The sequence below is a fragment of the Danio aesculapii genome, chromosome 13, assembly GCF_903798145.1.
Source record: "Danio aesculapii chromosome 13, fDanAes4.1, whole genome shotgun sequence".
NCBI lineage: Eukaryota > Metazoa > Chordata > Actinopteri > Cypriniformes > Danionidae > Danio > Danio aesculapii.
In genome coordinates this window covers 43,247,806-43,391,984 of record NC_079447.1, presented here as the reverse complement: position 1 = coordinate 43,391,984, position 144,179 = coordinate 43,247,806, and the positions used below count along the sequence as shown (strand labels likewise).

Here is a 144,179-nt window from a genome sequence, read left to right as displayed (position 1 = left end):
TTTTCTTTTTTTTTTAAGAGCCCCTATGATGGGTTTTTGAAAATGACCTTCCATGTAGTGTGTAACACAGCTCTAACTGAAGTGAAATATCCAGCTAAGGCTTAAATCGAAAGTGCCCCGTGTTTAAAACTATTGATTCATTTAGAAAAGAGTCGAATCATCGCGCTTCAAATGAATCATCTTGATAATGAGTCTTTAGCCGTGCTGGCATGACGTGGATACGGAACTTAAGCCCCGCCCATTTGTTGCACGTACAAACCTGGAAAAATTTAAACCCCCCAAAGTAGCACAGTAGCAAAGAAAAGGAAGAAGAAGAACACTGTAGCAGACGCCGGTTGAATCATGTCGCGAAGATGCTAAGCTCTGAAGTGTGAGGGGAAAGTTAGTATTATTTTCTCTACCCAAAGATGAAACAGTGAAGAGTCAGTGGTTGAAGTTTATTTTTGCAAAAATACCTCAGCATTATAGCCCAGCCTTGTGCTGTTCCTGTCATTTTTCTGACGAGTGCTTCAGCATTCTACACTCTTACAACGGGGGATTCGTCTGCTGTTTGTTAAAGGAAAGATCAGGAAAGACTATTGTGTGGGACTTATCAGAGCTTGACAGGAACTTTACAGTACACAGTTAATGTACCAGTTTCTTCCTCCATTTCACAAGTGTGAGTAAGTGTGATTAAAATGGTTGCCTCGTTTCCTCTAGCTTGCAAATGATGTATTTAATTGTGTTTTGTTACATGTAACCGCTTGTATTGTATCTGGTTAAATCTTTATATTCTAATATCGCGTCTAAAGCCATGTTGCTTGTCGTTGCTATGGCCATCATCAGTTTTCCGGGATAAATAACAAAACGGGAGGGTGGCGGGAGATCTGTCTGAAATGACGGGAGACTCCCGGAAAAAACAGAAGTGTTGGCAGGTATGCTCACACATACACTCTGCACTCTGACTGCTTCAATATTGTTGATAAGCCGTGGTGGGCATTTCTCTCTGTCTCGCGCTGAACGCTGTCGACCAATTGCAACAGATTACCATCAGACCAATCAGCCCAGATAAGCATCGCGCTAAGGAGCGGTTTGGGAACAAATGAATCGCTGAAGAATCATATGGGAGTCGCTGGGATAATTAGCTAAGAATAAATGCATAAAATAAGACAATGAAAGTGTTTTTTTGACCTTGCATACATATCAGCCTGTTGTTGAAGACCCAAAAAAACTAAATATGACCATTTTTAATGTATATAGGGGCTCTTTAAATCCATTCAGACAATCTCCAGGTCTGACAGAAGAACTTTTAGCTTAGCTTAGCATAGATCCTTGAATCAGATTAGATCATTAGCATCTCGCTCAAAAAATTCCAAAGAGTTTTTCCTAGTAAAACTTGACTCTTGTGTTGTTAAAATGTGCACCAAGACTGATGGAAATAAATAGCTGCTATGTTCCAGCTTGACATGGCTAGGAACTATACTCTCATTCTGGCGTAATAATCAAGGATAATGGACTATTTGTTAGTCCCAGAGATCAGATGAATGGATTAAAAAATTATCAAACTCAACAATTTAACTCTGAGTGACTTGAAAAATGAGCCTATTTACCAAAAAGTCTTCCTTTAACTACGTCATAATTAATATTAAAAAAAAGGATATCGTTTGCTTTCATAACTTAAATTACAGTCAATGTAACTGCATTGAGACTCTAAATGTGTGTGTGTTTTTTTTATCAGTGAGTGACCACTGACTTCTCAAAATATCACAAGAACGCAAGCATGTTTGGAGTAAATGACGACTGAATTTTCACTTTTGGCCTTTTAATGATTCCTCTCTCTACAGCATATCTCTAACTCTCTGCGACTGGCTCTCTATCATACTGTCATACACAAAGCGATACACACTCAGGACCTCGCGGGCCGTGGGCCTCATGTGAACCTCTTTCCTCTTGCACTCGCTGTAGGTCTGAAACAAGTGGAAGTGGATGACATCACTTCCCAAGACGTCCCCTAACAGGAAGCGTGTCACGTCAGGAATCTTCCAGATGTCCGTCTTTTCGTCGTACCCGGGCATGGCTTCATCTGAGAAGGGAACATCCTCACCATAAGGCCACAACTGCTCAGGAGCAACGAAGTCCCCAGTGAGCTCATGATGCCCACATTTCACTCCCAATGCCCCCTTCTTCACCTCAGGCAGGGCGTCCAGGTCATTGGCCAACAGACGCATGTCGGAAGCGAGGAGGAACTGGCTGAGGGTTTTGTGCAGGTCGTTGGAGTCACACATTACTCGGACCCCCATCGGACTGCTGTGCAAGTATGCCAGAAAGGCCACGTAGTCTATTGCCAGCTGTAGGCGAGTGTGCCAGGAGTTTCGCCAGCGATAGCGTTCTTGCGCGAGTGTGGTGTCGAGCGTTAACACTGAACCAAGAGGGTGGTATTCAGTAATAAACACAGCATCCTCTTCACACACACCTACCAGCGTCACCACGTGGGAGCTCTGCAAGGCACGAAGCATTGACAGTCCATGGAGGAAGTCATCTGCGTACTGATCTGAGGACAGGACAGACAGCGCCACCTTCTGTCCTTGCCACTCTGACAGATAAACCTGGGAAAGAAGAGGCAAATAAGGATAAATGTGACTGACAAGAACTGCGATTGTCGATTCATCGCATTTCAAGTCACATAAATGGCATTTTTAATATTGTGTTATAGGTTAGATAGCAAAGAATCCGCAAGCTAATAAATTATGTATTATTTCAGCTGGTTGAACATATGATGTTCACCACTAGGGCTTTTACAGTTACCTCTGTAACATAGCAGAAAGCAGATGCCCAGCATACTAGTAGAGATCAAAACCTTCGTGAATCTTGTTTGAATCAGTGGTTTGGAGAACGTTTCAAAATGGCACGGTCACGTAATTTCAGTAGGCTTCGTTACCTTTTCAAAAGTTTCTAAACATTTAGAAAATTCAATGATTCTCCACTAATGTTGCAAATTTCTGGGAATATTCAAGGCTGAAACTTTCCATGGAAATTAACAGGAATATGTGTGAATTCCCAGGAATATATGGAAATTAAAGGGAATTTATGGGAATAAACTGAAATTGGTACATTGAAGGATAGCCTATGACAGGACTGTTCAATTGGAGGCAACTTGTTCCGGCCCTCCAAATAGTGTGACCAAGACATCAAAAATAAAATTAGTTCAGTCGAAAACAGCTGCTATAGTTATAAAGTGACGTACGTCTGTTCAATACAACATGAGCTGCAGTTGCAGTTAATGCACATGAATTAATTATTGCTAATTAATTAATATTATTATTAATGATTAAGCAATCCAACCTTTGCATATGTTTGTAGAAAAGGCCTTTTGTGCAATGCACTGATATCGTTAATAGGGATGCAACGATTAGCCGATTTCACTATTAATCACGCTTTAATTCATTATGGTTAAATAATCGTTTCTTTCATTCAACACTTGTGCTTTTGTGTCCAATATTTTGTCCACTTACAGTTAAATTTTAAAAATGTCATTTTTAATATATGTTTAATTGTGTACATGTCAGCTTATGACCAAAATCTTTATATTTAGGTTACAGTAAAAGTTGGAAAACGTTCCCGAGACGAAGTTCCCATCGACGTTTTCCAGAAATTTTCGCCCCTTTAGCAAACTGATTTTCCACTAGGACAACTTTCATAATTTTACCTGGTCTCTGATCAGTTTTATACGCTTGTGACAATGAGACATTTGTAAAACATAAAAATAATAATATTATTTATTTTAGTTAGTAATGACAATGGAACAAAAAATAAAGCTGCAGTCACACTAGAGTTTGTATGTGCGAAATTCTGTCATATGGCGCTGCGAAAAGGGGCAGGATTAAACAAGATAATTAGACTTTAAAAAACCAAGCGATTTAAAATTTCTGTCCAAAGAGGTCATGTTTTGATCCTCGATTGGTCTTACGCAGTCAAGTGATGCGATTTCGCAGGTCAGAGTTCACCAAGCTTGAACTTTGCAACACAGTGAACTGCGAAACTTGACGCACAAACTTGTGTTTCCAGTCTGACACATTAGTGTGCGTATGAATGGAAGTCTATGGGGAGAGAAGTCCAGTGTGATCGCAGCTTAATATTAGCTTTGAAATTAATAAAAGAATGCATATAATGTAGACCTAATATTTAATAATATTACAAGATGAGCTAAGTGCATCTTATAGGTTATACTTTCCATCCAATGTTTGCAGTGTGTTTGAAAAAGCCAAATTTAATAAAAGCTTTGTCTGAGATTTTGTTTTGACCAGCAGGTGGTGTTTCAAATGCCTGGAAAAAGCTTGATTTCTCTCATCAATTCCTACAGGAGTTAATGCTGATTGGTCCCCCCCCAAAAAAACACACCAGTCTTCAGAGAGAAACAGACTTACGCGTGAGAAAGCTGAAATGTTTCTCTTCATTAAAAAAATAATGAAAACATCACGGTCTTCCATTCACAGATGAAGTAGCCAGACAGTCCTGTCAAATGTCTAGTTGGGATTACGGTTAAAAATTAATAAACACATTTTTTAAATTGATTTATGGTTATTATCTATGACATTTTTAATATTGGATATTTTGATTATACAAAATACATACAGATGACAACAATACTAATAAAAGGTCATTCAAGATCTTTCAATTTAGTCAGTAATAAATATTTCAATTATTTCAGAAGAAGTGATTTTAAACACTTCCCATAAAATATTTTGAAGAAAAAAAAACTCTAATCTCATTCAAAATATATACCTTCTAATTAAATAGGTTTTATAGTCAAAATATTCTTATGCAAAAATGAGTTTCTCATCCCCTATCAATAAATATGAATGGGTACATTTATCTGCCTCCAAAATTTTATGCTATCGGCATCAGTCAAAAATCCCATACCGGTGCATCCCTAATAAGAGATTTTAATTGATGATCAAAATAATCATCTCAACAAACTCACCTTCTTCACAGCTCCTTGTCCAATGAGCTTCACACGTCGAACACCAGAACGGATTTCCGGACACTTTAACCAAGGGGTGCAGGAGCTCATGGTGCCCACTTTAAAGTGGCGAGGAGGACACTGTGCGTGTGCTGAAGGAGGGTTCGAGTCCTGATACAGGGCATCCAGGTAAAAATAGAGCAGCACATTGGCACACAGCAGAGCTACCAGACACAGCAAAACAGCGGGAACTCCACACCTCACCCCAATGACTCCACCGACAGCAGTGCCACCCATAATGACATCTTAACCTGCTGATTAACACACATGAAGATGAGATTTCACACAGCAACACAACATTGAGCAACACAACAGGAGACATTTATACTGTTCAGAAGAAGAAATTGAATTGAGACATTTGCTAAGTGCCTTATACAGGCGAAGTCAAAGTTATTAGCCCTCCTGTGACTTTTTTTTCCAAATATTTCCCAAATGATGCTTAACAGAGCAAAGACATTTTCATCAGTATGTCTGAAAATATTTTTTCTTCTGGAGAAAGTCTTAGAATAAAAGCATTCTTTATTTTTTGTGTAACTTTTATATATATATATATATATATATATATATATATATATATATATATATATATATATATATATATATATATATATATATATATATATATATTAAAGGCAACCTATGGTGAAAAATCTACTTTTCAAGCTGTTTGGACAGACATATGTGCATGTATGGTGTATAGACCATCATATTGGGGTGATATAAACACACCCAGTCTTTTTTTTTTCAATTTAGCAACATAAAAAACGGTGGATCAATTGGAGCGATTTTCAGATCGACCGCAACTTTACGTAGGAGTGCGGTCCCCCCGCCCACCGAATTGATTGACAGCTGCACGTATTAACATGTCCCGGTAGTCACGTGCATAATCATATAAACAAGACCAGACGTGCACAAAGCAAGGGGGAATAAAAGGTGTGTTCAGTTCGCTAGGATCATCAATCATCATCAAATGTGATCAAGAGTGAGTTTCACATGTTTAAAATGTTTTAAAACAGAGCATGTGTGTAATGAATTACAGCGATTTAGCTTAGCTTTACTTCATCAGCACAGCCGCGTGTCAGAACAATTATAAAGGAAGACGCTTCAGTCCCGGTTTGTGGACGTTAATTTAGGTTTATTTTGTACATTAACATAACAGTTATCCATACAGCAGTGGAGATTAACCTGTATCCTGTCACATTTTCGTGCAAAAAGAGTGCAAAGCTAAACGGGCGCTCTGTCTGTCTGTCTGTCTGTTTGTCTGACTGTCTGTCTGTGTATGTGTGTCTGTGTGTGTGCCTACTGCGGTGTGTGTGCGTATGCGCGTGTGAACTTTGTGTGACCCTGCCATGCAACTGCACAATAAATACTAATTGGTAAAGTTCTTACTGTAGTGTTTCTCACGAACGCTACGTGAGATCTGCTTCCTTTAAGTCTGTCTGTTGTCTGACACTGCTGAGGGAGGAAATTAAGGCACGCAGAAAGGCACGTAGAAACGGTGGGCGGGGAGGACTAGCCTTAAAGAAGCAGTACACCAAAACCGCCACCCAGTGAAAAAATGTATAAATAGGAGTTTAATAAGAGCTATAATAAAAAATCTGATGGGTGTTTTGAGCTGAAACTTTACACACACTTTCTGGAGACACAAAACACTTATATTAAATCTGAAAAAAGGGCTAACCTAGGTGCCCTTTAATATACATTAATGTAACTTAATATATATATATATATATATATATATATATATATATATATATATATATATATATATATATATATATATATATATATATATATTTATTCATTTTTTAGATCGTTAACAAAACATATCTAAAAAAACAATATAATGAAAAATATCAATTTGGTCCCACTTTATATTAAGTGTTGCTTATTTCTGTGGACTTACAAGGTAAGTAGATGTGCAAGTAGTATGTAACTACAGTGTATGTACACACTGGTACATAGTATTTACTTGTGTAATACTGGTGTAACTACACACATGTAACAACCCACTGAATAGTTTGTGTAAGTTCAAATGTGTAACAGGACATTAATAACACAATCTTTGGTAAACTACCCCTTTAATGTAATGCAATGTATTTTTGATTTATTTATATGTCAGCAACCAAGGCTATTTTCATGGCAAGAACATTTCAATATTAAATAATTTTTAAATAAACAATTAAGAACCACACAAATGAATACACAAGTTAAATAAGATGTTTAGTGTTATTATGATAAGAATTCTAAAATCTTTTCTGGTGTCACTTTGTTAAAAATGTCCTGAAGAGAGTTCATTTCATAAAAAAGTCTTCTAGAATCATTAAAAGCAGGACAGTCCAGTAAAATGTGTTTTACAGTAAGGGGAGTTTTGCAGCACAAACATTGCGTGGGGTCTTCATCTTTGAGCAAAAAACATGGGTTAATCTTGTATGCCCAATACATCTGGTAAAAATAACTTGATCAAATCTAGTCTTACAATGTCTTAATTCGGTTTGAGATTTCAGGTTGGATTTCATGCAGTTTATTATTTTCCAATGCATCCCACTCCTCTTGCCACTTGTTTAAAATGTAACTACCACTTTAATGTGAATTACTGATGTGATTCTACAGTTTACCTTAAAACAACATATAAACATAAGGCATTTGAATATTTCTATCAACACTTATACTTTTTTGGCAGAAGTTTGCTGTTGTTAAACACAAGCACAAAGGCTTAGGTTTTATAGATTACACAGTAATGTGTGACCATTTTACACTTTGAGTGGACAGTTCCTGATGATTTACCCTGTAATTGCACTGGTATCACAAGGTGAAACCTTCTAATGCAGCCTTAGTTCTGCCATTCATGGTATGCAAACAGGTGTGGAAGTGGGAAAATGCCTGCAAGTATATGGTTGTTACACAATGCACTTATATAATTCTTGTTACAGATGTGTACTTTTTTAGTGTTGTTACCAATGTGTTACACATTTAAACTTACACATACTATTCAGTGTGTTGTTACATGTGTGTAGTTACACCAGTATTAAAACAAGTAAATACTATATACCAGTGTGTACATACACTGTAGTTACATACTACTTACACATCTAGTTACCGTGTAAGTTCACAGGTATAAGCGACACTTAATATAAAGTGGGACCATCAATTCAAACACCCCCACCCCCCTCCACTGCGGTCTCTTGAAACTGGGGTATCCAATGAATAGAAGTTAATAGAAAAACCTAAAACAAAAACAAAATACAGTCTCAAGTATCAACTATACAAAGTAAAGCAATCATTCTGGATCCTGATCATTGTTTTGTGCAATAAACAGTGAGATTTTGTCAGCAGCTGAAGTCCATATCTTTATTCATTTGTACCAAGTTCACTCGAGCTGTGGATAATTTCAACATTATAATGTCCTGAAGTTGTACCAACCACCTGTACGTGTCCAAATTATGTGGAGGCAGCCAATGTTGGGCTAGTAGTTTTTTTGCAGAAGTTAAGCCAGCCAGCCAAACAGTCTTTTGTAGCTTGGTGAGGTTCAACGTAGAATCATCGCTCAGTAATAGAATTTAAAGATTCACTGGTACAGGATATTCAATAATTTTAGATAAGATAACACAGACCTCATTCCAAAACTTTTGTATTTTTCCACATCATATGGAAAAAAGATCCAAGTTCCTGGTCAGGACATTTATCACAGAAAGGACTAAAGGAGGCATTGATATGATGTCTTTTGAGTGGGGTCCAGTAAGTTCTATGATAAAAGTTATAGTGAATGAGTTGGTAATTGGGATTTTTAGATAAAGTAAAAATGGTCTGCCATACTCTTTCCCAGTCTGTGACACCCTCTTCTAATTGACAGTCAGTTTCCCAACTGTGCTGTATAGCTAATTGGTTTGCTGTACCCTCTAAGGCAGTGTTTCCCAACCCTGTTCCTAAAGGCACACCAACAGTACATCTTTTGGATGTCTCCCTTATCTGAACCATTCATTTCAGGTTTTCAAGTCTCTTCTAATGTTCTGATGATTTGATTCAGGTGTATTTGAATAGGGAGAGATTAAAAAAAGTGTACTGTGGGTGTGCCTTCAGGAACAGGGTTGGGAAACACTGCTCTAAGGCCTTTCTGTACATCCATGAGGTAAAATGATTAGTAGGGGACAGATCAAACCAAGCAATGATTGGATGAGTGGGAAGATTGTCCCCCCAGGGAACCCCATAGGCCTTCATGACCGATATTAATCGCAGATATGAAAAGAGAGAAGAAGGTTCATTCATTTCATACCGCTTACAAAGTTCTAGAATACTTAATATGCCATTAGAACCAGAAATATCTTTTAGTGTATAAATGCCTTTCTGGATCCATTTTCTTGCAAGAAATGGTGCACCACCAGATCGAAGATAATTATTTTTCCAAATAGGTGTATGGATGTGCCATTTATGTAAATGATGAATGTATTTTTTCATTAATCTAAAATTTACCATCGTATTGCCAATAATTGGACCAAAAGCTTGAATATACTGTTTGTTATTTAGCCCAGAGAACAGAATATCTGTAATCTATAATTTACAGCTTATTTAATTTCAATTTGTCTCCAAGGAACTCTAGAGAGTGGGTTAAGCCAAACATGAATACATTTTATTTGAAAAGCCCTTATGGTATAATTCGAAATTTGGAAGAGCTAGTCCCCTATTATCTTTTGTACGCTGAACTGTAGCTCAATCGCCTTAAAGGTTTACCATGGTTTGGAAAAGTCAAGGTATTAAAACCGCAAAAAAAATTCTGTTATACTGTTCCTAAGGTATACTGTATACTTTTTTGTGTTGTAAAGAATTTTGTGTTTTTGAAACTAATGATGAAAGCATGGCTCCGTTCTTCGTATGTGGATTACTCAATTAACTGGATTTGGTTATTGACGTTATTTGACATGATCCAGGATCGTTTAGTTCTTTAAAACTTTTTCGAGAGTTGTTGTCGTAGCAACAGGTCTAGTAGCTCAAACCTGCTCAGGAGCAGTCTCATTTCATATAAACAGGATTAGATGATAGATCGGGTCTTTTCAAGCAAAGGTAATACTGAAAGTGTGTACCAAATTCTGTTATCTTCTTAGAGTATAGTTATATATACTTGGGAATATACTAAATAGTTTAAAAAATATATAAATAAATAAATATATATATATATATATATATATATATATATATATATATATATATATATATAATAAGTAAAAAAATATATATATAGAAATTAAACGTATGCAATCTGCACTTCGAAATAAAAGTACAAAAACTGTCACAGGGAGTTCTCTTCCCAAGGGGTTCAAAGAGAACGTTTATTATTATGGACTTAGATTGTTGTACTTTGATAGTCTTTGGCTGCTAATATGATTTCCCAATTTAGAATGTGCAAAGAATACTTTTCTGAAATGATATTATTAAGCAGAATGTCTGAATATCCTAATATAAAAATAACTTTACCTCTATAGAAATTGGGGAGGGCATTTTGAGATTGAGGTAAAGTTGGTTTTATATTCACACATCCGGACATCCTCCTTAATAATATAATTTCAGAAAAGTATTCTTTGCAAATTCTAAATGGCAAAATTTTTTATTTAGCAAAACATTTTTCACAGCCAGTTGAATAGTGCTAATGTTGTTTTGAAGCCATATTTACATGTGATTTCACATAAATATTCAAAGTACCATGGTAAACAATGTAGGGAGTGTGTCACAAGTTGTCATTGAACGAATGTGCGGATATAAAACCAACTTCACCTCAATCATTTTGAGAAATTTAAACAATAACAATGGTCCTATTGCATTTCCTCCTTTACATCTTTAATTTCAAAAGCTATTGAAAATCCAAAAAGGTCCATATATTGATAAATAATGCTATGACAGCTCTAAGGTGATAATGTGATTGAATTGCCTCTTATTACAGTTATTAAATAGTATGATAAAAAGCAGGAACTGCTCATGGGCCAATGATATTACCACATTAAAATGGATAGAGGTGAAGTTGGTTTTATATTCGCACATTCGTTCAATGACAACTAGCTCCCTATATTGTTTACCATGGTACTCTGAATATGTAATTGAAATCACATGTAAATATGACTTCAAAACAACATTAGCACTATTCAATTGGGGGAGGCTAATAACTCAGGAGGGCTAATATTTCATCACTCACCTCACAGACAAATCAGGTTTCAATCTAAACTGACAATGCAGCTTTTGCATTTCAAAACGAATTTAATTTGGTTATAAAAAGAAAGCTGAAACTTAATGCAAACTATGCTGTGACTTAGCTCGAAGTTTCTGTCTAATGTGACTCCATGATTAAGGCATTTGACTCACCAGTTTGCATGAGTACAGTTGTGCTGATTCTCAAGACGCAGACACAATAAGATGTTACAGAAATGTCGCGTTGATAAGTCAGTGATTCACTGTCCACGCTCTCTAATTCCTCTGTTGTTGTTGTTTTTCGGATTCTCTTGTTCTCTGACGCTGTTAAGAGTAGCTCATTGAATCCCTGAAACACACCGCCATCTAGAGTCGACCAGTGTAATCACTCCACAACCCAGCAAGCACATTACTTCAGTTTGGAAAGCTAGAAACCTAGGGATGATGTTTTCTAATGCTCTAAAGTGAATAAATAATAATAATTTTAATTATAATTTTAATTATAATAATTGGCTGCACGATGGCACAGTGGGTAGCATGAACAGGAGGAATGTCGCTGGTTCAGTTGGCATTTCTGTGTGGAGTTTGCATGTTCTCCCCATGTTGGTGTGGGTTTTCCTCTGGGTGTTCCTCCATTATTTTCCTGTGTTAATGTGAAGCAGCTTTAATACAATAGTATATTTTTTCGAAAGTCTACAGAACAAACCATCATTATACAATAACTTGTCTAATCCATAACCTGCCTAGTTAACCTAATTAACCTAGTTAAGCCTTTAAATGTCACTTTAAGCTGTATAGAAGTGTCTTGAAAAATATCTAGTCAAAGATTATTTACTGTCATCATGGGAAAAAATAAATCAGTTATTAGAAATGAGTTATTAAAACTATTATGTTTAGAAATGTGTTGAAAAAAATCTCTTTGTTAAACAGAAATTGGGAAAAAATAAATAAACAGGGCTAACAGGGGCGTCGCTAGACCCAATTTACTGGGGCACGTGCCCCAGTAAATGCATTGAGATATGATTTACTTCATATGCAAGTGTATTTATTAAGAGTGGTAATTCCGAAATAAAGACGTTATTCTCTATGTGCAACCGAACCAACGCTGGTGAAAGCAATGTGTTTAACCAAAAAGCAAACTGATGCATCTCCCGCGCGCCTCTCGCAGGCGCTGCTCTTCTGCCGTCTAAGACAACAGATAATTCTATAAAACATCATTTTTTTGTATTTTATTGAATTGTCTATAGAATTTCATTCAAATGAAATAAATTTTTATGCAAAAGATTTCTTAAATGATCTTACCATATCACTCCAGTTGTGTCCACATTGTTTTTCAGTTTTTCCGTTTCAGTTGTTTTTCAGTTACATTTAAGATTATTTAGAATAATAATTGTATACTAACAAGAATACTTTTATTTATAAAAAAAATGTATATTATATTATATATATATAATTTTTTTTTAATTATTGCCCCAGTAGAGCTTTATGTCTAGCAAAGCCCCTGGGGGCTAATAATTCATGGGGGCTAATAATTCTGACTTGAACTGTATATATGCTGCATACATACTGCTTTACTGTGTGGTCTGGCGCAATATGGCTGCCATTGCATCATTAAGATGGATGCTAATGAGGAGGTTCCCCCCAATGTGTAAAGCACTTTGAGTATCCAGAAAAAGCGCTATATAAATGTAAGGAATTTTTATTATTAATTATTATTTAATTCATTTCTATGTGAAACATTTTCATGAGACCGTTTAAGCAATATGACAAAAACATTTTAGTTTCACTACAGTAAACTTACATTTATCCACACAAAACAAACCTAAGTTAACTGTATTTTTGTAGTAAAACTATGGTTAATTGTGCGCTGTGCAAATATCCCACCTCAGCCTGCAGAATGTCATTTCAAAATTGTGGCCTAACAAAAATATAGAAAAGAAATATTGAGTTTCTGTAATCTAAAACTCAATGATTCCTCTCCCTGTATAGTTCCTAAGGTTAACTAGACAGAAGCAAATGTAATATTAACAAAATCACTCAAATAGCAATCAATCTGACTGATGTTAACGTTAAAGGTTTGATCTAGCTTTTAAGTAAAACAATAATTAGTTTAACGTTACAGTACCGTTAACATTAATATTTACATTACAGTTACATTAAGTTGCATCAATGTTAGCATTAGCATCAAATGCTAGTTCGCACTAGCTAACTAGCCTGTGACATACAATAATAAACGTTAGATATAATTACATACTATAATATCCATTGGTTTAATTTGTAATTATTTATTTTATTTGTGTATTTTGTTATTTTTTTCTTTTTAATTCGCATTTTTCACTTGAAGTGAAGTCGGAGACTGTTGACTGTTAGAAGCTCTAAATTAGTTGACTGGAATGCTTTAACAGTGTTAGCATGTAGCATGACTAGAATGCTGTGACAGTGTTAGCATGTAGCATGACTGGAATGCTGTGACAGTGTTAGCATGTAGCATGTTCACACATAAAATCAGTACAGTTCGCAGTTAAAACCATTTCCTACCTTTTCTTGTTACTCAGTAAAATCCACTGCAATTAATGTCAACAAAGATGTTTAATCCACAAGAATATTGATCCTTATTCCTACCTGGTAGCATTCACATCGGCCCAGTCCTTATTTAGGCTGGAGTGGGTTATTTTATTGAATAAATCTGTGGATTTAAATGAGAGTCGATTCATTGACCTATTCATAAATACAACAGTTGCTTTGTTTCTGAATAAATGTCTTATTCACTTAAGACAGTGTCTTACCACCACCTACTGGCGGTTTCAGTTAGGTTAATTATTTGAAACATTATTCATTTAAAAAATAATTAATGAGAGTAAAGAATTCATATAATCATAATATACAAAATATAATATCAATGATAATAACAATACTGTTTAAAACGATAAATAATTGATAATGAAAATATAAAATAACTGAAATGAGCTACTCAAAAAAAAAAATTAAAAAAAATTATATATATAATAAAAAGCAAAACGCAGAAAAAGTTGTGCATGTTTGTGCAAAAATACATAGGCCTAGCTGCAAAAATAAATTAATAAGTGGAAGAAAATGTGTATATAATCAGGTGGATGTGTTAATTAAGGCGAATTAGCCAGTCAGTCTTGCCCATTAGATGTTTGTTTTGTTTTAAAAAGTCTCCACGTGTTTTGAAAAGGTTCTTTCGCGTTTCAAATGGAACTGTGTAACTCTGACATCATCTGTGGTAGAATAAAGCTTTTAGATATAGCAGAAACTCTCAGTAGCTTCTTTGGATGTCTAGTAGTTCAGTACTTTCTGCGATTCCACACAACGGTGCTAAAATGGCCTTTTCAAAACTGATTTACCGTCTGAAGAAAGCTTTTGGTGTTAAGTGTGCAAACGAACAACCCCGTGAGCCACTCAAACCCGCCGGCAACACGACAGAAAAGCATCCTCATCTGGTAACCGATGAGCCGCCGGTCGTTACAAGAAAACAGGCAGAGAGACAGAAAAAGAAGAAAATCAAATGTTCTTTCCTCTTCCTCGACTGTTTTTCCAGAAGAGCTACTGTTGATGGTAAAATAGATTTATGAGTACTTTTAATTACTAAAACACACTGTTAAACACACCAAACATATTACAGTAAGTGTTTAAAGATCCGAAATTAACATTAACTGGAAGACATTTCAGAAAGAGTTTCTTAAAGCCACAGTTCACATAAACATGACAATTTTGTCATAATTTACTCCTTAAACCTGTTTGAGGTGTTTTCTTGTGTTCAACACAAAAGAAGATCCACTGAAATCAGCCACTGACTTCCACAGTACACTGTAAATGCAGGGTTCCACACAATTCAGTCATGTCCCAACACAAATTATGTTCACTTAACACTTTTAACAAATTCATGTGGATTGAACATTAAAAAATTAAGTTGTCCCAATGAAATCTTAAGAATTGTGTTGTTCCAGCTCATTTTAAATAAGTAGTTTGAACAAGCAAAAAAAATGTGTTTAATGTGTTCCTACAATGAAGGTTAATGGCTGCTGATCTCAGGAATATTCTGCAGAATTTGTAGTTTTGTGTTTAACAGAAGAAATTCAGAATTAATTGTATTAGGATTATTGTCTCGGTGAGTTTTGCCTTTAGATATACAGTTTAAACATAATATTTTGCTAATTATCACTTCAATGCACAAAACCCACGAAGATCATCAATAAAAACACATTGAGTAATGTTTCTGCAAATGAACTGTTCAAATATCTAGTCAAAAGAGTTATAGAGTCATATTAATGATGTTCCTTTATCTCTTTAGGTCAGCTCTCTGTGCAGGAGATCCATGAACTTCAGGCTGAGCCGATCAGTAGCTCTAAATTCTTCCACACGGCTGTGCACAATCTTGAGCTGGAAGTTCTCCAACCTTCAGGTCGTGATGCTGCAGCAGATGAAGATTTTGACTCCACGGAGAAACCTGAAGTGAACAGCTTTGACTCTGCAGTAGTTATTGAGAACGTCTCTGCAGAGTTTCACTTCACAGCAGACACTGAATCCTCCCTCAGTGAGGAAAGCTTGGAGCAAGCACTTGACAGTCCTACAAGTTCATTATCAGATGAGGCCACTGAACCTCCAGTGAGCCAGCAGCTCTTAACAGATGGCATCTGTGACTCTGCACTGGAGGAAGACTCTGACCCTTCACTGTCTCAGAAGGTCTCACAAGAGGACTCTGCTGTGAAGTCTACAGGTGCCATTGACTCTGCAGTGAGTCCGACAGCAGATGATGGGACCTGCTTGGATAATAGTAAGTTTATTGCTGGAATTCACAACATTTGTTTAGGCTGATCAAACTTTGTGAAATTATACAGTTGAAGTCAAAAATATTCACCCTCCTGTGGTTTTTTTTTTTATTTTTCAAATATTTCCCAAATGATGAAGAGCAAGGAAGTGTAAGTATTCAGAACTTTAAGCTGAACACTAGTATCTTGAAAATATACAGTAAATATTATTTACTCACATAATATCATCACTCACATGTTGTCATCACAGCAAAGATAAAAGAAATCAGTTATTAGAAATGAGTTATTAAAACTGTTGTTTAGAAATCTGATAATAATTCTGACTTCAACTGTTTGTGTTTTTATTTGGTTTATAGTTTAATGACATTTTATGTCCAGTCAGCTTAACTTTCTTCATTTTTTAACAGATGACATCAGCTGCCGCTACAAACTTGGAAAGCAGCTCGGTGAAGGAGGTTTCGGCTCTGTGTATGAAGGGATTCGCATACAGGATGGTCTGCAGGTATTGATTTTTGTAGACTCAAATCCTTTGACGAAGTTCACTATTTAAAGAACATCATCAGAGCTTTCATTGTTTGGACATTTCTGCTGACAAATTCAACTTGACTAAACTTCTGTTCAGGATTTATGACTGGAATGAAATGATCTCCACGCACATGTTAATTGTTCTCTTGTTCCTTTAAACAGGTGGCTGTTAAATTTGTCCAGAAGACACCAAATAGGCAAGATCTCTGCTCTGTAAGTAGACTCCACTTTCTGTTTGCTGTGTTCAATTTATAATGTCTTATATTTATTATAGACAGCAGGCTGTGGTCAGAAACCCTTGTTTGAAAACCAACATTATTATTTTGTTTTCAGTCATGTGACCAGCCCCTTCCTCTTGAAATCACCTTGGCAAATATGGCCAGCAGTGGCTCCAGGTGTCCGAATATCATTCAGCTCCTAGATTGGCAGGTCTTTAAAAACCATTACGTCATGGTCATGGAGCGGCCTACGCCAAGCATGGACCTGGAGGCATTCCTTCAACTCAGTGGAGGCGTCCTCAGCGAGCAAACGGCACAAACCATCATGTGGCAAGCAGTTTATGCTGCCAATGTTTGCTGTTACCGCGGGGTATTCCACCGGGATATAAAGCTTCAGAACCTGCTTGTGAACCCAGACACGCTGGAGGTCAAGCTGATCGACTTCGGGTGTGGAGATTACATGATGGAATCAGCCTACAGTAACTTTTCTGGTAGGTGTTTTGAACAGGGTTGTCAAAAGTACCAATCAATACTAACATTTAAAAAGGTCCATTTGAGCGCTGTTTAACTCCACTGATTGGCCATTGGTGTTCATATGCTCAGCATATATGACTGCGATGAGTGCCAGTATCGATTGGTACCAAAGTTGATACTTTTGACAACACTAGTTATGAATGTACATAAGCATTATTAATATACATTTTGAAAGCTCGTTAATTAGCACAGCTGAAACCCATCTGGTATATATAGTCAACATGATGCTGTCACAGAGATTAAACTAAACGTCTCTCCTTCAGGCACAGAAGCGTACATCCCGCCAGAGTTTTATGAAAGAGGATGTTACCGAGCCATACCAGCGACGGTCTATTCTCTTGGAGTTCTTCTCTACGTAATGCTCCATGGAGATTTCCCATCAGCGTATGACCTGTACTATCTTGAACATGACTGGTCCAAATTTACCCTCTCTCAAGGTGAGATGTTCATCAAAGAACAATTAAGCTAAAACAGTTTAATAATAGTAATAATAATAATCTCACCTCTCCATTTCTTCTTCACAGAATGCTGTGATCTGATGAGGGCTTGTCTGCAGCAGAATCCAGAGCGCAGAATTCCTCTAGAACAGATGCCTTACCACGACTGGTTCATGCTAGAGTTCTGACCAGTGACATTAGCAGAATGCCAGTAGCCAGTTTACATCTGTTCTGTTTTGTGTATTTGATTTATGTACATGTCTGTAATAAAGAGATATATTATTGAACTCACTTGTGATGTGGCTTATATTGTGATCTAGCCCCAGTGTTGCCAGATTGTGTGTTTTGTATGGGGTGACAAAAATTTGGCATGAGGTTTGAACAGCATCCAGTCATTTACAACACACACTGCAGTTGACACTGAGGTCATTAAGGCGCACTTTTAGAAATACACTTTTTTTAGAATACTGTACAGCGCTGACCCAAAACCTAAACATATCAGTCACTGCGACATAAGCAAATCATCCATAAATATTCCAATGGTTTATTGTGAAATTTGAAAAATGTATTAAAATACAAACGTCGTAACATGAGAATGTGAGATTCAATACAAAACATCTGCATTTTCACAATAAAAGCACCCATTTTTATTAAGGTCGTTGAGTGTTTGTTGCCCTCATGACAATCCTAAACGAAATATTCAGTGGTGTTCCTTCAAAATGTATGCATTAAAATAGTTTACAGGAGGAGGAGCTCAAGCTCAAGCTCCCCCTCGCTGGAGCTCAAATGGCTCTGCAGCCAGCAGTGTCTCGCCTAGGGCGGCACAATAGATAGGGCGGTGTCCGCGACCCCTCCCTCACCACCCGCGTCCTCAGCAGTTACATCCGCGCCTAGGGCAGCGGAATAGAGAGGGCAGCGTCCGCGATACCTCCCTGGCTCCCTCACCACCCGCGTCCTCTGTGATATTCACGACCCCACCCCCCCTGTCTTCAATTTCATCCGCGACACAACCCCCCAACCCCCACCCCCCGGTCCTCACTTTGCTAACAGGTCACTTTTGTTTTAACTTTCGGGTTGAGGGCTGCATGATCGTCCTTTGCCTAGAGTGGCAGTTCAGCTTGCTCCGGCCCTGGTGGCTGGCAAACCTATTTAAGTCTTTTAGTGAAATGCACATAAAAAAGTTGAAATAATAAGCTATTAAGGCTCAATCCCAATTCTACCCCTTAGCCCTTCCCCCTACCCCAATTCCCAATTCTCTTTAGCTTGAAGGCGTAGGGCTAAGGGGAATGGGGTAGATAGCCCTTCAAACAGAGATTTTTCAGGACCACAGTAAGAAAATTTCCCAGAATACACCAGACACAACGGCAGTATAGCTGCACCCGGAAGTCAGGAGATCCACAAATTAGTATTTTTAGTCATTATTGCGAATTTTTACAACAAACAAGCATATGTTTTAATATATTCATAACCGCGTTTTACTGTCATGCTTTAAAAAAAAACGCCAAAAAAAGCTAAATTTCACTATCTATAATCCATAATAATATCTCCTCTACAGCAGTCTCACAACATTCTGACACTCGATGACACTCGAATACCATCAGAAAAGTCTAGTGGCTGGGAATGAGCTTTTTACAGTGTCTGCTATAATATTTGTGTTGTTTTCGTGTTTTTACATAGATAAATATGGTCACAGTGTAAATGCGCAGTACAGTTACGATCTTATTGCCACATTAAATCGTAATGATTACATAATATATGACTTCAGTGATTTCCTGAAGATAAATACCAAATATAACACAACTGGAATAATTACAAAAGTCATGATCGTCTGATCTCATATAAAGCAAGAGATCGCGATGACATATGATGACGTGTGCAGGTGCTGTAGTGCTGTCCCAATTCTTAGGGGTAAATTTTGAAACCCTTCCCCTTCACATTCGGTTTTAAGGGCCAAGGGGGAAGGGTAGGGGTACAAAAATTTAATTGGAATTGGGCCTAAATGATCAAGAGCTGAGAGTTTAACTGTAAGTGCAACAGTCGCATTTCAGTTTGAAATATATGAACATGTAACGTAAAAAACAGTAAATCTCACACTTCATGTGTCTACTGTCTACTTATATTGTCATGATCATATTAAAGCATTTAAATAACGATTAAACTTACATAAGTCTAGCCATGCCCGGATGAAGAATTAAGAGGTCCCTGGGCACATTGTGTTGTACTCCCTCCAGGCAACCGAAAGTTGACTTAAGAATAATATAATAACATTTTTATAAAATAAATCTATAATGCACTGGCCACCTTTTAAAAATAATGATATATAGTACATATATTCTACAAAAATGTTACTTATTTTTAAAGAATTTAAAGCACACTTTGAAAAACATACTAATAAAACTAGTGAAAACTAATGTTTTTTAGTATTATTGTTCACTGAAGCAGTACTAAAAATAGATACATTTAAAAATATGTGTAATGTATTACTTCAACAAACTTATAATGCATATTATTTGCATATAACACATAATGCCTCTCCAATATAGCACTAGTTTTGACCGAGTTTGAAAAAACGCAATTTCACACTTCAGGCGGTTCTGTTATTAGTTATACATAATATGTTCTTTGACCCACACGTGAGTTATATTTTATTCATTAGAGAACACAAGTCGGTTTCCACAGTTTCCATGGATAGCGTGTATTAAATATTAACACGTGTGGTGTCGAATTGACACCCCTGAACCAGAAGCCCTTTATCTGAAGATCGGGCTAGACCTTTAATGTCACGACAATGCACTTTACCTGGGATACGCTCTAATTTCAGGCAAACTTATAATAGTATGATGTAGATTTTGAGAATGGAGCGAGACACATCCAGGGCCGATGAGGAGCGCGCGGAGAAGAGAGTGCGCTTCCGCGTGGCGTCTGCTCGCAGCGGCCGCGTCCTGCAGGAGGTGTTCAGAGAGCGCGCGCTCGACGACTACGCGGACACGGACACCACGGTGAGCTCGGAGCCGGAGCCGGAGCGAGCCAGCTCGCCGGTCATCTCCGAGGCCAATAGCCATCTTAGCGGCCTTGGGGCAACCGCAGAGCCCGACGACAGCGGCAGCGAACCAGACGAGCTGCTCATGTACGCTAGCGCGACCAAAGACAAGCTCTTCACCGGGAAACGCGTCAACATCTTCAGCAAGAACGGGACTGTCCGGGGCGTGAGAGACAAAGTGAGCGCGGGACAGGTGTTGTTCAATAACCTGTCCAAAATGTACGGGGTAAGTTTAACTTTGAGTGACATAATTAGCTTAATGCATTATTTAAAGCCAATTACACACAAAGAAGGCACATAATTGCTTCTTTAGTGGAACAGGTGACTGCTAATTAATAGGGCTCAGAGGTAGCATGAATTCATTCATTTACATAGCAATTGCACTTTAAACGGGCTGATGTGCGTCACAGCAGGAACCATTTTATTTGGCATGCACTATTAAACTCTTTTAAATATAAATGTGACAAGAAAAGCTAACAAGGCAATCTGCAGTGATGCTATAGATGAACTGTTTTGGTTCCCCAGTGAAAGATACTGGAAATAATTATATTTTCAGAGACTGAAACGCAATAAACAAAAAACAAGGTAAAATGCTTTGTGGCAGTATGATACCAACAGCTTTTGTTCTTTTTCACGCTTGTGGTACTTGCACATACTCGACAAATAAAGGATTATTTGCAGCAAACCACAAATAAATAATAATAGCCTATTTTAAAGTTTCATATTTCAGATTCACAAAAATGTAGATAGAAAGGGTTTTGTCATCTGAAATGTCCAACAAAAATATTTTCACAAAAATGTGGCTGAGGCATGTATTTCCAATGAGCCTGAGCTGAAAGAAAAGCTTCCTTCGATATTCTTTGTGAAACCATCAATGCTTTGAAGAACCTTTGTGTTTTAGAGTGTACATCTTTAGAAAGAATTTTATGTAGGCACAGAGCAACCTCAACAAGAAGAGTGTGTGTTTCTATATTTAGAAAAGGAACTCAATCGCCCTTATTAAAGGCATTTAAGATTAATGACTAATTGTGGTAAGAATAAGCTTTGTTTACAGAACAACAGGTCCAGAATGTCCAGGTTATATTTCACCTGAAAAACACAAAAAATAAAAAAAAAAAGCCTTGCATGATTTAATAATAAAAATTAGGCATAAGAATAGGCATTTGTATGTCAAATATGATTTATTTTTCATTCATTATTGCATGTTAATTTAAATTGATGAATAAAACGATTAGTTATGACAAGTTACTTGACTTAATTTTTATGATTTTACTCACTTTTTTAAGTAAAGTCAACTAATGGATTTCAACGGTGTTCTCTCTCACCAGTGTGGTTGTCTATATACTGTACGAGAATTAGTATTTTACATTATTATGAAGTTTTACTACCAGTTAAAGTTTGGATAACTTATTTATTAGCAGTAATGAAAGACGGTATCGCCTTTATTATCAGTCAAATTTATTTTCAAATAAATACATTAAATTAACTACCTTCAGCTGTAGCATTATTGAGGACTGATGATATCCAACAAATGTGTTTCTCCAAGGACTCACTCATTATGAACCGGCCTAAAAGGCGATGAGATTTCATCTGAAATCTGAAAACACAGATGGCCTGCAGCAGAGGATTCTGGGTCGGGAAGCAGGACGTGTGACAGGCTCGAGCGTGTGAAAGGGATAAACAGCGGCCAACCTTTTTTGTTTAGCTTTTCGTTACTTGTGTAAATTGTAGTTCTGTAAATATTTTATATGAACTTTTTTGCAAAAGCATTTTTTAGGATGAGAAGGTGTCTGTGAAGTCAGCAGATTGTTTTTAATGTTCTCTTTGCCTATGATTGGAGTGCCTTTTCTTCATTTTGCCTTCACTTATTAATTTAATAAGACCAAATAAGATCCAGTTTTATACACATTTCTGTTTTAATACAATAAAATCAAGTCATACCAATCTTTTTTGTTTTTGTGAATACTTCTGAAACTATTAATTTATTTTGGATGATTACAGGTACACTCAAAAATAACTTTTGCTGCTTGTTCAAACTACTGATTTAAAATGAGTTGAACAAACACAATTCTAAAGTTTTTGGGAGGACAACCTAATTGTTTTCTGTTCAATCCACTTAAATTTGTAAAAATTATTAAGTTAACTTAATCAATTTGTGTTGGGACAACATGAAGGAATTGTGTTGAATCTTGCATTTTTTTTACAGTGTATGCATCTAATCACAATTAACCTGAATCTTTCCTGCCATGGCATTACTATTCAGTGATGATGAATAAGATTGGAGGAGTAATAGGTCACCTTCTGCATTATGCAGCTGAAGAAAGAGTGAAAGAAAGTGAATGGTTAGCAATATTACTAGGACATTGTGTTTGTATCAGGAGATAGATAACGTACACAAATCATGCACATGAGTATAAGTACACCCTAATTAAATATTACCCCAGTAGAAGTATAAAGTCCAGTAAACAACTCGCTGATTTAACTGATTTAACGCTGATTTAAATGATCAATTCAGACTGAGTCTCCAGTAAACAACTCACTGATTCAAATGATCAATTCAGACTGAGTCTCCAGTAAACAACTCACTGATTCAAATGATCCATTCAGACTGAGTCTCCAGTAAACAACTCACTAATTCAAATGATCAATTCAGACTGAGTCTCCAGTAAACAACTCACTGATTCAAATGATCAATTCAGACTGAGTCTACAGTAAACAACTCACTGATTCAAATGATCAATTCAGACTGAGTCTCCAGTAAACAACTCACTGATTCAAATGATCCATTCAGACTGAGTCTCCAGTAAACAACTCACTAATTCAAATGATCAATTCAGACTGAGTCTCCAGTAAACAACTCACTGATTCAAATGATCAATTCAGACTGAGTCTCCAGTAAACAACTCACTGATTCAAATCATAAAAAAAAATTAGACATTTAAAGAGCCCATATTATGGGTTTTTGAAAATGCCCTTCCATGTAGTGTGTAACACAGCTCTAAGTGAAGTGAAATATCCAGCTAAGGCTTAAATCTGTAAGTGTACAGTGTTTAAAACTATTGATATATCTATAAAAGAGTCGACTCATAGTGCTTCAAACGAGTCGTCTTGATAACGAGTCATTAGGTGTTTCGCGATGATGCAGCCACGAAACACAAGCCTCGCCAGTAGTTACGCGCGCAAACCAGGGAGATTTGAAACCTGCGGCCCCGCCCACTAACAGAAAAAACACTAGACACACACACACAGACGCCGCCGGTCGAATGAAGTCACGCTGTGCTTAGATGGATAATATTGACAGTCTCTACCCAAAGATGAGTTGTGAACTGTGAAGAGTCAGTGGTTGAGGTTTATTCACTAGTGTAAGTAAGTGCGATTAAAATTGTTGCCTCGTTTAACTTGCAAATTATGTATTTATTGTGTTTTGTTACTTGTTAACCTGGTACAGTACACGCGGTTACTCTTTATATTCTCTTATCGCATGTAAGCCACGTTAAAAACGCGACGCGTGCCGCTTTGTTTACGGATTTAACGTTAAAGGCTTTTGTGAGCTCGCGTTCCACTGCCGTTTGTCGTTGCTATGGCGATCGTAAGCTAGGAGACTCGTGTCGATCTCCCTAGTTCTGAGGAGGAACGTGATGTGTGTGTGTGTGTGTGTGTGTGTGTGTGTGTGTGTGTGAGAGAGAGAGAGAGAGAGAGAGAGAGAGAGAGAGAGAGAGAGAGAGAGAGAAAAAGAACAGGTCGAGTTTGTGACGCCTAGGGGCTAGGAGACAGGAGACTCGCGTCGCTTTCCCTAGTTCTTCTGAGGAGCGTTGTGTGTGTGTGTGTGTGTGTGTGTGTGAGAGAGAGAGAGAGAGAGAGAGACTCGCATCGCTTTCCCTAGTTTTTCTGAGGAGCGTTGTGTGTGTGTGTGCGTGTGTGTGTGTGTGTGTGCGTGTGTGTGTGTGTGTGTGTGTGTGTGTGTGTGTGTGAGAGAGAGAGAGAGAGACTCGCGTCGCTTTCCCTAGTTCTTCTGAGGAGCGTTTTGTGTGTGTGTGTGTGTGTGTGTGTGAGAGAGAGAGAGAGAGGGAGAGGGAGAGGCTAGGAGACTCGCGTCGATCTCCCCAGTTCTTCTGAGGAGGGTTGTGTGTGTGTGTGTGTGAAAAAAGCCTTACACTATGAAGCGTGTGTGCACTGTGACTACGTTTATATAGTTGATTACCAGCTGGGCATTTCACTCTGTCTCGCGCTGAAGCCTGTCACTGTCGACCAATCGCAGCAGGCTGTCATCGGTCCAATCAGCGCAGATTAGCTTCGCGCTGAGGAGGGGGTTGGGAACAAATGAATCGCTGAACGATTCATATGGGAGTCGCTGGGATAATTAGGTAAAAATAAATGCAGATTATAAGACCATAAAAGTGTTTTATGACCTTGCATGCATATTAGACTGTTGTTGGAGACCCTTACAACCTAAATATGACCCTATTTCATGTATAATATGGGCTCTTTAAACACTTAAAGTCGCCATTAGATCAAAATTTAAATCATTCTTTTGTAAAAATTCATTTGCCCTCAAATTAAACAAATGAAATAACGTTCTTTGCCCCTCGAAACGACTTTTCTTCACTTTCTGGTCACATCAAATTCTTTTAGGATAGGCATATGAGTGAGTGTCTCGTTTCTACTCTGAATTCATCAGTTCTTTGCTTTGTTAGCAACGACCGTTTTTCAACAATCCAGATAGATCCAAAAAAAAAAAGTAAATCATGCACCACCCTTCATTTTTTTCTCAGTTTAGGATAAATTCAAGTGGACTCACTGTGAATGGATCATTTGAATCAGTGAGTTGTTTACTGGAGACTCAGTCTGAATTGTTCATTTGAATCAGTGAGTTGTTTACTGGAGACTCAGTCTGAATTGTTCATTTGAATCAGTGAGTTGTTTACTGGAGATTCAGTCTGAATTGATCAATTGAATCAGTGAGTTGTTTAGTGGAGACTTACTCTGAATTGATCATTTGAATCAGTGAGTTGTTTACTGGAGACTCAGTCTGAATTGATCATTTGAATCAGTGAGTTGTTTACTGGAGACTCAGTCTGAATTGATCATTTGAATTAGTGAGTTGTTTACTGGAGACTCAGTCTGAATGGATCATTTGAATCAGTGAGTTGTTTAATGGAGACTCACAGTGAATGGATCATTTGAATCAGTGAGTTTTTTACTGGAGACTCACTCTGAACAGATCATTTGAATCAGTGAGTAGTATACTGAAAACTCACTCTGAATGGATCATTTGAATCAGTGAGTTTTTTACTGGAGACTCATTCAGAATGGATCGCTTGAATCAGCAGATTATTTACTGTAGACTCACTTCGAACAAATCATTCGAATCGACTGTCTTTCAACAGTCCAGTTGGATCCAAAAAAAGTAAATCATGCACCAACCTACATTTTTTTCTTAGTTTAGGATAAATTCAAGTGGACTCACTGTGAATGGATCATTTGAATCGGTGAGTTGTATTCTGGAGACTCACTGTGAATGGATCATTTGAATCAGTGAGTTGTTTACTGGAGACTCACTCTGAATTAATCATTTGAATCAGTGAGTTGTTTAGTGGAGACTCACTCTGATTTGATCATTTGAATCAGTGAGTTGTTTAGTGGGGACTCACAGTGAATGGATCATTTGAATCAGTGAGTTTTTTACTGGAGACTCACTCTGAACAGATCATTTGAATCAGTGAGTTGTTTACTGGAGACTTACTCTGAATTGATCATATGAATCAGTGAGTTGTTTACTGGAGACTCACTCTGAACAGATCATTTGTATCAGTGAGTAGTATACTGAAGACTCACTCTAAATGGATCACTTGAATCAGTGAGTTTTTTACTGGAGACTCATTCTGAATGGATCGCTTGAATCAACAGATTATTTACTGTAGACTCACTTTGAACAAATTATTTGAATCGACTGTCTTTCAACAATCCAGTTGGATCCAAAAAAAAGTAAATTAAGCACCACTCTACATTTTTTTCTTAGTTTAGGATAAATTTAAGTGGACTCACTGTGAATAGATCATTTGAATCAGTAAGTTGTTTACTGGAGACTCACTCTGAATTGATCATTTGGATCAGTGAGTTGTTTACTGGAGACTCACTCTGAATTGATCATTTGAATCAGTGAGTTGTTTAGTGGAGACTCACTCTGAATGGATCATTAGAATCAGTGAGTTTTTTTTTTACTAGAGACTCACTCTGAATTGATCATTTGAATCAGTGAGGTTTTTTTTACTGGAGACTCACTCTGAACAGATCATTTGAATCAGTGAGTAGTATACTGAAGACTCACTCTGAATGGATCGTTTGAATCAGTGAGTTTTTTACTGGAGACTCACTCTGAACAGATCATTTGAATCAGTGAGTAGTATACTGAAGACTCACTCTAAATGGATCATTTGAATCAGTGAGTTTTTTACTGGAGACTCATTCTGAATGGATCGCTTGAATCAACAGATTATTTACTGTAGACTCACTTTGAACAAATCATTTGAATCGACTGTCTTTTAACAATCCAGTTGGATCAAAAAAAAAAGTAAATCATGCACCACCCTACATTTTTTTCTCAGTTTAGGATAAATTCAAGTGGACTCACTGTGAATGGATCATTTGAACCAGTGAGTTGTTTACTGGAGACTCAGTCTGAATTGATCATTTGAATCAGTGAGTTGTTTACTGGAGACTCAGTCTGAATTGATGATTAGAATCAGTGAGTTTTTTACTGGCGATGTACTCTGAATGGATCATTTGAATCAGTGAGTTGTTTATTGAAGACTCATTCTGAATGGATTGTTTGAATCAGCAGATTATTTACTGTAGACTCACTTTGAACAAATCATTTGAGTCAGCGAGTTGTTGACTTGTGAACAGACATTAGTCCAGGGGCGGACTGGGACAAAAATTCAGCCCTGGCACTGTAGCCACACCAGCCCACATTACCACACCGACACAGCCCCACCCATGGACATGCACATCCACACATTATATTAGTGTACAGATGGTGAAATAATATACACAGTGCCAAATGTAATAGATATTAAAACATTTAAATGTATGTGACTGGAACAAAAACAACCTCTTTATAAAAAATGTATACATACAGTAAAAACTTTAAAAAATGTTTGTCTGCTATTATATGATAGAAGTAACCTTTGAATGTGTCTCACGCACACACACACACACACAGAGCTTTACACACAAATGGACACGCAGCACGCAGCATGTGCAAAATGTCCTGTATGTCCAAAAAATTTTGTCAGTTGTTGTGTCTGAATGAGAAAAGAATTGATGAAATTTGAGAGATGTAATCATTAAATGCATTTTGTGCCAAAACAATGAGAATTGATCCCTAGTTCAGCCCACATAGACTTATGTTGTGCTCACTGTGTCAAGAGTTTTGCAAAAGTGTCCTATATAGAGAAATGTGTCCTAGCGTCTGTAAAAAACTTTATTACACTTAAGTAATAACAGTAGCACAAAAGGCAATACAATATATAACAAAAAAGCAGAAATATTTGTGTGTACTAGCAGATTTGTACATTTTTAATCCTTCATGATATATAGCTTTTTTTGATATAAAGTATGCTGAAGTGTTGCTAGTGCTGCATCTCCATTTGTGTGTGTGTGACACACATTCACAGGCTACTCCTATCATAGGGGTTAATTTATCGTTAATTGGCCACAGTCTTAAAAAGGCTTACATGAGCTTTTATTTTGAAGTGTTTCTGGCAATCAGACAGTTTATTCTTATTTGTTTCGGGACCACACACACACACACACACACCAACCTACATGGATACTCCGAAGTGATGTTTAGCACTTGCATGCTTAGTACTTGTTGGAAACTTTGTGGAAAAAGAATAAAGAATTCTAGATTGATTGCAGCTCGTTGCCTCTGACTGACCAGACATCTGTGGTGAACTAGCCCCCACTGACAACCCCTAACTGGTTTGTGGTTTCTATATCAGTTTTCTGTACACAGTATTAAGAAACTGTCAGCATTTGTGTCAGGGTGTGTTTCTCTTACGGCTGTATTCCTACCTCCATGACACTTGACTCTGCTGCAGCAGTCAGGCTATCTGCACTGCCACTGGGTCCAGAAACATTCTAGTTTGAATAGATGAACACAGGAGTCAGGAAAGGAAGAACATAAGCAAGCCAATGTCTGACTATTGCATAGATATACTACAATATTGCCTGTAAAAGAAGTCTATGTTCCACATACATACTGTGACATATGCATGTATTTAATGTTTTACTTTAAAGACTAGCTATGTATTTAGAGTTGACTACAAATTCCTACAGTACTATAGCTATAGCTGTTCTGTGTATACCCTAAATTCCACGTTATCTGCTTATAATGATATTTTAAAATGTATGGGAGTTCCACGCTGAGTTAACTGTTAAACACAGTGTAGGTTACTGTCAAAAACTGTCAGAAGTAGCGTGAATGACATTAAAATTAATTATTATTTATATTTTAGTATAATTAAGGGGGTCAGTCACACACTAGAAGCGCTGCTCGGCGACGCACAGCGTCGCGCCGCGCAACGCCATGCATTTCAGAATTCTAATTTCTAAACAAAAGTTTCTAAGGTACACAAGTCGGCAGCTGTCATGTGAATATGCGCGTCTGATGTGCCATACTTTCAACTGTTATGTGCTCGCCGTGTTGCGGCGCATCCGATGTGTGACCTGCTTTATTTCTGTTCCCTTCTTACCTCCTCTACCGCGCTACTGTCCTTCGATGCATTTACACCTCCTCTCGCGAATATTTCGGTTAATTTTATGCATTTGGCAGCATCTGATTTTAGAGCCCTTTTCTTGCTCTCTCTGACCTTTTCAGCACCGCCTTTCCTTTTTTTACGGTCCATATTTTGACATTAACGTTAGCTTGTGTTGTGTTGCATTTACTGCTTGACCATCTTGCCAGATTTTGATTACATCAGCGTAATCCACAGCCTCTGATTGGGTCGGCCCATCTCGAGACCGGCCGGCCGTCGCCGATTGGCCCAAATGCTTAACATGTATCATTATTATAATTATCAATCATCATTATTATTATTATTATTGTTGTTGTTGTCATCAACAGCAGCATTATATTCACATCTTGCAAGAGATAAAAGCTGCCGGCATGCAAAAACAATACATATTAAAAAAAAAAAAAAAAAAAAAAAAAAAAAGAAAACCTGACCGGCCCACATTTTAAAACTGCTCCGGCCCTTCTGGCATTTGCCAGAATTGCCAGACGGCCAGTCCGCCCCTGCATTAGTCCATATCACAAAATAATTGTTCAGTGCAATCTGTGAAAAACTGGTCAAATTCAACTCGTTCACAATTTAAAAGCTACTATCTCATCTCTACACTACAATTTCTCCACTTCTAAATCTTTATTCAGCTACATTTAGGAACTATACTGGTGTAAAAAGCACAGTATTTTGTTTTGGAAGGTATTGAGGTAAAATAAAAAACATATATACTTAATAATTACAGATAAGTATACGGATACTTAAAATGTGTAATTAAGTACATCAAGTGACGGTAAATGACTTGCTGTCCAGCACTGGTGTGTATGCACATATCAAATGATTTAGTCAACTCAGCTCTTTTATTATACCACCTTGTTTTATTCCTCTAATAAAGATTTATAGCAGGAGTCTCAAACTCGAATTGGCAGGGGGCCATATAGTGACTGAGAATTCATAGGAGGGCCGTTTTAGCATTCAAGCACAAGAAAAAAGTGGAAACCGGATGTAATTGATGCACTCAGACATTCTTCCCCAGACTATATGCAGTCAAAGCTCCTTCTTTTTGTTTCTTGTTGGAGATTTTGAAGGTGTAGTTTAAATTGATATGGAAATACTGCAATTTAATAATAATATTTATTATTATTATTATGTCCCAATCAATTGTTGCTTAGCCAGACATTTAACAGAAGACAGCAGAAAGCAGATTGGGTAACTTAAGTGACTTTACTGGCAATTGTTATTCTCTATATCATTATATTTTGTAAAACTAAAACAAAGAGAGGGAAATTACATATATATATATATGCATTCATTTAGTTACTCAAGTGTAAAATGAGACAAAAATCCGTTTACTCGCACGCACCCGTCAGAATTGACAGGTTGGCGCAGAAGCTCCATTGAATATACTGGGGTAAAATAAATGCTCATATTATAAAGACATGGTGGGGGGAAATGTAATTTAATGCAGTGCTTCTTGTACAAACTGAGACCCACTTTATATTGGATATCACTCTGCCAGTAGAGATCGCTGATTTAAAAAAAAAAACAGACCTTAAAAGTCCAGATTTTGTAATGGCATACAGTTCACTATTATACAGTTTTCTATTAAAGAGACCCTTTGAATCGAATATTGGCAAAATGATCATATTTACACCACCAGCATAACATGAAGTAGTGTTTGTACAACAAAATACATGTGGTATAAAACTGATCATAGTCAAAAATAGAGCTTTAGTGAAAATAGAGCACTTACGGACATATATTTTAACGTTTAATTCAGCCCCAGAAATAATCTGCATGTTCATAGGGTATATGCGAAAGTATGCTAAAGGACATTTAATTTGTCAGTAACATGGGTTAAGCGCTTCCGGTGAACTGTATGCCATTACAAAATCGGCACGTTTGAGGTCTGTTTTCTTTAAAAATCAGCGATTTCCACTGGCTGAGTGATATCTGAACTAAAAAAGTTCAGATATAAAGTGGGTCTTAGATTGTACAATAAGCACTGCATTAAATAACATTTCCCCCATCAGGGCTTTAAAATATGAACATTTATTTTACTCCAGTATATTCAATGGAGCTTCTGCACTAGTCTGCCGATCTTGACGGGCACGTGCGAGTAAACGGCTTTTTGTCTCATTTTACGCTTGAGCAACTAAATGAACGCCAAAGTCTGTTTAACTGATTGTATTTTAATTACATTACAACAAGGGTTTTTAAACTGTGGGGTGCACCCCACCAGGGGGGCGCCATCATCTATTAAGGGGCGAGACATTGAGGCGTGCACTCGAGAAAATTATGATGACGATTTCTATGCGTTCACTAGAGAGAATAATATGATTAACGTTAGCTCTGCAGCTAACTATCAGGCACCTGTAGAGTTAATGTGTTCCAGTAAAAATATACAAATAAAATGTACCGGGTGATTTTTAAAACTAATGACGGTGAATGAATGAAAGTCAAACCGGTGAGTCGTCTGACAAAAAAAGTGCCCTTCTGGATCAAATCAGCGGCATGCCCATCTGGATCTTTCATTTACTTTGATGACTGCTGACTAAGTTTATATAGACATCAGTAATTGTTACTTGCCTTAATCTGAATAAGACAATATTATAATTACGTGAAGTGCTTTTTAAATGTTGCGTCACCAGGTTAACGTTTTTCACGTTTCCTGCAGAGTCTTGTGTAATTTGGGGTGTTTCATTTTCAATTTCTCGACTTTAACTGCAGTTCGGCAGTTTAACTTTCACCCATGAAGACTTCATTCATGCCCCTGTGACAAACTGGCATATTTGACGCGAATATAAAGGACTGGTGGAGAAGTGTTGCTTTTATTGATACCATACGTCGAATGGAAAGAAAAAAAACTTCCGCATTTCGTGGTGTGTGTGTGTGTGTGTGTGCGGTCCTTTACTGACAGCTGCGTTTGTGGATCTTGTCACAAAATGCTGCGAAAAGTCCTACATGACGGTAATAGTTTGATTGCGGTGTTTACTTCAATAACGCCACTAATATATGCATACTCCACATAATTCCATTTCTGTTTAGTTCAGTTATGACTTTAGTCAGATTAAGGTAATCAAAAATCACCGTTTACATGGGGATTCTTAATCAGAGTATTGTCTTAATCATATTAAAATCGTATTAATGTATTGTTGCCCATGTAAACATACTCAGTGTTCGACTCAACCCCACTTTCAGGGCTCTGCGATCTTGGCTTTGCGAAGCAGCATTTTCTGTATGTATGTACGTACATCGATAGCAAGTATGCTATGGCTCACGCTTATTGACAGTGGAAGATGATTTACGGTTAGTCGTGTCAGGAATCCGACCACAGATTAGCATGTTGTCCTCACAGAAAAAGGCTCAGCCATCACACTGAATCAGGTAAGCTGTATATTTATGTTTCAATGTAATTAATTCTACGCTCTTTAAACACAGCAAGTAATATGTGAATGATGTTTGCGCATGCATTATAATTTTGGCTCGAGCGAGGGGTTCCTGGGGGGGGCGCAAGTGAAATTCGACAAACTTGAGAAGAGGGGAGGGTTTGGTGTCCTAAAAGTTTGAAAACCCCTGCATTACAACATTAATGCTGTAAAAGGAACCGTATAAAAAAGAAAAAAGTCACATTAACCATTCACCGGAAGTTTATCAGTATGGGAAGAAACACTAGCTCCGCATATACCCTATTACTCTAGACCGCACACTGAGAGAAACCGAAAGAAACCCGGATATATAGTGTTATACTTTAAATGTCCAATGGGTGGGGGGGCCAAAACCACAGGTGGCTATATGCGACTGCACAACAATGATAGTGGTTCAAAGATATATGTCTTGGTGGGCCAAATCTCGCTATATTTTGATGTCAGTTGTGGGAGGAAGGAGGGCTGCAAATGGCCCACAGGCCGACAGTTTGAGACCCCCTGATTTAGAGTAACATTTGTTATCACGATGATAGTCTTCATTAAATGAAAGTTTCTGTACCATTTACTTACACTCAACTGGTTCTGAATAATTTTTCAATCTCTTCTGTTAAAAACAAAACAAGAGTTTCTTGTTTTAAGAATGTTGGAAAAAACAGACATTGACGAAGTACTAACAAAAAAGCCAGTTTTTCCCAACATTCTTCAGTACCTCTTCCTTTGTGTTCAACAGAAGAAAAAGACTCATGGTAGTTTATAAACTAGTGAAAGACGAGTAAATGATGACAGCATTTTCCTTTTTTTTGGTGAACTGTGCCTTTAAGTGCAAAGTGGATTGTCTTCTGATCATTTCTTAACTCAGATTTTACAGAGCATTTTCAGAAGACAGTGAGAAGAGCGAAGACGCCGTACAGAAGAGCACATGGATAGGCCACCAGCAGCTGCTGACCGCTCATGGCGAGAGTGGAGCTGAAGATCTTAGAAGCAGACAGACTGCACCAGCCAATCACAATCAAGGCCAACAGCGTTCCCAGCAGACCCCTGTGTTCAAATAAAAAAGAACACGTTATTCAACAGCAATCAAATTATACACTCACTCTTAAAAATAAGTTCCAAAAGATGATTTTCACATTGAATACCACTTATAAAAGAACAATTCTGGGGTGTGTTTCCGAAAACCATTGTTAGCCAACTTCCGTAGTTACAAACATAGGTCGTTAATTTAGCGTTTCGCAAATCCGTCGTTCCAACAAACTTTCGCAAACTGCATCACAATTTTGTATGCTTGCAACTACACCTCTAGAGCTGTAGATAGAAACATAGTTCCCATGTGTTCTATTCCCAGTTGTCCCCCCTATGCCCTATTCCTTTAGAATATTCCAACATTTAAACTTGAAATTAAAAAAAAGCACTAAGGTCATCTCTCTTAGGTGTAATTTGCTTTCCAAGTATTTTTTACAGTTCAGTTTTAGTCTTCATGTTGACAATTGCACTCCCTTCGCAAAGCACTTTGAAAACATTGATGTCATTTTGAACACAGCCGTGGCTCATGAGTCATGACGAAAGCTATAGGTGACCTATTATTTAAAAGCAGAATTTATGTTATGTCAAGGTTAAAGAAACATTTCTGCTGCTCTGAAAGTTCTAATGAGCACAGAGCCTCCATCATCCGTAAGTGGAAGATGTTTGGAACCACCAGGACTCTTCCTAGAGCTGGGTGGCCATCTAAGCTGAGTGATTGGGGGAGAAGGGCCTTAGTCAGGGAGGTGATCAATAATCCGATGGTCACTCTGTCTGAGCTCCAGCATTCTGCTGTGGAGAGAGGAGAACCTTACAGAAGGACAACCATCTGTGCAGCAATCCACCAATCAGGCCTGTATGGTAGAGTGGCCAGATGGAAGCCACCCCCCGCCTGGAATTTGCCAAAAGGCATCTGAAGGACTCTCAGACCATAGGAAACAAAATTCTCTGGTCTGATGAGACTAAAATTGAACTCTTTGGAGTAAATGCCAGGTGTTACGTTTGGAGAAAACCAGGCTAATACCATCCCTACAGTGAAGCGTGGTGGTGGCAGCATCATGCCATGGGGATGTTTTCCAGCAGCAGGAACTGGAAGACTAGTCATGATAGAGGGAAAGATGAATATGTACAGAGACATCCTGATTAAAAACCTGCTTCAGAGTGTCTTGACCTCAGACTGGGGTGACGATTCATCTTCTAGCAGGACAATGAACCAAAGCACACCGCCAAATTATCAATAGAGTGGCTTCACAACAACTTGTCAATGTCCTTGAGTGGCCCAGCCAGAGCCCAGACCTAAATCCTATTGAACATCTCTGGAGAGATCTGAAAATAGCTGTGCACCATCGCTTCCTATCCAACCTGATAGAGCTTGAGAGGTACTGCAAAGAGGAAGGGGCAAAAATTCCCAATTTTTTTTTATTGTCTAGAAAATGCCTCTTGGTTTAAGAATTGTTTCATATTTGGAACAGAAACAAGGCAAAATCAATGTAGGAGAAGCCTTTTTGCAGTGTACCTATCATGTTTAATAGCAGAATTTGTGCAGAAAAACTACAGTGCCCTTCATGCTGGAGAGAAAATTCCACTAATCAAAAGCTTCAGTGTGATAAAAGAAATCTGGTACCTTCGTCTTTTTGTCTTATGGTCATACACATCTTTGCTAGTAATGTGAGTTAAATTCATTCATTCATTTTCTTTTCGGCTTAGTCCCTTTATTAATCCGCGGAATGAACCGCCAACTTATCCAGCATATGTTTTACGCAGCGGATGCCCTTCCAGCTGCAACCAATCATTGGGAAACATCCATACACACTCATTCAAACACACACACTACGAACAATGTGGCTTATTCAATTCACCTATACCGCATGCCTTTGGACTTGTGGGGGAAACCGGAGCACCCGGAGGAAACCCACGCGAACACGGGGAGAACATGCAAACTCTTGCTGTGAGGTGAGCGTGCTACCAACTGTGCCACCGTGCAAGTTAAATGTGAAATGTAATGTTAAACAGAGTAAATAAACTCATAAAGGCTTGGTTCACTTGAGGGAAAGTGAATGATGAGTAATATTCATTTTTGGGTGAACTATCCCTTTGAAAGTGCCTATAAATGTTCATATAATCCAGACTGTAAATAAAAATGGACAAATTTGGTTGCCTAAAAGTGCAAATCTAAAATAAAAAACAATACGACATACACTATTGGATACTCACTGAAGGGAATAAATAACAGCAAATGTAGAGAGTGCCACCATTGGCAGCAGAGAGTATCCCAGCACACTCGCCACACTTCCACAGGATATGCTGTAACTGCTCATCAGATTCAACAACATGTACATCCCGACACATCCCAGAGCACTGATGCCGTATACATATCCAAAGTGTGCCTTTCCTGCCTGCGGAACAAATGTAAACACACACACGGGTATGTGCTCTGGATTTTACATCTGTTTTCATGTCCCCTGTGCAATACAAAAGACTGTGTACCTCTAGTTAATGGATTCAAGGTTCAAGGTGGTTTGTACCATCAGTAGTGTGGCTCCCAGAGCGACGCAGAAGAGAACAGGGCCGGTGAGATCTGTCTCGTTCATGATGCTGCCATCCGCAGGCTTCAGTGGATTCAACACAGTCAGAGTCTTCTGCCAGATGTGCTCAAAGTTAATGCCCAGCTCTGGGAAACAAACAAATAAACAAACAAAAATACACATGCAGTTTTCATTTTGAGTAGATTTTCTGGTAAGTTTGATTTATGCATTGATTTTGGGGGGTAAGTGTTTAGTTAGACTGTAAAACCTAAAAAGTTAAGGTAACTCAAACCCTTTGAAGAAATCGATTGCAACAAACCATTTAAGTTCAAAAATCTAATCCTAATTAGTACTGTGAACTTAATCCATTTGAGTAAATGAAGCAATTTAAGCAGAGTAAAACCCAATAAATGAAGAGAACTCAATACAACTGCACTGTAAAAAAAATATATGATCAATTAGTACTGACAACATATGTTTTAGGTCATTGTAACTTAATAAATTAAGTTAGAACTTGATTAACTTAGTTTTATAAGTTTCACAAGCTGTTTTAAGTCAGTTTAACATAATCTAAGTTCAATGGACTCATAAGGTTAATTTGATTCAGCTTAAAAATTTAAGACAACCAGGATTTTTTTTACAGTGTGAGCACTGTAAAACCCAATAAGTTAAGACGACTCAAACCGTTTGAGGAAACCGATTGCTACAAACCATTTGAGTTCAAAAACTAATTTATATTATCTATACTAATCTATATTTCTAGTACTGTGAACTTACTCCATTTAAGTTGGAGTAATGAGGCATTTAATTAACTCATTACTTTTAAGTTCAAACTCTTTTCAAATGAGTAGAATTAACTTCAGTGAATTTTGAGTTAACTACACTCTTTTCATTTGATAAAATTGACTATTGGGTTTTACAGTGTAGAAATGGCAGGCTATTTTTCTCACTCTGTGAATTGTAAGTGTCTCTATGAAACTATGAGTGCTTTGAATGACCTGAAGCAGGACTAGCTGGCTAGCCAGTTAAGCTTCAGTGTAGTTTGCACCAATCAGTTTTAGATAATATGAAGGCACCTTGACCTTAATCACTCATGGTATTATAGAGTAGCTGAGCTGCCTTCATGGCAATTAAAACCCCAAATTGGTGCAAACTAAATGGAGCCAGCTAATCTGGCTTTATGGCACCGGCCCCTGTTGTACCTACACAATAAAAGTGTAATAACACACGCACACACATTTACATTTATTCATTTAGCTGATGGTTTTAAGAAATGTGCATAAAATAAACACACTTTAATTGACCAGATAGCAGCAATAAATAAGCCAAATCTAACAAAGTTTAGCAACTTTTTTTCTTTGCACAGTGTTTTCCCAGAAACATCGAGTGCTTATAAGAAAGTGTCTGGTGCATATGGAGAGGAAAGTGGTTTGTAGATCAGGGGTGCCCAAACTTTTCCATATAAAGGGCCAAAAACCAACCTTGATTGAGGGATGTGGGCTGAATATTTACAGTTGAAGTCAGAATTATTAGCCCCCCTGCTTATTTTTGTTATGAAGCGGACAGGAGACAGAGGTAAGGAAACGTTAGGGTGTTTATTAAATGACAACAAGGAGCACATGAAGGATAGCCAGGAGGATCAGGAATGATGTTGGGGTCTTTTCCTCCGTGGCTGGGTAACAGGAATACACGAGGATGGACAGCACACACCAGATACAGCTGACAGAGGATGACACAGACTTGGAAGGACTGGAAGACAGGACGATTCGGGAGGACCAGGAAGACTAGGAGGAATACAAAGAGAACAGGTAAGTAAATCGTTTGTTTTAGCTGAGGATGACTACGCTGAGTGGTCGCTCAGTTGTCCGCTTTCGTCGAGACGAGCCCGGACAATGAGCGACTGGAGTGCTGTGCTTTTATCTGGTGCTCGTGAATGTGATGCAGCTGTGTGCTCATTAGAAGTCAGGTGATGGTGATCTTCGTGAGTGGGGGTCGTGAGAGCCTGACCAATCCATGACAGTACCCCCCTCCCCAGGGCCCGCTCCTGAGGGCCGACACCTCCGACGCCGTGGTGGTCTCCCTCTGCCTCTAGGCGCTGGGAACTCAGGGTGGCTCTCATGAAACTCCACCATGAGACTAGGATCGAGAATATCAGCTCTGGGAACCCATGTCCTTTCTTCGGGGCCGTACCCTTCCCAGTCCACCAGGTACTCCAACTGGCCACCACGACGTCGGGAACGCAAGATCTCCTTCACTGCGTAGACGGCTCCTTCTTCTAGGAGCAGTGGAGGAGGGGGTTCCTCTTCGTGGTCAGGCTCTGTGGAGGGAAGAACAGGATCGTGATAGGGTTTCAGGAGTGATACGTGGAATGTAGGGTGAATACGGTAGTGAGAGGGTAATTGTAGTTTGTAGGTGACGGGGTTAACCTGTTCCACGATGGTGAAGGGACCAACAAATCGGGGACTTAACTTGCGAGAGGGCAGTCGCATGCGTATGTCCCGGGTGGATAGCCACACCTTTTGTCCGGGTGTGTATCTGGGTTCTTCAGACCTTCTCCTATCGGCGGTTACCTTGCTTCGACGGACTGCCCTCTGCAGATGTTGATGAGCCTCGTCCCAGACTCTCTCGCTCTCCCGGAACCAGTGATCCACTGCGGGGACATCAGATGGTTCGCCATCCCAGGGAAAGAGCGGTGGTTGGAAGCCCAGGACGCACTGGAATGGCGTGAGTCCGGTGGAGGGTTGCCGCAGTGAATTTTGGGCATATTCTGCCCAGCCCAAATACTGGCTCCAGGAGTTCTGGTGACCACTGCAGAAGGTCCTCAGGAACCGTCCCACCTCCTGAATCTTCCTCTCTGTCTGCCCGTTGGTTTGGGGATGATATCCAGAAGAGAGGCTGACGGCCACACCTAGGAGCTTGAAGAAGGCTTTCCATAGACGTGAGATGAACTGTGGACCTCTGTCCGACACAATATCTTCTGGAATACCAAATGACCTGAAGACTTGATTAAAGATATTGTCGGCAGTTTCAAAGGCTGTGGGAAGACCTTTCAGAGGGATTAGTTTGACAAACTTTGAGAATCTATCTACTATGACTAGAATACAGGTATTACCTTCTGACGAAGGGAGGTCAGTGATAAAGTCCACTCCTAGGTGTGACCAGGGACGGTTCGGAATCGGCAAGGGATGGAGCTTTCCAGCGGGTAGATGACGTGGGCTCTTGGATTGGGCACAGTCCTTACAGCCCTGAACATATTGCCTCACATCCCTTGCCATGTTTGGCCACCAGAATCGTTGGGATACTAGCGAGAGAGTATTGTTGATCCCTGGATGTCCAGTGCCTAGCGAGGTATGTAAGGAGTGGATCAGATCTACCCGGTGTTCAGGTGGTATGAACTGCCGATGAGGAGGGCATCCCGGCGGAGCAGGGGCTTCCGGAGTGGCAACGACTGGAGGAGCGTTCCAGGTGATCGGACAAATGGAGATGTGTTCGGGAAGAATCTTCGTTGGGAGTTCTTCATGATCGTGATGCTCGTGTAAACGAGAGAGAGCGTCTGCTCTTAGATTCTTGGGTCCTGGACGATAGGAAATGGAGAAATCAAAACGTGAGAAGAAAAGTGACCATCTGGCTTGACGTGGACATAGTCTCTTGGCCTCTTTGATGTATTGGAGGTTTTTGTGATCTGTGATCACCTGGAACGGATGTTTGGCTCCCTCCAACCAGTGACGCCACTCCTCCAAGGCTAGCTTGATTGCTAGAAGCTCCCTGTCTCCTATGCTGTAATTCTGCTCCGCCGGGCTCAACTTCCGAGAGAAATAGGCACAGGGATGCAGTCGGGGCGGTGTATCATGATGTTGAGATAATACTGCCCCGACGCCGGTGGTGGATGCGTCCACTTCCACCACGAAAGGAAGATTTGGGTCAGGATGAGTCAGGAGTGGGGCCCTTGTGAACTCCTTCTTAAGAAGGCGGAAGGCTGCGGCTGCTTCTTTGGTCCACTCCAGTCCTTTGGGTTTACCCTTGAGGAGATTAGTGAGAGGTGATGTAATCCTGCTGTAGTCCTTGATAAACCGTCTATAAAAGTTAGCAAACCCAAGAAACCTCTGGAGCTCCTTAATGGAAGTGGGTTCTGACCAGGATAGAACAGCCTCAATTTTCTTCCCATCCATACGTATACCGGTTTGGTCAATGATGTATCCCAAGAAATGAATCGACTTCTGGTGGAATGAGCATTTCTCCGCTTTGAGGTAGAGGTGATGTTCTCTCAATGTGTGTAGGACCTCCGCAACGTGTTGGCGATGTTCGGCCTCACTCCGGGAGTAAATGAGGATGTCATCTATGTACACTATTACACAGTGGTGAAGAAACTCCCGGAGGACTTCATGAATGAAGTTTTGGAATACGGAGGGGGCGTTGACCAGACCGTAAGGCATGACCTCATATTCATAGTGGCCAGTAGGGGTCACGAATGCTGTCTTCCATTGGTCCCCCTCACGTATTCTTATCAGATTATACGCGCTGCGGAGGTCCAATTTAGTGAAGACTTTAGCTTCTCGGAGCTGTTCCAAAGCGGCTGGTACCAGAGGAAGGGGATATCGGTATTTTACTGTACCGTTATTTAGGACCCTGTAGTCGATGCATGGACGCAGCCCTCCGTCCTTCTTGGCCACAAAGAAGAAGCTTGAGGCGGCTGGTGATTTTGAGTGACGTATGTACCCCTGACTCAGAGCTTCCCTTATGTAATCTTCCATTGCCTGATTCTCTGGAAGCGAGAGCGGGTAGATCCTACCTCTTGGCAACTGGGCATCTGGAACTAGGTCGATCGCGCAGTCCCATGGCCGATGCGGCGGTAGCTGGGAAGCTCTCTTGGGGCAGAAGACATCATGAAAGGAGCTGTACTCCTTAGGAATGTGGATAGACTGCTTCTCAGGAGGGCTCTCGACCGATGTTGCAAATAAAGAAATGGGGTTCCGACCTTGAAGAGGGAGATTTGGAAAACAGGCAGGTGTACATCCAGATCCCCATTTCTTTATCTCTCCTGTGCCCCAAGAGATGATGGGATCGTGCTTCACCAGCCACGGGCGCCCTAGAATGATGTCCATATTTGCACCCTCCAGAACCAGAAATTGAATCCTCTCTTGATGTAACAACCCCACTTGAAGAAGGATGTCTTCGCATTGTCGATGGATACGGGTCGAAGATCGAGTGCACTGGGTTATCGGTTGTATCTGGTATATATGCGAGGACGCCTCAGTACGGAGGTGGAGTTGACGACAGAGGGATTGGGAGATGAAGTTCCCTGCTGACCCGGAGTCGATGAGGGCTGTGACAAGGAGAGAAATAGAGGCAGTAGTTATTTGTACGGTGGTAGTAAGTGGTTTACATTGTTCAATATTCGTACTGAATACACTCACTGAAGTCCGAATGGGACGAAGGGGACACTCCATACGGGTGTGTCCACTGACACCGCAGTATAGACACAGACCCCGGGTCAGCCTCCTCTGTCGTTCCGCTGATGTCAGTCTTCCAGACTCTATTATCATGGGTTCTGGTTCTGGAGAGGCTGTTGACTCAGGCGATTGGAGGAGTGCAGACGAGGGGGTGATGGTGTCCTGTTGATAGGAACGGAGACGATCGGAACATCGGAGAGAATGTTGGATGAATCTCTCCAGACCCATTGTATCATCTAATGTGGCCAGTTGGATTCGGAGAGTGGGTTCCAAGCCGAGCCGGTACGTGGTCAACAACGATCTCTCATTCCATCCACTTGCAGCTGCTAGAGTGCGAAACCGGAGAGCATATTCCTGTGTAGATAGAGTACCTTGCTTTAGATGATACAGCTGCTCTCCAGCGGCTACTTCCCCATCAGAACGTCCAAACACCTCTTTGAAATACTCCGTGAAGGTAGTGATGGAATTCATGACCGGCCCGGCTTGGTTCCAGATCGTCTCAGCCCATTTAAGTGCAGGTCCAGAGAGTAGAGATACGATGTAGGCGATCTTCGACTTATCTGTGGGATATAGAGAAGGTTGCATTTCGAATATGAGGGAACATTGTAACAGAAAACCATTGCACTCCCCCGCTCCGCCTGAGTAGGGCGCTGGTCGGGCCATGGGACTGGAAGGAAGGGCCGAAGAAGAAACTGTGGAGGCGGAAGTGCTCGGTGCTGGTGGTGCGTTGGAAAGTGGAGCTGGTGGCTGTAGAATCCGCTTCAACTGGTCCACCAGCTCTTGAAGGTGATCGGGGGTGCTCATGTTGTCGTCGTTAATGGTCCGGGCTTCTGTTATGAAGCGGACAGGAGACAGAGGTAAGGAAACGTTAGGGTGTTTATTAAATGACAACAAGGAGCACATGAAGGATAGCCAGGAGGATCAGGAATGATGTTGGGGTCTTTTCCTCCGTGGCTGGGTAACAGGAATACACGAGGATGGACAGCACACACCAGATACAGCTGACAGAGGATGACACAGACTTGGAAGGACTGGAAGACAGGACGATTCGGGAGGACCAGGAAGACTAGGAGGAATACAAAGAGAACAGGTAAGTAAATCGTTTGTTTTAGCTGAGGATGACTACGCTGAGTGGTCGCTCAGTTGTCCGCTTTCGTCGAGACGAGCCCGGACAATGAGCGACTGGAGTGCTGTGCTTTTATCTGGTGCTCGTGAATGTGATGCAGCTGTGTGCTCATTAGAAGTCAGGTGATGGTGATCTTCGTGAGTGGGGGTCGTGAGAGCCTGACCAATCCATGACAATTTTTTCCCCAATTTCTGTTTAACGTAGAGAAGATTTTCTCAACACATTTCTAAACATAATAGTTTTAATAACTCATTTCTAATAACTGATTTATTTTATCTTTGCCATGATGACAGTAAATAATATTTGACTAGATACTTTTCAAGACACTTCTATACAGCTTAAAGTGACATTTAAAGGCTTATTTAGGTTAATTAGGTTAACTAGGCAGGTTAGGGTAATTAGGCAAGTTATTGTATAACGATGGTTTTTCTGTTAAAAAAAATTAGCTTAAAGGGCATAATAATTTTGTCCTTAAAACGGTGTTTAAAAAATTAAAAACTGCTTTTATTAAAACAAATAAGACTTTCTCCAGAAGAAAAAATATAATCAGACATACTGTGAAAATTTCCTTGCTCTGTTCAACATAATTTGGGAAATATTTCAAAAAGAAAAAAAAATCAAAGGGGGGCTAATGATCCTGACTTCAACTGTATATGTGTGTGTATATATATATATATATATATATATATATATATATATATATATATATATATATATATATATATATATATATATATATACATATATATATATATACACCAAACCATTTTACATAAAATTTGCCATAGGGTAATTTTCTAATTTATTTGCTAATATTTAAAAATAACTAGAAACTGTAGAAAAGTAGACAAACATAAACAATCCCATAAATAACACAATGGAGTTCAATGTTGAATACAGTCGAGCTGCTCCTGCCATCGCTTTGCTTTGCTCAAGGATGTCTTGTGCATTGTCCTCTATCTGTCAGTATTTATTTGAAAAGTCTGATTTATTTACAACATTTAAATGAAAATTTAATTCAGCAATAAAACAAACAAACAAACAAACAAACAAACAAAAGGTTATGTTAAATTCAAAATCACAATCTCTTTCAAAGGTATTCGCCCAAACCACCTTCCCATTCCACATTCCCATCCCTTCTCCCTCTCTTTTCAGATGGGAGGGGCCAAATCAAAGGTTACCATGAGCCAACTTTGGCCTGCAGGCCCTACTTTGTGCATCTCTGGTGTAGATTGTGAAGTACTGAATGAAATTTTCTTTCATGTATTATCTTGCTTCAAAGGAGAAACAAAACTTTGTTAAAATGTCAGTTTAGGCGAGTATGCCCAAAAACACAGTTAGGTGGACATAAACAGATTTGCAAACAGTATACCATAAATAGTCAAACTTTATTTTTAGAGCACTTTAAAAACACAGCAATGAGCCAAAGTGCTGTACACAAATATACAACAAAATCAGTATAATAGTATAAAAAATACATAAAGTACAAGATAAAAAAAACAGCTAAACTACATAAAAAGGCATAGGAATTAAAATAATTAGCTAGTAAGATCAGTTGTCAAATGCCAACGGAAAAAAAAGAGTTTTAAGAGCTGATTTAAATGACAACACAGATATGAGGACTAGATTGAGGAATAGATAATTACAGGATTTTGCTAAACAGTAAATGTGAATTGCTTGATTGTGTACTCAAGTCTAGAAAGTATCCATGTCCAGTGCTGTTCACACAATTCAGATTAAAGATATTTTCTAACAAGTGATTGTGTTACCTTCTAAGAGAGGTGGTTCATCCTCATATGAGTCTGTATATTCTGTTTGCTCGGGCGCCGCTACAGGCTGATACACTTGTCCGTAAGGTGCTGATGCTGCATATTCATCTGCTAAGTGTGCTGAATTATCCCTGAAAATCAGATAGGAAACAATGAATTAATTAATAACTAAACTGAACAACTAACAATGTAAACTGCACACAGAACAACATAGTCTGACATGTTTATACATATCAAACACACGCAGATATTGCGTTTTTACACTTACGCATCATTGTATTCTGGATTGAGGTAGGCTGGATCATAGCCATACACATCTTCCTGTTGACCATCAATATAATATCCAGACTGATAGAAGTCTTGTTCAATGTTCTGAAAGTCTCCCATTCTGCTTAAAATAAGAAGGAATGTGTACACAAGCTCAGCTGTGACATAAAGCAAGTCATGCTCTTACCTTTGTATGCCAGTCTGAGTTTGAGTTGAAGGTTCTTGGTTTGTTTTTGTACTAAGGCTTTGCTTGGTCACTGAGCAGCTGTTTTGCTGTGTGTGTGATGTTATTAATAGTCTTCTATATTTACTTGCAGGCCATGAGCTTGAGTTGTGAAGCCGTCCTGATGATCTCTAGATCTGAGCAATTTACTGAAGACCAATTGACTGAAGAAATGCTGACCACTTTATTATTTACACTTTGCTACACTGTTAGACCTTACCAGGATTTTTTTTACAGTAGAATACTGGCCACACTGTTGCCAGTTAGTTACTGTAATGGCTTGGTTACAGTATTTAACAGTAAATTACTGTAACCAAACTATTACAGTAACCCCTTTCACACAGTGATACCAGTAAATATCCAGAGAATTTCCGGAACTACTTTACTGGTAAGTTTAAAAAAAGGTGTTCACACAGGCGAGGACATTCCGTAATTTTACGGAATAGACCATTTACATACATTAAAAAATACCGGTAAATTCTGACATCATTAACCAGAAATTATATATAAACGGCAGTGTTTGTATTTTTAAACATATTTTCTAAACATATTGGATTTTCTAAAGACTTTTATTTAAAGCTTTAGCATTCATGCAGCTGCTTTGTGAGACATCCAAATGGCAGAAATGCGAACTGCAGCTAAATGAAATAAACTTATATAAAAACATATTGGTGAACACTTTCAGATGTCGAGATGTACATAATATGTGTGTGCTGGCGCTCACCGGCTCCTTCACGTGCACACGCGTCAAGCAGAGCTTAAAGGTAAACAAACAGTGGTTTATCATAAGCATTTTATCCATAATTTTTTACATAGTTGGCATTAAGAAGGAGCATAGAAACGTTATCTGACTAACATCTAGCAGCTAAATGTGTCTGAAAAATATTCAAAGGCTTTCATTTTCATAAACTGCGTGGATATGAATGTGTCTGAGTGTTGGAAAGGTCTGTATGTGTGAAAGGGGCTAGTGACTAAATGGCAACAGAGTTGCCAGTTAAATACTGTAACTGAACCATTACAGTGAGTTGCTGGCAACAGTGTAACTAACTGGAAACTGATTACAGTTAATTATTGTACTGTAGTGTAATGTTTCAACTCACAGCATTATAATACAAAGCTGACCCAGCTATGACTCGAACCAGCCACCTTCTTGTTGTGAAGTAACAGCGCTACCCACTGCACCACCGCGCCAGTATACTTAACTGTTATTAAAAACAGAAAGCATATAAATTCTACAGGCAAGTGTATTTTTTGTTTTGGCAGTAAACAAATACAACAGAAAATGTAAAGCAAAATTAAACAAATCAGCAGACATCAATACATTTTCTATTTACAATGAAACAAAAATTGTATTAATTAAATTTTAAACCTCACCTGCAGTGTATATAGAACAGGTGTCAACCATTAAATATCATCTTACATATTACTGAGGGCCACAGGTCTGCACAGTTTAGCGTGAACCCCAATTAAACACACCTGATCAAACTAATTGAGACTTGTCAGAAATCTACACGTTAATCTGCGGTCACACTGGGCTTTTCCTCCCATAGACTTCCATTCATACGCACGCGAATGCGTCAGACCGGAAATGCAAGGTCATGCGTCCAATTTCGCATGTTGCTGCGGTGCAAAGTTCAAGCTTGGTGAACTCTGACCTGTGAAATCGCATCGCTTGACTGTGTGAGACCATCGAGGATCAAAACAGGACCTCTCTGGACAGAAATTTAAAGCATGGAGCAATCGCTTGCTTTTTTTAATGTCTAATCATCTTGTTTAATCCCGCCCCTTTTTACAGCGCCGCACGACAGAATTTCGCACGCACAAAACCCGGTGTGACCGTAGCTTAATGTTGAAGAAGGGTTGGAACTAAACTCTGCTGGCTGCAGCCCTCCAACAGTTGAGTTTGACAACCATGGTATATAGCATATTTTTGAAGCAACTGGCAACACTTATGACAATCACATATCCAATAAAAAAATTAATTAATTAGCAAACTCTATCTAAAGCAAATAAACAAATAAATAGGTCAGCACTGATCCTCATGTTGTTTTAAACCTGTAGTAATAATAAAAACAACCTGATTTATGCATTATTCTATAAGTGAAGTTTCACAAACTAATTTCGAGAGGAGCATGTGATGTGATTGACTGCAGCTGGCCACCCATCTACATTCATTAGTTAGCCAATCAGATTAATCCAAACTTACTATAAGTAGCCTAGCTAGAACTACTCTCTTATCTTCGTTTTCTGAAGAAACCCCCCATCCACTCCTTCTCCTCCTTTCCTCCTTTACCACGGGGAGCTCTCGAGAACCTCCTGATCTCATACTCCCCTCACATGTTCTATGGACCAGGCTGGAGCCCTGGGCTCAACTATCTCAGAGCTCAGGGTTCTCTCCCGGAACAGCATGCCAAACCTGCTAACAGTTGTCAAACAATACCTAAGTGTAAACTCTTGAAACACCACTTATTTCATTTTCCAGTCAAAGTCATTGAACCTCTACAAATATGTATGTAACTGTTGTTTAATGGAGAGAAGATTATTTAAACACATTTGTACTAGTTTTTTGCAAGATACTAATATTCAGCTTAAATTGCAATTTAAAGGCTTAGGTTAGGTTAAGTTGGAAAAGTTAACAAAGTTATAAGAAAACTATGACAATTCCCTTGCTCTGTAATGGGTACATAAAGTAAATTGCTGTAATTTATTCTTTGCACAACAACACAGTTTCATACCAATCCCACTCTTTTTACAGTAAAATACTGTTTCCTATTTACAGTATGGCTATGGTGGTGTTACCAGGAAAGACAATAACGGTAACACCAGAAACAAATTAGCCCAAAGCCAGACTTTCTATAACGGAGTCAGCCATCATGATGATTTCAAGATCAGGGGGCATTTCGGAAATAATAATAAGTTTTTGTCAAACTTGACCAAATTATATCAGATCTGCAAGTTATCAACCTTCCACCGCAGACACTAATAAACTCTGACACATGAAACTGTCAGAAATTCAGCGAATAATGCTCTTTTAAAGTAATCAACTGCCATTCAACATAACAAAATTTCATTCATTCATTCATTCATTTTCTTTTCGACTTGGTCCCTTTAATAAATCTGGGGTCGCCACAGCGGAATGAACCGCCAATTTATCCAGCATATGTTTTACACAGCGGATGCCCTTCCAGCTGCAACCTATCTCTGGGAAACATCCATACACACCCATCCACACTACAGACAGTTTAGCCTACCCAATTCACGTATACCGCATGTCTTTGGACTTATGGGGGAAACCGGAGCACCTGGAGGAAACCCACGCCAACACGGGGAGAACATCATAACAAAATTTGTATTTTTAAAAAGAAATGAACTAAACTGCACGTTAAATAAAATGTTATATTGTTGCAATACATTCCATGATACCTCTTAGTTATGGACGGAACATGCATATTTTGTTACCTCGTGCCTTCAACATAACAAATACAAAACAGAAGGGTGGGAGGGGATGGCCACGGAGGAGTCTTAGGTGGGAGAAGCCAGGAGAAAAGCTGGAGAACAAGACCAGGGCGGAGTCACAGGAGGGAGGAGCCAAGAAAAAAAGCTGGAGAACATTGAGTGCAGGATGAGGCCAGGGAGGAGTCTTAGGATGTACTCACACTATGTACATTTGACTTGAACTGGGCCAAAGCACATTTGTCCCCCCTTCCGTCTCCCCTGACGGCCCGCACTCACATTACATTTGGGCCTGGGCACGCTTAGGTCATCGATGATGCACTGTTCAGTAGAGAAGCGCTCTCGCTCAGCACAGTGGAGATTTCTTCCGTTATATTGTTTTAGTTGTTTGGGATGTGGTGACACACAGTCAGATATTTCGCCAAACAGAATGCCACTTTTGACGCTCATAAACAGTCCTCATGCTGCAGGAATTAGGAGGTTTGCTGAAGGCGCAGCTGTGATGCAGTGAGGTGTTTGCGTCTTTAATAAACTACAACAGTTTGCATTCATTGAATAGTAAGAATGATTAATAAATCCACGTGAAACAGTCCCTTAAATGTCACGTCTCGCTTTCAGTTTCGGGCTTAGACGCGTTTTGCACTCACACACAAGCGTCCCGCGCCAAAGCCCAAGTGAACCGCGCTCAGGCACACCTCTTCCAACCGAGCCAGGGCCGGCCAAGTGAACCGTGCCTGAGCCCGATTCAGTGCACTCACACTTCTCAAACGATCCGGGAAATGGGCCTGGGCATGGTTCGGATAGCAAAGTGTGAGTAGGCCCTTAGGAGGAAGGAGCCAGGAAGGGAGCTGGAGGAGGAACCATAGAACCCAGTCAGGAGGACGGCCCAGGGCGGAGCTGAAGGAAGGAGGAACCATTGAGGTGGTGCGGCCGCTGACTACAGGGGGCCAACCGAGGGAAATGCTGCAGATGGAAGTGGAGCCCAAGGAGGAGACGGAGAGCTGCAGGGTGAGGGTGATGCCGAGGTCCCGAAGGGCCGTGATGGAGCGGGCAACTCACCCAACCAATGCGAAGACATTGGACCGGAAGCCCACGGCGGAGCCAGAGCGACAGAGGACGAGGCGCAGCTAGAGGGAGAGAGGAGCTCAACGCAGCCGACAGGACGGGATGACAGGGTGCAGCTAGAGGAATGGAGTCTAGAGGCGTAGGCAGGGCGACGACTGACCAAGGCGTAGCCGGAGGGACGAGGAAGCCTGACAGAGCTGGTGGGCTGATGGCCCATGAAGGAGACAAGGGAGAAGAGAGCCAACTTGGAGTCGTAGGATTGGAGGGCAGAGGAGAAGTGCGCAGCAGTAGGTTTAGACATCAGCGGGGGAAGCGGTGAGAAAGTTGCTCATGACTGGAGTTTTCACTGGAATTCTGCGCGCACAGATTTCGTGTGGGGCTACTCATGACCCTAGAGTTAGCGTCATTAGGGTACCTCAGACAAGGAGCAGGGATAATGCTGTTTGGAAACAGCGGGCTTGGAGCAGGACTCTTGCTGTCTGGGAACAATGAGCTGGCAATAGGGATAATGTTGTCTTGGAACAGTGGGCTCGGAGCAGGTTTCTTGCTGTCTGGGAACAGCGGGAAATGGATAACTTCACTCCAGAAGTCAATGAGCAAACTCCTAGTATCCAGCAGCAGCTCACCCTTAGCAGTGGGTGCATGGGCGTCTAACACCTTGTCAGATGGTCCCTTGAGCTCCTCCTCTTCGGCTCTCACTGGCGATGATTCATACACTGGGGATGGCTCTCCATCTACGACGGGCTCAGGCAAGCGCTCCTCGCTGTAGGGTGGTATTTGGATGGTCACTGGGTCCAGAGTGGTACTGGCGAGGTCTTCCTCCACACAGACGGTGAACGATGATCCATTCCTTGACAGTGTTCACTTTACATAGACAGCAAAATTGCCTCGAGGACCATCTTCAGACAACAGTGCTCTGCAAGCGGTATTCAGGCTCGTGTTGTAAAACTCACAGAGAACATCATCCGGATAGCTGGTGTTGTTCGCTATGGCTAGACGCAGTCTGTTGTGTTCCTCAAGGCTAAATTCCCACTGCTCCAGCAGGAGGAGAAGGAACTCTGGACAATAGATGAGGTCCATGGGAACACAGGGAGAGGAGGAGAAAAAAAACACTGGGGCAAAAACACTAAATAAAAAAGGAGGGGAAAAACATATCGCAAATTTTCGGTTTTGGTCCGGTTTTCTCTCTTCTAAAGAGATGCCAAAACACTGGAGTTATCAAAACACACACGTATTTATTACCAAAACACTCACTGGAGACACTGGAATATCAACACACAGGAATCAAGGGGTGATGACAATTTAATACCAGATGAAGGACTGAACAAAACACAGGAGTATAAATAAACAAGAACTAAATACAAACAGGACACAGGTGGAACTAATGATCATCAAAAAATGGCGGGAAAACAGATCAAAGGAATTACATGATACAAACAGAAAGCACATGGAACACGGAACAACAACAGAGACACGAGACTGTAATATTGCATAAAAGAGATTTCAATCTATTTGCAGTAAAGTGGTTTTGGGCCTTTTTATGCCAAGACACTGTTTTTGGTTTTAATTAAACTAAATACTGTAATTTCATTGCACATGCTAAAAAAAAAAACAACTGCTTGATTAAAAATGTCATTTAAATTTGTATGTTTTTAACTGGTAGGTTTTGTCCATGTTTCACCTAAATCTGGTTTAAAACAACACAGTTTATTTCGAGTGCAGCCTTGTAATAGTGTTGACAATGTTGACTTGTAACAGGGTTGACTTGCAACAATGTTGACACATGTACAGTACATGTCAAAAACACGCTTTGGTTCTTTTTAAGTGTGTAGACACAAATAAACACTTCCTGGGATTTTAGGACTGATATGTAATGTGCTCGTATTTTAATATTAGTCTCTTATCTGCAATAGTATCTGATGATCTACACATCTGGCAGAGCACTGAGGTTTAACTGGAGCTCAAACTGGAAACTTCTGCTTGGGTTAAAAAGGTCGAATGGGAATGCTCCTCTTCATTCCTGTTAAAAACACAGACAGATCCCTGCTTTATCAGTCAATATGTGAAAGTGCAGACCAACAAGTTCAGAAAGTTCACAGTCATATTTTGCCATTTTTTGATTATACAACAAAATGACAATGATTATGAGGATTTATTGATTGGCAAACATCCACATTTGCTTTATAAGTTAGCAAAGCAAACATCTGTTGTCATGTCTCACCCAGGATTGCTTATACACTGGTTCCTCTCAGAATCTGTCAGAGCCGAAGCATGAACTGCTTTCCTTCAAAGCGTAGAAAGCAAAAATATACACTTGTTAGTCCATACATCTCCTTTAGCTGATTTTGTTAGCAATCATTATTGCATATATTACATGAAAACAACAACAACATCGAACTAGAAAAAGTTAAATTTGTAGACAAACTTTATGGTGTCTTGAGAAAGGCCAGTCTGAAAGTCTGAAGTAGTTTTAAAGTTAAAATAATTGATGTAGTTTTTAAGGAGTTTGAAACAGTCAGCATAGATAAAAAAACTACATAAATGTTAGCATGTTTCTAAAATGGATCGGCATGTTTCTTGCTAGGTGGTTGATAGGGTGTTCTGAACGATTGCTAAGGTGTTGCTAGATGGTTGCTATGGTGTTTTGAGTGGTTGCTAAGGCGTTGCTGGGGTGTTCTAAGTCATTGTTAAGGTGTTGCCAGGCGGTTGCTATGGTGTTCTAAGTTGTTGCTAGGCCATTGCTAAGGCATTGCTAGAGTGTTCTAGGTGGTTACTAAGATGTTGCTAGGTGGTTGCTGAGGTGTTGTGAGTGGTTTCTAGGCAGTTGCAAACATTAATTACCATGGTTCTAGTATAAATTAGCATGTGGCTAGCATGTTTCTAGCATAAATTAGCATGTTTTTAGCATGAATTTAATATAAATTAGCATGTTGCTAGTATATTAGTATGTTTCTAGTATGGATTCGTGTATTTGTAGTATGCATTAGCATGTTGCTAGTATGATTGGTATGTTGTTAGTATGTCCAATGTAAAGTCAAAGGTAGTTTTTTACAATAGAAGTCTATGGGACAGTTGCTAGGGTGCTGTAAGTGGTTGCTAGAGTGTGGCTAGTAAGTTGAAAGCAGATCGGTAGTCTGAGTTAAATGAGCCCATCCTTAAGTCTTTATGACAGTCTGGTGCAAAATTATGAGGTCACAAAGTTTGGTCCAATGTTAAGTCAATGGGACTTTTCTGAAATTTCCGGGTCAGTTTTCAGAAAACCGAAAATCAGATCAGTTTGGTGGTTGCAGTTTGAACAGTCTAGAAGGAGATGCATTCTTAAAATCGTCTAAGAAGAAGTCGGAAGAATAATAAGTTTATGTCGTTCTCAAAGCTGGATTCGACCATGGTTCACCCTGTGTCCCAAGTACGACAAGTATGAGGAAAGCTACTAAGCAAACTGACCACTCTCACCATACAGAGATGAGCAGGTGTATTCGATTACACATCACAGACGCTTGGATCACGCTGTTTTTGTGGCATTTAATCAGTTCCACATGAAAACAACCCTTTAACATCTGCCTGTAAATGTTTCACACTGTAGCGTGAACAGGAACAGAATTTGGCTGTGTCATACTGTCCCGTAACATTCGTTTTACTCAGAAAATGCAGGCAAGCGTATGCCTAGTCACATAGTTGCAGTTTCCCAAAAATGTTGCCCTGGGCACATATTACCAATGAGCCTGTGTTGATTAATGTGGTTTCATTTATTCATTCATTCATTCATTTTCTACTGCTTTTCGTGGCTGGGTCGCAGGGGCAGCAGTCTTAGGAGAGAACCCCAGACTTCCCTCTCCCCTGACAATTTCTCCGGGGGATCCCAAGGCGTTCCCAGGCCAGCCGAGAGACATAGTCCCTCCAGCGAGGCCTCCTCCCAGTGATACATGCCTGGAACATCTCCCTAGGTAGGTGTCCAGGAGGCATTCCAAACAAAATTCCAAATGCCTGAGCCACCTCAGTTGACTTCTCTCGATATGGACTGCCACATTATCGGGGTGGAGGGGTTTGAGTGCCTGAGTGATCCTATGTTGTTGGGGGCTAATGCCCATGGTAGGATCTCCCAAGGCAAAAAGGTCTCAAGTGACAGCTCAGACTAAGTGCGTTTCAAAAACCCCTTATGAGTACAAAAACATCAAGGACCACGACATCGCCCGGTATGGCGCAGCCCGGGCTCGTACGTGAGCGCCTGGAGACTGGGTTTTTGCCCCACGAAACCCGGCCGGACTTAACCCAAAGGAGCATTGTGGAACGGGTGGTGGTCGAAAGTTAGGACCACGACAACCCGATCTTCAGGCACAGAAACTGGCTCTTGGATTCATTTAATGAACCAGAAAAGGTCAAATACCGGCATACATTTGTATAGCTACACTAAACATTTTGCTTGCCATCCAAACTTCAGGTCAGTATCCACCAGGAAGTACTTACTTTGATTTCAGGCCATTCATTTTGGCAAAGAGCAGCCGGAGAACTCTTTCTCTCTGTTCCCAGCTCATCTCTGAAACACTGACGGCTTTCTTCAGACTGATGATGAAAGGACACGTTGAGGTTACATACAGTTTTGCTAATGGAAAAACATCTTGCAGATATTTAAGCACAAGATGAGTGATCATTTCATTTGATGAAATTTTTTTTTTAATCCCAAAAAACACAGAAGAAATGTATTAGGCTCTTACCACTTTTCAGCTTCATTCAAAGCAATAGACAAGCTGCTGGTGCCGTGAGGAGTTTTGCTGATGGTGTGAATGTGAGCCTTCTCTCTTTTGCCTGATAAGAACTCATCCATCCGCCTGCTATGATTCACCTCTGCTTCCTGTCTGCAGAACATCATGCAACAAAAGGCTTGAAGGCTTGTATTTATATTATCTCTAGAGTGAGTTGGGTGTCTGTGATGTTAAAGATTTAATATTTCTCAATATTTTTTTAGGATATTAGAAATTTTAGGAAAATTATTTTAGGATAATTACGCAATGATTTTTACATTTTTTTGTCAAACTCTTACATTTAATAAGCAAATTAATTTACTGTATAAGTCTGTACAAATAATTGATCAGAAGAATTGACAATTTTTGCAGCTCAGAAGTGGCTTGAATGCATTTATAGTGTATTTACTGCAGGTTGAGAATTGAGATTTAAAAATGAAAAGAAACTTATCCAAAACCAGTGGTGTAACAAATTACAAATACTCAAATTACTGTAATTGAGTAGCTTTTTTCAGGAATTGAAATTTACTAAGTAGTTTTAAAAATGTGTACTTTTACTTTCCCTTAAGTACATTTTTAGTGCAGTAATGTTACTTTTACTTCACACCTTTCCTCAACCTGCAGTCACTATTTTATTTTTTCTTGTCTATGGAGTTTAGAAAAATCAGTCCTGTGATTCCTGTCCAATCAAATCGCACATAGAAGGTAAATTGCATCATAATGAACAACCTCAAAACATGAGCGATTTATAACTGCAGCGAACTGTTTGGAAGCTTTCAAAGTGTCCAAGAAGATGTCCAAAATCACACATTAACCCAGAGACTGTATTTAGATACACGTCACTGATGAGAAGATGGTGGATGTTTACTGTATGATGGCTGAAATGTCCACACATAGCGGAATGACAATAGGGTCCAATCCCAATTCTATTTTTGTACCCCTCCCCCTTGGCCCTTAAAACTGAGTGTGAAGGAAAAGGGCTTAAAAATTTACTCCCAATAAATGGGACAGCACTACAGCACCTGCACACGTCATCATATGTCATCGCGATCTCTTGCTTCATATGAGATCAGACGATCACGACTGCTGTAGTTATTCCAGTTGTGTTATTTTTTGGTATTTATCTTCAGGAAATCACTGAAGGCATATATCATTTTATCATAAAGATTTAATGTGGTATTAAGATCGTAACTTTACTGCGCATTTACACAAAAATTCATAATAATTACAAAAAATACTAAATTGTGCATCTCCTCTTGTCTGGGTGCAGCTATACTGCCATTGTGGCTGGTATATTCTGGGAAATTTTCTTACTCCTTGGTTTTGAATGTGGTCCTAAAAAATCTCCGTTCGAAGGGGTATCTACCCCTTCCCCTTAAGCTGGATTTATACTTTCGCCTGGAGCCACATCGCGCACCTCCGCTGACTGCGCATGCACCTCGTGAAATGGACGAGGCTTTTATACTTGTCGCGTTGGCCGTTGTGATATTCTTTAAAACGACAGGGGGCGGTCAAAAGAAACCCACCGTAAAGTCAGACGGATAAACAGAGAAGTAGGATGTTTCCGGAACTACGTCATATCAATATTATCATCCGAGATTTTTTAGCTAATTATTTTTGTTATTTTTGTAAATTATTTTAATGATTATAAGGATTTTTATAACCATTCAAGATTTTTTTTTTATCACTCTTTGATGCATCACCCGCTTTTGTTCATATCTCGAACAGTTCTACCTAATAAAGTTTATTAAAATATTAATGACAAGAGAACATGAGTTGCTCTAAAAATATATTTTTTATTATGGCAAGAATAAAAGCGCTAAAAAGGCAATAATGGTCCAACATTTCTGACCATTATCACCAATAAAGCCTAGAAAAACAGGGCATTAGTATATCGTCAACCGCTAGGTTCAAATTTTCCTTTCCAGTTATCAAAGAAATAATTTGTTCTTTAATTTTAGTTTTGTAGCTATTAAATTGTTTTAAATTGTGATATAAACATAAGTGTAAAACCTATCACTGGTGGAAAAACATATTTCTGTAATTGTGTTCCTGGGTCTCCACTTTTGCCATGGCCTCTTTTGGTTTCAACAAACTAATCCCTCAGGTTTTTTTTTTTAACAAAAACTATCCTTTTTTCCCACTACTGTTGCAATTTCTAGCCAAAAATTATTGATCATCAGGTTATCTCTATGATCATGGATCATAAAGATGTCTGTACAGTTGTACTGTTTCAGACAAAATCTCTTCAAAGTTTTTCATAATCAACTCAAATCAAACGCGGTGCTGCGCGCACTGTTCGCTCAAGTCTCAAAAAAATCATGTACTCCGCTGGCCGAAATCATGTCGCACGCACCCAAAGCGAACCTCCGCAAACACAGCGATGAAGTCAAATTCGCTGCATGCATTTAAGCGAACTAGAGGACGCTTCGAGTATAAACCAGGCTTTAGCCCTACTCCTTCAAGAAAAAGAGAATTAGGACTCCCCTACCCCTTCACATAAATGCGCAAAACGAGGAGTAGGGGTAAGGGGACGGGCTAAGGGGTAGAATTGGTATTGGGCCTAAAGCTTAACTTGACTTGACTTGACATGAATTTCAAGGTTTTACAGAAACAAATGTTTTAGAAGTTTTTTTTTAAAGAAACTAAATGTCATTACAGTACTAACTTATTCAAATTTGCTGCCAATTATTTGTGTTGTAAATAAAATCTCCTTTTGTATTCCATGTTCTGATCACATTATTCAAATAACTGACCGACCAGTGATCCAAACAAATATTGCTTAAGACAGTGTTTCCCAACCCTGTTCCTGAAGGCACACCAACAGTCCACATTTTCAACCTCTCCCTAATCAAACACACCTGAATCAACTTATCATAACATCAGAAGAGACTCCAACACCTGAAGTTAATGGGTCAGAAAAGGGAGACATCCAAAATATGTACTGTTGGTGTGCCTCCAGGAACAGGGTTGGGAAACACTGGCTTAAGAGGGCCAATAATATAAACATAGACATATGTAGAGCCAATATAGAGCCAAAATAAAAGAAATGCTGAAAAATATAGAAGAAAATACTGAGAAGATATTTCTCTGATAAACAGCTTTTGGATAATATTTGAAAAAGAATCAAACATTTTCAGGAGGCCTGATAATGTATTTGGCATTCGCAATCATATTTTAGAATTGACATTGTTCATTTGATATTGAGACCACATAATCTGACACAAAGCAAGATAAATGAGAGGAAATCGCGCTCCTATTACTTGAATTGTGGGTCATTCTACTAGTGTTTTATCTAGTGAATGAATGCTGAAGTGCACCTGTGCATTAGTATCTCCTGCTTCACGTGGTTCAGAGCCTCATTGAAGAGGATCTCCATGTTGGATCGTTGCTCCACGACGCTGCGAGCTGTTCTCTTCACTCGGCTCAGTTCTCTGTCCCGTACGTTCAGCACTTTCTGCAGTTTGTCCAGCTCTACACCGCCGGCCTGAGCTCTGATTGCCGCACACTGCTTAATTTCGTTCTTCTCCTTCTCAAACGTAGACACCAGGTTGGCCAGGGTCTGCTCCAGTGTGGACACTTTCATCCGCAGCTCAGAAACTCTGCTCCGCTGTGCTGTGAGCTTGGAGATGGTGTCGTTGGCAGACTCCAGGGTGGATTCCTGCAGGGGGGATTAAACTGAGATTGTGTGCTGCTTCACATACAAGCTTCTTTTTTTTTTAAGAGTTCTCTGTAACACTTTTTAATAACTACACACTATGAACCATTTATTAACCATTAGCAAATAGTGAATTCCTTATCTGTTAAGCATTAACTCTACATTAATAAATGTTAGTAAGCAGTTTATAACTACAGCTACAAATGCTCTATTCTTGACTTATAAGCACATTTATAATGTGCTTAATAATTGTACTTTCATACTTTGTTTATGATCATTTTTTTCATTACTAAATGAAGTATTGCATTATTTACAAACCAGTTATTTAAGCATAGTTGGTGTTTTTAAGATTATTCAGAATGAGTTAGTAAATGATTAATAACCTATTTAAATTAACATTTATAATTCTTATTGTTCAGACATATACTAATAGTTAATTTGTATGTTAATAAATGCTTTAATAAGTCAACTTCATCCAGTTTTGTGACCTAATCTAAAGTAAGGACTATTTATGCCTTATAAATGACAATCAAAGGCTCAGTTAAATTCTAAACAGGAAAAAAGAATATAAATGACATTATACAGTTTGAAGATACACAAATAAAACTGTATCAAATACAAAATAAATCTTTGCAACCTTATCTGAAATAAAATTAAACATTTCATCCTATTATGTTGTTAAATGATTATATTGTTGTTGTTTTATCCAATTTGTTGTCGTATTTTGATACTCCTCTTATTCTGCAATGTTTGACTTCTTAGATAAGATTGCAAAGATTATTGTTCATTAGATTATGAGCTTTTAATTGTCATTTATAAGGGATTTATAAAGCATAATAATCCTCACTTTAGATTAGGTCACAAAACTGGATGAAGTTGAATTAATAAAGCATTTATTAACATACAAATTAACTATTAGTATATCCCTGAATAATAATAAGTAAATGTTGATTTGAATAGTTTATTAATCATTTATTAATTCATTCTGAATCATCTTAAAAACCACCAACTACACTTAAATATCTGGTTTATAAATAATGCAAAACTTCATTTAGTAATAAAAAAATAAATCAGTAACAAAGTATGAAAGTACAATTATTAAGCACATTATAAATGTGCTTATAAGTCAAGAATACAGCATTTGTAGCTGCAGTTATAAACTGCTTACTAATGTTTATTAATGTAGAGTTAATGCTTAACAAATAATGAAATCACTAGATGCTAATGCTGAATAAATGATTCATAGTGTGCAGTTATTATAAAGTGTTACAGAGTTCTCATTGTAAGTTATTTTTAAATTAAAGGAGTGGTTGATGCGGAGTGAAAAAACAAATATTCCTTGATTGTTTTTCAGCTAACAGGGAATGTTAAGTAAAGTTCCTTAAAATTAGTGTAAATGTTAGCATGTAGCTTTATTTAAAATAATGTTTCTGGAACATTCTTGTTACGTTTTTAGAACATTCTTGGAAAATCATTAGGGCATTACTCGTACTTGATGTTCTCATAATGTTGATAGAATATTGTCTTATTTTTAAAGGTCCCTCAATTTTAAAGGAGCGATTTTTTTTATTTTTGGTTGAACCCTTTCTTTAGTCTTGATTTTTTTTTTTATTGATACATTTTCTACATTTTCTAAAAAAAACATTATAAATGTAATTTCTTTCTTTTTTTGTAGTCACAAAACAATCAAAACTAGAGAGACAAGGCAAGTTTATCTATATAGCACATTTTAATTCACGGTGGCAATTCAAAGTGCTTTACATAAACAGGAATAAAAGAGACAAGTATAAGAAAATAAAAATGATTAAAAACTGATTAAAATGTGTTAAAACAGGTTATAAAAGAATGAAAAAGAAAAGAAAGACACAATAGTGCGATCTGTTGGATGTAGCACAGTGCTCATTCAGTAAAGGCACAGCTAAACAGATGTGTTTTCAGTCTTGATTTGAACGGGCCTAATGTTGGAGCACATCTGATCATTTCTGGAAGCTGATTCCAGCAGCGGGGGGCGTAATAGCTGAAAGCCGATTCACCCTGCTTTGACTGAACTCTTGGAATTTCTAGTTTATATGATCCTAAAGATCTGAGTGATCTATTAGGTTTGAATTTAGTCAGCATATCTGTAATGTACTGAGGTTTTAGGCCAGTTAGTGATTTATAGACAAGTAATAATACTTTAAAATCTATTATAAATGTAACTGGGAGCCAGTGTAAAGACCTGAGGACAGGTGTGATGTGCTCTGATTTTCTGGTTCTGGTCAGAATCCTGGCCGCAGCGTTCTGGATGAGCTGCAACTGTCTGACTGTCTAATTGGGACGGCCAGTGAGGAGGCCGTTACAGTAATCCACCCTGCTGCTGATAAAAGCATGAACAAGTTTCAAGTCCTCACTGGAAACCTGCAATGTTTTTGAGATGAAAGTATGCCGATTTAGTTACTGCTTTGACACGACTATCTCTGACTCATATCTGACTCTAGAGTCACACCAAGATTCTTGACCTTATTTTTTGTTGTTTGACCCTTAGAGCCAAGGTACGCATTCACCTTGAGAACCGCATCTCTGTTACCAAACGCAATCACTTCAGTTTTTTCTTTTTCTTTGTTTTCCCAGTGATGGGTTGCAGCTGGAAGGGCATCCGCTGTGTAAAACATGCTGCATAACTTGGCGGTTCATTCCGGTGTGGCGACCCCAGATTAATAAAGGATTATGAATGAATGAATATATATAGCTAATAAATCAAAGAAACATTGACTTTCGTCGTTTCTTTGCCTACTTTTATTTAAAATTTGTGTTTGGTGGGTAATAGTACACCACCTTTTTTTAGGACTACACCACTGTAAGAAAGGGTATATAACTTAAACCTCAGAGGGGTTTGAACCTCAGAGGATTGCTCTTGAGATATAGATTTGTCAAATAAATCAAGAAATTGACCCCAAGCAGCCAAAAATTTTCTTATGGAGCTAGTCCTTAAAAATCTGAGTCTCTAAATCTGAATAACAGATTTCATGTGGAAAATCCAGTTCTGGAATGAGGGGGTAAAGGTGATTTCCAATTGTTGAGCACTAGATAAATGTTATTTCTCAACACATTTTTAATGCGTCCTTTGACAAAGTAACAATGTCTTTAAAAAGAAAAATTATTATTTTTTAACATTAAACAGAAAAGATGCTAATTCTAGTGTGTTGTGTTGTCACCTTCTGCAAAGCGAGCGTGTCGTTTTCTTCAGCCAGCGCTGCATTACTCTTCCGCAGATCCTCCACCTCCTTAATGTGGTAACCCAATGCTTTCTTTAGACGCACATTCTCCTTAAACATGCAGCGAGAAGCATCATCCAGGTGTCTGATGGAGTCAACATGGAGAATAACAGCTCATTTACCTCATGTAAAATAAATCCCCAACACAGTTCAAAAAAATTTGTGGCATAGTGACAATATAGTTTTGCGTTTTTAAACTAGTGTTTATTTCAATACTATTTTTAAAGTTGCTTATTTTCAGCTCGTTAGTTTTTAGTTTAGTTTCTATTTTATTTTTTTATATTGAGCTTTAATTTAATGTTTGTACAACTCTTGTGCAACCAGTAATAAAAAGAATTGTTTGAACAGACACTGAACCAAAACCAGAAATTCATCTTAAACTAGAAAAGTAAAGTTCGTTGACAAACTTTGTGGTGGCTTCAGAAAGCAGAGTCTGAAAGTCTGAAGTAGTTCATTCATTATTTCACTCATTTTATTTTTAGCTCAATGCCTTTATTAATCTGGGGTCGCCACAGCGGAATGAACCGCCAACTTTCTCAACATATGTTTCATGCAGCGGATACCCTTCCAGTTGCAACGCATCATTGGGAAACATCCATGTACTCTCATTTAGACGCATACACTACAGACAATTTTAGCTTACCCAATTCACCTATACCGCATGTCTTTGGACTTGTGGGCGAAACCAGAGGACCTGGAGGAAATCCAAGCCAACACGGGGAGAACACAGAAACGCCAACTGGCCCAGCTGAGGCTCAAACCAGCAACCTTCTTGCTGTGAGGTGATCGTGCTACCCACTGTGCCACCATGCAGCCTGGAGTAGTTTTAAAATTTTAATAATTGAAGTAATTTTAAAAAAGTTTGAAACAGTCATAACTACATGTAGGTTAGCATGCTTCTTGTAGGCATTGGCATGTTTCTTACTAGGCTGTTGATGGGGGTTCTGAGTGGCTGCTAAGGGGTTGCTAGGGTGTTCTGAGTGGACGCTTAGGTGTTGCTAGGCAGTTGTTAGGGTGTTCTGAGTGGTTGCTAGGTGGTTGCCAAGGCACTGCTAGGGTGTTTTGACTGGTTGTTAAAGCGTTGCGAGGCGGTTGCTGAGGTGAGTGCGTACAAGGAGGTTGCTGAGGTGTTGCTAGGTGGTTGCTAGGGTGTTCTGAGTGGTTGCTAAGGTGTTGCTCAGTGGTTGCTAGGGGATTCTGGATAGTTGCTAAGGCATTGTTAGTTGATTGCTAGGCGGTTGCTAAGTTGTTCTAAGTTGTTGCTCAAGTGTTGCTAAGTGGTTGCTAGGGTGTTCTGAGTGGTTATCAGGCGGTTGCTAAGGTGTTCTAGGTCGTTGTTAAGGTGTTAAGGTGGTTGTTAGGGTGTTCTGAGTGGTTGCTAAGGCGTTGCTAGGTGGTTGCTAAGGTGTTCTGAGTAGTTGCTAGGCAATTGCTAACAAATTTGCATGTTTCAAGTATGAATTAGCATGTTTCCAGCATTAATTAGCATTTTATTAGCATGGTTCTTATATGAATTAGCATGTTGCTAGCATGTTTCTAACATAAACTAGCATGTTGTTAGCATGAATTTAGTATAAATTAGCATGTTGCTAGTATGATTAGTATGTTTGTTAGTATGGATTGGTTTGTCATTAGTATGTTTCTAGTATGGTTCAGAATATTGCTAATATGATTAGTATGTTGTTAGTATGTAAAGTCAAAGGCAGTTTTTTTACAAGGGAAGTCTATGGGAGAGTTACTAGGGTGCTGTAAGTGGTTGCTACGATGTGGCTAGTAAGTTCAAAAGGTCATCAGTGATTGGCAGATTGGTAGTCTGAGTTAAATGAGCCCAACCTTAAGTCTGTATGACAGTCTGGCACAAAGTTATGAGGTCATAAAATTGTGGGATCAGTTGTAAAAGATATAGCAACTTAATTCAGTACAGTTTGGAGGTTTGGAGTTAGTTTGGGGGTTGTAGTATGAATGGTTTAGGAGGAGATGCATTCTTAAAAGAAGGAGACGGAAGAATAATAATACGTTTATGTAATATAACAGTATGTTGGCTCAAGCCTCCATAATGAATATAATTATACAGAAGAAATGATAAACTTTCATCATATTAAAGATAATGTATGTAGCAAAATGCCTAATTGACATTTTGTGGCAGACAATAATTTATTTTTTATGTGAGTTTATTCATGTTGTCCCAACACAAGTCGATTATGCTAACAAATTTAAGTGGATTAAACATAAAACAATCAAGTTGTCCCAAAAACTGATTGCTTATTAACTCTGATTGGCTGATTATTATTTTATTTCAGTAATTAAGTTTAGACTTAGTTTTCACTTATTTTGAATACTTTTATTTTCATTCATTCATTCATTTTCTTTTCGGATGAATCCCTTTAGTAATCAGGGGTCGCCACAGCAGAATGAACCGGCAACTTATTCAGCATATGTTTTACCAAAGTCCCTTTAAGACAAGTCATTTAACTTGGTGGCCATCTTTGAAACGCCTCTCGGGCAGCATGCTCGGGCATTCTGTCTGAATGGGGAAATGTCAAATTCTACAAAATTGCGTGCAAAACTCACGTCTGGTCCAAGCCCCTCCCCCAGAGTATCATCAGTCAATAACGATCGATGATTGGGTCCTGTACTAGAAGGCGGACTTTGTCACCATATGGCGATCGATGATTGGCTCCTTTACTAGAAGGCGGACTTTTTAACCATATAGCGATCGATGATTGGCTCCTGTACTAGAAAGTGGACATTTTTTCACAATATAGTGATCGATGATTGGCTCCTGTACTAGAAGGCGGACTTTTTTTACCATATAGCGATCGATGATTGGCTCCTGTACTAGAAAGTGGAAATTTTTTCACCATATAGTGATCGATGATTGGCTCTTGTACTAGAAGGCGGACTTTTTTACCATATACCGATTGATGATTGACTCCTGTACTAGAAGGCGGACTTTTTAACCATATAGCGATCGATGATTGGCTCCTGTACTAGAAAGTGGACATTTTTTCACCATATAGTGATCGATGATTGGCTCCTGTACTAGAAGGTGGACTTTTTTTACCATGTAGTGATCGATGATTGGCTCTTGTACTAGAAGGCGGACTTTTTTACCATATACCGATCGGTGATTGACTCCTGTACTACAAGGTGGAAATTTTTTCACAATATAGTGAGCGATGATTGGCTCTTGTACTAGAAGGCGAACTTTTTTACCATATACCGATCGATGATTGGCTCCTGTACTAGAAAGTGGAAATTTTTTCACAATATAGTGATCGATGATTGGCTCTTGTACTAGAAGGCAGACTTTTTTACCATATACCGATCAATGATTGACTCCTGTACTAGAAGGTGGATTTTTCACCATATAGTGATCGAAGATTGGCTCCTGTACAAGAAGGCAGACTTTTTCACCATATATTTCCTATTCAAAAAGATACGAGTGACATGTCTTGTGTATTCTATAGTCTTTGGTTTTACGCAGCGGATGCCCTTCCAGCTGCAACCCAAAACTGGGAAACACCCATACACTCCTGCATTCACACAGTGGGTATAACATTCGCCTCACAGCAAGAAGGTCGCTGGTTCCAGCCTCGGCTGCGTTAAATGGTATTTCTGTGTGGAGTTTGCATGTTCTCCCCATGTTCGCGGGGGTTTCCTCCGGGTGCTCCGGTTTCCCCCACAAGTCCAAACACATGCGGTATAGATGAAATGGGTTAGCTAAATCGGCAGTAGTGTATGTGTGTGAATGAGTGTGCATGGGTGTTTCCCAGTTACTGGTTGTTGCTGGAAGGGCAACATGCGTAAAACATGTTCTAGATAAGTTGGCGGTTCATTCCGCTGTGGCAACCCCGGATTAATAAAGGGACTAAGCCAAAAAGAAAATGAATGAATGAAAATGTTTTATTTTTCATCTTAATTTTAGTTTACTAAAGCAGCCTTGAGAAGATGCTTACATGATGGCTTCATTGTGAGCTCTCTCTGCAAGCACAGCAATCCTCTGCTCAGATTCTTTCTCCAGGTGAACCTTACGAAAAAACAGAAAAGGACAAACTGAGCGAATGGGGACGATTTTGTTAAAAGGCAATTTACTTTTAGCATCTTTACCTTATTATTTAAGAACTTTTCCTCCATTCTTGCAAGTGTTTTCTTGTGTTCTAAATCTGCATTCTCCACAGCATCTTTCAGCTGTACAATAAGAATAAACAGTGTTTTATTGTGATACATGTTCATGATGTGTGCAAGAAATCAACAGAATAAACTGTACATTTCTGAGTTCTTGCTCCATTTGGGGCTTCTTCTTAAGGAAGTCATTGATGATCTTCAGCTCATCCTGAATCACGTTAAACTCACTGCATCTCTTCTTGAATTTCTCCTCCAGCTCGTTGATCTTTAGAGTGTATTTTGTGACCTGTAATTTGAATCAGTAGTGTTATAAAACTGTTGTCAAATTAAAGCTAAATATAAACATTTTAAAAGTCTGCAATGCTTGCAATGTTTATTTTGCAAGCGCACATAGCTAGTCTTAAAGTGAACAATTAATCCATGTTAAGCCACAGAAGTTTAAAACACAGTTTGTTTTGTTAATCTTTCATTAAAATCAAACTATTTGCTGTAATGGCACTCATTCTCTGATGATGTCAGTTTTACGGCTTGCTCAAAATATACATAGCCACGCCCCTTGAACAATTAGTTTGCTGCAAGCGAAGGATGAGAGGAGGAGCATAAAAGTAAAACCCCGCCCCTAACTCAATGTTCTGCTTCAGTTGAAAATGTGTCATTATACTAAATTAAATGTCTGCAGCAACTTTCAGTTCATGCGGACTTTAAAAAGCCCATTGAACTGAAAATATCATCTGAAGCTGAAAATAAAACACACACACAGATAAATGATTTTAATGTTTATAATTATCTTCAGTTTCATTATTTGTGTATTTTTGTGATACACTCTTTATTGCTATACACATTTTTAAATGGGACACTATGATACTCAATTATGAGATCAAATTGTATTCTTACCAAATTCTCTTTTTCCTGAGAGGCCCTTGCTTTCTCAAGATGTATTTGTTGTTCCAGTGCAGTAATCTGAGAAGACAAAAGGGAAAGGTTAGTTCACAAAAAATTGAAGTTCTGTAATTTACTCACACTAATGTTGTTTCAAACCCATAAGACTTTCAAGTTGTCGTGCTATGCACTGTAATCTCAAGCGTGTAGTGTATGAATTTACTGTCTATGACTCTGTTTTACTAACTGGCATTATAGCTTATTTGGAAGAATTTTGCTGGCACAATTCAAAATTATAATAAAAATAAATAATAAATTTCCCTCAGTGTCCAATAGCTCCTCCCTATGGAAGCCCGTTCCCGGCAAAAATATATATATATTAAAAAAAAAAAAAGATAAAGTCAGAATTCTGAGTTATAAAGTCAGAATTGTGAGTTATTAAGTCAGATTTATGAGTTATTAAGTCAGAATTGCGAGTTATTAAGGCGCAATTGCGAGTTATTAAGTCAGAATTCTGAGTTATAAAGTCAGAATTCTGAGTTATAAAGTCAGAATTGCGAGTTATTAAGTCAGAGTTCTGAGCAATAAGGTCAGAATTGCGAGTTAAGTCAGAATTCAGAGTTATAAAGTCAGAATTGCGAATTATTAAATCAGAATTCCAAGTTATAAAGTCAGAATTGCGAGTTATGAAGTCAGAATTGCGAGTTATGAAGTCAGAATTGCGAGTTATAAAGTCAGAATTGCGAGTTATTAAGTCAGAATTCGATTTATTAAGTCAGAATTCTGAGCAATAAGGTCAGACTTACGAGTTAAGTCAGAATTCAGAGTTATAAAGTCAGAATTGCGAATTATTAAATCAGAATTCCAATTTATAAAGTCAGAATTGCGAGTTATGAAGTCAGAATTGCGAGTTATTAAGTCAGAATTCGATTTATTAAGTCAGAATTCTGAGCAATAAGGTCAGACTTACGAGTTAAGTCAGAATTCAGAGTTATAAAGTCAGAATTGCGAATTATTAAATCAGAATTCCAAATTATAAAGTCAGAATTGCGAGTTATGAAGTCAGAATTGCGAGTTATAAAGTCAGAATTGCGAGTTATTAAGTCAGAATTCGATTTATTAAGTCAGAATTCTGAGCAATAAGGTCAGACTTACAAGTTAAGTCAGAATTCCGAGTTATTAAGTCAGAATTCGAGTTATTAAGTCAGAATTCTGAGCAATAAGGTCAGACTTACGAGTTAAGTCAGAATTCCGAGTTATAAAGTCAGAATTGCAAGTTATTAAATCAGAATTCCAAGTTATAAAGTCAGAATTGCGAGTTATAAAGCCAGAACTGCGAGTTATGAAGTCAGAATTGCGAGTTATGAAGTCAGAATTGCGAGTTATAAAGTCAGAATTGCAAGTTATAAAGTCAGAATTGCGAGTTATGAAGTCAGAATTCCGAGTTATAAAGTCAGAATTGCGAGTTATGAAGTCAGAATTGCAAGTTAATAAGTCAGAATTCCGAGTTAAGTCAGAATTCCGAGTTATAAAGTCAGAATTGCGAGTTAAGTCAGAATTCCGAGTTAATAAGTCAGAATTCGATTTATTAAGTCAGAATTCTGAGATACAGAGTCAAAATTCTGAGTTGAGTCAGAATTCCGAGTTATAAAGTCAGAATTGTGCGTTATTAAGTCAGAATTCGATTTATTAAGTCAAAATTCCGAGTTATTAAGTCAGAATTCTGAGTTAAGTCAGAAATCCGAGTTATAAAGTCAGAATTCCGAGTTATGAAGTCAGAATTCCGAGTTATGAAGTTAGAGTTGCGAGTTATTAAGTCAGAATTCCGAGTTAATAAGACTAATTATTGGCCTTTATTAGATAGGACAGTATTGAGACAGAAAGCAAAGTTGGAGAGAGAGAGGGGGTGTAGGGAAATGTCCTCAAGCTGGGATTCGAACTTGGGATGCCCTGACATGCTAGTGCACTATATGTCGGCGCACTAACCACTAGGCTATTGCACTGACTTACTAAAAACTCTAAATTATAACTCAGAATTCTGACTTTATAATTTTTATAATTTTTACATTGTATTTAATTATTTTTTTATTTTTTGTATTCAGTGGCAGGAACGGGCTTTCATACCTTCCCTTTTGCTACATAAGCTAAACTGTGACAGCTGATTACATTAAGTGTTCAACATTCCACACTTCTTTTTATTAGTCAAATAAATGCATCATCAGGGTATTTAAAGAGCACTTATTCTTTAAAGGATTCTCAGTGTGAATGCACTACTTAGCTGCCATTCGCATTTCACATTTAAAGGAACAATTTTCTTTTTTTCAAAAATAGTAGTTTTATCACTTTTGAATGCAATCTGAGTCTGTCGAGAACACTTTCAGCTTAGCTTAGCTTAGCACAGATCATTGAATTGGATTAGACCGTTAGCATCTCACACAAAAATAACGAAAGTTTCAAAAATAGTCCTATCTAAAGCTTGACACTTCTGTAACATTGTGTATCAGAAGGAAATGAAATGCTGCTATTTTCTAGGCTATTAAGACTAGGAACTATACTCTCATTCTGACATATTATTCAAGGGACTTTGCTGCCATACCATTGCTGCAGCAGGTGCAATGATAATACGCAGCGCAACAGGTACACACTCCCTGTGCAAGCAAGTGGTCATGTTGGAAGTTATCCAGCTGTATTTGCAGACACTGCATGATACCATTGTGCCTGCTCCAGCCATTTATTTGTTCTGAATGTGAATTCTATTGTTGATTTGGGGCACACTAGCTAATATATGACCTTAATACTAACATTTAGAATATAAGCCAATCGTTATGACTTAATAGGCACTCTATTACAGGGATATTTCACCCAAAAACTAAAATGTACTCATCATTTATTCACTCAAAAGTGAATCCAACAAAACCTTTATGAGTTTCTTTCTACAGTTGAACACAACACAAGATATTCTGAAGAATGTTGAAAACTGGTAACAATTGACATCCATTGAAGGAAAAATAATGAAATATGGAAATGAACGGTTGCCAATTTCCTACATGTTTCAAAATATCTTCTTTTGTGTTCAACAGAAGAAAGAAACTTAAACAGGTTTGGAACAAGTTGAGGTTGAGTAAACTGAATTTTTATTTTTATGTGAACTATCCTCCATTGAATGTTAGAACACCGGATGTGTTTGTTTGAGAAAGCAAGTTAAGCAAAAACTTAAGGAGTATGTTAACCGTAAAATGAGGGAATGGATGGGGTTTTCAATTCAAAATGACTACCCCACTGTCCCAGGTTTGACAGTTGTGCTGCTTAAATGGACAGTTCTCCCAAAAATACATATTCTGTCTTCATTTACTCACCCTTCACCTGTTCCAAACTGGTTTGAAATTCCTTATTTTGTTGAACGCAAAATAAGATATTTTGAAAAATGCTGGCAGCTGGAAAACCTATTTGTTTTTCCTACTATAACTAAAAGTTTAGACTACCCAGCTAGAAGGGAACGTTCTCTCAACTTTGGCTAACATTCCCTAGGTTGTGTTAATGTTTTAAAAAAACATTGTAATGTAATATCCAATGAATATTCAAAAAATGTTTTTTTCCAAACAATGAACATGAACATTCTAGCAATGTTTTGAAAATGTTGGTAGAAAACGTTTTCACAATGTTTCATAAAACCAAAGTAAGAGCCAGGGGCGTAGCAACCGGGGGGTGGCCTTTTAGAGACAGACCATTTAAAACAGGTGATTAATAATTATTTGAACATATGATCTCATACAGCCGCCCCCCCCATCCCCCCTCCCCCCACTTTTAAAATGTCCGCTACGCCCCTGGTAAGAGCATTCTCAGTCACATTAGAGACATGTTATTAGAACATAATTGAAATGTGAGGTGTGGAATATTCTTTGAAGAATAATCTAGCAATAAGACATTTAAACAAAGCTAGCACATTTTATCTGCAACATTTTAAAAACATTTTAAGATTATTGAAATGACACCAGATTAAACAATGTTCTCTTAGAAAACGTTTTCACAATATTTTATAAAACGAAATTAACAACATTCTCATGGTCACATTAGAGACATGTATAAGAACATAATTGCTTTTCAATAACGAGACAGAAAGACAATTATGTTCAATTATTATTTTCATGACAGCCTGACTTTTATTTTCATGTCAGTCAGACAATTAATTTTTTTTTTTTAATCCTCATCACTTTAAAATTGTTCTGTTACTTTTAGTTTATGAGATTTAATTATAGTGTTGGGTGACACAAAAATATATAGTTTGTCCCATTAACACAACATTTCTATGTCTAGATTTCATCTAAAATCTCAAAATGCTGTGAGATTGAGTAGGAGAGCCATGTCTCTGACCCAGTGCAGTGCAGTGGCATTAGTTTGTGTTGTAAATAATTTAGTTAGACAACATCTTTGTTTGTTTAAACTTGTTTGATATGCACTTGTTTTCATGTCTTTCTTTCGTTTGAACTGCAGTTTCTTTTAACAAACAAAGCCTACCAAGTGTGAAAGCCCCCTAATAAACAAATCAATTATTAATGATTTGTACTAGCTGTTGGTGTCTTAAATAATCAAGAAATCAGACATTATAGATTTTAATTATTATTCTCTATGCAGGTGGATAATGGAAGGCCAACTCAAGGTGCAACACCAGAGGGGAGAGGCCCTGTTAATTCTGTCTTTAAGTAAATTCAAGAAAACCACTCTTTCTAAAACTGTTTTTTTTTTTTTTTTTTATTGTTTTCTTTTTATGTTTTATTTGTTACACGTTATACAATGAGCACAATAATGTAAGAAAATGCAGTGGTTTAAACTTTCTTTTTCACATTGTTACGGTAAAATAAAATATTTTAAATGGTTTTGTGTCTGTCATATTGTTACTGTACATTTTGGAAACAAAAAGAAATCAAACAATGTTATTAACAAACGTGAAGAATATTTAGAGAATAATGTGCTGACTTTAAGGAAGGCTTTCTGTGAACTAGAACAAAATACCTGCTCTAGGTTTTTGAGTATAATATTTCAACAATGTAACTATAAACGGTATTAGAATGTTTTAGAGAACATTTACCTGTCTTTTAAGAGAATGTTCTGGGAAGTAAAATAAAACAATACTTTAAAATGATTAATAATGTTAGAGTATAATGTTTCAACAATGTTACCACTAAATGGGTTTAGAATGTTTTAGAGAATGTTTACCTATCTTTTAAAAGAACATTCTATGAACTAAACGAAAACTGGCCCAAATAAGGTTCTAACGTTACCACCAAATGTGGTTACAATGTTTTAGAGAACGTTTTCCTATCTTTTAAGAGAATGTTTTGGGAAGTGAAATAAAACAAAATGTTAGTGTACAATGTTGTAGCAATGTTACTTCAAAACGTATTTAGAATGTATTTAGAGAATGTTTTCCTACCATTAAAGAGAACATTCTGGGAACTTAAATAAAACTACCCACTAATAATGTTATAAAAATGTTAGAAGGTAATATTCTAAAATTGTTACCAGCAAATGTGGTTAGAATGTTTCTAGAAAATGTTTTGCTGTCTTTTTCTATCTGAAAACAGTAATGCAACATTGCTTGATAATATTCTCAGAACATGTAGAGAACTAAAATTTTCTAGCTGGGTACCCACTTTTCGAGGTTTTACAGCTCCCATTCTGAAACACAAAACCCTAAGTTTCCATCATTTCAATGTTTACATACTCAGAAGTTTGAAATAAACTTCTTTTAGAAATGGTACACAAGCTTTTTGTTGTTGTTTTAGGACATGTCATTTAACATTACGGGAGCGCGGGGCACAAAGTAACGCGGGGTTAAATTTAACACAGAGTTTTAAGGTATTTGCTCAGGGTTAACCATGCTTCTAAGGTTTTCACCACAGTGTCGGCAGACGTCTTCCTGCCAGTTATTGAAAAAGTTCGGCAAAATTTGGATGAGAAACACAGGAGAAACCATTTTTGCAGCCTAAAAGTATTTTTTATTATATCCGATTTGTTTTTATTTTAAAAAAATCTGTGAAAGTATGAATGTAAAATCTTATATTGTTGTGATTACAGTCTTCTAGGCTAAAAGATTAAACCATTTTGAAAGATGTTAAACACACACAGTGACTGCTAGTCAGTTTTGAGGAAAACACGACACAGCGGGGTTAGTTGTAACAGGGTTACAATTAAGCCACACACTGTTGGACACCGACTAAACGTAAAAATTTTTTTATTTATTTTGTGTGTAATGTTGAGAACTTTTTAAATAAAAATGTTTTTTAATAGAAAATAATGTTTTCATAGAAATAAAATTATTTTATTGCTAATAATGCAAATAAATGCATTGTATAATAATGGAGAAATGGATAAGGCAAATAGATTCAAATGTGTTTATCCAATAAACAAATAAATACATAAACATACTGTGCTATGTAGAATAAAAAAAGAAATGAGCCAATTACTGAGGAAATATAGCTACTATTGTAAGTAAGCTGGATTTTAATTAATTGTGTGAAATCTGCCTTTATATGCATGTGATACAACTAACCCCCTGTCTGTAAATAGTAACATTTATACTCCTAGACCTTTTGGCAATACTGCACAAAAACCATAGGTCCGGCGATCATAATTTCAGTGCTCATTTGTAGGAGTGGCTTATGTGTTCCTGGCAAAAAAAATGCTTTGTCTAACACCATTACTTTGTTCATTATTTGACCAAAACCAAAAAGTGTTACTTTGTGCCTCGCTCTCCCCTAAGCATTTTCTTTTTCTGGTTTATAGAAACCTAAGCTTGAAGAATTAAAAACCTTCTCTTCGTTTAGCATGTCTTTGTCTCTCAGCACAGCGATGATTTCGATGCTGCTCTTCTCAGTGTTGTGTTGTTGGTCATTGAGTTGCTGGTTGGTTTTGTTCAGTCGTCGTGCAGCTTCACAGTACTCGACGCGCGCGCTCTCCGTCATGTCACAGCGCGCCTCCCACAGAGCCGCGTTCGCCTTCGCCTTTTCCAAATCAGACTCCTTATCCCGCTTAGACTCCTGCTTTCCATCCTTCTTTCCTTTGCTAGATTAAAAGAGGATGAAAGGCGAGTGACTGCGTGATATGTTTGTGGAGTCTGGCTGCAGGGTTTAATTTTCTCAAGTAAAACTATGCAGATAACTTTTCAAATTGTTCATAAATGGTGAATTCGCGTTTTTTTTACCTCAACAAAACTATAGAACGAACAGAAAGAATAATGTTTGTTTTGTACTCACCCTTTTCCTTTCTTTCCCTTCTTTCCTTTTTTAATCGGCATTTCTCGCTGTACTCAGTATGCTCTGTTCGTTCGTGCGCGTCAGGATGAGTTTATTTACAACTATTGCCTTGGAGACCGCCACCTCACACGTCACATCCTACTAACTTTATGTCTTTCCATGAACTCACAATTTCTGAAAATATCATAAATTATATACGACATCATATACAAACATACATTATCTTTTAATAATTTTAGAGTATCTTTTTATTTACTGGGACCACAAGGCTATGGCGTGTGCAAGAATATTGGGGGTCTCTGAAAATGGTTAAATAAAGTAATAAAATAATTCATTCATTCATTTTCTTTTCGGCTTAGTCCCTTTATTAATCTGGGGTGGCCACAGCGGAATGAATCACCCCCAGCATATGTTTTACGCAGCGGATGCCCTTTCAGCCGCAACCCATCACTGGGAAACACCCATACATTCTCATTCACACACTCAATTCACCTGTACCACATGTCTTTGGACTGTGGGGAAACTGGAGCACCCGGAGGAAACCCACGCGAACACGGGAAGAACATGCAAACGCCAACTAACCCAGCCGAGGCTCAAACCAGCAACCTTCTTGCTGAGGCGAGAGCGCTACCCACTGCACCACCACGTCACCACATAATAAAATAAAGAAAAAAATATTTTAAATAATGAAATCAAATTGTTTTAACAAATAATTTAATACATATTATCCAAATAAGACACCTCAGTATAAATGGAGACAACACAATTCTGTAATTCATTGTAATTTAAGAAATACAAAGATTTTATAATTCAGACAAACAATTTATCCCAAATTGATCACAATAAATAATAACTATTATTAAAACAAATAGAAAAAGACTCAAATATTCAAGTGTTAAATAGATAAATGTGTAAATCAATTAATACAGTACCATGGCTAGAAAAAAAATATTCCTCAGAACATAATTATTTCCCCCCTCAGAAAGTAAACAAATGCCTTTTAAATAGAAAATGGCAGTCTCTAGCAACTGAAAACCTTTATGTTAGTGAACATGACCACTATACTGTGACCGTATTCTCTGTAACTCAGCCCCCCTGTTTATTTTTTTCCCCCAATTCTAAACATAATAATTTTAATAACTCATTTCTAATAACTGATTTCTTTTATCTTTGCCATGATGACAGTAAATAATATTTGACTAGATATTTTTCAAGACACTTCTATACAGCTTAAAGTGACATTTAAAGGCGTAACTAGGTTAATAAGGTTAACTAGGCAGGTTAGGGTATTTAGGCAAGTATTTGTATTACGATGGTTTGTTCTGTAGACTATCGAAAAAATATATAGCTTAAAGGGGCTAATAATATTGACCTTAAATGGTTTTTAAAAAAATTCAAAAATTGATTTCATTCTAGCCGAAATAAAACAATTAAGACAACAAATTTCTGCAGAAGAAAAAATATTTTCAGACACACTGTGAAAATTTCCTTGCTCTGTTAAACATCATTTGTGAAATATTTTTAAAAAATAATTCAACGGGGGGCTAATAATTCTAACTTCAACTGTATGAATATATATATATATATATTAGCAAAACTCTGACATTGTGATATTTTTTATTTTGTGATATTCATTGCGATATGAATATAATTATTTCACTAAATGACTTGAATAGCTCAATTTGCAAAAAAGTTATAAGCATAACTAAGTTGAATAATCAAATGTACGCAAATAACAATCTTCACTGAATAAAGTTAAATGCAATAAATATTCATTGTTATAATTTATTGTACACAAATCTTTTTAAAATTGCTTTAAAACAAAGCAAAGAAAGAAGCACAATTACACTCTATTAAGGTTAAACTAGACAATAACTCAACAATATGGTTCTTGTTCTGCTATAACTCCACTCAAATTTCCTGAGGCATGAATAAACTGAAGCTGAACTTGACATTGTAGATCCTGCAAAGTGACTATTGCGTATGATTACATTGCGCTATCTAGGCTAATACAATATATTGTTAAGCCCTAACATATATATATATATATATATATATATATATATATATATACACACATATATATACACACACACACATATATATATATATATATATATATATATATATATATATATATATATATATATATATATATATATTTATATTATATATATATATATATATATATATATATATATATATATATATATATATATATATATATATATATATATATATATATATACATACATATATATATATATATATACATACATACATGTACATACACACACGCGCATGCACGCACACACACACACATAGAAAAAAAAGACACACAAACAAAAGCTCTTACAAATATCTGCTAATTTATTTGCTTTGTAAAAAAGTTATTAAAACAACAAAACTGACATTATAAAATCAGACTTGCGTTTATAAAAAATCCAAATAAAACTGCAACTTCATAAATGACACACATTCACAACTATATTCACGTCTAAAATAAGAGCACATATTATAACGTCACACATTCATTATAAAACATGACCTCATATAAAACAGTTGAAGGACCAGTCACATTAAAAAACACTAAGGCTTTCTGTAATTTCGAGTAGATTATTAGTTGAGATCACTGCCAGGGTGCTCGTCTTCCCAACACATGATTGGTGACTTTCTGTAGAAACAAGGATGCATTAGAAATATGAATCAAATTGCTTATGTATTCCTGAAATGACTGAGACAAAATTGATTGAAATGATTGTGTCTAACTGTCTGTATACCTTGTTAAAGAGCTGAGCACTAAGGCGGTACGAGCGATACTCTGCCCGTCTCTTTTCCTCTTCTCTTCTTTTCTGGACCTCAGGAAGTTGAGCGTATTTCCTGGAGGAAAACACAATCACTTGGCTATTAAAATAAATAAGGAATAACTTTAATATTCATATAGTCAAATAGGCAGCAGGCAAAAACCGCATGCCTCTGACTGAGTCTAAATTGAATCAAATCAGATTTTAAAATTAGTCGGCTCCAGCGGTGTAGTGGTTAGTGTGTCGACACGAGCACTCTGGTGCTCACGGTGACCCGAGTTCGATTCCCGCCTCGTGGTCCTATGCCGATCCTTCCCCTCTCTCTGCTCCCCACACTTTCCTGTCAATACTCTCTATTGTCCTATCAATTATAAGTGGAAAAACCCTGAAAAAATTATTATTAAAAATAAGAAAAACCTTTACATAAAACACACTCAAAGGTTATAATAGTTTTGGACTTGTCATTAGTTTTAGTTTTTATTTTGTTTTGACTTTTTGTTTTCAAATTTAGTTAGTTTTAATTAGTTTTTAGAGGTAGATTTACTAGTTTTTAATATTTTTTTTATTATATTATTTTCTATATTTTGAAATTGCTTTGTTTTAGTATATTTTTTTTATTAGTTTGAGTGTTAGTTTTAGTTGTTTTTAATATAATTTAGAATATTTGAGATGTGCAAGATACAAAACCATTAGAATATTGTATAATAACCAAAAAAACTGTATTCAGAGGACACATGAACATTACCATCTACCCATCCTCAAATTCAAACACAACAGCCCACAATATAGCAGGCCTAAGTGCTGTTTATTTTTGTGTGCAAGGCTGCTTCAGAGATTAGATACACAAGTTCAGATTTTTCAGTGAGCCGGATCTTTCGTGACAATCTTCCCATGTTTGTACTCAACACATCAAAAATATAGTCAGCAATCATAAATTCATGTACTGTTTGTGTTCAGTTCACTGAATCACACATGCACATTATGAGTTCACCTGTTCTCAAATCGATCTCTGTGTACTGTTTTAATAACTGAATAAATCAGGAAATGGTTTATTTTGAGTCAGAGGGGGGTATCAGGCATGTTAAAAAGTAAGTCTTTGTGGATAAGCGCTTAATGGAGATGCAAATTGTTTCAAATGATTCAGTTCGATTTGGTGAACTAGTTCAACTGGTTCACTTAGAAGATCCGGTTAAAAAGAACAATTCGTTTGCGATCAGGATCCCTAATATGGAAATAAAACCCATTTATGGACACAAATGTGTTAAATTAATACTTTTAAGTGTCTGTTCGGGCTGTATTAATGCTGTCACCGTGCTGCTGTAATGTCCAGACGTTGTTTTTTGTCGCGGGAGCAATAGCGAGGACTGACTGGAGGAGGGCCGGCTTGATCTGGCCAATGGCAGCAGGATTCATTTACAGACTCAGATGTGCCGTACGGCTCAAACACCTGGTGTAAAACTGGCATAGCGAAGTAAATAGATTTAGTTCTTAAAGGCTTATGTATTAAATACATTTACAAAGACAAAAACGAAGGATGCTTTTGCTATAATTTAAGTTAGTTTCAGTTAGATTTGTATGTACACAATGCAGTTTCAGTTAATACTATTTATTTAAAAAAACTCTTGTTTTTATTTTTATTTCAGTTAACGAAAATGTTTTCCATTTCTAGTTTTCGTTTTTTCGATCGTTTTCGTTAACTATAATAACCTTGACTCAAACACATATTTGTTTTAGTGGTTTAGGGCGACTCTCCATAGACATTTTTTTTTGCTATAAAAACTGCCTTTCCCCTAACCTTATTAGTATGTAGTAAGGTAAAAACCGTTTTAATACTCATGTCGTTACATACATTTGTCCTTATAAACCATGTTTTTAAGATTACACACACACACATTTATCATTACCTTCTGAGTCTGTCTGTCCTGTCTATTCTCTGACTGTGTGATCTCTTCCTTACCCAACTGAAATAAATAAAACATTGAAAAAAAATCAAGAGATGCTGTTTTTGAGCAAGATTTAGGCCCAATCCCAATTCTATTTTTGTACCCCTACCCATTGGCCTTTCAAACAGAGTGTGAAGGGGAAGGGCTACAAAATTACCCCCTAATAAATGGGACAGCACTACAGCACCTGCACACGTCATCCTATGTCATCGCGATCTCTTGCTTCATATGAGATCAGACGATCGCGACTGCTGTAGTTATTCCAGTTGCTTTATTTTTTGGTATTTATCTTCAGGAAATCACTGATGGCATATAGTATGTTATCATAACGACATAATGTGGCAATAAGATCGTAACTTTACTGTGCATTTACACTGTGGCCATATCATTCAATGTTAACACACAAAAAACAACTAACATTATAGCAGACAATGTAAAAAGGCCATTCACAGCCACTAGACTTTTCTGACAGGGTATTCGAGTGTCATAAAGTGTCAGAATGTTGTATGACTACTATACAGGAGTTATTATTAGGGATTATAGATAGAAAATTTAGCCTTTTTTTTTTTTTTTTTTAAAGCATGACGATAAAACACAAACGCTGTAATAAATGTATTAAAACATGTGCTTGTTTGTTGTAAAAATTCAAAACAATGACAAAAAATACAAAATTGTGGATCTCCTTACTTTCAGGTGCAGCTATCCTGCCATTGTGGCTGGTGTAATCTAGAAAATTTTCTTACCCCTTTGTTTCGTGTGGTCCTAAAACATCTCTGTTTGAAGGGCTATCTATCCCTCTCCCTTAGCCCTACACCTTCAAGCTAAAGAGAATTGGGGCACTTCTACCCCTTAACGTGAACGCACAAAAGGAGGGTTAGGGGTAAGGAGAAGGGCTAAGGGGTAGAATTGGGCCTTACTCTCAGCTCTCAGGGGAATAAAAAGACGATTACTGTCAGCACTTAAAATGAAAAAATGCATACAACATGACTTTTTCAGATGACCTCAATGCATATGCATTTCCAAGAGTTTCCATTTCAGACGTAAAATTGATCAGAAAAGAATATTTAAATGTTGATTTACTAATGTTAGCAACAGACATTTTGCTGAAAGGGTTCCACTTAACCAACTTCCCTGACATTCACTGCGGTATCAATCATTCCATTACAACTACACTCTTCTAGCAGTTCCTCGCATCCAATATCTCGTTTGTCATGGGGGCATGCATGAAATGTTCCTGAATGAAAGTGAAAGTGCCCAACTGCAGTTAAGGTCAACAAATTCATAATTTGGCAAATAATTTGCTTACTGATGTCCATGTAAAGTCCATGTCTTTCTCCCTTGTGTGTGCGAGTTGTTTTGCCTCTGTGAAAATCAGCGTGTGCCCAAACTGAAACTCCCATTTTTATGCAAAACCTTCCCTCTTTCCCTCCCCCAACACTCCCCCCTAAACAAAATTGGACTCACCCACTTTCCTAACTTTTTTCAATCTAGAGGTGTGAAAACACCCTGCTGAGACAGAGGGGTTTCGTGGCCCTTTAAAATATCTAATAAAACTGAAAACCCTGACCACAGAACTGAACCAACAAGTTTGTGAAGCGTTCCACCCCTAATGCCTACATATTGTTTTGTTAAAATGTACTGTGTTTGTTACAATAACATGAGCTTGGTGATCATGTATACTTACTCTCTGGACCTTTGGACCATCTCTTTTCTTGGAACAACTCGTTTACGGGGTACTGGAGCTAAAGAAAATGTGTATTTTAGTTAAATGATGTATGTTTTGCACATAAGTTGAATCAAGCTTGTAAAATAGATACAAAACTGACACATGCTACAAACAGTTAATCTTAGAGAGAAAGTTAACCTGCTCTGAGTGGCCGTGATGGTGCGGGGAAGTTGAAGAGCTCTTCTCTCTCTCTGTTGAAAATGGCCTGTAACCTCCGCTCCTCAACCAGCAACCCCAGTCGCTTCATTCGCTCCCGAGAGCGAGACACAAACTCTGGCCGATGGAGCTCCAGAGCTTCCTGTTGGAAAAGCGTCATGCAAATGTACAATGTTATACTAAACTCAACAAAAATCTACAGTACTGTAGGGTTACTCTTCACTTGAAGGGGTGTTCATAAGACCGTAATGAAATCTTTATAATCATGACATGACAAAGTTTTTTTTTTTTTTTACATTTTGACTGTAATGCAATAATGTGCCCTTTTATAGTAATTATTGTGAAAAGCACTATACAAATAAACTTGGACTGGATTAAATGTGAATGAGATTTTATGCATGCTTATAACAACTGTCATTCACTCAGTTACGATATTTTAAATGCAAAGATGACATTGTTTATGACAACTTGACATTACCAAGACTACAAAACTTGCCATAAATATGAAGATATTATAAATATGTTGAGACTTTTATAACAGTGTCATTAACAAGCTGAATTTGTCATAATATGTCCTGAAATACTAATGATGCTCTTAAAAATCCTTTGACAGAGTAATGACAGCTCAAATGAGACATTGTAATCACAAATACATTTTGTTCCACTGAAAAAGTGATTACAAAAATATTCATGTCAATTATAATGGCCTCATGACAGTCATGTTTATGACAAATTTATGACAAGTTGTGTTGTCTTTGTCAAGTTGTCATGACAAACAATGTCATCTTTGCATTTAAAATAACAATTGAGTAAATAACACTTAATGACAGTTGTCATAAGCATGCATAAAATCTTATTCATATTCATGACATGTGTTATGTCTTATGAACAGCCCTTCAAGTAAAGTGTTACCTTTACAAACCACAGAAAAAGGATCTAAAATGAACACTAATGGCCCGTTACCACTGAGTGGTACAGTACGGTACGGTTCCACTGTAAAAAGGTGTACCGAACCGAACCACTTTTTCGGCACCCTTTCAAAAGGGTACCAAACACGAGAAAGGGTACCAAAAGGCAGAGCTAGATGCGCAGCTGAACGCTATTGGTTTACAGAGATAAGCCATAATGAAAACAGAATGTAGTTCTTCTGTAGTTGGTAACATATCGGAGACTGTAAGGGGCTGTATGTGTTTATTTATGTTAATTTATTTATTTTATATAATTACAGACGTTACAGTAGGCTATTTCGCACTGTCATTGTTCTGCAGTTATAATCAACTCATGTTCATAGAAAAGTTAGTAATAAACATTTCTTCACAAGTATTTATGTGTGTAAAGCATCTGTTTTGTGAGAAGTGGTTCTCATATGATATGTGAGCGACCTGTACAGCTTTACTGTAGACATTTCCTCGAGCGAGAATGATGTCGACTGAAACTTTGTCATACACCACCCCCACCAAAAGGGTACCCTTGGTAGTGGAAACGCGAGCCTGATAAAGGTGACCCGTACAGAACCGAACCGTACCGTACCAGTCAGTGGAAACGAGCCATAGGCTCAATCGCAATTCTACCCCGTAGCCCTTCCCCTTACTCCTACCCCTCGTTTTGCGTGTTCACGTGAAGGGGTAGGGGTGTCCTAATTGTCTTTAGCTTGAAGGCGTAGGGCTAAGGGTAAGGGGTAGACAGCCCTTTGAACAGAGATTTTTCAGGACCACACTCAAAGCCAAGGGGTAAGAAAATTTCCCAGAATACACCTGCCACAATGGCAGTATAGCTGCACCCGGAAGTCAGGAGATGCACAAATTAGTATTTTTTGCCATTATTACGAATTTTTACAACAAACAAGCACATGCGTTCATGTTTTACCATCATGCTTAAAAAAAACACTAAAATAAAAACCGCTAAATTTGGCAGTCTATAATCCCTAATAAAAACTCCTGTATAGCAGTCCCACAACATTCAGACACTGGATGACACTCAAATACCCTGTTAGAAAAGTCTAGTGGCTGAGAATGAGCTTTTTACAGTGTCTGCTGTAATGTTAATGTTGTTTTTTTGTGTGTTTACATAGATGAATATGGCCACTGTGTAAATGTGCAGTATAGTTACAAAAAGGGGTAAGGGGAAGGGCTAAGGGGTAGAATTGGGATTGGGCCTAAATGTGACTGCAGCTTTGGAATGAAAAAGTTATAGCTATCCTTGGTGTGAACAAGCTTCAGAACTCTGGCATGCCGGTGGAATAAACCAATAGAAATCACCTGTAGTGAAAGACGAACAAGAGCTGAGGTTTTGTCACTGATGTCCGTATCCATCGCTGTTCTGGATTCTGTCTGCCTCTCCTGCTCTTGCTGGTTCTGTCTCTCCCTTAACGGTTCTCGGCTCAGTTCTCTCCAAGGGCGAGTCCTGCTGTAAGGCTCAAACCAGGCTTGGCTTATGGAAGGCTCTGACTCGTTCTGTGGCTGGTTTTCCTTGCAGCCGTCAAACTTCAGCTCATCAGCAGAAACAAACCATGACACACCTTGAAGACAATATGATATTTAAAAGAGCAAGAATTAAGCCTTGATCACACTGAAAGCACTTTAAGCTGAGAAGTGCTTTTATTGAATGGTTTGCTAATGGCCGCAGGCATTTTGAGTGCTGCTTATGCACCCTGCGCGCCTTGCTTTTTAACAGTTAAGAGTTAAGTCAACTCTGAGTGTCAGAAGTCAGAATAATTAGCCCTCCTTTAAATTTTTTTTTTCCTTTTTTAAATATTTCCCAAATGATGTTTAACAGACATTTTCACAGTATGTCTGATAATATTTTTTCTTTTGGAAAAAGTCTTATTTGTTTTATTTTGACTACAATAAAAAGCAGTTATTAATTTTTTTAAAACCATTTTGAGGTCAAAATTATTAGCCCCTTTAAGCTATATTTGTTTTTCGATAGTCTACAGAACAAACCATCATTATACAATAACTTGCCTAATTACCCTAACCTGCCTAGTTAACCTAATTTAACCTAGTTAAGCCTTTAAATGTCACAAAAAATATCTAGTAAAATATTATTTACTGTCATCATGGCAAAGATAAAAGAAATCAGTTATTAGAAATGAGTTATTAAAACTATTATGTTTAGAAATGTGTTGAAAAAATCTTCTCTCCGTTAAACAGAAATTGGGGGAAAAAATAAACATACAATACTAATAAAACTAATAATTTAGGGGGCTGATAATTCTGACTTCAACTGTCAGTCACGTCTTTTTCATTCTCCAATCAAATGAAAGCAGAGGCGGGGTTTCTGGTGTCAAGATGAATATGGAGACTTTTAAAAATGGAGGCTAGCGGTCCCTATTTGAGTTATCCAGAGCTGGATGACTTCACAAATCTTAAATATCACAACATCATTAAATATTACAATTGTAAAAATATCAACAGCAGCTCTCGCACACAACACGCAGATGATTCAGTCGTTGCCTAGAAAAAAAAAAACGCACTGCATTTCATTTTTTCTTGTTAACCAAAAAAGGCAGTGGAGTGCACTTCATGAACGGAAAAGCACATTCGGTGTGATCGGGCCGTAAAAAAAGCAGCAGAAAACTGGTGACTGTGAACATGTAATATATACCATGTGGGTAACGTGTCCGCACACTCTTATTGCCGGAGTCTCTCTTCAGAGCTGTTTGGATTGGTTTAGCAGTGGAGGCAGTAGGGATGGGATTGCCATTCTGAGGGCCACTGCCAAACTTGTTTGATGAACAGACATTTTTGAAAGCACCTGGAGAGGGAAATATGGTGCCTACATCTCGAGTGTGCTTTCGTGTGCCGTTTATCACAATCTCCAAATCACCTGCAAAAAAATAAAAATAAATAAACAGTGTACAAAAACTCGGATGATACCTTTCATTGCTGGGAATCTCTTTTTCTTTTTTTCCCTCTTAAATGATACAGGTTGTGATGTCCAAAAAAAGTGGACTGTCGTTGTGGTACTGACCTGCCTGTACACTTTTGCTGACCAGTCTGACTTTTGACTTTTTGGTTTTAAGGCTGTTGAAGACGCCTCTCTGAGAATGGTGGAATGAAGTGCTTGAAGATGATAAAGAGCCAGCAGAGACCTGCAAGAACAACGCATGATTAGACAGCTTATTAAACCTGAATATCTTCAGGGTATATGCAGGAACCCTAAAGGTAATTTTAATACCTTTTTAAGACTTTTTAAAGACCTTCTCAGAATATTTTAAGACCTCATCGCCAATTCAAGTTCTAATCAGCATCAAACCTTTTACTTAATAAACAGTTGTAGTTAAACAAATCAATAGAGCACGACCATGCAACAGAACTCAGATGAGCTCGGAAGAAACAAAACTTGAAAGAATAAATTTTGCGCTTGTTTTCAGCGACAGGCTTCAGCCACTGTTTAAATTCGTCTTTCTCCAACCAGGAGTATGGAAACTTACATTTTCCCATTTTTTACATGTGGAGAGCGTCACATCACCTTCCCGAGTTTGTTGCAAATTACATGACATCACCCAGACGGAGGAGCTTGGCCAAACAATCGCGTGGATCAAGCACGCCGTTGTTAATTATAGGAGGAAAATAAATATATTTATGCTTTTTTGGATTCAAACACTTTGGACAACACTAGAACAAAATTTAAGACCTCGTAAAAACGCGATGAAGACTTTTTAAATAACTTTTAAGGGCCTTAATTTTCTCATAATTGATTTATCAACAGATGAATCTGATCTTTCTTTTTATACCCAACAACTCTGTCAAGCCCCCAAACAACAGCCAATGAAACATTGAGGGCGGAGCCATCAGAAGTAGCTGAACACTATTGGTGCTTGTGTGATGATGACATCACTGACACAGAGCTTTCGAAATCTCTCTGAAATTGAGGAAGCATTTGAAATCATCGTCAATCAGCGAATCGATTGCTTGTATATTATTGAGGAATTTTTGGTGACTTTTGTTGCTTCATGAACTTTATTTAAAGTTGTGTGAACTTTATCCTATCACCTTATATGTGTTGTATTTCTAATAGTCTTATTATTATTCTGTGTAGGTTTAACTCCTAATTTTTTTTTTACATGTCACAGCCTTATAACCCTGCAGCCCAAGACTGGTCACTCACGGAAGCTAAGCAGGGCTGAGCCTGGTCAGTACCTGGATGGGAGACAACATGGGAACACTAGGTTGCTGTTGGATGTGGTGTTAGCGAGTCCTAATGCCCTTGTAAAGTGAAGGGGACACTATACTGTCAGTGGGCAATGTCTTTCGGATGAGATGTTAAACCGAGGTCCTGACACTCTGTGGTTATTAAAAATCCCATGGCACTTCTCTTAAAGAGTAGGGGTGTAACCCCAGTGTCCTGGCCAAATTCCCCCCATCGGCCTCCCAATCATCCCAACCACTGAATTGGCTCTACCACCGTCTCTTCCCTCCACCTATAGCTGATGTGTGGTGAGCGCACTTGCGCCATTGTCCTGTGGATGCTGCTCACTGGTGGTCGTGTGGAGAGAAGCAAAATGCCAGCAGGCGTCTGTAGCTCCGCCTCTTTGCCCTTGTTTAGTATACCGCGGTCGATGCAATGACAAACGAACAAAGCGGCGACGGTTGGCTGCGCCTATTTGTAGCTTCTTTTGCCTTGTTCAGAAACCTATGAGGGACGTCATGGATACTACGTCCATATTTTTTAGTCTATGGTGTGCACACACAGCCGAGAACTGTGAAGGCTTTTATACTTGATGCACTCGCCGGAAACACGAGCATTTCTCATGTGAGATTGGCAACTGTGCAGACGAACATCAAATATTGCAAATTAGAAAAAGTTGGTCAGTTAAATTATGCTACTGTAAGTAATGTTTATTCAGCAATAATTCTCCAGTACCAATAGCAAAACCGTTAATGTCAGAGCTTATCGATACTTTTATAATGTCTTTTATAATGTAGCACCGACACCGATAAATCGGTAAGTAATTGTGATTACTGCTCTAAAATAAATTATTTTAAAATGTCTGGGTAAAAATCAACAACTTTCCCCCATATTGAACACAGGATATTTGATTTTAAGAAATATCAAAAATATTTTGGAACAGTAGCTTTTTTATGTGGAGGGTCCTTTTCTGCTCGAGACAATTTTGTCCTAAAAAACTAAATAAATGAATTGTAAAAAAAGGGGGGGGGGAAAGTACATGCACAGTAGGAATGGTTCAACAGAAAATGTTGGTGGTTTTACTTTTCCAAACCCTGGTAAACCTTGAAACTGGATCTTGTCCCATGTCTATTACAGTCATTATTTATTTATTTATTATTAAATATTTATTGCCACATCAGCAACTTATGGCTATTTTGTGGCCAAATGGATATCCATTAAAAAAATTTCCATGACAAAAACAAATATATGTTTATTATACTAAAAAAGTTACTTAGACAAATATATAAAATATAAATAGATAAAATTCACAAAACAATTTATTCAAAGTTAAATATGATCTTTCAGTTTTATTTTTGATAAAAAATGTAAAACTCTTCCTGGTGGTACCTTTTTAAAAATGTCCATCAAAGTACTCTCCTTATAAAAATTGTGTCTAATGGAATTTAAACTTCTACATTCCAACAAAATATGTTTTCTATTACAGTCATAAACACACTTATTTGTACAGCCAGTTGTTTAATGGCTTACTACCATTTTTTTCTAGTCATTTCCCCCACAGGCAAATGAAAGTAACAATTGCAAAAAAGAGCTTATGTCTAAATTGCAATATAAGTTGAGTTGCACTCTTGCGATTAATTAATCAATCTGGCTCCTAATCCTATAAATCAGGGGTCACCAAAGTTGTTCCTGGAGGGCCGATGTCCTGCAGATTTTAGCTCCAACCCTAATCAAACACACCTGAATAAGCTAATCAAGGTCTTACTAGGTGTACTTGAAACACCCAGGCAGGTGTTTTGAGGCAAGTTGGAGCTAAACCCTGGAGGGACACCGGCCCTGCAGGACCGAGATTGGTGACCCCTGCTATAAATCCTATAATCCTCTGATTTTACAAGTTACTTATTGCATTCCAGATTAAAGATCTCTTTTTTGTATTTGTTGACCACCTTTCAAATCACTTGACTTGACTATATTAAAAAATCCACCAAATAAATTCAAAGCAGAAATGAAAAGTCTTACTGTGGAGTCATCTGTACTGTCCGTTGTGACAGAGACAGCAGCATCTTTAGTACTCGGTTTCCTTCGGCCTGTTTTCTTTGCGTTGATGCCGTTGTAAAATCTGAGCAAGCTCCCGTCGCTTTTCATTCCTTCACTGGTGACTCTGTGAGCTCCAAAAGCTCTCTGCAGCCGCTCTGTGTCCACAGTGGAAACACTACTGCTGGTTTCCACAGACTCGTCTCTCTCAGCAGGACAGAGATGCACTTTCCCTTGGCCTTCATCCTGAACCCACGCATGCTTTGGGGGCGCTTTTAACTGCACTCTTTTTCTTTGCTCTCCTTCCTCTTGGTCTCTCATCCTGTCGTACTCTCCATTCCCACTCTCTGATGATTGCTGAATACTATGGTCTGTTGGAGTGGTGTTGTGAATGAGACGAGACAAGCGCTCCAGTCTATCTAGCAGAGACGTCTCTCCGTCACTGATGGATCGGGACTTCTCCGTGCTCCATTTTTCATTGAAGCGACGCCACAGCTGGTCTAGCGAACTTGTGATCTCCAGGCTAACATCATGAGGTGTTCTGTCCTTCCCTTTCTTGTTCCCCCTGTAGGGTCTTCTGTTTGGCTGTGAAGATGAGTAGTGCGGTTCTCGAGGTAATTTAGGTTCCTGTGAGGTGCTGTTATGAAGATGGACATGGTCTGTGCTGTAGTCTGCCTCCATGTGCAGGGGGACAAAATGGTCTTCCTTATCGTCATACTCTACATCTATGCTAACAGTCTCCATGCTCTTCTTTGAGACTTCGGGAGCAGTACTGACAAAAGTGCCTGCTGATTTTGGAGGACCATTTCCACTGGAAACTGAAAGCAGGAGAGATTAAAACGCTTTTTGTGTTGATATTGTGTTATAGTAACAGTATAAATGGTAATGTATCACATTGTTTTTGTAAAGCACCATTTTGGGCTCATACACATTTGTGGTGATAACTTGAACTTACTGACATATCCAAGATGCTACCAATTTGTATTACGTTTTTATCAATTTTAGAGCTTCTTTTGTCAAAATGTCAATTCTGCTGATGTAGAATCGTCAAATACTATTGGATCTTTGCCCATCTTTCAGTTATCTGGTCTATAACCTTGAAAATAAAACCTACTTGTTTAGTTCAGTTTTTAGCCTAAAATGAGATGTTGATATATACAGTTGAAGTCAGAATTATTAGCCCCCTTTTGATTTTTTATTCTTTTTTAAGTATTTCCCAAATGATGTTTAACAGAGCAAGGAAATTTTCACAGTATGTCTGAAAATATTGTTTCTTCTGGAGAAAGTCTTATTTGTTTCATTTCGGCTAGAATAAAAGCAGCTTTGAATTGTTTAAAAACCATTTTAGGGACAAAATGATTAGCCCCTTTAAGCTATTTATATTTTTTCGATAGTCTACAGAACAAACCATCGCTATATAATAACTTGCCTAGTTACCCGAAACTGCCTAGTTACCCTAATTAACCTAGTTAAGCCTTTAAATGTCACTTTAAGCTGTACAGAAATGTCTTGAAAAATATCTAGTCAAATATTATGTACTGTCATCATGGCAAAGATAAAAGAAATCAGTTATTAGAGATGAGTTATTAAAACTATTATGTTTAGAAATGTGTTGAAAAAAATCTTCTCTCCGCTAAACAGAAATAGGGGAAAAAAATAAACAGGAGGGCTAATAATTCAGGGGGGTAACTTTATTACTAATTGTACAATTTTATTTTATATTAGCTGTAATTTATTGAACCATGCTTGAGACAGTCACACCAAAGCTAGAGCACCAAACTAGAGCTAATTTAATAAAATAGACTAAATTAATATATTAAGGGAAAATATTAAATAATATTCTGAAAAATTAAGAAAAGCATTTAAAAACAACGAAACACATTTAAATTCTGTAGTTTTTTTTTACAATACCACTCATGTGAATTTTGAATTTATTATATTTCCATTAATAATGATGTTCGGTAACAATTCATGATAAAGTAATTAATATAACTGTTTAAAAAAAACGGTTTTGTTTAAATGCACCACAATGTATTGTCTATATCTACTGAGAAAAAGACAAAAATATTCATTTATGCTGTAATTTATGCTGGTCAATATATATATTTATATTTGATAACAAATTATTCATTATTATTTTAAGACTCATTTTGAACAATCCGTAGAAATTGGGAGGGGTGAAAAAATCATAAAGGTAATAACGAAGCTCTTACCAGTGTTATTTTAGCATGGTGTTACTGTTGCTGTTTTATTGATGGTTTGAATTAGATAGATAGACATATTTAACATTTATTTTTGTTTTATCAATTTTTGAAGCAGCTTAAATAAAATTGCACTAGTATAGAGTATTTCAAATATTTTATATTACAAAACAACGTGTGGATAAATAAATTATGACCATTTAAATGATTTAGAATTAAGCAACTATTTGAGATATTTAACTAGCAGAAACACTGCTGTACATCTTACCTTTGTTCATATTGGTCCTCTTACTGTAGATGCCTTCCTTGTGCTTTGGTGTAATTGTGTTGTCTTCCTGCTCTCTAAAGCCTAAAATGTCTTTACTGAAGTGAGGAGGAACAGCATCATCAGAATCTGTAAAGCAAGAGAGCAAAAAAACAGAGAGCATGAGAGAGCTGGATTACACACAGGACAAACAAACGGGGGCCCAGAGAGGTTTGGCATGTGGATCAGATGAGGATTGTTTTCTTGGATTGCGTTTCACATGGACAAAGACCATGAATAATGCAGGACCGAGTGAGAGTGTGAACCATCTGCAAGGCTCAGGGGGGAGGGGCTAGAGGAGGTACAAGTAATAACCCATTATAACTCAACACAATTCGTTATATATGAAAAATTTGGATTTGACATCAGCCTGAGCAAAAACAGTGCACATTAACTACATTTTTTTATCATAGCATACATTTTTATTTCAGTAACAACAGGTATTTTTATGGCAAAAACATCCAGTGAAGTGCTTTTAAATGTGAATTTTTATTCAATGCTTGGCATAATCTTAATAGAAAAATCAAGAGGGAGGGACATAAGGTAGCCCCTCCCCTTTAAAAATAAAATAGCCAATAGTGTATTGCTTTATAACTGCTCTGCAAGTAAGAGTGGTTGAGTTCAAGTGAATTATCAAATGTGAAGCGAATTGAAGGAGGCGGGGCATGTCAGATACTAGAGAGAATTTGATTGGTCACAAAAAACTGAAGTAAGAGGTGATGTGAATAAAACCGTTGATCCATTTAGGTCGACAAACTGCAAGCTTTACATGTTTATATTATTTTTATATCTTCTAAACATGAATTTTGTCACTGTTTTGGTGCGATTTAAATATCCTAAAAAAACAAAACTGATACTAACATCTAAAAAACTTTATTTTATGGGAGCTTTATTTTATGGGAGCTTTAATAAATATACAATTATAAAACAAACAAATGAATAAGTAAGTTAGATACAGGGTTCCTACACATTTTTACTACTAAAATTCCATGACTTTTCCAAGAAATTTCAAGTATATTTTCATGAGGCAAGGTTTCATGTAGTGTCTACATTTACATGGGAAATAATAAGAAAAACAAGTGATGTTTAAATTTATTACAGCATATCATAGATCACGCAGCAATCTATTTCGTTTCAATTTGTTTTTCTATCTCTGTAAAATTTTGATAACGCTTACACAGCACTAACAATGTGAGAGCATGTTTTTTGGTCAAGGACAGAAATGAAGTAAAGACAACTAACCTATATTCAAGTTAGGGCTTTACAATATGTCATTTCAGCATCGATATCGCAATGTCTGCATCCACAATAGTCACATAGCAGGATATGCAATGTTGGGATTATAGTTTAATATAGAGTTTAATCATAATGGAGTAAAAGTTTATCTGGATGCATTTTTAAAGAGATACTGTAGCTCACCCAAAAATTACTTACCATTTTCATTACACCCTTCACTTGTTTCAAACTTTTATGAGTTTTCTTTTTTTTATGAACACAAAAAGAATATAATTTAATAACCCCTATAGTATTGAAACAAGTTAAGTGTGAGTAAATAGGGAGTACATTTTAATCTTTGAGCAAACTGTCCCTTTAAAGCCTGTGACTGTGTGAACATTTCAAATTTTAAATCATAGGGCAACAAGAATTTTTTTGTAACTTTAATAAATATTAAATTATATACAATGAAGACTATGCAGTGTTGATTATATACACAATATCTGTATCAGAATATTGAATCCCTGAAAACTATAATTCACTTTTATCTTTACTATATTTTATTTATCTATGCTTGTAATTTATTTGTTATATATTATTTGAGATTCACTCCTCTACAAAGTCATCCCACACAATTTAAATAAACCTGTTAAATCATCTGGTGAAATTGAATTCACGTCGCAATATACATCACAGAAATACAAAAAATCGTAATGTCCGATTTTTTCAATATCGCGCAGCTCTAATTAAAGTTTACAGATATTTGTTAAACTAATTTCCATGACTTTTCCAAAACTTCATGTGTTTTTCTGTTTTTCCAAAACTTTTCCAGGCCTGGAAAATGCCATGTCAAAATTCTTTTGCAGGTTTTGACCGTTTGAACCCTGTAGAAACTATTTTTAATGTTAATGTATGATAAAAATTCTAAAAGATTTCTGGTGACACTTTGCTGAATAGTGAGTGAGTTAATTTCTTAAAAAAGCCTTCTGCAGTCATTAAAAGCACGACAGTGCAAAAGAATGTGCTCTACAGTAATAGGAATTAGCCTTGTATGTCCAATGCAATCTGGTAAAAATCACTTGATCAAATCAATAACCAATCCATATGCCTTTCATTGTGTAATTTCTTGCTGAGATTTTATTAGTCAAATAAGTTATATACTGCAGAAAAATGAAAATGTAGAAGCAAAATAATCTTAAGGAAAAACTTAATTTTGACTCATTATTTCTGAAAACAAAAAAATATTTTTTGCAAGTTTAAGGTCCAATCCCAATTTTATTTTGTACCCTTTCAACTTGGCCCTTAAAACAGAGTGTGAAGGGCTTCAAAATTTACCGCTAATAAATGGGACAGCACTACAGCACTACAGCACCTGCACACGTCATCATATGTCATTGCGATCTCTTGCTTCATATGAGATTAGATGATCGTGACTGCTGTAGTTATTCCATTTGTGTTATTTTTTGGTATTTAACTTCAGGAAATCACTGAAGGCATAGATTATGTTATCATAACAATCTAATGTGGCAATAAGATCGAAACTTTACTGCGCATTTACACAGTGGTCATATTAATCTATGTAAACACACAAAAAACAACACTAACATTATAGCAGACACTGTAAAAAGCTCATTCCCAGCCACTAGACCTTTCTGACATGGTATTCGAGTGTCATCGAGTGTCAGAATGTTGTGGGACTGCTATACAGGAGTTAATATTATGAATTATATAATTTAGTGGTTTTTATTTTAGCGTTTTTTTTTTAAAGCATAACGGTAAAACACAAAAATGTTTATGAATATATTAAAACATGTGTTTGTTTGTTGTAAAAATTCATAATAATGACAAAAAAATACTAATTTGTGGATCTCCTTACTTCCTAGCAATACTGCCGTTGTTGCTGGTGTATTCTGGGAAATTTTCTTACCCCTTGGTTTCCAGTGTGGTCCTGAAAAATCTCAGTTTGAAGAGCTATCTATCCCCTTACCCTACCCCTTCAAGCTAAAGAGAATTGGGACAAGGGGATAAGGGGAAGGGCTAAGGGGTAGAATTGGGATTGGGCCTAAGAAATGCTTCTTGTTTTAAGAATTATTAGATATTTGGACTAGAAGCAAGACAAAAATCTGAGGTGAGAAAAGCATATTTGCTGTGTAAAATGTCTTTGAAATCATTTGAAAATAAATATATACCTGGGTGAGAGCTTTCCACAGTTGTGTCAGAGCGACCAGGAGAAAGTTCTGGATCAACCTGCGGGATGTAGAACAGCTCGGAGCTTCCATGAGGTTTGTATGGCAGCAGTGTGGGCACAGCTGAAGCAAATGAGGAAAAACAAATCAAGTGATTCGTCTACCAGCACACTCAAACGCCATAAAAAGCTTAATAATAAAAATCTCAATCATGTACCTGCTGTGCTGTATGCAGTTTGAACAGAGAGGCTTCTGGATTTCTTATCCAGCCTGTGAGAGGGAGGAGAGGATTGTGTTTGTCTGGCCTGCAGGAGTGCACTGACTCTTCCTGTGCTCTGGCCTTGAACCCGTTCTCTGTATCTATATGAACTAACATGATTTAATGTTGAGATTCTGTGCATGGGCTCCAGTTGTTGATCAATCACGCTTGGCACTATGGGTGAAGGTCTTAGAAGCGAGACATCTTGACTGATGTTTTGAGTGGATTTCTCAAAATGAATCTGATTTTGTGGTTTAGGTGATAAGGTGACATGTATGTGAGAGAGGTGGGACTTGTTATTGAAGGTTGAGCCTGTGACATTATAATCCACATGAGACATTCTCTGGGGTGTATCTGAAATTTTGTTCTCTTGTTTATCCTCAGTTGTTTCCTTCTCTTCAATATGTTGTCCTTCTGTTGCTTTTTCTCTGTCAGAGTCTTTAGGTACAGCAGGTGTCTCATTGGCTGAACCAACATTAGTTATTTCCAGGGTACCTGTGACAGGACTGTGTGGTGGTGACTGTGGAGATGGAGTGCAGTGAGTGGTTGATATAGTAATAGAAGTAAATGGCTTAGTGCTAAAGCCTTCTCTAAAAGCGATCTCTTGTACTTTGGCTTCAAGGTTCTGAACTTTGTTCAAAGGCTTTGAAGCGGCTTTCTGCAGCTGATCTGAGACACGATTCTCCATGTTACGCAGTTCAACATAACCCTTTGTCTGCTGAGATTCAAGGCCAACACTTGATTGTGCACTGCCCTCGGAATCTGAGCTCCACTGAGAAACAAAACAAGAGAAACAGGGAGGATATATTAATACTGATTAATACATCAGTGCTTGGGAGGATTGTGTGGAAGTAGATTGTGAGTTTCAGAGGAAACACTGCAAACATGTGGACACAGAAGAAAGTCACACAAACAACAGCTTTACCTTGAACACAGTCTATCAGAAGTGTTGATAATGCAGTCTGCCGCACCAGAAACAAAATTCATATTATTTCACCATAAAGTGTGACACTGATGTTATTCAAACTCAAAGCGACAATAATTATGTCATTTTATGGCCAGAAACTAATTAGTGCCAGTTACTGGCAATTGACCCTTTGCTAAGCCACACCCGAAACCGCCACACACCAATCGTGGCTTAGCAACCGTAGCTACGTGCAGGAGGTCTGTCAAGCTTTCGAGCGAGGGAAACAAGCCAAAGCGTTGTGCATATGGATTATGCAAATCTGATACCAGGTATCCTAAAAGTTGGACGGGATGGTGGAATTTTTTCCCTTTCCAAAACCTAAAACCCAAGGGGAGAAATGTCAGCGTAGATCAAGTGCTGTGAGGGGCGCTAAAGGAGCGGGGTTAAGGTGGTTATGTTTTCGATATTCGTGACACATTCAGTGATAGACGGCAATAACTCGCACACTTCTTACCCTAAAAAGATCTAAACTGTGTTTCCTACAACGTTAAAAAGCAGGTTATGTTTCGCAGCTGTCTTTTTAATTTTTTTTCACTCGATATTATGAGTACTGCTCCGTTTAAGCCCTCGCTATAGTAGTCATACTAATAGCAACCATAAGTACATTTGTTTCAAGCTACGAATACTTGCAATTACATATCAACAGAACAAAACTAGATTCGATCACAAGCTGAGTGTTTGCGATCAATATACTTCACCCGCAGCTGTTTTTCAGTCATTTACAACCTTCATGTCGATGTCAGAGCTATAATTCACTGATGTTTTCATCCGTCTTTTTGAGATTTAGTCATTGGTGACAGCGTTATAGCGGGTTAGTGTCCACTTTTATATTTGGTGTCTGATTAATATTTGCTGGTAGGAAAAATCTATTTGTTCACTTCTGCTATAAATACTTTGATTTGCTTTTCAATTTATTAATTTTTTTCCACTTAACTGCAAATTAGAATAGAAACAGTATGAAAAGCACACAAACATACTGACAGTTATAGGTACTGTACATTGTTATGGGTCGATGCTAATATTCAGCACAGATCCATCAGTTTCCCCTTTCTGGCTGCTCTTTTTATGAATGAATTATGTAGAAGCACTGTCCATGTGCGATTTCTCGCCGGGTAGTAACGCTATATTTCATTGCACAAAAATTAATCTATCAGGTTTTTTGGCTTAAAAAAAGAGAAATCTCGGTTTAATTTGTTATTATTAGATTACTTTTAAATCTACCTATCCTGCTGTGCATGAACTGAGCTGTTGAATGGTCAGAGTATGAGGCGGCTAGGCTAACGTTGCTTCAATTTTAATTAAATTACTTTCTAATCGGTTGCCTATTAAGTCGTGAATATACCCCTGTAATGCATACTGCAGTCATTTTTTGTCTGGCTTTCTCAGATATCTCACCTGTTCACCAAAAATGACTAATTACATCCCTGGCAATGTCTGACACCGGCACATACATATTGTAATGGATGTGCCAGGCACGAAAGCTTGACAGGTGTATCAACAGTAACTACGGAGGGTGGGGCTTAGCCAAGGATCAATTACAATTCTGTACGGACTTGTCTATTAAGTAAACATAAAGCACAGGCTTTTCAACTGTTATTAAATTATCTCTCTTCATAAAGATTGATTTAAAGGTCTCGTGATTGTGCATTTTTTTATTTGATGTTTGACGCAATTTCAACCGAAACATGAAGACAGGGCTGGACATGGAGTAGCTCCTCCCCTTTAAAAAAAACAGCCAATAGTGTTTAGTTTTTTTATATCACAGCTCTGTCAATGAGAGTGGCTGAGATCAAGCACATCAAACAAAATGCAAATGAGCAGTGTACTGAAGTGGGCAGACATGTCAGATACTAGAGAGCATTTGATTGGTCAGATGATTTGATGAGAAACTAAAGTATGAGGGGATGTCAAAAAAAAAAATTGAACCATTTATAGGCTGAAGTGACAAACTGCAAGCTTTGAATGTTTATATTTTCTTAATGCAAATTTTGTCACTGTGTTGTAGCACATTTGCTTATGGATATGCTTGGGCTGCTCGATTATAGGAAAAATTACAATCACGATTATTTTGGTCATCATTGTAATCACAATTATTCAAAATGATATACAGTTGAAAAATACAGAATTTAAAAAAAATAAATACTTCCTAAATGATGTTTAACAGAGCAAGGAAATTTTCACAGTATTTCCTTTAATATTTTTTTCTTCTGGAGAAAGTCGTATTTGTTTTATTTTGGCTAGAATAAAAGCAGGTTTAAATATTTTTAAAACTGTTCTAAGGTCAATACTATTAGCTTACAATTTTTTGATTGTCTACAGAAGAAACTACTGTTATACATGGACTTGCCTAATTAACATAATTAAGCCTTTAACTTGCACTTTAAGCTGAATGCTTGTATCTTGAAAAATATATAGTAAAATATGATGTGCTGTCATCATGGCAAGGATCAAATAACATAGAATAAAAATATGAAACAAACTGTGCTTTAACCATCTTCACTGTAAGAAAAGAACTTTAATTATAGCTACAAAAGTCCTTCAGTCAAGAGCAGTAAGTGATTTTGTCCTTTAGTTGTCAGAAGCAGGAAAATTGCGCGCTGACTCTTTAAGAGCAGTACGGTTCTGATTTATGGTTTCACTTTCACCTGTCTTTTGATTCTCAACTAATTTGTTTATTACATGAATAAGGGTAAATATGAATAAGCACTAAACACTGCATTTTGACAAATTTGCATGTATTTGACCATTAACGGGCTCAGATTAAGATGACTTTAGATGTGTGTGCTCTGCTCTTCTCCGAGGCTGAGCGTGCATACACACAACAGCATGCAATCTTTTTCGCACTTTTAAACACATGCATGATTCGAATGTATATCAATGAATAATGCACTTCCCGTGCGGCAAAAGTTACATTACAGTACATGCTTTTAATAATTTTCACGTGTAACTGAGCTTTGCAGAGCAACAAATTTGTACAACTGGAAAGGGGACGGTTTATTATGCAATAATCGTTTTATCTTGATTAATGTTTTATCATAATCGTTAGAAGCCAAAATTGAAATCGAAACTGAATTTCGATTAACTGCACAGCACTTAAGACTAACATAGTGATACTAACATCTGCTTTATTTTAATTTCACAGGGGCTTTAAGTGAGTATAACATTGTGTCCAACCCAAACCAGACATGAAACGACAGAAACATTTAAATGCCAGCCATTTCGAGGCTCAGAATAGTGCACTGCACTCTTAATCAAATGGACAGGTTTATAACCTAATAAATAAATATTAAATCTCTTTAACATTATTAATTGTGAATGCAAAATGATTGATGTTGTTTGTTTCCACTGAGCCACAGTTCTAACATTCATCTTTAAACTGAATGTTTGTTTTTTATTTTATTTTCAAGATCTGAGGCAAACTATTTGCTTCCGCTTTCAGTATGCAACAAACATAACATAAAATGATATTCAAATTCTACTGTATACTGGTAACAACACTAAATATAGCACATAATCAACATCTGAGATGATCATCCACTTGTTAAGTCGTGACATATCGGTGACGTATAAATACACTAATATTTTAATAATTTATAAAAAAATAACCACTGTCTGGCCATCGTATATTAGGCATGGACATATACATTGTGATTGTGATTTTCTAAAGTATTACATCGCTTTGTAAACGTTTATTATTACCATTTGTTGAGTCTCCCCATAAAGTTTGATGTAGCGTTTGGACCCAGAAGGCGCTTTAACAAGCGGATTGTCTCAGTAGTTTTTGTTGTTGCTGTTCAGCCATGACACCGCAGAAATAGAAACTGTTTAACAGCGAATAACTTCACATGTCGCAGCTATGGGTGGTTAGGACAAAAACTCCTTTTAACATGGAAAAGATAGCTTTATCACATCAAAGTGTTGTGTTATGTGTAGTTAAGACAAAGGGCTCTATTTGAGCGATATTTGCGCAAGGGCGCAAAAGCATTAAGGGTGTGTCCGAATCCACTTTTGCTAATTTAAGGACAGAAAAATACGCTCTGCGCCGCAGCGCATGGTCTAACAGGGTTGTGCTTATTCTCTTAATGAGTTATAGGTGTGTTTTGAGAATAAACCAATCAAAGTCTCATCTCCTATTCCCTTTAAGATTCAGTTGTGTTGCGCCATGGTGCATTTGCTACTTACATGGCGGACTTTGTAAGTAGAAAAAAAAGGAACGCTTCACTAGTGAGAAAACAGTTAAACAGAGCATCTGCTGAGGATAAAGAATTAACCTCCTCCATTCGGCCTTTACTTTCACTTTCTCTCTTTTGTGGATAAGTAAACGGTGTTGTATGCACAGCCTACATAATTAATTTTGTTTGTTAAGCGCAAAGATTTGTTTCAAAACTATTTATAAATTCAGTTCTAATTTCCAGCAAACAAATAAATGAACAATAATAATAAGTGTGGTCAAATATTATATGAGTTATATCCAAATACACATGCTATGCCCCATATGGTCCAAAACCTGACATGTGGACAAATCTAAGCTTGTTTTTAATAAAACAAATATAAATATGGATATAATAAATACTACTACTAATAATAATAACATTATACAAAAGCAAGTTGTCATGAATAAACAAAAAAAAAAGCCCCGAGATGATTTTTATATTTATGTAGAAAGTAATATTTTAATCCTTTAATTTTTATGCCCCACTTGTAAAGATATTTTGTGTATTGCTGTGCATCCTGTGTGTTTTAAGCAATGTGTAAGCGAGGTGCACAACTAACGCGCTCTGCACTGGACTTTAGACCTGCTCTCAGCTAGCCTATTGCGCAGTCTATTTTAGTTCCTCAAAATAGCAACACGTCAACAACGTGCCTTAACACACCTCTTTTCTAGACCGGCACACCCATGAGTCCACAAAGTGGAGCAAATGATTTGCTATTTAAACAACATGGTGAAAAACAGGAAAATTAATGTTGCGTTGGTCTGAAAATGCCAAACATGCATTGTGCCTTATTGCGCCGGGTGTATCATAGGGCACATAGTGTTAAATGTTAGTTATAAATGTAAAAATAGGGATCCTAAGCACACAATTAAATATCTAATATAAACTGATCTTGAAAGATAACCAATATACTGACACTATATTGTGCATCCCTGGCAGATCTGGCTACAACCACTGAGCATTGAAATGTTGACAGTTCGCGAACCAGAAGCACTTTGTTATATGTTAGTGTATGGATGTTACCTTGGTGTATTTGGTGTTCAGCAGAAGCTCTCGTTTAATTTCTTCAATTCTCTTTCTGTCCTCAGTGTTTAGCTCTAAACTTTCACACCGGCGACCAGAAACCTTCATCAGGATCCATTCTACAGAGACAAATTCAATCATTCAGTCACAAAGCAATAGTTAACTTAAATAAACATCGCTTTTACTTATTTGCTTTTGTTCTGCAGTAAAACATTAGAGAAGACATTTTAATTGAATCACGGTCCTTGGTGTTTCAGAAAAAATAATAGGCTAAGGACTAAGATAATATTAGAGGTAATAATCGCTTTGATTGTGGCCAAAACATAATTTCAGATGTTTTATAATGTGGTCAGTCCACTGGTTTGTCCATTAATGTCACCCCATCATGCCTATTTTTGTTATCACATGATCTGTTAAAGCAAAATCCTGTTACTTTTTTTAATTTACATGCTGGAATTTATTTGGTAAATGTGTTTTCCTTGTAGTTTATGTAAATTTATTTTATCGGATAAAAAGTTTATCCTACTCTGTTGGCGCATAGGTTTCTTTACATACATTTTCCAAATGTATGCACATCTTAGGATTTACATTAAAGAGCCCCTATTATAGGTTTTTGAAAATGACCTTCCATGTAGTGTGTAACAGCTCTAACTGAACTGAATTGTACAGCTAAGGCTTAAATCTGAAAGGTCGTCGTGTTTAACTATTGATTCATGTACAAAAGAGTCGCTCATCAAGGTTCAAATGAATCGTCTTGCTAACGAGTCTTTAGCCATGCCGGCGTGATGTGGAAACGTAATTTAAGCCCTGCCCATTTGTTGCCCGCGCAAACCCGGCAAAATTGAAACCCCCATCCCCGCCGACAAACACAGTAGCAAAGAAGAATAAGAAGAACACTGTAGCAAACGTTAAATTATGTCTCGAAGATGCTGTGCTCAGCTGGATATAATTGGAAGTGTGAGGGAAAATAAGTGTTATTTTCCCTACCCAAGGATGAAACAGTGAAGAGTCAGCGGTTGAGGTTTATTTTTGCGAAAATACCTCAACATTATAGCCCCAGTCTTGTGCTGTGTTCCTGTCATTTTTCTGGTGAGTGCTTCAGCAATCTACAGCGGGCCTTCAGCAATCTTACAACGGGGGATTCGTCGGCCGTTTATTAAAGGAAGGATCAGGAAAGACTATTGATGTGTGGGACTTTGTCAGAGCTTGACAGGAACTTTACAGTACACAGTTAATGTACCAGTTTCTTCCTCCATTTCACAAGTGTAAGTAAGTGTGATTAAAATGATTAAAATGGTTGCCTCCTTGTTTTCTAATGCCACGTTGAAAAAGCGACGCATGCTGCTTTGTTTGTGGATTTAAATGCGTTTGTGAGCTTGCGATCCACTGCCGCTTGTCGTTGCTATAGCCACCATCAGCTGTTTCTACACACGTCTGGCGGTAAAAGTTTCAAAATAGTTCAGCTTTTGCCACTGTGTGCATTAATACTGAATGTGTGTTACTGTTTTTACTTATGGTTAAGAATAGAGCAATATGCTGGTGGTTGAAATTATGGGAGTTTTCCGGGAGAAATAACAAAACGGTAGGGTGGCAGGAGATGGGTCTGAAATATGGGAGACTCCCGGGAAAAACAGGAGTGTTGGCAGATACGCTCACACATACACTCTGGACTCTGACTACTTCAATATTGTTCATAAGCCATGGTGGGCATTTCTTCTGTCTTGCGCTGAACGCTGTCGTCCAATCACAACAGACTGTCATTGGTCCAATTAGTGCAGACTAGCATCGTGCTAAGGAGGGGTTTGGGAACAAATGAATTGCTGAACAAATCATATAGGAGTCATTGGGATAACTTGGTAAAAATAAATGCTTATTATAAGACAACAAATGTGTTTTTTGACCTTGCATGCATATCAGCCTGTTGTTGGAGACCCCCAAAACCAAAATATGACCCTTTTTAATGTATAATAGGGGCTCTTTACATTAAGCATTTTTATGCAATATTCCAAAAATTACATGAAAATAGATGGATGGAAACATAGTCAGTGTATCACTATGTTTTTTACAGGAATTTTCATTTCAGGGTGAACAGGGTGTCCATTTAAGAAAGCCACTACCGGTGGTTACAAAACGCATAAATGAACCTACATGCTCTTATATCAGTGGTGCCCAAACTTTTTCGTATGAAGGGCCAAAAACCAAATATCTCTGATAGTTGTGGGCCAAAGATAAACATACCAAACTATTTTCCATTAAAATCACCACGGGAAATTTCCTAATTAATTTGATAATATTAAAAAATAAATAGAAAGCATTACTTTGAATTGTATTAACTAATGCAGTATAAGTTTTATAACCCAACTTATTGGAATAAAAACATAAACAATCCCATTTATAACACAGTGGAGCTGAATACTAGTCATGCAGAATCTACCTTTGCCTTTATTTGCTCACCAAAGTCTCTGCATTGTCCTCTCTCTGTCATATGTACATTTTAAACTAAATTTGATTAATTTACACCATTTACATTAAAACATTTAATTTCAGATAGCTTTTTTGTAGCTTAACAATAAAACGGACAAGTATAAGTTTACATTAAATTTGAAATGACAATCTCTAAACCAGGGATGCCCAAACTTGGTCCAGGAGGGCCAGTGTCCCGCAAAGATTAGTTCCAACCCCAATCAGACACACCTGGGCTAGCTAATCAAGGCTTTCTAGAAACATCCCTTCATGTGTGTTTAGGCAAGTTGGAGCTAAAATCTGCAGGACACTGGTCCACCAGGACCAAGTTTGGACACTCCTGCTCTAAACCATCCTCAGATGGCATAGGGAGCCAAATCAAAGGTTACCATAGGCCAACCTAGTTTGGGCATCTCTGTCTTAGACAAATCAGTGTTTACCTCGCGCACGACTATCTTCTGGGTCAGCTGTGCTTGGCCGGCTTGTAACCATAGAAACAGGCGACTCACTCTGAAGGAGTTTGGCAACTCTGGCAGCCAATGAACTTTCGCTACTGCTGTCACTCAAGCTTTCAGCCTCAGCAGAGACATGAGACAAACTATTCTCCGAGGACCCAATCGGAGCATCCTCAGACTTGTCCTCCTCATTCTGTGGAACACTCACTGCAATCGAAGGGAGACTGATCTGTATGGCAGATGTGGTTGTAGTTGGTTTTCCCTTATCTGGGTCTGCAGCGCTGCAGCCCTCAGGTTCAGCCCGCCTTGGGGTCACACGGAGGTCACGTGACTTCAAACTTTCTTCTCTGCTTAAAGAGAGAGCAGTAGGTTCTACAGTTGTCCGATCAATATGCTGTGGACCCTGGGAGGATGACAAGCTTCCTTTCAAAGCAGAGTCTGATGAAGAGCGAGTCAGCAGTAGAGAAAGGTTCCCACCAGCTGACAGAGATGTGTCAGTGTGATAACCTCGAGCATTTCGTCCTAGCGAAACAAGCGATGTGTCACTTTCCGATAAGCGGTGTGAACCAGGGGAGGAGGTTAACGAAGATCGACCGGATACCAGGCTTTCTGCTCGGCCTAGCAAACGCCTGATTTCATGCAGTGTGCCAGAACCCACAAGAGAGTCATCATCCGCTTTTACCACTTCTCTAGGCCCTGATTCTGGGACTGGCAAACTAAAGCTCCCTTCACTTTCTGGAGCATCAGATTGTTGGAGGGATGATGAAGGATGTGATGTTGACTGAAGTGGTGCAGCATCTGCCTGGGTTGATATCATCTTTACACTGCTGTTAGTGGCTGGCTGGCTTAGCTCATGTACTGATAGTTGGTGTGAGACAGAAGCACTGGATTCAGTTGAGTGTTGACTAGAGCTGGAGAATGTCTCCTTCTGAAGACTGTCCACTATAGAGAAATACAGATATATGGCTTTATAACCAAACAGGACAAGCTCCGCTATACAAACAATAATACTGTGCACAAAATGTAGTCTTTGACTCACCTTCAGATGGTTGTGTGCTTTTGGTTGGTGTTCCTATGGAGCCTTTGATGGTGCATAAGTCAGTAGGAGAGAATTCAGGCTCCCTGATCGGTCCACGACGAGTAAAGGGATTTAGGATTGTAGAAGGTGATTGGTCGATACCCAAATTTAGTAGGTACAACTACAGGGATAAAAAAAAAATTACCATTAAATAGTGTTTAAATTATACACTGACTATTGAGGGGGTCTGCTTTTTTCAGATATTTGTGTAATAATGCATGCCACACATCTTTTATTAGTAATCAAACATATTTTAGGTGTTTTAGGGATACTAACTGGATTCTGAAGTACAGTAAGCTCTAATGGACTATTTATTTTTCAGTGGTACCAAGCAAAAAGGTTAATTTCAACCCCTGCAATACAATAAAATAATATTGGATTGGATGTAACTGCTGCCTCATATTTAAAAATTATTAAACCACGAAACACCAAAACACATTTTTTGAGATGTTGACAGTCATAAATGTGTCCCACATTGCTATAAACACTATTAGGACACATATATTTCACAAAAAAAGTGAAAATTGGTTGATTTTGCGTTAGTTCGAGCAAATTTGTTCTTCCGGTTTGAAACAAATTTTTGAAGCTACGTCACGGCGATTAGATCTTAGTTAGATCTGTATTCCAGCGTGTAGAATGGCTGTCTGTACTGGCAAGTACAACGTGCCGTCTTTGCGCTTTTAGCACTAATTCATTAGAAAGACTTGGTTCAAGCCAATCAGCGTGCTCTATTGTACACAGTATGAGGTGCAACTTCATTAATATGCATGATAGCTTCGAAGACTGTTTTTACCTGTTACAGTGTTCAGACGGCAGAGAGACACCACGTGTTGCCAAAACAAGTGGAAGAAGAAGAATTGCTTGGAGACACAGGTCGTCAGTGTTGAGTTTATAAATGTGCTGCAACCAAGGTTTTGTTTTCATTTCCCGCTATGAGAGCGCAGCTGGACTCAAGTGGATTACAATGCACGCGACAGAAATATGTTTGTAAGGAACATTTTTTACCCAAGAGCTTTTCGCATCTGTAAATGGCGCTATCCAGATTTGCTGCTCTTATTCTTTTAAAAAAAAGACGCAGTTCCTGTTGGTGTTGATTGTCCTGTCTCTACAGATTTGATAAGTTAGCGATCAGTGGTCTTTGTTAGTTTATTCAGAGGCAAAGTTAGTTTGTATCGTCAGCAGTACTCTTTCAGTTTTTAAAGGCGTACCTTAGTCAAAATGATTTAGTTACTAAGTTTACAGTACGTTAATATGACTACAATATTATGAACTGAAAGATCTGCTGTAAATGCTGCTCTCCAAGTGTAAACATGTAAACAACCTTAATCAAACTATTACCATCATGTAGGATTTTTACCGCATTTTGTGACAGTATAGTCTATACACACACGGCTTTCTGATGCTACCTACCGAGCGCATCCAAGTTACTGAGAAATGCTGGGTTTTTTTTCTCTCATAAGGTGTGCGGTATCAAACATTCCATTAAATCTACTCTCTTCCAGCAGTTCCTCGCATCCAATATCTCGTTTGTCACGGGGGGCATGCATGATACGTTCCTGAATGAAAGTGAAAGTGCCAAACTGCAGTTAAAGTTGACAAATTAATAATTTGGCAAATAATTTGATTACTGATGTCTATGTAAACACAGTGACTGTCTATCTCCTCTGCGTCTGTGTTTGTTTTGCCTCTGTGAAAATCAGCGTGTGCCTAAACGGAAACTCCCATTTTTATGCAAACCCTTCCCTCTTTCCCTCCCCCGACACTCCCACCTAAACAGAGACTCACCCATTTTCCTGACTTTTTTCAAACTAGAGGTGTAAAAACAGTCTGCTGAGGCAGGGGGGTTTTGTGGCCCTTTAAGACGTCACGATTTTAAGCCTTTATCTTTCTTCAGTGCTGTGTGAACTTACCGGGATTCTGTCTTCAATGCTGAACTCCCTTGTGTGAGGAGGAGAAGTAGGTCTGGAGGTCCAATAAGGGGCGTAATTATCCACCTCAAGACTCACTACAGAAGACGCAGCTCCCACTGATGCCCGCATACTCTGCTCACCACGGTAACTGCCTTGAGAGCTGGAGAGAGTGCTGCTCAAGTTGGCGCTTGAGGACACGTCACTAAAGCGACCGAGACTGAGGAAAGGAGACATCTTGATGGTGTTTTTGTCCATGTAAGCAGCTGAAGTATTCATCCCTTCATTACTTCCACCTGAAATTAAGGAAGACTGATTGGTGGCTGGAACATCTTTAGATTGTGGCAATGGGACTTGCTGGCTGAGTGTGCCTGTGTCTCTCTGAATTGAGGTCACCACAGAGCTCAGGGAGGAGTGAGACTGTGAGCGAATTACAGGTGAATCGAATGCCTGTCCTTTACAAATACTTGCCCCGGCTTCATCAACACGACGAGGCGAGACGCTTCCAGAATGAGACGAGGAAAGTGGCTGAATCGATTGCGAGCTGGCATTCTTGCCAAGAGTCTGATGCTTGTCCCGAGAGTGCATTTGGTTCAATGTATTAGATGCCACATCCTGTGCTTTCTTCTTTAGTGACACACTATCAACCTCTTGCAGGGCCAAATTATCACAAAACGACCTGCTCGAACTCTGATTGGCTTTCCAGGCATCTACTTTTTGTAAGTAGCTGAGAGTGGGAAGAGACTGTACTCTCCCAAGAGCCAAATGAGAAACTTGATCTTTCTTCTCTGTACTGGAGTAAAAGAGGTGAGTGTCTGAGCGAGACGTGTCAGCGGCTGTTTGATTTAAAACGGCCGGAGAAATGTGTTCGTTTGAGACAGAATGGGCATGCGGCACTGTTTGCTCAGTCTTTATTGGTCTGCTAGATGTTGTTTGAGAGTACATAGAAGAGGAATGTTGGTCGCTTAGATCCAATGATGGCATCAAGCCAGTTCTGGAGTGGTTGTTTTGAGGTAACGTAGCTGCAGAGGCAACAGCCTTTTGTTTGGAGTGTATGAGAGATGGTTTAGACAATGCAGGTAGGGGTCTCGTGGGAGGTACTGCAGGTGTTGATTGAAACACAGGCTGAGAGCTCAAGAATGAGCCATCTGCTCCAATTAAACGACCACCAGAGCTCAAAAGTGCTCTCTGCAGACCTGGAACATGTATCAGACCTTCACCAGCTAGGGTGAAAGATTGTCCACTGTCAGAGCTTTTGTTCCCACCATGAAGCCTACTTACTGGTGCAGACAAGGAGCCACTTGCAGTCAGAAGATGGTCTGTTGTTTGGTGTGTATCCATCTGTGAATCACGAAACGTTATATTTGACACATCTGAGTGAGCAGTTGAAACTGTAGCCTTCTGAAATGAAGATGTCAACGACAGTGAGCCCCCTTGTGGCTGCTCTCTGTCTGTTTGAAGATTGGAGGGACTTGTCAGGTTTTTCTGAGTGTTCTGATGATTTGATCCTGGTTCAGATGGAGAAGAAATAGCACTACTGTTGCTAACAGCCACACTAACTTCCTCTTCTCTAAGCTCTGATAAAGGCCGAGCATACATCCCCTCACTAAGCCGCTGAGCAGCAGTCTGCTCCTCTCCTTCCATATGTCTGTTGATTTTGTATTCATCACTATTCAATACACTCCCTAGATTTCCAAGTCCTCTTGGATGGTCACTATGCGACAGGCTGTGCTGGGACAGTGAACAGGAACTAATTTCACCCTCTGACAAGGCTGTTGGGACCTCCAGAGGATGCTCAGAAATCGTAGCCTGGTCATGAATAGTATTTTGAAGTTGAGAATCAACAGTTACAGCTTTATCTGAAATCCTTGAAGATCTCTCAGGGATAACCGAGAAGTCTGGGATTCCCCTGTGAACATGAACACAATAGAAAAAAATATATAGTTTGTTAACATACTGATAGGATAATATTTTTAGAGATGCACTGTAATTAAAATTCTGGAACGAAACCCAAAAACTCTGGATGCACCAAAAATGCATTGTGATAAATGTTACCTTATTAAATAATAAAATTCTGAACGACTTTTTCAATTTAACTCAATAACATAGATTATTCTGATTTTTAAAAAGCACAGACCAATCAAATAAGGATATTTTATTGACAGATATTGACAGAGTCAAGAGGCATCATTTTACCAGCGTTGTCATGACAGCACAGTTGCGCTATTACAAGCCGTAGAAACGAAATGCTCTGTCAGGCTATTATTTGAATGAATTTTTATTTTCCGGTGAGCATGTGCAGTTCATGCATAAATTAGTGTATGAGTTCATGAACACAATGTCCAGAGTGGAATATAGAAAATACTAAGCTGAAAATAATAAAGGGCACACGCTCTGCTGCTCTTGCTAACTGGTCTTTGCATGATGCAATGAAATGAATGGGTTTCAGCATGACTTTTTATATTTTCAGGCATTTTCACTTTTTGTCAAAAAACGAAAATGACAATAATTTTCAGTGGTCAAACATTTGGTGCATCCCTTTTTATTATTTTTTTAAAGAAAAGAATGAATAAATGCCAAAAGTGTGGCTAAACAAATATTACCTAAGAGGGGCAAACTCTAAATCTGTATCCTGAAAAACACTGGAGTTAGAAAGAAAGTTAGATTTGTCCAAGCAGGGAAGCAGAGGTAGCGCAGGTGACAGCTGGCTATCCTGAAACTCTGAAAAACAAAATGATTTGAAATCATTATGAAAGTTAATTTAAAAAACATATTTGAAAGTAAATCTGAGGCATAAAGTCATTTACAGTAAGGGACTCAAACATCTGAGAATTGCTTCTTTTTTTAAATATACTTTTTGTATTATAAAAAAATCAACTTCAAGCTGCATGAAGCCTGACAATACTCTTCAGTGTGATTTGGCAATTATCCAAAGAGTATCTTGATATATTTGTAGATCTAGTAAAGAGTGTTTATATCAGATTTAAACTGAGTTTTTAATGTGATCTCAGATCTTTGATGCCCACTGTACATACACCAGCTCTCTGTACCCAGTTGTAAAATCTCAAATCGGTTCATCATTGGCTGCATGTTTGAATCCTGAGGGTTAATAAATGGTCTTCCATCATTTGCAGGGGCTGTGTATGGTCTGTTATCTTCTGAATCGTGTATATTTTGTCCATGCTGTTGACAAGAAGTTTCTGCAGTCGCCTGGAAAGGTAGAAACATACATACAGTTGAAGTCAGAATTACTATCCCCCGTTTAATTTTTTTCCTTTTTTAAATATTACCTAAATGATGATTAACAGAGCAAGGAAATTTTCACAGTATGTCTGATAATATTTTTTTCTTCTGGAGAAAGTCTTATTTGTTTTATTTAGGCTAGAATAAAAGCAGTTATAATTTTTTAAAAACCATCTTAAGGTCAAAATTATTAGCCCCTTTGAGTTCGATTGTCTACAGAACAAACCATCATTATACAATAACTTGCCTAATTACCTGCCTAGTTAATCTAATTAACCTAGTTAAGCCTTTAAATGTCACTTTAAGCTAATACTAGTGTCTTGAAAATCATCTAGTACAATATTATTTACTGTCATCATGGCAAAGATCATTTATTAGAGATAAGTTATTAAAACTATTATGTTTAGGGATGTGTTGAAAAAAATCTTCTCTTCGTTAAACAGAAATTGGGGAAAAAGATAAACAGGAGGGTTAATAATTCAGGGGGGGCTAATAATTCTGACTTCAACTGTTTTACTCATACAGCAAAGCAATTATATATTTAACAATTTAAAACTGCAATCTTCCTTCATTCAAATCATACAGATAAAAAAAAACTTGAGTAAAACATGAGTTCTTATTTTTGGGTGAATGATCCCCTTTCATAAGAATGTTAACCTGTTAGTGCACCTGCAATTTAAGTTTTAGGTACTAATTTGTTTATTTGATTTATAATATATATATATACACACACAGGGATGGGCAGTATTTATGATACATGTATTTCAAATACGTATTTTAAATGCAAATTAGTGTTTTGTAATTTGTATTTGAAGGGGCTGAAGAAAATGCCTTAATATTTTCAATCAAAATACTTAAGTGTCTTGTATTTTTTAAAATACTGTAAAATTTTTCGTAAGAAGTCTACATGATGACATCATAAAAATGCACTCTCTGATTGGTGCTTTGGACATTATGGATGCTTCCATTTAAAGAAGAACTGATCAAATCTTTGAAGAACGAGTATACTTTACAAATAAGTCATTTTTTTTGGACTGATTGCTGAAGCCAAATGTTTGTCGTTAAAACAAACAACATAAAAATAAGCCGATGTAGAGGTGGAGGAGGTGGCTGAAAAGCTAAAACTTGGTCTGAAAAAAGCTATCAAACATTAAATTGGCTAAAAGATGGTTATTAGGGAGGTCAAATTTAGTTGATAGGAGTAAAAAGGAGGAAAAAACATTGTTATCGATTTTAAAATACACTTCAATGTTGTTTTGAAGTCATACTTGCATGCCATTTGAGACCGAATATTCAAAGTCAATGAAGGAAATGAAGGAATGTGCGGATATAAAACCAATTTTACTCTAATTTCAAATACGCATGTCTTGATTTAAAACATACCAGTATCTCATATGAAATGATATTGCATTTAATATTATGTAAAGTTATGTGTTTTTTATATAAATTAATCATTAAGATTGTATTTCACTTGCTATTTTATACATATCATTATAATTAAAATTAATAATTAACTTTGTAGTAAGTAGTGCTAAAACCTGCGTAATCATCACTTAGACAAATAGTATGTATGTAGAATTCTCCTAATAAATAATAAACAATAAAGAAGCTGAAATTGAGATAAAGTTGGTTTTATATTATACGGTTTTATTAAATGGTTTTATAATATACATTCGTTCAGTGACAACTTGTGACATGCTCCCTATATTGTTTACTATTGTTCTTTGAATATTCAACCTGAAATCACAAGTACGACTTCAAAACAACATTAGCACTATTTAATTGATTATGAACATTAATGTTGATCTTTGATAGTCTTTGGCTGCTAATATGATTTCATTATTTAATATGTGCAAAGAATATTTTCTGAATCAATACTACTAAGGAGAAAGTCTGTGCGAATATAAAACCAACTTAACCACTATTTAGCCTAAAGCAGCTAACAGTTAGCCGACGCCTTTAAAGCTGTTACATACTATTCTGATTTCATGAATTTGTTTTAAAATCGACAACATATGGTCATAACCATAATTTTATTGGCAGCAAATCATTGGACAGCCATTAGCGCTAACTTTGAGCACAGCTCACTTGTTGCCATGCAGTGATAGTAGCTACAAGGTTGTCTCGATTCGCGAGCCTAGAGCAATCATGTCGAAATTATATCAAAAGATGGTACATTTGGAATTATTTGAAACAGATTTTATATATCTGGTTTTATTATATGAAAGCGATTTCCATAAACTTACATTGTTTACATCTGCAGCATCCCCTACTGAATCCATGTTGTGACCATAGGTTGTGACGGACGCAGACGTTATCGCGCATGCGCAGTTGCAGATGTTTGAATTAACCCTTACACTGGCGGAAAATAGAAAATAAAAAATAGAAAACATGTGACGTATGTAAACAGGCTCAGTGATAAAATATATTATTTTTATTATGTATTATTTACCATCTCAAAACGTGATGTTATTCTCAAGAACCCCACAGAGCATATGAATGGATAACGTGAGCAGTGTCACTCACTTTCATAATAAATTGAAGCCGTTGCTATGGAACAACAATAAACCGCGTAGTGGCGCGGGAAGAAAGATAACTCATTTATTGTGTGTCAAATATGCAGTTAATTTAAGAACTGTCTACCCCAAATGTGAACACCAAATGGGAAAGTCTGTATTCTACACCAGGTGCCAAAAATTTGCATAACAAACTGAAGAATACATATTACATATTTCATTTGCCACTTTTTTAGTTAAATAATTGTTTAATGGTTGTAACAGCAGTAACCGACAAAGAGATCAAACTAGCTTAATGCATTTGTGACGGTATGCCTGGTTATGTTTAATAAATTATTATTGTTATTATTGTGGTAAATCATTTTCCAAGAAATCTCTTGTGTTTCGATTTTTTGACTTTCGAGTTCATTGCAGATATACCTCCTTTCTTTTTCATTTTTGGAATCTACCTACTCCTCTCCCATCACTTCATTTTTTTTAAAATTAACATTAGTAAGAATACATAAAACATTAATTTGTGCTAATATTGTGTGACCTGAATACAAATGCTAAATATTCATTGTACATCTAGTAACACAAATGTTACAAGGGATAAGAAAAAAAGCAATACATGAAAGAAAATATGAATATATATCAAAATAAATAAAACATAAATATTTCAAACTATATTTAGATTATTAAGAATGTTAGGCATACCAAAAGGGATCTGATAGCTTAAAGGTAATGATTATAATGATTATATATTTTTTTTCAGCAGTTCAGTTGTTTTAGCAGCTTTCTTATTTCTCTGCGATAGGCAGACAGATTCATAATAAAGTTTCAAGTTAATACAAAATGTTCTAAAATTAGGCAAACACTGAATAACTCTACATTTGTGAAGATGGAAAAGGCCACAAAGAGATAACATTTTTTACACTAAAAACTTATTAATACCAGGCCAAATTTAAATTTAATTTCCATTTATTAAAAGCTTTCGGGTACAAGCTAGACTTATTAACAAAATTTCTTCCAATGTACCAATTATTTCAGTAATTTCCACCCCTCCAATAGCTAATTAAGGCATTTCACATTTTAAGTCTGTAAGCACATGTTCAGTCAGATGTAATAGTTTTGGAGAAATAAATTCTGTGACCCCATAATATACTCTAGGTGAAATATCCCTTCTGTAAATAGCAGAAAACTCAAAGTAAGAGTAAAGGTTACCGTCCTTTTTTAATAAATCTAAAATAAAAAACTATTCCTCTGTCCACCCATTAATTTGATTTACAAATTACAATACAGTTTACAGATTAATTTTACATCACTTCTGTAAACTGTGAAGTTTCAAAATTATTTCATTATGCTGCTAGCTTGTATGGTTGCATCCTATCCTATGTAACATTTGAACAAAAAAAAATAATAATATGTTATAAACGCACATTTTATGCAGATATAAGACATTAAAATAAAATCCTTAAAGTATAATCTTTTTGGAAAACAAAAATAATACTCACATTACGTTAGAAATATGCTCATGCTGTTTTTATAGTTATCATATTTACCATGTTTATCTTTAATATTAATTTCATTTTTTTCTTTAACTTATTTAAATTTTATGTATCTAATTTTCAAAAACCGCATCACGTGGTTCGACGCGTTCATGTTGCACGCTGATGCGCATGCGTGCTGCTGTGAGCGAGCACTGTGTGCAAAGGTGGGGAAGAATTTCGAGAAAAGAGTGCGACTGAAAGGCATGTTAGACCATTTAGAAGATACGTAAATATTTAATAATACAGTATTATATCAAATAACGTTATAAATATATTCGCGATAATGTCAATATCAAAAAAGCATACAATAGGACCAGGTAAGTGTTGTTAGGCTCTTTTCATCATGTCCACCAAAACTTCGTCAGCTTACGCAAACCATGTTGCTCTCCGGACAATAGAAAAACGTGTTGCTCTTGAACTCTGACCACAATATCTAAGACAAGTACGCATCTGTACTAATCTTTTTACCCTCATGGTAATTTAAAATATAATTAATTATGCAGTGTATGATTACATTTAACAATATAAGAAAGCGGCGATGTATTTTTGTTTGGATGTTGTAGGGTTAAACCTCAGATTTCACTGTACACGTGTGTTTATATGAGACCTGTTACAACCTTTAAAATTTGTCTTTCTCTCTTATTCTTCCAGACTACTTCCTGATGCAAAATAATGAGCACCTCATGCGGACCCACGTGAGTCATTACGTTTTTGTCTGACGTGTCTTCGTTAAACTGAATAATCAATATATTTGAGTACGCAATTTCTGAGTCTCTTTGTTGTCCTATTAGGAGGCTATGGTGGATATGATCAATGATAGACCAGCAAATCGCAATATCTTAGATGCCTTGAGTTTTGGTTATAAATACGGTAAGACTTGTTTTTATTCTTACACACAAACACACACACACACACACACACCCTAATAGTCGTGCGTGATATCATATAAAAGCTATAACAGATATTTGGCCATGTGCATAAACGTAGCTACCATGTTTAACTAGTTTGACCAATTAGCCGTGAGCCATATTGTGGTAAAGTTAGTTTTATATTTGCACATTCGTTCATTTTTTAAAATGTTTTACCACACTACTTTGAATATTTGGTCTGAAATTGCATGCGAGTGTAACTTTAAAACAACATTAGCACTTTTTACTTGACCGAACAATGTTGTACTTTGATAGTCATTGGCAGCTAATATAATTTCCCTATTTAGAATTTTTAAACAAAAACTTTTCTAAAATGATATTATAAAGAAGAAAGTCAGAATGTGCAGATATAAAACAAACTTTACCCCAGTATGAGCCGTAGGTTATCAGCCTTGCATTTGGATTTAAGGTAGATCTTTATGTAAATCAGGGGTCTATGGAGTCAATCTAGGGCCATATATACTTGCAAAATAACAGAAAGTTTTGGAAACAAATAATAAAGTATTGAGCAAAATTTTTTTTAAAAATCGCCAAGCAAAAATGTATTTTTGAGAAATAAAAATTAATTTTGCTAACAAAAATAAAGAACCGCAAAGGAATAATGAAGTCTTGAAATTTAAGATTGAAAATGGCAAACAAAAGAAGATCTGCAAATAAAAGTCAAGCAGAGCAAAAAATAACTAAAATATTTGCACATGTTCAACCGTGAGTTTGCGATGCTGTTTTCACTTTACACTGCATGTTTTTGCACTTTTCACTTTGTGGCGTTGATTTGACAAGGGGGCGGAGTCAAGGGAAGGCGCAGGCCTTGCATATTGATATTTATTCATTTCCTACCTTGTTAAATCATTGTTGACAACTATTGTGAGAAATCATTAACATGATCAGTGTCTTCACATAGAGGAGTATCATTAATTATTATTATAACATATAATTAAAAGTAAATTGAGCAGATTTGTTATTATTGTGTATCAAACTGGTAGCCCTTCAGATTAATTGGTACCCAAAAAGTAGCTCTAAGTTTCAAAAAGGTTGGTGACCCCTGATATAAACGATCATGTGCATTTTCTACTTCTCTAAAGTTTAAGTTGTTTTTTCTGGGCTTGTGGTCACACTTGGCGAGTTTGTTTTGATGAAAACACATTTGGTGGGATTTTGAAAAGGTGTGAATGCTGCCATTCAAACCCTGTTGCACATCAAACAAAGCAAGCAAGACCCCCAAAAAGATGGCTATCTCTTCACTTCCAAACAAACATTCATGCAGTTTGACTGATTTATGCTTCAGTAACAAATCTAAAACAAACAACAGCAACAGAAAAGGGTGTCTATATATGCAACCTTAAAATGCAAGTAGGCTCAAAAATGTGGGTTTTTATCAGAGAATGTTCCCCTTTTACACACACACACACACACAAATCTGTGAAAACATCAGCTGTGAACTGTAATTTCTTGAGCAGTTTTAATTTGCACCAATCATTCTCAATCTTTTTCCATGCTCATCCAATGAAAACTACAAGAACCCTAATTTTCCCGTTTCCTCCTTTATTCTTTTATAGTAATATTTTCTAGTGTTATTATTTTTCAATTTCATTTAATTGTTTAGCAAAATAATTTTACGATGCATTTAAAAATCCCCTCTCAAAAAAATCTTAGTGAAATTTTAGTTTGTCCTGTAAGGTCATAATTGTGTCTTAGAATTTTATTCTAGTACTTTTTTAAAATGTGCCATATATATATATATATTAAAATGGGGAACAAGAAAACATGCTGTAAATGTATAAATATAAATGTAAATGGTGAATGAATTAATAGTTACTGTTGAATGTACAGATTCTTTTATAAAACGTCTCTTTTGTGATATTCCATTAGAAAAAAACTTGCTGTAAATTGAAAACTATGCAAATACATGAACTGTGTTCATCCAGAAACACTTGATAATCATAATAAACCATCATAAACGCATCAGTAATTAGTGCTCTGACAGTACACACACACACACACACAGGGTTTGGTTGCGAAGCAATCAAAATGTCATTAAAACAATTAAGATAATACTATGATTAACAATCTTTTCTGTAAAAAGTTTACTGATTACTTTAATTTAGCTAAAATCACACTCAAACTGAATTAAGGAGTGTGAATAACTGAATGTGGAGTCCTGTTTTAGCTATCATCGAAGTGTAGTATAGACATGTACAAAACTTAATCGTGCTATTACTGCTATGTGGGACATTTGGCCTCTTTTTGCAAAAAGAGAAACAAACTGCAATGGTCAACAGTTCTGACAACAAACAATAAAGCAAAGCTTTGAGCCAGAATTAATGTTCTCCATCGTCTGTTTGCATGTGGCAGACGTTTAACTGTATTTGGAGCTTTATAAAATTAACAATGAAACACCCAAAACTAGGCATGGGATGATAACTGTTTTCAAGGTATATTTGGAAAAGTCAAGGTTTTAAAACCACCAAAGTTTTCTGTAATACCGTTTCTAAGGTATGTGTAAGATTTTTTTATTTACACTTTTTTTTAGGACAACAGTATCTTCAACAGAAAATATATCCAAAGTTGCCATTTTAAATCAAGAAATCTGTGTTTTGAAACTAATGAAGAAAGCAGAAGTCGATGATTTATTTGAGTTATTTAGCCTGACATGTTTACTGCTCCAAAAACATTTAAATCTTTCAAAAAACAAAATATATTGTGTTCAAAGGGGAAACAGTTTTTTGTTTTTACCCAGACATTTAAAAAGTATATATTTTAGAGCAGTTATCACAATACCGTGAAGGTTATCAAACCGTCAGAATCTTAAACCGGCCCATGCCTACACAAAACTTTAAATGGTACCATAGCACAGACAAACTCTTTAGTGATGTCAGAGTTCAACACTAAGGATTTTTTCTACTGGCCCGAAGATTTTTACTGGCCCCACCAAAAAAAAAAGTTAACAGCAATTTCTTGGCTACATATTTTAAATAATGTGTCAAGAATAATGTCTGCAAATCTAGAATTTAAATGTAGAATTTAAAAATGTTAATAAATGTATAATGAGCAAAATGTGTTATGCAAAAAAAAAGAGCAGTATAGAAAATGTGCAGGTATTTTATTGCAGTTCTAAATTATTTAACAAAATGTAGCTGTCTTGCCAAACTGTGCAAAACATCACTTGCTTCCAAGATGTTAGAAACAGACATTTTCTTTTAACATCATAATTTGATGTTGCCGCCTCTTTGCTGCACTGGTTGTCACCAGGTTATGGAAAAAATAACATGCTCACAACATCCAATCACATAAAAGGAACCGAAAAACAATATTGTGTTTATGACATCGCAGTGAATGTAGCATTTAAAGGCTTAAAAGCACAAACCGTTTCACAATTCTAAGACTGTATTTGCACACAATTGAGAAATAGTCGCAGGCAAATTAAACTTTGACAAGGCCAGTAACAATCTTGTCTACTGTCCCAGCATCTCGCACACTGGCCCCGGGCCATCGGGCAGTTTTTATTGTTGAACCCTGGATGTGAAATTCTGGAGTGACATGTTGAAAATTGTGTCAGTCTCTTATAGTCTACCAAGAGTCTAAAATGAGTCTCATTTGGACAGAGTTGTCCTGTCTGTTGTATGTTTTAGGAGGGGCAGACTTAAGGTGGAGACATAGAACATGTGAATAAGGTAGATAGGTTAAAGAACCTGTCCAGACATTGACCAGACAAGTTTATCAGCAAAAGAGTTTCTTTGGCTCCACAAATGGATCCACAAATGGCGGTTACGACTCTGCCCGTAGCATTTGCATCACTTTGGGATCTGCCAGTGCTCAGGAAATAAAAGGTTTAATGTCTCTCACACCTTGGCTGCTAGAGTTTTGAATGAAATTGTATAATTTGTGCTTATTAAAACTAAAGACTTTACCTTTTCACTTATATTATTGTTCATTTGGAACTAGATTATATAAATTTTTATTTCCACAGACATTATGACATGTGCCATTAATCAGTCTACGTGCGATATATATAAAATGGGTACATGAAAGAGAAATATTCTTAAAGCAACCCATGTGAACTCAATCATAATATTGTCTAATTCATAATAAGGTAAATAATTAGATTACTGGTATAAACTTGCTGAAATAAGCTGAAGTGCATCTCATGCATGACTTCTGTATGTCACTTTTTTTTGGCCCTGATTACAATTTCCAGATGTAAAAGCTTTGTCAGCAACATTTGTTTGCTCTGTCTAGCCGAGAGGTTCATATCACGGGTGAATCACTTGGGTGTTTGGAGGCACCAACCCCATGTTTTTCCACAGTGCTACGAGAAACCAGTTTTTCTTCTACAAATAAAATGAATAGATGCAAGGCAAGCATTATCTAAAACTCAGACAATGTAGTTTAGTGTTTCATGACACTTTAAAAATCCTTAAAGGGCACTTGTGGTGAAAAACCTGTTTTTCAAGCTGTTTGGACAAACATATGTGTAGGTATAGTGTATATACCGTCATATTGGGGTGATATAAACACACCCAGTCCTTTTTTTTCTTTTCAATTTGACAACATAAAAACAGTGGACCAATTGGAGCGGTTTTCAGACCGACCGCAACTTGACGTAGGAGTGCGGTCCCCCCGTCCACCGAATTGATTAACATGTCCCGGTAGTCACGTGTATCATCATACCAACAAGACAGGACGAGCGCAAAGCAACCGGGAATAAAAGGTCTGTTCAGTTCGCTAGGATCATCAATCATCATCAAATGTGATCAAGAGTGTTTTACAAGTTTAAAAAGATTTAAAACGGTGCATGTGTGTAATGAATTACAGCGATTTGCTTTATCAGCACAGCCGCGTGTCAAGCCAATTATAAAAGAAGACGCTTCAATCCCAGTTTGTGGACGTTAAATCAGGTTTATTTTGTACATTTAGCATAACAGATATCCATACAGCAGTGGATATTAACCTGTATCCTGTCACATTTGTGTGAAAAAAGAGTGCAAAGCTAAACGAGCGTGCTGTCTGTGTGTGTGCGTGAACTTTGTAACGACATTGTGTGTGACTAGTTGTTGCAAATTTACAACAAATGCATCAAATACTGATTGGTAAAGTTCTTACTGTAGTATATCTCACAAACATTAAGTGAGATCTGCTTCCTTTATGTCTGTCTGTTGTCTGAATCAGCCGAGGGAGGAGATTAAGGCACGTAGGAACGGTGGGCGGGAAGGACTAGCCCTTAAGGCGCAGTACAACAAAACCGCTACCTGCTGCTAAAAGGTATAAAAAAAAACGTATAAAAAGTATAAGAAATAGTCTGAAGGGTGTTTTGAGCTGAAACTTTACAGACACATTCTGGAGACACAAAAGAGTTATATTAAATCTGAAAAAAAGGGTAAGCTAGGCGCCCTTTAATGATGATCTAGCTAGGACTAAATGCTTTTTTGTTTTATGAACCAAACTATGCGAGTGTGAACGCACCCTAATGAACTGTAGGTTTGTGTGAGATTAAAGCTGATTGTGACTTATTTATTTTTTGTGTTAAAGTTCCAGAACTGGACCCCTTTGCAGCTCAGTTTACTGGATATGATGATTCATCTGATGAGGATTATTATTATTATGATGACGATAAATACAGTAGTCGTACAAATAGCAGATACTGTGGCTTTTCACGCAACTTCCTAGACAGAGGTCTACCAAAACCAATAACAGCTGAGGTTTGTGTCAAATACACATGATTCACTTATTTAGTTTCATGTGAGCTCTATATTATTGTGATCATTATTCTGCTTTTTATTTCAGGAAGCGGAAAGAAATGCAAAAGAGCTAGTGGATGAGGAAGAAAAACTTAAGAAAAAAGCTGAGAAGAAAAAAATGAAAAAAATGGTGAGAGGCAACACACACTGGGTGTTTATCAGGTATTTGTAATCATGAATCATAATCATAAGTGCTACCTCACTTCAATATAACAGAGACAAAAGGAGAGACGTCGCCTGGAAAAATTAGAGAAAGAAAATGCAAATAAAGGAAAAAATAAACTGGTGAGTGATTGTTTGTTAGGGCTGGGATGATAAATTGATGCATTACGAAAAGTGTAGGTATTCTTACATTTTCAGGATGTGCCGACTCTCTCTGGAATCGATTCTGAGCTTAGGTTTTTAATAGCAGATGGGACAAATTTAGGCTAGTTCTTAACTATACACTCAATTAAAGAAGACTGCTTGTTTGTAGTTATGTAGGTTAAGAAATGTACTTGCACCTTGGTTTTTACACCACAAGATTAATATTTGCTGTTTACTATGAATACTTGTAATTCACTTAACATTAATAATCATTAGTTTAAGGCCCAGTTTATACTAATACGTTTTTGTTTTAAAATGCATAAGTTTTGCTACGGTTACGCTGTTTTTCGAGCGCCAAAAACACTGAAGAGGCCGTTTTCGTTTTAGAATGCGTACGTGTGGATATGGGAAAATGGAGACATTTGAAAACAGAGGCAGGGCTGCTAACATTCGCCTATCTGATTCGACTTTTTCCTCAGTATTAAGTAGCCTACACACAGTTTAGTCTTGCATCCTCTCCTTGTAAGTTCAGACTTTGCAAGTTTGAAATCGAAGACAAACTCCTGAGGACACATTGGGAGTCCTGGTGGTGGTGTGAAGAGAAGCCCTTTGTGAAGCGCTTTGGGTGTATGACCATACACGATAAATGCGCTATATAAAAAAAAATACACACGCACACGTCGGGTAAATCTTCAAAGGGAACAGTGTAGGCTACCTCATTCACGTCATCCTGGCTACATTGTTTACTACCTTAACAATAAAATGAAAACATGATATAAGAAACTGCCTATTTACAGTTTGATATTAACTTAACAGACACCAAAAATGTTTAGGCATTTTGTAGCTGCATTATTTATATGACCGTCATCTTCTCTGTATGCATATTTATAACAAAACGGAGCCTATAACATTACTGCCTCTCATTTTCATAGAAAATACTAAATCTACTCTCTCTTTCACTGAATATCAGTTTTAATAATCAATAATGGCCTTTATAATAGTATAACGTACAATAAGTTTATACATGATAGGAAGTAAAGACAAGCAATCAGTCAAATGTGCAGAATTAGTGTACGCGGTTACATAAATGAATATATTAACTTATCTTTGCACTTAGCCAAAACACGTTACCTGAGAACAAGTAATAGATTCAAAGGATGAAATTCGGGGAATATTTCGTTAGATATTAGACAAAATTAATTAAATATCACGTTTAACAAATATAGTGAGATTAGATCCAGCGGTAGATCCTTGATGAGCAGTCCGACATGCACAGCTTTCATTGCTGCAGCGCATGCCTGAGTGCGTGTGTGAGGTCACGTGATGTGCGTTTTTCAGCAGTGTAATGTGGACGGAGAGTTGTTCAGAAATGCTGGGTGAAACGCCAGCATGGACGCGGATCATTTTCATTCTAAAATGCCTTTTTAAAACTAAAATGTGCTCGTGAATTCAAGTTCAACACTTAGTTCAAGTAGTTTGTGTTATGCTAGGTTCACTCCAAAACACATCCATCTTGACTTGACTCCCGTTTTTTTTTTTCGCCTCACACAATTTTTCCCACTTTATTTTTTCTGCAAATTCGTTTGAACTTGTGTAGAAGATGTGATTATATTGAATTTTATACATTTGTGACAAATGCAGTGTGCTCTCGGTGTCATTCATGCAATTATATTTGCGCTTTTGTATATGTATGTAATCCGCTTTAGCGAATACTTCAATCCAAAAGCAAATCGCCATGCATTCGGGTGATCTCAGAAACGATACAGAATGATTTCTTAATTCTAAATGCACCAATGTATTTTCCCAGCTTTATTGTTTGAATGTGCCATATATGGCAAACTTCCATTTTGAATTTGCCTTACTGAAATTATGCTGACTGTTTTATTTACCTATTTTTTTCCCACTTTGTTTTTAGGTACAAGTTGACCCTGGACCAGAAAAGACCAAACATGCAGATAAAGATAATGAAAATAAAGATAAAAAATGTAAAAGTTGTTCATCTGTGCCTCCTGACCCTCAGCCCATTTCAGCACCTGTGTCGAGCAGTGATAGCAGTAGTGATGAGGAAGACGATAAAGAGGAAGATTCGGCAATGGAACCAGAGGTAGGTTTGTTTTTAAATCTTCTGCGATAACTTGACTAGTGCTGTGTAATGATTAATCATTACTTTCCATATACGAAATAAACGTTTGCATTCTTTTTTTGTTTTTTTACATAATATATGTGCATGTATTGGGTCTATATCAAGTGTGCCACATGCCTGCTTTTGAGCAAGGGGCAACCTCACGCTCTCCCTCGGGAAGCCAATACGGAAGTAACTAAAACTGCAATTCATCGACTCGCCTTGGGGGGCTGGCTCCAGGAAGTCCAGGTCATTTCTGACTGCAATGGGAAATTGGCCATTTTTACAGCTGATAAAAACATGCTTACAGCCTGGTACAAATGATGGCTTTGGTGCCTATAGCCATGATTAACCTTCATGACAACTGTGAGGGGGGTGAATTTTTTTATAACTCATCCGTTTCGTTTTATTAAGTTATATTAAGTCTGCATAATTAAGGGCGTGGCCACTTGAGTGACAGCTAGGTCTCGCTGCTCGCTGTCTCGTCACCTGAGCTGATTACGGCTAATTAGCCGATAAACTCGGCATATACATCGCATTTTTGTGTTGGTTAATGTTTCTTTACACAGTCAGTTGCCTTTTGGGATTATTTCCTACAATTATCAGGTGATATGGTATGCTGTGTGCACTTAATTGTGCTCATAAACCATTCACGTGGCCTCCGTTTCCCTGGTGAGTAAAGTTATATACTTGTATACCATCTCTATAAATGTGTGTGTTTTATTTAAGATCATTTATCATTTATAATGTTCTTTAGAGCTGTAATGCACTCCAGAATGTGACAGATTGATTAGCTGTAGGCTATAAAACAGTCATATGAAGCGTTGTCATACAGTGTTGTGATGCCTGGATTTCATCAATAGTCTTGGATTTACTAACACAGACTATAATTGAAGTGTTTGGATGCATTTCGTGTTTTCCTCCTGTTGAAAAATGCCATAAGAACAATGCTTAGTGGCTCAATGTATTACAACAGTGTTTTTAAAAGTCTAAACACTTTATTGATATAGTGTACAACCAAGCACATGTGATTAGAACACAAACGAGTTGCAGGTAATAAAGTATCAAGCGTTTCTCCCAAAGTAAGCTCTGTCTAAACCAGGTCCAAGCAAAATGCCAGCACGTGTCTGTAGCTCCGCTCACTCTCCGCCTTTTTGCCCTTGTTTGGTATCCCGCCGTGGGTGCGATGACGCGTGAACAAAATGGCGATGGTTGGCTGCGCCTACTTTTAGCTTCATGTGCGCTCTTCAGAAACCTATGGGTGATGTCACGGATGCTCCGTCCATATATTTTACAGTCAATGCTTTTGAGTGATGCTCCCGGCCGTTAGATCGCCCCCTGGGGGCTGGCTGCAGTACAAGTGATAAAGCTCCCCTCCTCTGTGTTAATGAACGAGACTTGAGCCCAAATAAAACAATTTATCACACTTGCTATAAAATTTCCTGATAGATAGTTTTGGTCAATTAAAGCACTAGTTATCAAGCTGATATAGGTGCAGATCTTCATTTTTGTGAACAGTATGTTTTTAGCCAGTAATTTAATGCTATAAAAACGAGGCGTGTCATCGTGATTGACAATTTCCAAAAGCAGACTGTTGGAGCTTCGGGAGGAGATTGAAGTGTTATTATTCCATTTCTGTGTTATTTTACCATGATAAAATGAGTTGTTCAGCAGTAAACTATACTTTCTGACATACAGGATCTGGTGGAACACTGTTTATTCAGTAAGGTCAGGGTTTTATCGGGCTTTATTAGTTTGCTGATACACGCCTAGCCATGACGGGGAAAATACAGGTGATCGCTGTCTAGCAGTAATTCCCTATATGGGTCTGAAATAATAATTAGGAAGACAAAACTAATGTTAGCTGATCTCCATATTGATCTACTGTAACGTTATTTGAACTTGATTTAAAGGACGTCGCTGACATTTTGAGTTTCAGCATGTTATTAAGTTAATCTACTGAATTTGCTGTTATAAAATATTAATGTTCTCGAAGCAGAATCTTAACAAATAGAGCTGTAAATGTTATATTATTTATATACATCATTTACCATTGGATTTTTATTAAAAAACTCCTAATAAACATTAAGATGAATGTAAATCCTCTTTGCCAGATGTAATGAAGGCATCGAATAAACCATAAGAAAATGGAGGCAAAAAAATGATAAACAATATACAAGCGATGTTGCAGCAGCTGATGGACAACAGTTGATGTATTAATACTGTGAAGTTTATTGTACAAATTGACAAGGATTATTTTATATAGTGCAGGGATGGGATGTGTAAATATCCTGTTGATATTTAGAAATCTGCTGTATTTATCTTTTAAACGCATGATTAAACGCATAAATCGTTATTTATTTTCTGTATATTTTGGGTCCTGTTGATTGCTAATTGACAAAAACCTTTCTAAAATGTATGTGTTGTTTATGTTATTGTTCATATTTTACAGTTGTTATTTCTACCCTTGTGAAGATAATAAATACCAACAACCTGTTATAAAAGAAATATTTTTTGTTCTCATAGCTTAGCCAACTTGCATGATGGTCTGCTAGAGCGCATGAAAGATTGTTTATTTCTGCAGTCCAACATATATTGTTTTTATTAAATTTTAACAGCTTACATCCCACTGTTTTTAAATAAATCGTATATTATTACGTGTTTTTAAATGTAAGTGCTTATTTATATTAGCGAGCCTTTGTTTTAGTGCAGATCCAATTTCAGCAGTCTTTTGCGACAGTTTGTGCCCGTCATGAGGTGTTGTGCCTTCAAAGTGTTCAATGGGAAAAGGTGCTGTCGCATGTCCAGATTTTTTTTTACAGTCATTGGTGTACATGTATAAATGCACACAGCTGTGTATATACTTTAAGAACGTTTACACCTATATTAATATTATATATCAATTTGTGGTAACCCTTTACAACAAAGTTGGAATAGTTAATGCTGATATATTTACTAATATGAGCAAACAATGAGCAATACATTTATTACAGTATTTATCTTCATGAATGAGAATAAATGAACAACAGGTACTAGTTCTAATTAACTCGCAGTGCATTATCTGATGTTAACAAGTACATCTTTGGATTTTAATATTGCCTTTATTGTTTAGCTATGATTAATAAATTCTGTATTGTTCATGTTAGTAAGTCCATTAACCGGTATTAATTAATAAAACCGTGTTTTTAAGTGTGACCAATATTGTTTTAGAAAAATATTTTATATAATTATGTGTATATACATATTGCATATATGGATGTGTGTGTGTGTGTGTATATATATATATATATATATATATATATATATATATATATATATATACATACATACATACATACATACATACATACATACATACACACACACACACACACACACACACACACACACACACACACACACACACACACACACACACACACACACACACACACACATAACAAATATACACAGTACACACACGGTAACTTTTGTTTTAGAATCGATTAGCTGTGATTGTTCCAATGGCACTAGATATGACTCTCCTGTGACATTTTCCAAGCTTGACAGAGCCATTTGTTTTTTGGAAATAGTTTTAGTGACTTTTATTTTGTGTGTTTCAGGAGCTCGACATGAATAGCTGCTTTGTGTCAAACGCAGCTGCTATTGCCAAACGCAAACTGGAACAGAAACCTAAACCTGACAAGAAGCCCACTCAAGCAAACCCAAAAAAAGAACACGAATCCCAGCAGAAAGCCACTGCGATGCCACAAAAACAGGTGGGCGGAGTGAGAAAGATAAATGTGTAAACACTCAGGGTTTTGATAAGAAGTTGAGGGAAGGTGCTCAGAAGAATTATAACGGACTCGTTCTCGTGACTTTCCTTGTACAAGTGATTGGGTGTCCTTAAAACCGTAATCAGCTGCCTAGTGAGTCAGTGTTGTGCAGTTTTATTATCTAGAACATTCAGATGAGCTGTGAAGACGATAAGGTGATTTATATAATCACTATTTAACTTCATAGAAAAAATAAAGGGAACATCTTCATTTTAACTGCTTTGACTTAATTTTAAACTACTTTAATTCTTTATATACAGATGTGGATGAAGTTGTTGGTCCTCTTCATTAGTTTGCTTTCTTTTAATGTTTCTGTTCAAGCACCATTTGAAAGTAATCCGATTTTCATTAGTTTACTTTCAGCAGTTTTTCAATTTAATCACTACTTTTTCAGTTTCAAGTTATTTCAGTGAACTCTGCAGTGTTTCTTTCTTCAATAGATGGCTACCAACAATTTTGTCCATGTCTATAGATATTTTGAGTTTTATAAAATAGTTGTGGAGAATTGTTTACACAGAATTGTAAGAGAGGAGAGGAGAGTTTTTAAGGGAATAGATTTTAAATAACATGACTGTTTCTGATGGGTCAATACTTTACTAAAAATACTTTAATGTATTGAAATAAGTTTCCTAAACTTGAGTAATTCTAATTAATAACCATGTTTTACAATATTATTTGTACTAAATTTAATAAAAAATGCAGTCTTGCTGAGTACAGGAGAGAAGCTTCAATCTTTTTTACTGGACATATGTCATATTCTTGATTAGGGATGCACCGATCCCGATACTTGGATCAGATATCGGTTCGATACCACATATTGTTGCTCGATCAGGTATCGGCCAGCTGGTACAGATCCAAATCCGATCTTGCGCGTGCGCTATATTCAGTGTAATTTATAAGCCAACAAAAGCCACGAAGATAGCCTATTATGAGGCACTAGAAAGTTGTCATATAGGCCTACTATATCCCAAATGTTCTGAAGCCCTTTCATAGTTTAATGTGATGTACACATGAATATTAAAGTGCTTAAATTCATGTTCAGTTCAGCGCTTTCCTCCGCTGCACCTGTCAATCATTCCCCATTTGTTCACAATTCAAATTACATGTCTCATTCATGACAACGTGAGAGAATTTTTCCAAGACTACTTGTTCCTGTTTAAATAATAAGTGGAGAAATGCATTTAGTTTTGCATTAAATGGGTTCATTTTGACCTGCAACAAGGAGGTCATTGCTGTTTCTAAATCATGTTGCGCTGTGTCTGTTAGATCAGCGGATCGCATTCGCAAAACTGAAGTACAGATGGTTATTACATGCCCTTTACACACAAAGTAGGTCTATCTGAAATTCTAAATTAGAAAAGGCTCTATAAGACATTGGACTGATCCTCAATGCACTGATTTCTTCCCTTTGTGCTGCTGTTTTGGAAGTGTCCGCAGATACCGGAGGGCTGCGCGCTGTCTCAGTGATGCATCAAGTGCTTCATTCATGCAGTTGGTTGGGCAGACGCGACATGTGCCGCTCAGTAAAATTATTCTCACAATGAGTTTCTGTTCTCTCATCCTTCCGACTGAGTTTATTCTTCAGAGAGGAATACTTTAAGTGCTGCGAATAGTTTGTAAAACCTGGCTCATTGTGTTCAAAGTAGTTGATTAAATTAATAAAAGGGAAACTGGCGGGGGCAATATGGATTATCATTAACAGAAAATTATTTAGCCTAACATAGGCTACTCTGAAACTAAATATTTCACTGTCATTTTATTTTATTAATATTTTATTTAACAGACCAGTTTGTTGCTGAAGCATAAGCGGACCTTGTTTTGAAGTTCACCTCAAATATTCTTATTTATTTTATAGGTAACTGACCAATAAAATAACCAACAAATACCAAACGAAATTAGTTTCAAAAAGATCATTTTTCAGACAAAAAAATTACTTTTCAGACATGCTTTCAGTTTCTCCATATCACTCGCGGCAAGTTTAGGCATGGGAATGTTTAAGTAAAACTGGCCTCAGACGGTTTAGTTTAGTCTGCTTCAAACCTGCAGGAAAATATCAAGCTTTGCTAAAAGGCTGGTTATTTTAGCAACAATTAGGGTCAATATTGGTACCCTAGTACAGATTTCAAAGAAAAACCTTAATATTAAAAAAGGTAACAATCTGGACCGCAACAGATCAATGTCATAACGAATGCTCAAATAATGTATCGTATAGTTTATAGCAAGCATCATGTTTTAATTAGATTGTGCCATCTGTCATATATAGTAGGCCTATAGGTTTGTTATTTTTACTAAAGAAGCTATAGGCTATTATTTGAGTTTAGCACCAGAACTATAGAAACTGTGTTATGTTTATAAAAAACAAAAAACAAACATCGGCTCAGGATCGGATCTGTATTGATAGAATTTTAGTATCTAGATCAGATCGGTTCCAAAAAATGGTATCGGGGCATCCCTATTCTTGCTAAAATCAAGGTGATTTATTAGTTTATATGTTTAATCAAAAATAACTATTTTTGATGGTCTGTATTTCCAAATATCTTTCAATCTTGTAGGTTGCTAAAGAAGAGGCGAAGGCAGAGGAGTCTGTCAATGCAAATGATTTTATTACAAGAAGTGTGGAGCTGGCAGGTGTGTGAGTGGAGTTTACATAATAAAGAAATGGATTAGGTATGAAATGTCCCCCTAATTCTCTTTTCTTTTTAACAGTAATAGGTAATCAGTACGCCGGCTCAGGGAATATGGAGATGGCTGTGAAGTATTTTACCGATGCTATAAAGCACAACCCTAAAGAGTATAAGTAAGAGTCCAAACCAACAGTTTTAACTGTAGCATGGCTCAAAATGACAACTACAATGTTTTAAGAGGTCATTTTAATGTTTGCACTTTTCTATTTGCTGCAGGTTATTTGGAAATCGTTCTTTCTGCTATGAAAAGATGTTTCAGTATGAGAAATCTTTAACTGATGCTGAAATTGCTCTTTCTATGAACCCCAAGTGGATTAAAGGGCTTTACAGAAAAGGCAAAGCATTGGTTGGACTAAAGGTATTTATTATATCTTCTAGCTGTGTCATCCATCACTTTAGCCCTGGTATTGACTTGGTGTCAACTTGCGTTTACTGTGAATGGAATACAAGTGGTCAGCTATGGTGCATTAGTGTTTCCATCTCTTTAGAGTAGGGCTGCACAATATGGCCAATAATTTATTGCTATTAAATGCTGGATATATTTCTGCTGTGTGTGTGTACACAATTAAACAGGAAAATTGGTGGTATGAGCACATACAAGTTCAGAATGCACTGATTGCGGTATACTTTGTGAAAGGGCTCATGTTAAATATTTGTCATTTTGTGACTCAGAGAAAATTATTTAATTAAAATCATGATTATCATTGTTTCATCACCCTGGTCAGATTTATTCACCAGTGCAGATTGATCCACCAAATCCCCTTCTGTTCTCACAGTAGTGTTGTTTCTCCTCTCAGAGATATAATGAAGCCAGACTTACATATGCTGAAGTGTTAAAACTGGACAGCACTTGTAAAGACGCGGCTGAGGAGATTATGAGAGTGCAGCTCATGCAACTTATGGTGAGAGGACATGAATAGGCATTATTACATAAGCGCTGATGCTGTGTAACTGTTTTTAGTTTGCTACATTTTGGTTGTTTGTTAATAATTATGTATGTGACCATTTGGAAATGCCCTTGTTTTACCCACAGGAAATGGGATTCACCAAAGAACAGAGTTCAAATGCACTTATAATCCATGGAACTGTAGAAAGAGCCCTAGAAAGTATGTCTGGGCTATCAGGTATGATAACACATGACACAATATGCATATTGGGGTCGGAAATTAGCTTCTGCAAAAAAGTGACCTCCTATTATATCATTAATAGGCTGTATCTTTGAGTTTATTTGGTAATCACTGTTTTATTTGATGGGAAAAAAAACTGATTCCTGCTTTCTAGGTTGTCCATGAATCCTGTAGATTGATAGATTTATGCAAGGGACATTTTTTTGCTGTGAAAATCAAGATGTAATTGGTGTAAATGCCACACGATCTATCGGTTGCAACAGGCTCTTTTGAGCTTTGAGCTAAAATATTTATTGTGTGTGTGTGTGTATACAGTTGAAGTCAGAATTATTAGCCTCCCTTTGAATTTTTAAATATTTCCCAAATTATGTTTAAAAGAGAAAGGAAATTTTCACAGTATGTCTGATTTATAATTGATGAGTTCAGATGCAAAACCTAAATCCCTAAATCCATCAGACCTCTTTTCTTGTAAATGAGCATTTTCTATCAGGCTCCTATAATAAGGTTCAGAAGTTTAATAGATAATGAAAAGGTTATTAGCTAATAAATAACTTTTTTTCATAAATGTCACTTTAGCCAATTCTTTGCTTTTAAACACGGTAGATTTTCTTTTGCATCAAAACCAGCTAAATCCACTTCTGCTTTTTTGCAAAAACCTCTAAATTCACATATTGAGACAAGACAATGTAATTGGTTGAAAAATCACTAAAGATGCCATTAGAAATTATTTTACCAAACATAAAACACATACACAAACATCAATATCTGTACATTGTCCATTTAATATAAAAAGCTTATCAGACGTATAGGTAATATGAAGTTATATAAATAATGTATAGTTGTATACATTATACTTTTCTTTTTAAAATAGCTTAAATTAGCAAATAAAACACAAGGTAGGCCTACTGGGCAAAAAGGGGATGTCTCTCAGACACTTTTGAAAGCTGTCATTCATTCATCCTCACCATACTCAAGGTCTTGGTCTCTTTTTTTGTCTCTTGTTTATCCTCATAGCATCCACGTGGGATAAAAGAACGGCATCTTAACTTCATCTTTTGTGAAGCGCAGTCGCCGCTTAATGTAAATGTAAATTGTTAGTGAATCAGAGTCATTCAAAGTAGCGTCGCTGCGCAAAAAAGCGTAATGAATCCATGCTACACTTCAGACTGTACAGTGTGTTTTGTTTTTATTATAATGCACTGAGTTTTGAGGTAAGGGACGTTTTCATTTGCCATTCAGTGACATTTAGACAGGCTCACGCAGTTCATCAAACTCCATCTTTTAAAATCGAAAGCGTAATAAAACATTCTCATAAAAGCCGGCGTATCAGCGCGCTGCTACATTGAAAACATATGATTCAATTCGCGCCTTCTGATTGGTTCTCGGGATATAGCGGCTTTTGCTGTTAAAGGCAAGTGGCGTCTTAAGTAATAACTAGTCAAATATTATTTACTGTCATCATGGCAAAGATAAAAGAAATCAGTTATTAGAAATGAGTTATTAAAACTGTTATGTTTAAAAATGTGTTGAGAAAATTTCACTTCTTATATTTTTCTCCTTACCTTTTTTAGAGAGGCACTAATGTTTATATTAAATGATATTTTAGCCCAAAATCCTTTTAATTTCCTTCACTCCTTGAATAAAAAAATGCACAAAAGCACACACACATATCACTCTAAATGTGTGCTCAGCCAAGCAGCAAAAAGTGCAAAAATATATTCAACAAGGCTCCAAAAATACCAATTTCTTAAAATAAAAAGGAACTAATATCTAATATGTTGGTAAGAGCTGATCTGGAACCCAGTTGCACAGCATATTTCAATTATGAGACAATTAAAGTTGTTAAGTGTCCGCGTTGTAGGGAAGATCTTGACAAAATGCTGTTACAATGTGAATCCTTTTGGATTTTCACTTTAGATACGCTGTCTCTGAGAGGTTTAACTGAGGAGTTTGATATTCGTCCATTCCTTTACCCAAACAACTAATTAAACATTAAAAGTTTTTGGCAGTTTTGTTGTATTATTTCTTTATTCTGTAATGTTTTTCTTTAATTATTATTAGGATTTGTTTTTGAATGTCTAATTTACTCATGTATATTTGTCTCTTTTTTTTGGTTGTGAGATAATGTATGAGATCATGTTATTCTGAAGTGTATGTAAAGAGCAACATGCTGTGATGAATATGTCTGATGTCTGAGCTGGTGTACTCAAAACGCTTTGGTAGCCTTTTTAATTTAAAAAAATGGGAATTTTTGGAGCATTGTTGTTGCCGCCTTGTTGAATATATTCCTCACTGCTTGTATCAGCTAAAAAGCAGGATTTTTTTGAGCATTTTGACACTAATTTACATATAAATAAATTGTAAGTGGGACAGATTTAAAACAAGTAATTAGTTTGCACTAATAACACTCTCATTCTTTTCAGGTTTAGCCCCTGTCCTTGCGCCCAGAGAAAACGAGTTTAAATCAGTACAGTACAAACACCCTCAATCTCCAGCTAAATTCCCTCTCATGCCTCTTCCTCAAAACCAGCCTCGACCCAGCATGCCAACTACTGCTCCATTTCCCCCTAATACCCCGTAAGGCGCACACACATATCCCAGCATTCATGGTGCTAAACCATTCACCCCAAAAACACCTCAGTCTTAATGTCTCTTTCACTCCTAAACAGAGAGCTGTTTCCCATCTGGGTCGGAGATTTGGTGACTTCTATAACAGGGGCCAAGCTTTATGACCTATTCAGATCGTAAGTGAACTGCTTGGTTTTGTAAAAGTGTTCTTTCAACCATTGGTGTCATTTGAGCTTCTTTTAAACTATCGAAAACTATTTGTCTCTGTGAAACAGTGTTGGGAATATCCATAATGTAAGAGTGTTGCCTGACAGATACTGCGCTTTTGTTAACTACACCAGCAAGGACAGCTGTGAGAAAGCCATACAAATGTTCAATGTGAGTATGTTTGCTTTCAGTTCAACGTTCAAAAGAAAGCTTTAGTGTTAAGATTTTTTATGGCCTAATATAATGTGAATGATATCTCTTACGGAAATGTGTAAATGTTTTACGCTATTTAAAAGCTGCATTTTCCTATACTTTTCTACTTTGAGACACCATTACAATCTGTGAGCTAATGTCATCGCTTGCCATATTGTGGGGTTGTAATTTTCAGTTTAAGGATGACAAGTGAAGCAATGTCTTTGCTGCTTTCGAAGTGATGAGAAGAGAATGGACCAATGGGTCATTTTGAGGCATTTAGTCAACCATAGCTACTGAAAGAACTTGTAGCTGGGAATATACCGGTAGACTTAAACCAAATTCAGGATTTGATTCCACTTTAATGAAAATATTTTAAACAAACTCAATCTAGACATTTTGAAGAAAATGGCATGTTTTACTATAGATTTTAGACCTAGGGCGCCGCCATCTTGGAATATCGCTGCGTCTGACTTCACGGGGTTGGTTCCGTTCTCTCAGCTGAACAGATACAGTGGAAGTAAAGGACTGAACACTGAGACTGGACTGCCTAATTTAACCCAATGCGTGAAGTTATGTACGTGGTGCAAATACAAGCATTAGATAGATAGATAGATAGATAGATAGATAGATAGATAGATAGACAGATAGACAGACAGACAGACAGACAGACAGATAGATAGACAGACAGATAGATAGATATCTGATGGACGGATGGATGGATGGATTTGATTTGATTGATTCTTTTTTTTTTTCCCTTTAAAGAACCGATCATTTGATTCGCTTTGGTCCACTCACTATATTAATCTGCCTGACTACCTAAATGTATTTAAATATACCAGACACTGTAAAAAGATCATTCCCAGCCACTAGACTTTTCTGACAGGGTATTTGAGTGTCAGAATGTTGTGGGACTGCTTTACAGGAGGTATTATTATGGATAGCGAAATTTTAGTGGTTTTTATTTATTTTTAATTTTTTTTAATCATGATAGTAAAACACGAACACGGTTATGAATATATTAAAACATGTGCTTGTTTGTTGTAAAAATTTGTAATAACGAAAAAAAATTTTAATTTGTGCATCTCCTGAAGGAAGGGGTGCAGCTATCCTGCCATTGTGGCTGGTGTATTCTGGGAAATTTTCTTACCCCTTGGTTTCTTACCCCTTCCCCTTACCCCTACGTCTTTAAGCTAAAGAGAATTAGGATACCCCTTCACGTGAATGCGCAAAACGAGGGGTAAGGGGAAGGGCTAAGGGGTAGAATTGGGCCTAAGACTCAAAATCACTCCTTAAAGGAAAACGTCACCAACATAAGGAATAATCAATCATTAATCTAAAGCCTCTTGAAATCCCACCCATTTGCAGTTGATTTGCCCAGTTGGAGCTGGCTCCAACCTTTATTTATTCCTAACTCCATGAAATAGTGTCATATTTCACTGTATCCATGTGACTTTTTTTTTTCACAAACTCACTTGTGACAGATTATTAGATAAGTAATATTCCGGAAATCAGAATTTACAGTGTATGCTTGGCTTTAAGGGACAATATTCGCTTTATATTAAGCCATTCAAGTCTTAATAAAATCCATTCTTGAGGCTTTGCTTACAGCGCTGAATCATTTCTGTCTTTTTAGTGAAGGGAAGGCAAAATGACAGTTTGTGTGTGTTTCTGTGGACTGTAGGGTCATGTCATTGATGGGGCAACTCTAGTAGTGCGTTATCCAGATAGGATTCACACTCGTCTCGGAATGTCTAGAGATGCTTCAACTGAGTCCTCAGGAAAGAATGGGTGAGTGAACTGGTAAATACTGCATTGTTGCAGACAGTGTGTATTGCACACAAATGAAACCTCACTCTGTTGAGATGCACATCAGAAGTGCAGCCTTTATCCTCTGTGGGTCAATTTAAAAATAGTTACTCATAGCTCCATAGAGGGCAAAAATGTATGTATTAGTTATAAGATAATGTTTCAATTTTTTTGTGCTTTTTTTTTTTTTTTTTTTTTTTTTTTTTTTTAAAGCATCAGTACAGGTAATAACTAACAAAAATACATAATTTCTTATGATTATTAATCCTTTATATTACAGTTTTTCTTAAAGCTGTGTCGTTTTTAATAATAAAAAAGACACAGTGAAATCTTAATTTGTAAAGAAGAAAAAAAACGCACGCAAATTTTTCATATACATTAGAGATGCTCATTTCGGTTTATTTTACCAACCGACAGCCGCAGCTTGTTAACCGAATATTAACCGTTAACAGATTAATATTAAAATATTATTTAATAAAAAAAAAATAAATAAAAAATGTCTATTGTGTGACACGTTAAATATTGCATTTTAAAATACTGATTTATTTTAACATGCGAACAGCAGCATACAGAACAACAACAGAGCGTGTTCACGCGCCCGCAGTGTGTCCAACAGCATAGAAAAAAAAGGAAAATGCAATTTATTTATTCTAAATAAAAAGAATAAAATAAATCCTGCTCTAGATCTATCACTTCAATGACAAATTTAGATTACAAAACGAAAACACAGAGTTCTTTAAGAACCGGCATAGGCCGTTTGTCCAATCATGTTTTTTTTGTTTTTTCTTTCCATCAAATAAAAATATCAGGCTACCTCAAATAGATCGCTCCACTGAAAATATGCATGTAATTAATGCTCCGCTGTTATTCTTATATCCCAAACCCCCTTTCAACATTTTTAATAGAAGTCATTAGTTTAAAGATTATCTCATAATAACTTATTTCCTTCGTCTCACTCTTGGTTCATGTGCACGCGCTGCTTGTGAACTTTAGGGCTCATATGTTGACTTTTTGTAAAGTATAGGCTACTATAGCATATAACAATTTTGTTGTTTACATATGATATTGCATTAATTTGCATACACGTTTTATAAGCAATAAAATGAAAGCTTCAGTTTGGTGCGGAGTTGACGTTATGCAAAATTCAAGTCAATCACTGGATTTGTTTAATTCATAGATTATGTAGGCCATTTTAAAAACTGATATTATATAAGAACTATTCATAACTGTAATTTTCCAAATGGAAAAAAGGTTGGTTTGTTGGTTATACATCAAATCATCAATAGCCTATTTGTTGAGTTTATGACGCGGCTCCAGAGGCCATCAGCATCAGCGCTGGTTTGTCAACTTTTCTGTGTCAAACAGTGACCAGAAATATTCTTCCTTCATTTTGCTTCTTTGGCAAAATACGTCTGTAGACACGTGTGGTTGCACGTGTTACCAAAATGTTACCAAATATTACGTGTTACCAAATATTTGTTGCACATCAGGGGCCGATCACACCGATCACGCTTTTCCATTCCAAAAAAGCGAGGCGCACCACACTGCCTTTTATTTTGACAAGAAAAAAAAAGAAGCGGTTTTTATGTCACTATAGGAAACGACTGAATCAGCTGGTCTATTGTGTGTGAGTGTTGCTGTCAATGTTGTTATAATTGTAATATTTAATAATAACATAGTGATAGTCAAGATTTGTAAAGTAATACAGCTCTGGATAACTTGAAACAGCGACCACAAGTCTCTTCTCCATTATTAAAAGTTATCCATCATCTTGACAACACAAACACGGCAGGCACCTCAACAGAAACCCCACCTCTGCTTTCATACTGACGTAATGCGCTTTTCCGCTTAGGGTTTAGTTTTATGTCAACTGCGAGAACACAGCGCGCAATAATATAATGTGAGGCACGCAGGGTGCATAAGCAGCGCACAAAACACTCACAGCCGATAATAAACCATTCAAAAAATGCCCTTTTCAACACAAAAAGCGCTGTCGGGGATCGACGCGGTAAAGTCTAGATTGGATACGCAGCCGGGTGGAAAGTGCGATATGCACATCAATATAGCAACATTTTTTATGACACTGTATAACAATAATTAATAATTTTACAGTACTGTGACGGTTGGGTTTAAGGTTGGGTGGGGGTAGGCATTAAAAAATACAATTTATTGGGTAATTTAATAGATCACAAATAATACTCTGTACAACTACTGTTTTTACGTTACTGTGACGATTGGGTTTAGGTTAGGTTTACGTTAATAAAATACAATAAATGGGAAATTTTATAAATAATATAAATAGTTCTCGTTAACTTCCAGCTGCAACTGTATCCAATCTAGCAACAACCAATCAGCCCCTTATGCTAGTGGTGGGCAAAGCGAGGCTTCATGAAACAATGAAACAGTCGAAGCTTCGAAACGTTCCGAAACCCCACTCTACGATGACACCTAGTGGTCATTTTTTATGTATTGCACTGGAACAGCTTCAGCAAAGAACAGTTTGAGTTTTCGAGTGATTTAGTGGAGTGGTTAGGGTTCCTGACTATCATGCGGGGATATTGGGTTCGAGTCCAGGCTGATATAGCTATTTTGAAATGCTTTGTTCTTGTATCGTTTTGTTTCAACATAGGTCTGACATCCGAATAAACACTTTGTGAATAAATATGTCTTGGTTAGGTCACAAAACAGGGTTGTTGCTAGATCAGACACAGTTGTGGCCAGAAGTTATCAAGAATTATTTGTTATTCATTAAATTTCCCATTGTATTTTATTAACTTCTATAAACCCAACCATCACAGTACTGTTAAAATATAAATTGTTTTACAGTTACAAAAAGGATGCTAAATTGATGGCAAATGCACAGCTGTATCCTATCTAGACTACACCATAAAACAGAAACATGATTAAGATACATAATCATGATTTTGGAATATTTGTACAAGTCAGGATTCGAACCCAAAAGTCATTTGAAGCACAGTAACAACGTGCACAGGCACAGTCCACTAGGCCATATGAGATCGAAGGTTTCCTGACCCTGTCAGTCAAACACAGATTCTCCAGGTCTCGAAACGCTTCTGAACTGATCGATGCTTTGAATCGCTTCAGTCATGTGACCTGGGTGTTTCGGATCATGCTTCGGTGCAGTGCTTCGAAACACTTGCGCTTCAGGATCTCGACACTTTGTCAAAACATTACTTTCACGTCAGCCATCCCTACTTAATGCAGCCCAACTTTAAAAATATATAAAAGAATGTGTTTTAATTGTTTATCTGATACCATTAATTGGTTACAAACGCACTCTTTCGGTTAACGGTTAATCGGTTATTTTGAGCATCTCCAATGTACATACATGCAATGTAAAAAAATGCTGGTTCCACGGTTCCACACAATCCATTTGTGTTGGGACAACATGAAGGTATTAAGTTAACCTGTTAGGTTTTACAAATGAAAGATTTTCCTAAGAATATTCTTAAGGGCAGAGAATGTATGACTTGAATCCTTCAAGCACGATCACCACTTAAACTGCACTCAGATTAAATATTACAGTTAAATAGGATTTAGTAGAAACAATTTTGTCCTGAAGCTCCTGAATATATCCATTTTACTTGGTGTGATAGTAATATTTGACCCTCATTTTCTTTTCCTAAAATCTAATCTTTACCTAAAAATTCAACTGCTTGCAGCAGAAAATATTAAGTTAAAAAGACAAGGATGCACAAGGGTTGATGTTTTATGTGGCATTAAATGTGATATTTCAGTTTATTAATAAAATAATAACTTTTATTGTTTTTTTTTTTGTTTGTTTGTTTTTTTTTTCAGCAAACAGCCTAATGAATGTTATTTTTGGAGGATGTATGGCTGTAAGAATGAACGCTGCACCTTCAAGCATATTCCAGAAAACAAGGGCATTGATCGACCTAAAGCCAAACCACACACCTGATTCTCAGCATAATGTCAGACATTTAAACACCTTCAAATCACTAGAATTAGTTGGATATAGTAAATGTTTCAGTTGCATAAAACTTTGGCGCATGGTGTTTGGTCATTTAGCTACAGTTCACATTTAATTTCTTTTTTCTTTTAAAAAAAAAAAGTCTTAATATCTGCATAGTTGAAGGGAGTTTGGATGAACCGGTATGATGGCTTAAGTTTAATCCACTTTTATTTTTTTTTTATTATTCTCCCACAGATTAATACATGTACAATTTTAAGTCAGTTATTGGTTTTAGTTGCTGGCTAGGCTAAATTGTGACATGATGCCTTATATTAAATATAAGCGATCCAAAGGTTTGGTCACCACAGAGGTTTTTATTTTATTTTATTATTAAGTTTTCTGAAAAGTATTTCCCTTAATGATGTCATATTGTCCGAGGGTTTTAAACCGTAAGTATCATTATACTGGTTTTATTTGACTTTTGACCCGCAGGATTTATCTTGCTTCAGAAAAAGCTGAAATGTTAAAATGTCGAATTCAATTTAAAATCGGTCTCGTGCCACCTCTGCTGTAGAAATGACCTGCAGTACACAGTATCATATCATATTAGTTAGGCTGGAAAAAAGCTTTCAGTTGTAATTGATTTACATTGTTATGTCTGTAAAGCGCTACAAACTTGTTCTCTGTAATGCAATAAAAGGTGACCTGTAACATCTGCTATTTAGTAGCTTGGATTATTTATTTATTTTTGTTCTGCTGATAGCACACAACTAACTTAACATGTTCTCTTCATTTTGCCGTTTACATTTATAATTTAAATGAAGAAAAATAGTGTTACAGTAAAATTGATTGGAGGGTACTTTATAAAAATTACTTGGATTAACTGTTGTGTATCTAAAAATAAAGAAATGGACCGAAGAATAGTCAAAGATTTGAGATACCACAGATACTTTGATGCTGGCAACAAGGGGACAATCGGCTCCACACCCGACCAGGTGGGAATGCGAGAAAGTTCACTCCTCTCCTTCAATTACATTTGAAGCATCTCCCGCAACCCCCTGCTCACTCAACTTCTTCATTCAACTCGCACAGAATGGTCATTTCAAAGTATGAAGGTTCAATATCAACCCAAATGACTTTATCCATCATGTTTGATATCATTTGAAATGTCTCAGTGCGACTGGCACAATGGTCTCATTCTCTCAGAAATGGACATAATCAAAACAATAGATGTATAACTTCAGGGGTCTTTTGAACCACTGCTAAGGGTGTGCCTTTACCTAGGGGTCTTCTATTCAAATTACCATTTGCTCCCTATAAACAGGAACTCTTCAGATCTAACATGCCACTAAATGCAAATGCCTTTTGTTGTTCCACACATACCTGTCCTTGAAGGAGATTCTTGGTTTGACTACTTAAAGGAAAGTTTCAAGATGTTCGGGGCGACTCTGTAACCAGATCAGCCTGTAGTATGGAGCTCTCATGACCCATACTATGTATATTCTGAAGTCAGGTATGCATCTTTTGATCTTGGATCTATCTTTTAGAATTTGATGTCTTGTATTGATTGTTTATGAATTGACAAAATGATTGGCGTAATACATATTTACCTGACTTCCTGTTTCTGCACTTCCTGCGTCAGGTCAGTAGACGCATTAAATTCCAGTTGAGATGGAACATTGGGCACACTAACTGTATTTTAGGGATCCGACTGACTCTTGATATTGATTCAAGTGTACTTGGGTGGAAAAGGAGTTATTTCCGTCTAGGGCATCAAGGTGTTGCACGACTAACCTAGATATGGTACCTGACCCTTGTTTGGAAGTAATATTATTCTAAATTAAGTGTCCATGGGAAACCATGGGCTTGGCTATACCAAAATTATTATAGAGAACACTCGACTGTTACATTTATAAAAATGGCCTTGACCTCTGATTAGAAATGATATTGTCTTTACTCAAGGGTGTACATCTAAAGGGGACTAATCAAAGATACTTTAGAATGAGCAAGCATAGGAGCAGCCATAATAGTATTAGTCAATTACCCCTGTTTAATAATCAAGACTGACAAGAGAGTGACTGTGAGGGACGCCATCGGTCGAGGCGATTCCTCTGAGCGACATGAGCACCTGAATGAACAAATGTAATAGTTACCAGTGAAGACAAAAGGTTTAAACATTTATCTAAATTAAATATTGATATAATCTTCTTAATGTTTTATGATTGGAGTCAGATAAAACGAAAGATAAATATATACATTTTCTAAACCACCTCATATTCAAATTGGAGTCAGATATGAGTTAAAGTTAAACTGAAACAACATTGTGCACTGGAAAGGCCGAACACTCCGTGAACCTTCATCCACCAGTGGACACCTTCATTGGGCCAACTGGGTGGACCTTATAATAGCGTGAAAACGTGTCCATGTGTGAAGGTCATATCTCTGGATTTGTGAATCCTCATGTAATGTTGAAGTTTTAAAAAAGACAAGTTTAACTGTGAAACTTGTAGTTTATTTCAATGCCAAAAGTAAAACAGAAATTGAAATGATTAATAAAGGTGTGAAGGTTCAAGTTTTTAGTTCATCGAGTTTTATGGCAGCAAAATTAGAATCTGGCATCAAGATCTGCAGTGCAATGACTGCCTAAGTAAAAGCATGTACCTTAAAAAAAAGGGTACTGCCCCAGTGAGCTTGTTTCTTTATTTCTAAGTGAGAATTATCTTCAGACAAATTTAAGCATTTCAGGAGTTACATGTTTTGAAGCGCAGATAAAAAAAAAAAAAGAGAAATAATATTTAAAAAAATTATACTGAACAAAATAAGAAAACAGTCCTATTGATAAATTCTTGAATAACTGACAAATCCTATTTAAAAGGATAGATCACTCAAAAATGAAAACGGTCATTTACTCATCCCTCATTCCAACCTGTTGAATATAATATAATACAAAATTAGTTTTAAATAATGTTGGACACCTGTAACCATTGGCATTCACAGTAGGAAAAACATGTTCTGGGAATCAGTGGTTACAGGTTTCCAACAGAACCATTAAACTAATGGGGCAAGTGAAGGATGAATACGTACTTTTTCATTTTTGGGTGAACTATCCTTTTAAATCCATTTGTCAGATATTTAGAGAATGGAAGACTAGTTTAGTGAGATGGTCTATATGGATTTATACTGTGGACTGTGTGCCTTCTCCCAAGTTGAGGAATACTAGTCTTCCACTAAAATTGAGATGTGGACATGTTGAAATAGCAGCTGAAAACTTGCTTGTTCAAACTTGCTTATGTTTTATTATGGTCACTTCTCTTATTCTTTTACCCTTTAACTGTAGAGTGCTGCTTTTGTTTTAGTCCTCATTTGACTATTCTGTTGTAAAACACTTTGACTCTTGTTCTAGAAAGGTGTTTTGGAAAAAAAGAATAATCATTTTTACTGTTTTAATTCAGATCACTGTTGTCTACCAAATAAATGTTAAATGTTTAAGTGCCCTGGTTATTTTGTAAAACACTGATTTAAATATCAGTATTCAAATATTATAATTAGCTTTTTAAATTGTTTAACTTTAGCATTAACGTGTTAGTATGTTGTATTTGAATGTTTTAACTTGATGTCCACTGGACAAAAAAATCTATTAAAGACCATTGGCATTTTACTAATTTATTGCTGTCATTTATGCAAGGGAAAATGTTCTATTACATTTTTCAAAAACTACAAGGGGTCATTATCACTATAAAGTGTCTTTATCACTAAAAAAGTTTGAGATTTTAACCACTAGATGTTGTATTAATTTGACCTTAGTCTGTAAGAAATTGTTGGTCAAGCTCATGCACTTTTTACAAATAATCTGCAAGCAGAAAAACAGTAAACACACCTCAAATCGTGTCAACCCTGTCATGACAAATTCAGAGTTTCATTTCAATGTGAGTAGAAAATCTATATTTTCAGAAAGGTAATGTGTCCCTTTACCAACCCAACCTTTTAGATTATGGAAAAAGTCTATTTATAATAATGAAATGATGGACAAAACATTTATTTCCCAATAAAATATGCAATCGTTGCTCGTTCTTTTCAAAATAAAACCCAAGATCTAAAATATTTTGTCAAACTTTCAAACAATATTAACTGGCCCTTACTGGTTAATTTAGAGTTCACACAAGATGTTTTGCTGAGGTTATAAATAATTTGTTTATTTTCATAAGTTGAACATGACAATGAAAAACAAGATAACAGGGTGGACAAAGGATTTATTTAATGAACTAAATATGGAGGACCATTTGAAAAACAACAGCTACAACAAGAAATATTAAAGGGTTAATATAAAAGGATTGTAAAAGTTTTCAAGAATTCAACTTCTGTTTTCACTAATACTGCAAACCACTGAGCCACCATACTGCCTCTTCTGTTATTAATTAGGTTTTATTCATTCATTTTCTTTTCGGCTTAGTCTCTTTATTTATCTGAGGTTGCCACAGCCGAATGAACCGCCAACTTATCCAGCATATGTTTTATGCAGCGGATGCCCTTCCAGCTGCAACCCATCACTGGGAAACACTCATTCACACACATACACTATACGGACCATATTAGCTTACCCAATTCACCTGTACCACATGACTTTGGACTGTGGGGGAAACCGAAGCACCCGGAGGAAACCCAAGCGATCACGTGGAGAACATGCTAACTCCACACAGAAATGCCAACTGATCCAGCTGAGGCTCGAGCCAGCGACCTTCTTGCTGTGAGGCGAACGTGCTACCCACTGGTCACCGTGATACCCCAATTAGGTTGTATCAGTATGCAAATTAATGGGAAAATAAACAATTATTTTCCTTCAAATGAAACTAAACTCTCTAATGAATGCGAGTTCCGCTTGTCTTTGAGTTCGCGAATGAATGCGAGTGCAATCTTCACATTGTATATTGTATTAGAGGAGTGAAGGGAATGTTGGAAGCAACTCAAGTTAAACACCTTAATAATACTGTTTTATTTTTTCAGAATAAGGTAAATAATTAGATTACAGATGTTCACATAAATGTACAAATACTTAGGGGTGTATTTTTATTTCAAACAGTCAATACGCTCCATTATATGGACTTTAAGAGGACATCCTTTATATAGACTGAGACAGATATTGCCAAAAGGTTTGTAATGTCCACTCATGTATTGTGTCTACTGGTGTAGTATGTGTGTGTGTGTGTGTGTGTGTGTGTGTGTGTGTGTGTGTGTGTGTGTGTGTGTGTGTGTGTGTGTAAGTGTTGTAACATAAAAACATTAATTAACAATAAAATATTAAATAAATAAAGTGTCAACAATGCATATGTCCACCCTGTCAAGGAAGGATTTGTGATGGTGGACAATGACTGGGAGGACTGTTTTGGCTAAAGATAGCATTTATTCAACACAAGTTGTACCTGCAGCTGGCAAAGTGTTTCCCTATTTAAGCTCTTTGTACACCGTTTAAAAGCTATCTTTTTAATTTCTGATTTTTTTAAAATATTAATTAATATTTCTCTATGACAGGGTGGACATGTTAAGCTTGACAACATTCAGTTTCAAACACAATATGAGGAAAAATAGGAAACAAGTGTAGATGCTTTATGTGTGCACATCAGATGTTTTAACCTCTGAAGAAAGGCAAATGGGCATGGGCAT

The 144,179-nt window shown here is 37.2% G+C and overlaps 6 protein-coding genes across 8 annotated transcripts in view; 2 read left to right on the top strand and 4 right to left on the bottom strand.

The window, feature by feature from the left end:
• Positions 1-11,479, bottom strand: part of pomk (protein O-mannose kinase) — a 12,664-nt gene extending 1,185 nt beyond the window's left edge. The window contains exons 1-3 of one of the 2 annotated variants that reach the window (XM_056471189.1): positions 11,348-11,479; positions 4,961-5,253; positions 1-2,585 (exon numbers count right to left, since the gene is read on the bottom strand). The exon at positions 1-2,585 is cut by the window's left edge and continues 1,185 nt beyond it. In XM_056471189.1, coding sequence (XP_056327164.1) covers positions 1,818-2,585; positions 4,961-5,236 — 1,044 coding nt within the window. In that variant the 5' untranslated portion in view covers positions 5,237-5,253; positions 11,348-11,479 and the 3' untranslated portion in view covers positions 1-1,817. The remainder of the gene's footprint in view (positions 2,586-4,960; positions 5,254-11,347) is intronic. The other variant, XM_056471190.1, reaches the window with a different exon arrangement.
• Positions 11,480-14,517: 3,038 nt separating this feature from the next.
• On the top strand, positions 14,518-17,967 carry LOC130239800 (serine/threonine-protein kinase pim-1-like). Its single transcript, XM_056471127.1, has 8 exons — positions 14,518-14,752; positions 15,489-15,914; positions 15,945-15,971; positions 16,374-16,468; positions 16,654-16,704; positions 16,825-17,200; positions 17,507-17,680; positions 17,768-17,967. The coding sequence occupies exons 1-8, from the start codon at positions 14,518-14,520 to the stop codon at positions 17,866-17,868; spliced, it is 1,485 nt and encodes a 494-aa protein (XP_056327102.1). The 3' UTR covers positions 17,869-17,967.
• Positions 17,968-30,361: 12,394 nt separating this feature from the next.
• zgc:123321 (Protein YIPF5-like) lies at positions 30,362-45,359 on the bottom strand. Its single transcript, XM_056471311.1, has 6 exons — positions 45,273-45,359; positions 45,087-45,206; positions 44,819-44,949; positions 36,474-36,619; positions 36,163-36,344; positions 30,362-33,969 (listed from the first exon to the last, which is right to left on the bottom strand). The coding sequence occupies exons 2-6, from the start codon at positions 45,203-45,205 to the stop codon at positions 33,807-33,809; spliced, it is 741 nt and encodes a 246-aa protein (XP_056327286.1). The 5' UTR covers position 45,206; positions 45,273-45,359; the 3' UTR covers positions 30,362-33,806.
• A 4,767-nt stretch (positions 45,360-50,126) lies between these two features.
• bbof1 (basal body orientation factor 1) lies at positions 50,127-73,816 on the bottom strand. The gene is given in 14 exon segments (XM_056470431.1): positions 50,127-50,676; positions 51,755-51,779; positions 51,782-51,846; positions 52,048-52,110; positions 54,291-54,386; positions 54,539-54,679; positions 57,886-58,226; positions 61,418-61,562; positions 65,437-65,507; positions 65,588-65,668; positions 65,748-65,891; positions 66,500-66,565; positions 73,294-73,546; positions 73,738-73,816. Coding segments are annotated over 14 exon segments (2,082 nt in total). The 5' UTR covers positions 73,779-73,816.
• A 2,321-nt stretch (positions 73,817-76,137) lies between these two features.
• Positions 76,138-111,353, bottom strand: alms1 (ALMS1 centrosome and basal body associated protein). 2 transcript variants are annotated; one of them, XM_056471302.1, is made up of 19 exons: positions 111,295-111,353; positions 108,856-109,015; positions 108,409-108,526; positions 105,809-107,714; positions 103,860-104,019; positions 102,806-103,762; positions 99,903-100,021; positions 93,657-94,470; positions 93,443-93,562; positions 90,003-90,128; positions 87,519-88,351; positions 84,339-84,459; positions 83,973-84,194; positions 82,625-82,884; positions 80,349-80,508; positions 80,169-80,226; positions 78,446-78,502; positions 76,518-76,617; positions 76,138-76,411 (listed from the first exon to the last, which is right to left on the bottom strand). In XM_056471302.1, the coding sequence occupies exons 1-19, from the start codon at positions 111,328-111,330 to the stop codon at positions 76,367-76,369; spliced, it is 6,372 nt and encodes a 2,123-aa protein (XP_056327277.1). In that variant the 5' UTR covers positions 111,331-111,353; the 3' UTR covers positions 76,138-76,366. The 2 variants fall into 2 exon arrangements, with proteins under 2 accessions (XP_056327277.1, XP_056327278.1); XM_056471303.1 differs by lacking the exon at positions 78,446-78,502 and having other exon boundaries at positions 76,139-76,411.
• A 1,877-nt stretch (positions 111,354-113,230) lies between these two features.
• On the top strand, positions 113,231-139,236 carry si:dkey-33c12.4 (uncharacterized protein LOC560112 homolog). The gene is made up of 18 exons (XM_056471304.1): positions 113,231-113,410; positions 113,745-113,788; positions 113,885-113,963; positions 119,549-119,718; positions 119,804-119,887; positions 119,974-120,042; positions 121,979-122,167; positions 125,788-125,943; positions 128,553-128,628; positions 128,707-128,797; positions 128,901-129,042; positions 129,482-129,586; positions 129,718-129,808; positions 132,235-132,388; positions 132,481-132,555; positions 132,655-132,757; positions 134,463-134,569; positions 138,407-139,236. The coding sequence occupies exons 1-18, from the start codon at positions 113,377-113,379 to the stop codon at positions 138,525-138,527; spliced, it is 1,890 nt and encodes a 629-aa protein (XP_056327279.1). The 5' UTR covers positions 113,231-113,376; the 3' UTR covers positions 138,528-139,236.
• The last annotated feature ends 4,943 nt before the right edge of the window (positions 139,237-144,179 follow it).

Bases quoted from the DNA above. Each gene is read 5' to 3' on its own strand.
- LOC130239800 (XM_056471127.1), top strand. From the start codon at position 14,518: ATGGCCTTTTCAAAACTGATTTACCGTCTGAAGAAAGCTTTTGGTGTT. The intron at 15,915-15,944 runs GTGCCATTGACT...TGAGTCCGACAG, and splicing joins CTCTGCTGTGAAGTCTACAG to CAGATGATGGGACCTGCTTG. The intron at 16,469-16,653 runs GTATTGATTTTT...TCCTTTAAACAG, and splicing joins GCATACAGGATGGTCTGCAG to GTGGCTGTTAAATTTGTCCA.
- zgc:123321 (XM_056471311.1), bottom strand. From the start codon at position 45,205: ATGGGAGACTTTCAGAACATTGAACAAGACTTCTATCAGTCTGGATAT. The intron at 36,620-44,818 runs GTAACACAATCA...TTTGTTTCCCAG, and splicing joins TGAACCACCTCTCTTAGAAG to AGCTGGGCATTAACTTTGAG. The intron at 33,970-36,162 runs GTGAGTATCCAA...ATTTGAACACAG, and splicing joins GCTGTTATTTATTCCCTTCA to GGGTCTGCTGGGAACGCTGT.
- alms1 (XM_056471302.1), bottom strand. From the start codon at position 111,330: ATGGATTCAGTAGGGGATGCTGCAGATGTAAACAAT. The intron at 93,563-93,656 runs GTACATGATTGA...CATTTGCTTCAG, and splicing joins AACTGCATACAGCACAGCAG to CTGTGCCCACACTGCTGCCA. The intron at 88,352-90,002 runs GTAAGATGTACA...TCCTGCTTTCAG, and splicing joins GAGGACCAATATGAACAAAG to TTTCCAGTGGAAATGGTCCT.
- si:dkey-33c12.4 (XM_056471304.1), top strand. From the start codon at position 113,377: ATGTCAATATCAAAAAAGCATACAATAGGACCAG. The intron at 119,888-119,973 runs GTGAGAGGCAAC...TCAATATAACAG, and splicing joins AGAAAAAAATGAAAAAAATG to AGACAAAAGGAGAGACGTCG. The intron at 129,043-129,481 runs GTATTTATTATA...TTCTCCTCTCAG, and splicing joins AAGCATTGGTTGGACTAAAG to AGATATAATGAAGCCAGACT.